The sequence below is a fragment of the Impatiens glandulifera genome, chromosome 8 (assembly GCF_907164915.1).
Source record: "Impatiens glandulifera chromosome 8, dImpGla2.1, whole genome shotgun sequence".
In the NCBI taxonomy this organism is placed as follows: Eukaryota; Viridiplantae; Streptophyta; class Magnoliopsida; order Ericales; family Balsaminaceae; genus Impatiens; species Impatiens glandulifera.
The window spans coordinates 489,142-595,085 of record NC_061869.1 but is presented as its reverse complement, the minus strand read 5'-3'; the positions used below and the strand labels follow the sequence as shown (position 1 = coordinate 595,085).

General features: G+C 32.0%; 18 protein-coding genes across 20 annotated transcripts; 7 read left to right on the top strand and 11 right to left on the bottom strand.

The window, feature by feature from the left end:
- The first annotated feature begins 23,248 nt into the window (after positions 1–23,248).
- On the top strand, positions 23,249–25,387 carry LOC124912302 (probable flavin-containing monooxygenase 1). Its single transcript, XM_047452899.1, has 5 exons — positions 23,249–23,665; positions 23,736–23,976; positions 24,283–24,464; positions 24,553–24,905; positions 24,973–25,387. Exons 1-5 carry the CDS (start codon positions 23,255–23,257, stop codon positions 25,358–25,360), a joined length of 1,575 nt encoding a protein of 524 aa, XP_047308855.1. The 5' UTR covers positions 23,249–23,254; the 3' UTR covers positions 25,361–25,387.
- Positions 25,388–25,760: 373 nt separating this feature from the next.
- LOC124911506 (peroxiredoxin Q, chloroplastic) lies at positions 25,761–26,901 on the bottom strand. Its single transcript, XM_047452003.1, has 4 exons — positions 26,621–26,901; positions 26,384–26,521; positions 26,206–26,295; positions 25,761–26,088 (listed from the first exon to the last, which is right to left on the bottom strand). Exons 1-4 carry the CDS (start codon positions 26,819–26,821, stop codon positions 25,870–25,872), a joined length of 648 nt encoding a protein of 215 aa, XP_047307959.1. The 5' UTR covers positions 26,822–26,901; the 3' UTR covers positions 25,761–25,869.
- An 11,262-nt stretch (positions 26,902–38,163) lies between these two features.
- LOC124912607 (auxin-responsive protein SAUR50-like) lies at positions 38,164–38,993 on the top strand. Its single transcript, XM_047453252.1, has 2 exons — positions 38,164–38,769; positions 38,844–38,993. Exons 1-2 carry the CDS (start codon positions 38,301–38,303, stop codon positions 38,861–38,863), a joined length of 489 nt encoding a protein of 162 aa, XP_047309208.1. The 5' UTR covers positions 38,164–38,300; the 3' UTR covers positions 38,864–38,993.
- Positions 38,994–39,442: 449 nt separating this feature from the next.
- LOC124912229 (sucrose synthase-like) lies at positions 39,443–42,748 on the bottom strand. The gene is made up of 11 exons (XM_047452795.1): positions 42,645–42,748; positions 42,421–42,547; positions 42,158–42,309; positions 41,885–42,077; positions 41,421–41,756; positions 41,242–41,337; positions 40,988–41,161; positions 40,795–40,911; positions 40,551–40,717; positions 39,680–40,468; positions 39,443–39,600 (listed from the first exon to the last, which is right to left on the bottom strand). The coding sequence occupies exons 1-11, from the start codon at positions 42,740–42,742 to the stop codon at positions 39,444–39,446; spliced, it is 2,406 nt and encodes an 801-aa protein (XP_047308751.1). The 5' UTR covers positions 42,743–42,748; the 3' UTR covers position 39,443.
- A 5,228-nt stretch (positions 42,749–47,976) lies between these two features.
- On the bottom strand, positions 47,977–52,584 carry LOC124912228 (phosphoinositide phosphatase SAC3-like). The gene is made up of 15 exons (XM_047452794.1): positions 52,275–52,584; positions 51,700–52,116; positions 51,413–51,617; positions 50,861–51,329; positions 50,592–50,782; positions 50,407–50,504; positions 50,194–50,327; positions 49,979–50,110; positions 49,308–49,899; positions 49,128–49,249; positions 48,953–49,048; positions 48,662–48,853; positions 48,400–48,525; positions 48,237–48,297; positions 47,977–48,167 (listed from the first exon to the last, which is right to left on the bottom strand). The coding sequence occupies exons 2-15, from the start codon at positions 51,832–51,834 to the stop codon at positions 48,060–48,062; spliced, it is 2,661 nt and encodes an 886-aa protein (XP_047308750.1). The 5' UTR covers positions 51,835–52,116; positions 52,275–52,584; the 3' UTR covers positions 47,977–48,059.
- Positions 52,585–58,999: 6,415 nt separating this feature from the next.
- Positions 59,000–60,979, bottom strand: LOC124911580 (pectinesterase-like). The gene is made up of 3 exons (XM_047452083.1): positions 59,999–60,979; positions 59,772–59,932; positions 59,000–59,694 (listed from the first exon to the last, which is right to left on the bottom strand). The coding sequence occupies exons 1-3, from the start codon at positions 60,940–60,942 to the stop codon at positions 59,000–59,002; spliced, it is 1,800 nt and encodes a 599-aa protein (XP_047308039.1). The 5' UTR covers positions 60,943–60,979.
- Positions 60,980–61,499: 520 nt separating this feature from the next.
- On the bottom strand, positions 61,500–63,225 carry LOC124912487 (pectinesterase/pectinesterase inhibitor PPE8B-like). The gene is made up of 3 exons (XM_047453117.1): positions 62,913–63,225; positions 62,289–62,828; positions 61,500–62,191 (listed from the first exon to the last, which is right to left on the bottom strand). Exons 1-3 carry the CDS (start codon positions 63,223–63,225, stop codon positions 61,500–61,502), a joined length of 1,545 nt encoding a protein of 514 aa, XP_047309073.1.
- A 5,803-nt stretch (positions 63,226–69,028) lies between these two features.
- Positions 69,029–71,519, bottom strand: LOC124911384 (pectinesterase/pectinesterase inhibitor PPE8B-like). The gene is made up of 3 exons (XM_047451861.1): positions 71,022–71,519; positions 70,052–70,651; positions 69,029–69,964 (listed from the first exon to the last, which is right to left on the bottom strand). Exons 1-3 carry the CDS (start codon positions 71,347–71,349, stop codon positions 69,267–69,269), a joined length of 1,626 nt encoding a protein of 541 aa, XP_047307817.1. The 5' UTR covers positions 71,350–71,519; the 3' UTR covers positions 69,029–69,266.
- Positions 71,520–73,844: 2,325 nt separating this feature from the next.
- Positions 73,845–75,746, bottom strand: LOC124911385. The gene is made up of 5 exons (XM_047451862.1): positions 75,003–75,746; positions 74,810–74,907; positions 74,693–74,717; positions 74,476–74,596; positions 73,845–74,384 (listed from the first exon to the last, which is right to left on the bottom strand). Exons 1-5 carry the CDS (start codon positions 75,394–75,396, stop codon positions 74,045–74,047), a joined length of 978 nt encoding a protein of 325 aa, XP_047307818.1. The 5' UTR covers positions 75,397–75,746; the 3' UTR covers positions 73,845–74,044.
- A 357-nt stretch (positions 75,747–76,103) lies between these two features.
- On the bottom strand, positions 76,104–78,011 carry LOC124911382 (glucan endo-1,3-beta-glucosidase 5-like). The gene is made up of 2 exons (XM_047451859.1): positions 77,457–78,011; positions 76,104–77,372 (listed from the first exon to the last, which is right to left on the bottom strand). The coding sequence occupies exons 1-2, from the start codon at positions 77,801–77,803 to the stop codon at positions 76,199–76,201; spliced, it is 1,521 nt and encodes a 506-aa protein (XP_047307815.1). The 5' UTR covers positions 77,804–78,011; the 3' UTR covers positions 76,104–76,198.
- Positions 78,012–78,139: 128 nt separating this feature from the next.
- On the bottom strand, positions 78,140–81,296 carry LOC124911383 (protein FATTY ACID EXPORT 2, chloroplastic). The gene is made up of 3 exons (XM_047451860.1): positions 80,793–81,296; positions 78,899–79,033; positions 78,140–78,460 (listed from the first exon to the last, which is right to left on the bottom strand). Exons 1-3 carry the CDS (start codon positions 81,253–81,255, stop codon positions 78,321–78,323), a joined length of 738 nt encoding a protein of 245 aa, XP_047307816.1. The 5' UTR covers positions 81,256–81,296; the 3' UTR covers positions 78,140–78,320.
- A 164-nt stretch (positions 81,297–81,460) lies between these two features.
- LOC124912070 (uncharacterized protein At4g19900) lies at positions 81,461–85,080 on the bottom strand. The gene is made up of 5 exons (XM_047452626.1): positions 83,696–85,080; positions 83,380–83,529; positions 82,985–83,113; positions 82,187–82,381; positions 81,461–82,065 (listed from the first exon to the last, which is right to left on the bottom strand). The coding sequence occupies exons 1-5, from the start codon at positions 85,030–85,032 to the stop codon at positions 81,879–81,881; spliced, it is 1,998 nt and encodes a 665-aa protein (XP_047308582.1). The 5' UTR covers positions 85,033–85,080; the 3' UTR covers positions 81,461–81,878.
- A 528-nt stretch (positions 85,081–85,608) lies between these two features.
- LOC124911579 (sulfiredoxin, chloroplastic/mitochondrial) lies at positions 85,609–86,799 on the bottom strand. Its single transcript, XM_047452082.1, is given in 6 exon segments — positions 85,609–85,845; positions 85,931–86,024; positions 86,104–86,137; positions 86,266–86,426; positions 86,490–86,616; positions 86,770–86,799. Coding segments are annotated over 6 exon segments (462 nt in total). The 3' UTR covers positions 85,609–85,829.
- Positions 86,800–86,928: 129 nt separating this feature from the next.
- LOC124911185 (pentatricopeptide repeat-containing protein At2g35130) lies at positions 86,929–89,455 on the top strand. 2 transcript variants are annotated; one of them, XM_047451634.1, is made up of 6 exons: positions 86,929–87,166; positions 87,238–87,499; positions 87,583–87,981; positions 88,076–88,281; positions 88,403–88,527; positions 88,615–89,455. In XM_047451634.1, the coding sequence occupies exons 2-6, from the start codon at positions 87,239–87,241 to the stop codon at positions 89,199–89,201; spliced, it is 1,578 nt and encodes a 525-aa protein (XP_047307590.1). In that variant the 5' UTR covers positions 86,929–87,166; position 87,238; the 3' UTR covers positions 89,202–89,455. The 2 variants fall into 2 exon arrangements, with proteins under 2 accessions (XP_047307590.1, XP_047307591.1); XM_047451635.1 differs by having other exon boundaries at positions 86,931–87,166; positions 87,267–87,499.
- A 69-nt stretch (positions 89,456–89,524) lies between these two features.
- On the top strand, positions 89,525–90,952 carry LOC124911186 (probable 3-beta-hydroxysteroid-Delta(8),Delta(7)-isomerase). Its single transcript, XM_047451636.1, has 4 exons — positions 89,525–89,716; positions 90,105–90,251; positions 90,334–90,442; positions 90,530–90,952. Exons 1-4 carry the CDS (start codon positions 89,575–89,577, stop codon positions 90,798–90,800), a joined length of 669 nt encoding a protein of 222 aa, XP_047307592.1. The 5' UTR covers positions 89,525–89,574; the 3' UTR covers positions 90,801–90,952.
- Positions 90,953–92,674: 1,722 nt separating this feature from the next.
- LOC124911422 (potassium transporter 11-like) lies at positions 92,675–96,438 on the top strand. Of its 2 annotated transcripts, XM_047451901.1 has the most exons (8): positions 92,675–93,379; positions 93,632–93,857; positions 94,034–94,279; positions 94,353–94,403; positions 94,478–94,738; positions 94,813–94,980; positions 95,079–95,333; positions 95,408–96,438. In XM_047451901.1, the coding sequence occupies exons 1-8, from the start codon at positions 93,254–93,256 to the stop codon at positions 96,424–96,426; spliced, it is 2,352 nt and encodes a 783-aa protein (XP_047307857.1). In that variant the 5' UTR covers positions 92,675–93,253; the 3' UTR covers positions 96,427–96,438. The 2 variants fall into 2 exon arrangements, with proteins under 2 accessions (XP_047307857.1, XP_047307858.1); XM_047451902.1 differs by lacking the exon at positions 92,675–93,379 and having other exon boundaries at positions 93,718–93,857; positions 94,029–94,279.
- A 491-nt stretch (positions 96,439–96,929) lies between these two features.
- Positions 96,930–99,279, top strand: LOC124911578 (protein RGF1 INDUCIBLE TRANSCRIPTION FACTOR 1-like). The gene is made up of 5 exons (XM_047452081.1): positions 96,930–97,190; positions 98,363–98,437; positions 98,531–98,698; positions 98,926–99,063; positions 99,094–99,279. Exons 1-5 carry the CDS (start codon positions 96,930–96,932, stop codon positions 99,277–99,279), a joined length of 828 nt encoding a protein of 275 aa, XP_047308037.1.
- A 4,623-nt stretch (positions 99,280–103,902) lies between these two features.
- LOC124911577 (omega-hydroxypalmitate O-feruloyl transferase) lies at positions 103,903–105,264 on the top strand (the record flags this gene model as incomplete). Its single annotated transcript, XM_047452080.1, has 1 exon — positions 103,903–105,264. A coding segment is annotated over one exon (1,362 nt), but the record flags the coding sequence as incomplete, so codon positions are not given.
- Between the last annotated feature and the right edge of the window lie 680 nt (positions 105,265–105,944).

Genomic DNA, 105,944 nt, shown 5'->3' with positions numbered 1-105,944 from the left:
GCTTCTAACTAATTACTTACTTAATTACTAAACCAATCAAACTTATAGCATATTTTGTAATTATATATATATATATTATATATATATATATATTATATATATATATATATTACATATATATATATGTGTGTGATATTCTTTTTTATTGTTGTGGTCATTAGTTCTTAGACTTTAAAAATGAGTATGAACCACATATTATTATTTTTTTATACAAAAATTCATTCATGGCCCCTCTTCAAAATGGATCCACCTATATGTTGACATTGGATCTATAATAATATATACATATATTAGTATTTGCTAGTTATTTTAAATTATCATTAAAAAAATTGAAACCACACAGTTTTTATATTCACAAACTTTTCATTACAAATTTTTATTTTTTTCTCATTTGGTTGGAGGAAATGGTACAACTTTCAAAACAACCCATCTGCATTTAAATTTAGGACAAGGAAGCCCAAACATGTATCATTCATTATCAAATATTATTTATCTTAGTTTGTTTGATTTAGATAATTAATTAACTTACAAATAAACTCCTAATGATTATCAATTTTTTTTGAGTAAAACATAATGATTATCTCATCATCATCAGTATTTATAATTAGATTATTATATATGTTGTTCATCAAATAAAGTTGCACTTGTAGATGATATAAAACATTTCAATGATTATATTAGATTGATTTATAGCGTCATCTTGATATCTTTGACAATATCTGTATGGGTTCTCCATCCTTGATGACATTTGAGTATATCTCAATGGAGAGTATTTTCTTCAAATAATCTCTTATTTACTGTCCACCAAAGGCCAATCAGGCTGGGGAGGGGTAAAGTCGAGGGTTCGCTTTCTATTGGTGCCCATGGTCTATGTTTTCGGTGGGGAGAGATAGAGATGAGGAGGGGATAAATTCTTTCCTTACTCCCTTACCGGGAATGCACCTTTTGGCGTTCAAACCTACTTGGAAGATGAGAAGGATTCAGAATATCTTTCAGTTATTTTAGGTTGTCTTCGCTTCTAACTAATCTCAGCTTAGCTAGGTTAAAAATCTTAGGGACTAACAAATTATGTCACACAGTTCCATCATCAGTCCGGATCATCTGTGGCGAAATCCCTGTGTTCATGTTGCGAACCAAATAAAACAAAGTCAATTTTTTTATTATTTATATAGTGTTGTTACACAGAGAAATTTCAAATATATATATATATATATAATGATTCTTAATTTTTAAAATGTCCAGATTGTCGGGTCAAGAGCTTTGGTTAATTAATATATATGTGAGAGTAAATGGATACTTGGGTCGGATTGTGGGTTGACCCGCCCATAAACTTAAAACGGTTAAAAATAAAATAAAAAATGCTATAAGTATGGTTCAAACTTGCAACCTAACAAAACAAGTACAATCTTTTAACCAACTAGGCTAATAACACTTTATATTTTAAGTTCAACCCAAAATTTGATAAACGCGTGACATTTTAACAATATAAGTTCAACTTTTTAACTAACTAATCTATATATATATATAATGATGCTTAATTTTTAAAGTGTCCGGATTGTCGGGTCGAGAGCTGTGGTTAATTTGGATATATGTGAGAGTAAATGGATACTTGGGACGGATTGTGGGTTGACCCGCCCATATAAATTTTACCGTAATATTTTTTTCACGGTTTTTTATATTATTACTCGTGCAAATGCACGGGATACATGCAAGATTATAATCAATTGTGTTCCTGTTGAAATTTCTTCATCTAATCTACCATCTATGCTGGGTAAATGTTAATATATCACAATATTCTGCATCAGGTTAATGGTTAAGTGTGTTTGCAGACTATATGCTTAATCGGCGGGGATTAGTCGTACTCCAAAAGAAAATAAAAACCCAACATTTTAAAAAAATAAATAATTTATTCAACTATATATCAAGAATTCATGAATTAAGGGAAATAGATTTCTAAGGGGCTGAAACAGTTATATTTTATTAACAAATTAGTCCACTACAGAAAAAAGGACTTCATAAACATAAACTTCTATTGGACTTATTAATTTGTCAATTGTTTCTCATTTATCAATTACTTATAGTTGTCAATTAATTGGGCTCAATGGATTTTCCATAAATGATTCACCATCAAATTTAATGAACTAACAATCATTAAAAATACCTTTCACTTAAATAACAAACTCCCTAAAAACATTTTCCCATATTACGGCATCATTCAAGTCGTGAGTCTCATTTTAATTCAAATAATCATTTTAAATTTTATTTTACCATTCACTTAAATTATTGAAATTTCATTTCATTTCATTTCAAAAGAAAAGAAAAGAAATAAAGAATAATCAAATGGTTCAATCAAGGAGAACATGTAATTGATAAAGAAATAGGAGAACATGTAATTGATAATTCTCCTAGGATATATAGTGGATTAGGTTTTAAGTTTTCTATTATTTAAATTATAATTAATTAAAAATAAAATAAAATAAAATATAGCAAAGTTTGGGCTGGGAAATGAAAATTGCTACAAACAAATAGCTAGTAAGGTATTTAATATATTTATTATTCTCATATCTTCTTTCATTCTATCTAGTCAGTCGGCTTAATTATTTAAAACTTATTATAATTAGAAACAAATTAATAACTTGGATCCCATAACATTGATTCAGCAAACATTAATATTTTTAATAAGTTTAAAAGGGAATTAAAGCATGCAGCAGCTTACATGTGATCATCACATTTTTGTCAAAATCTTATACGGGAATATGTCCTTCATTTTAATATATATATATTTATATATTAGTCAGATTTTCATAGAACATTAAATTATTAAAACAAAAAAGGACAAAAAAGGGTAGTATGCCATTATATATGCATACTAAATATACCTCTAGAAATGTCAAAGTGACTGAAACAACTCAATATATATATATATATATATAATGTTCAAATGTGTTCATACTAAATAAATATATCAGTACCATTAAAATATTAACTTCCCTTATGAGTACATATCATAATTCAGAACTTCCCCATGGTATTTTAATATATATAGTGACATTTATGTTAATAAACTATTTGACCAACCAAACTTTTAAATAAATTATTTAATTTCCTTTTACAACTTTATATAATATTGCTACACCAATTGATCGATGACATCTAGGCTTAATTAACTATCTGGGAATAACTTCATTTTTTTAATAATTCCAATATCCTCAATTAATAATATTGGTAAGATTTATTGAAACATTATGGATGGATAAACAATATCCTGATTAAGCTTCTCAGAGTTTTGTGACTTTTCGAACCTATAGATGTCTATAATGATGATAGGAAATAAACAAATATTAATGGTTAGATTTTTTCCCTTTAAAATAATGGATGGAATTAATCTCTCAAAATAAAAAAACGCCCGTGATAACTTAGAGGTTGTTGTTGAACTTAGAACAATCATATCATAGTTGACTTCACATTTTGAATCAAGTATTTAAATTAATTGGTAACGACAGTTACAATTATATATATATATGATACTTTATACTTCACCCGCTTTCAAGTAATTTTTTAATTCAATTTATATAATCTTATATGGTGTGATGATATATAATTATAAGACTAATTCGTTTCTTTTATTAATAAACACTTTTTATATCAAATCTAAATAATTGAGTAGATCGAGATTAGGTGAACTTTCATGTAGAAACATTAAAGAATTAGGTCTTTAATTGGATAATAAAAATCTAATTGTTTAATTAAATACTATAAATGAAACAAGTAACCCATACAAATTTACAATACAACCACTAGAGGCCTTCAAACAGTATTATATGGTTGTCAACTATCCAGTATTTAAAAAATGAAAATGGACAAATATGATAACAGTGGTCAAACAGAAGATATTCTATTTTAAATTTATGACATGAATGAATATAAAAAAATAATCAAATCTATAAAGATAAAATATAAGAAAATATTTACATGAAGACAAGCTCCAAATATTGAAGCAAAGCTAACCGATCGAGAAATAAGGCAGTCTTAATTAGCAAGAAAACTAAAGAGAACCCCACATCTCAGAAAAATGAAATGGCTGTGGTGAGTCTGGTGACGTTAAATTATAAAACACAAAAATAAAAATAAATCACGTTATTTAAAAGGTTTTGAGCTCGTACATTTTCAAAAAAAAAACGATTAACTACTCGATTGACTTCATCGTTTTTTCGAAACGAATCTTATTAAACGTTATAATAGTAGTATTAGGGTGTGCTAAAGTAAAAAACGAGAAAATTTTGGATAAAACGGGTAAATAAAGGTAAGTTTTACCATTTTTTTAATAATTAAATAAATAAAATAGTGAATTCAATTGATTTTTTTTTTTAAATTAGGAGGTAATGTCACATTTTAACCGTTAATTTTTTTTATTTATTTTTCTTTCAGTGTGGGCTTTAGCCCACCCGAGCCCCTACATAGATTCGTCCCTGGGTCACCTCAATCTAAAATTTTCAGCAACTACCAAATGACTCGGGCATCACCTATAGTGAATCTTAATCATACTTCACAAAAGACTTCAAATACCAGTCACTTCTTGATAATTCAAAAATAAGTTACTCGTCAATTTCACATTATTGTGAAACATAGGACAATGACTTACCATAATATAACATTTTTTCATTCACATTTATAAATGTAAGTGTTGGAATTATTTCCAATATTTGGGTACATATATAAATTAATAATTGTATATTAGTTGTTATCATAATAAAGACTAAAGCCCAAATAAAGTGATCTATTAAAGTATAAAGGTTATGGGCTTATTTGGACATCTATAATAAATATGGGGACATATTTGTGTAGAAGCAGAAATACCATTCATTATTTCGTTGATGGGCCGAATAATAAATGGGTATATTAGGGCTAGGTCCCCAACCCATATAGATAGCCAGCCTATTTGTTTCTCTCATCGAACAATAAGGTTTATGTTCATCTCTCAAGAACACTAAAGAAGAATGCTATCGATATAGGGTTGGAAGACTTAAACCCCACCCACATCTGACATTCCGATCCAGGTCCAGATCCAGAACAAGAAGATCCACATTCAGATCCAGATTCAAGATCAAGAGAAGATCAAGAAGAAGAGAATAACGAAGAACGGCTTAATGAACCGTTCTGCATTAAAGATCCAGGTACGTTTCCGCAACATATGTTTATCTTGATTTATCGACATATAGTATTAAGAATATAGATTTAAGGATTAAAGATCTAGACTAAAGATTCTAACAAGTGGTATCAGAGCCTCTCTATGTCGATCTATTGAGATTTAAGTTTATAAAAATTTTTAAGAATATGATTAGACATTTTTTTTGTTCTTGATCTAATTTGGCTAGTTATGTTCTTCATCTAATTTGGCTAGAACGGATAATGATAGAATGAATTAATGAATAGTAACAACAATATTTGATGTATATATTAATCTAAAATTTTGGATTAGATTAAAATAAAGAAAAGACATCAAGTATCTAAATAATTTTAGATATTCAGATTAATATATTTTGTTTAAAGAATTATGATTAAAGAATGGTTCATATTCTCTAATTAGATATAATATATGAATATTTAATTAATTAAAAAGATATAATAAAGAAGTTAAAATAAAGAACTGATCATATATTATAAAGAAAGATATCAAATATTGAAAAGGATTTGTTAAAGAATATTTGTTAAAGTATGAGGAAGATGAACAGTTTAGAAACGATCTTTATTAAATTATATGTTATGGTAAAGAATTAAAGACTATAGACATCTAAACGATTTTTTAGAAATTATAAAGAATAAACGGTTTTAGAATAATAAAGAAGATGGAAAAGTTTTATTTCAACGACTTTTCAGAAATTATAAAGAATAAACGGTTTTAGAATCATAAAGAATAAAAAGAATAAAGAAGATGGAAAAGTTTTATTTGAAGAATTGGATTTAATTATTAATTTGAAAATAATAATTCAAATTAATAACCTGAATTTAAGTAAGTTGATTTTTTTTTTTAAAGAATTGGTCAAATTAATATCTATTTATTATTAATTAGATAATTAAAGAGATATTAATAAATATATTATATATATTTCGGTTATATATATATATTTTGAGTACGAATTAATTAAAGAAATTTGAATTTTAGAATAATAATTTATTATCATTCTAATTATATAATAATTATATAAGTATGTAAGGAATTAAGGAATTCAGTTTTGGAATAATATTATACTTATTATAAATTATAATTAATTTAAGGAATTAAAATAATAATAATAATATATATAAGGAATTAAGGAATTCAGTTTTGGATAATAATTAATTATTATAATTAATTATTATAATTAACTTAAGGAATTAAAATAATAATAATTATATAATTATGTAAAGAATTAAAGAATTCAGTTTTAGAATAATAATTAATTATTATACTTATTATAATTAATTTAAGGAATTAAAATAATGATAATATTATTTTAATTAGTTAAAGATTGAATAAATATTTATTCCTGAAATAATTGTTAATGTATTAATACATTTATATACAATTAAGAATAAAGTAAAATATATTATGGAATTCTATAATTTTAAAACTTTAATATATATCTATGATATAGGTTATGATTTGAGAATTAAGTAAAGAAAAATAGTTACAAATATTGATTACATTAAGTTTGTAATATATTTAATGAATTAGTATAAAAACGGATGTATCATCCATTTAATTTATGACTTAATTAATGTATGGAATATATTCAGAAATTAAGAAAAAGTCAATTTATATAAATATATTCAGAAATTAAGAAAAGACAAGAATAAAGAGATTATTATTTTATTAATAATAATAATTTACAATGAATAAATAAATATCAATAACTTATTTATCAAGAATTAAGTTATTTATTCAGAATTAAGGAAATCAATTAACCTAATAATTGATAAATTTAGAATTTTGAGTAATCTGTGTAATTGATTATTTAATTATTTATTATATTTGGATGAATAATCAATCATGTTATATTACACATTCAAATATATATACATATTTCGGTCTTTATGTATATACTGTGTTGATTGATATTAAGAAATAATTGAGTGATTAGTAAAATCACAATTATTTGTTTTGTGTAACACATATGGAATTTATGCAATTTTGATACATAAAACAACATTCGGATTTTCGGTGTTAATAACACATTCAAAATTTGGTACAATTTTAGGCCCACTTAAATTTGTAATTATGCGGTTGTTAATCGGCCCAAAGGAAGGTTAATAATTGGTCGGATTACAAATTTAAATAATGTACAAATTATTAATTTATAGAACATATTTGTTTTATATGATTAAGACGGTTGTGTTTGTAACTATGCGATTATTAATCGGACAAAAGGAAGTTTAATAATTGGTCGAGTTACACACTTAAAGTATGTACATAAGTTATTAATTTATTAAATCAATTAATTGAAGCAACATCCTACCAAAGTAGGCTCTCTTGTGAAGGTTAATATGTTTTATAAATTAAGAAGGTAGTGTGTATGTATTTCATGCGATTATTTAATCGGCCCAAAGGAAGATAAATAATTGGTCAGAATAACATTATGCACATGTTGTAATAAATATGTAACAATTATTCGGTGGGCCATGTGAATAATTGGAATATCCAAAGATAACCAATTATTTGACAGGACTTATTGTTAATATTTGATTACTACAAAAGAGTACCGTTTGCAAGTTAATATTTAATGTCCAAAGACTAAATATTAATGTTGCGTTTGGTATCTTATGATGAGACGTACTATTATTTTGAATTTATGTGATTATTAAAATTTTGTGAGTATGGTTGTTCATTTGTTTTGTTATCTAATCAAGTTAACACTTCTGCTTATACGGATTATTTTTTGTCAACATCTTAAGTTCATTTTATATGATATAATTTTTAAGACATATTTAGAATTTGTTGTATTTTTAAGAATTATATCTAAAATGGTTAAAATTGCTAAGGGTATTATTAGAATAAAGATTTCATAAATAATATATGTTTTATTTTGTTTCAAAAGTAATGCATTAAAGTCAGAGTTACAATAATGTATTCTCATGCATCTAATTTGGATTTTCTTATTTACACTTAAGTTAATTGATGTGAATTGTAGTTGTCTAAAGAGAGACATAGTCTCTGTATGAACTCACATCAATTGTGTGTAAGAAAAATAAAAGATTGAAACAAAAATAACATAAATAGTGTTCACTTAGCAAATACCTTAATACATAATAAAGAAATGAAGTTGTAAGAATTGCAGATATTGCACCTAAAAGAAAATTACTAAAGAAAGTGGTGCATAAAAGAATACATATTATAGTTTGTTTTGTTTGTTCTAAGAGTAATTTAACTTCAGTACTCATACACATTTAATGGTAACTTCAGTATTACTAAAGTAAATGTGTTGATGTTCGGTTGAGTTAATTGTCAAAAGTCAATTGATGGTGAAAGAAACATCGGCGTGGGCATTGACAATTCATATTAAAGATGAAGAAATAAAGAATTACTTTAGATACTTTTTTTTATTTGGAAACAAACATTTATGGAATATCTTCATGTAATTGATTCATTTGGAAGGAAGAGTTAAGAATTACAACTTATATATGGAATAAAGATTCAACTAAAACAACTAGTAAATTCTTTTGGGGTTGTCCAGTTAAGTTAAGGTCAGGCCTTATAGGTCTAAAGAAAATAAACTAGAATAAAGAATTTCTAGATGTTAATTATTGGATATTTTGAAAGATCTAGAGATAAATTTAGTCTCATAAGTAATTCAAGATTAGCCTTGAAAATAAATATATATACATAATACTCCTTAAACAAGAGTTTAATGTATGCTCTAGATTATATGAATCAAGAAATTAAGAATATTTATGATGTTGGACAAATACTTGAAGGATCCTGGTTTGGATCATTAAGAAAGCAACCAAACAACTAATGTGATATTTTAAGAACAAAACATTGCATACTCATATAGTGAAATCGAATCGGATAGAGATCATTTGGTATATTGATTCGAATTTTGTTGGATACTAAAACAGTCGAAAATTCGTGCCACATCATTTTAGTTTAAAGAATTAATTTTTGGAAGAGTGTTAAGTAGACACTCGAATTATTTCAAGTTGATGGCAGAATTTATTAGGTGTTTTGTGGTATCCAATTAAAGAATCTGACTGCAAAATTTTGTCACGAGGTTGCAAATTATGAATGATATAGAAAGACCACTAAAGTTATTACGTGACAATAATTTGCAGTTCTTTTACTTTAATAGTAATATGAGTTTGACTAAGTCGAACTATTTGGAAAATAAAGAATTCAGAATGTTTATTTATCTATTGAGCATATTTGGACAAACTCTAAAATTACGGATCCGTTCTCTAAATATTTGCTATCCGAGGTCTTTCATGAACATATTGTTCATATGGATATTACATATTTAGATGATATACAGTTTTAGTGAGAGTTTGTATTGTGATGCTTGTATAGATACAATTTGGAATTTATGTGCACATTAAAGAATTAGTTTCTAAAGAAATTAAAGATTTAGTTTTTTTAAAGAAAATCAAGATTTTAAAGTTATTCAGATTGATCTCTATAAGGAATAAAGGAGGACCAGTTGGTATTAGACATGTTAAAGATCACACTACATGTTAATCCACACTACACACCCATGTTTAATCTATGTCATTTGATTGTATTGACATATGTGACTATTGAGGGTTTAGTTACGAATTAATGTAACAAAAACCGCTTTAATCCTATGTTGTTATAATTGATGGACGAGATTGATATAGATGTATTTGTAATGATAACAATATTTTGAGCTCTTAAGGTTATAATATACAATTGAAGGAAATATTATATGACCCAAGTGGGAGATTGTTGGAATTATTTCCAATATTTGGGTACATATATAATTTAATAATTGTATATTAGTTGTTATCATAATAAAGATTAAAGCCCAAATAAAGTGATCTATTAAAGTATAAAGGTTATGGGCTTATTTGAACATCTATAATAAATATGGGGACATATTTGTGTAGAAGCAGAAATAACATTCATTATTTCGTTGATGGGCCGAATAATAAATGGGTATATTAGGGCTAGGTCCCCAACCCATATAGATAGCCAGCCTATTTGTTTCTCTCATCGAACAATAAGGTTTATGTTCATCTCTCAAGAACACTAAAGAAGAATGCTATCGATATAGGGTTGGAAGACTTAAGCCCCACCCACATCTGACATTCCGATCCAGGTCCAGATCCAGAACAAGAAGATCCACATTCAGATCCAGATTCAAGATCAAGAGAAGATCAAGAAGAAGAGAATAACGAAGAACGACTTAATGAATCGTTCTGCATTAAAGATCCAGGTACGTTTCCGCAACATATGTTTATCTTGATTTATCGACATATAGTATTAAGAATATAGATTTAAGGATTAAAGATCTAGACTAAAGATTCTAACAGTAAGTCGATAAGTTCAAGGTCTTCAATTATTTTTGAGAACTTACACATTTTTTTAATAATTAAATTCAATAAGATATAAATAAGAGTCATTTAAACCTAACAAGAAAAAAAATATAAAAACACGAGTGCTCAAACATACTTAAAACACAACGAGATTAATCATTTGATAAACAATATATAATAAAATCATAGGCAAATATATTCAAAGAACAAACATAAAAAATAGAAAAATGATAAATTCAGCGAAAGTGTAGCGAAAGTAAGTCTAGAATCTGACGCGACATGCCATATGGGTAGGAAAGAGAAAAATTAAAAATGTTAATTTTGGGTCCCAAAATGTAAGTTTTTTTTACAAATTATGATAAGGGGCAACAAAAATTATTTGATTAAATACTCTCATTTCAATTGTAGTAAGGTGAAACATATTCTTTGCTCCACGGTCTACCTGTAATTAACCTTGGGGCCTAAATCTGAAAATTATAGTAGGTAATAACAAACAGAGCCTAGCCACCGGGTTCCTTAATTTCCTACTTATTACCAATTAAGCAAATTACTCAAAAAATATCTTTTAAATTCTATTTATTATTCAAGAAAATAACTTCGGTTTGACGGTTCGATCTTATTTCGGTCGGTTTTCTAGCGGTTCGAACCGGTTTTTTCGGTTTTAGTTACACCCTAATGTGCACAAAAATGAATGATAATTACTATTTATTTTCTTTTAAATTAATTTTCGCATTCCCATGCTAATAATTATGGGTGATCATATCTTGGGTTTACCAAAACTCCAACTCTAAGTCAAACCCAAAATATTAGTTTGGATAAGTTAATTTGATTGGAGTTCAATTGAGTTTGGGTTGAGTTTAATTTGGGTTGGATTAGAGTTACCAAAATTGACCAAATTAAATAAATTTAATTATTTTCTATTTAATTAGTCTACAGAATTCAAACTTTTTAATCACTATATTATTATTTGACATTCACATTACTTATTAGTAAAGAGAAACAATAAGTGGAGTCTTAACTCAAGTGTGGATAAAAAACAATTTTTTTAAAAACTTATTAATAATATATTTATTGTATGCAAGTAATAGAAAAAGCATATCACAATTGTTAAAGCTTACGATCAATATTACATCTCTTTAATACCACCTAGTTTGATTTTAAAAATAAATAAAGTTTACCACAACTAAGGACTTGTTTATTCATTTCACATATTATTTTTTCGATTAATTTATTAATTAAAATATCAAACGGATAAAAAACGTATTAAACATTTTATAATCGTGTTAAACGAATCAACAAGACGTGATAAATGTGTCAAAAATGTATTAAACGGGAAAAATATATTAAACGGGTCAACAACATATTAAACGGATCAAAACAAATTAAGTAATTGTTAAACGTGTCCAAACAAGACAAATATTAGTTAAACGAGTTAAAAAATGTTGATCAAGTAAAACCGTATTAAACAGAGAAAAATAATCAAATAATTGTTAAATGGTAAAAAATATGTTAAATGGGTCAAAAAGATCTTAAACAAGTCAAAAACGTAATAAATTTGTTAAAAACCAAAATTTAGTTTGGATTATTCAAGTATTAAACTATACTCAACTCAAACCAACATGAGTTAGATAATGTATTAACTAAATTTAATTTTGGTTGAATACAAGTTAGGTTAGGTTGAGTTTATTCACCCCTACTAATAATTAATGACACTTAATTTAGGAGAGTTTATAGTTATTTAAATATAAACTAACAATTAAGTCATAATTACTGAGAATGAAATTAATTTTATTGACTTGTGCTAATAAGAGCATCTCCAACGTATGACCTGTGCCCGCATGGGACAGCGTGGAAAAGGGCAGGTCATTGGTTTTTTTCATTTTTTGCATTGGAGATAGAAGCAAAAAGAGGGCAGTGCCCTCCTCTGACTTTTTCATCTTTATAATATAATATATTATATAATATAGGAATATTAGTTATATATTTAATTATAATATTTTTTCATACTATTTTTAAGTAACAATATAATAACATTAAATAAATATATATTCTAAAGTTTTATTATAAGATGGGAATATTAATTATATATTAAATTATAATAATATTAATTATATATTTAATTATAAAAATATTATAATATTTTATTATACTATAGAAATATTAATTATATATTCTTAAATTTTCCTATAATATAGGAATATATGTTATATATTCTCAAATTTATTGTTTTTAATATTATAATATATTTTAAATTATAAAAATATTTTATATTTTCTATTAATTATATTAATATGTTTTAAGGGTGAAATTTTAAAATTTTCTATAATATATATAATACAGGAATATTACTTATATATTTAATTAATAAATATATTTTTTAAATAAATTAATATATTTTTTATTAATTATATTAACACGTGAGTTTAAAATTTCAAATTTTCCTATAATATAGCTATAATATAGGAATATTAGTTATAATATTTCTATATTATAAATTAGTTATTTATTTAAAATATTATAAATAAAATTTATTATTTAGATAAGAGGGCGGGCGAAAACATTGAAGTGTTTTGGACAACTATAATGTGTGCCCCCTTCTGTTCTGCTGATGTGGAATATTGATTTCACAAAATAAGAGGACAGAGGAGGTCTGATGCGCTGCTGATGCTCTTAGAACAAGTGAAGGTAACTAATTAATTAGTCTTCTATGTATTAAATAATTTCACTATTATTTTTTATCAACAAATTAACTAATTCAACAAGCTCCAAATGAAACATGTGACCATCAAAATTATTAATCATTACTTTTTTTTTTTTGAAAGATGAATGCCCCAATTTGAATTTAAGACATTATTGGAAGAGTTAAAATAATTAGTGATTATTATTTTAGCAACAAAAATATAGAAATGAATTTGGCATGTGAGTTTTGGGTATTTGTCAAATGACACAGATTTAGGTGGTGCAAAGTCAAGGTCAATCTACTGTGTATGCATGCATTGGCGAGTCATTTTAATGTAGACACAAAAATATTAGTGTGATCACGTGCTTTTCTCATTACTTGCTTTTAGTCTTTTTCCAACCCCTTACACAATTATTATTTACATTAAACAAAAATGACATTTTATTATAACTTAATCCCAACAGTAGCATTTTATCTATTCTAATATTTCAATTTCTATAAACATTAACTTACAAAAATTAAGATACAACTTTAATTTTCATCTCATTAATTTGATGTTTAGTTTAAAAATGATAAAAAGTTGTTGATATTTCAATATCCCATGTCATAATCTTTCTTACTAAATTTTATGGGATAGGCCTTAGAGAGATTATCGATCTCCATAAATGTTTGAATGATAAACGTGGGATCTATGAGCAAACCATCTACGAATATAAATATTGTTTTGGCCAATAGTTACTAGTGACATAAACATAGTTAGCTATAGGGACGAATCTATGCAGGGGCTTAGGTGGGCTGAAGCCCACCCTGATTTTTTTTTTTTTTACGGTAGAAATATGAAGTTACCCTTAATTTCTTAAAAAAAATTAATATAATTAATTGTTTTTTATTTAATTATTAAAAAATGGTAAAACTTTACTTTTATATAATTGTTTTTTTCAAAATTTTCTCGTTATTATTTTAAGCTTACCCTAAATTTTTTTCAAGCCCACCAAAATTCAAAATTTTGGGTCCGGTTCCTGGTTAGCTATTTGTAGCCCATATATATATATATATATATATATATATATATATATATATATATATATATATATATATATATATATATATATATATATATATATATATTAAGAATGACAAAATTTATATTTATTCACTCGTTTTATTAATAATTTTTTTTAAAAATTAAACTCATTTTTTTTTTCAAGTTTACCACAATTTTAATTTTTGAATAGGTCCATAGCTAGGCATGGCATCGAGTATCCGCCGAATTGGGTGTTGCCTTCATTTTAGGTCAAATCGGGTGGAGTTCGATTCGGGTCGGATACTCGATTAAAGACATTGGTACCGGTAATTAAAAAAATATAAAAATCAAGTATTCATCTTTTTACATTTTTGTAATATTTTATAATTTAAAAATGTATTCTTGTTAATATCATCATTTTTGTTTTTTTTCTCCAAGGGAAGAGGTTGGAAAAATTAGTGAGCCAACAAAATATTATGGATATAATATTTATTTGATTATAAAAATACTAATAATAAAAACATACTGCCTTTTTAAAAATTCAATTCAAATTTATAAATGTTTTAGTTTTCATTTTATTGTGTTTCTAAGTTGTTGTATTGAGAAGAAAAACATACCAAAATTAATTAATGATTGGTGTGTGTGTGTTTAAATATAAGAAACATTAGAAGAATAAAAAACTGGCTTCAAGCGGTAAAAAAAACCTGACTCAACCAATCAATTCTTCATTGTTATTTTTTAAATATTGTATAAATGAAATTGTATGAAATAGTTTAATTTTTATTTTCTTTCAAAAATATAAATGAAATGTTAGGATAAGAATATATATAGTAGTCTTCCTTATTGGCAACTAGCTAGATTATCAGATAGCATAAGAATATTTGTTTTCAAGATTTTGAGCCCAAAACAGATTTCTTTGAAAATAATAGTTTATATAAGTTGTTTTGAATAAAAGTATAAAAGTAAATATGTTTATAAAGGTGTGTAGAAAATTAAAGGAGAAGATAATAGAACTTTTGAATAGTCAGTCAGGCATTGGGTCTTGGAATAAATTAATGTGAATTGAAATTCCATGCAATGATGCAAGCTTTCAAATAATTAATATTAATTATATATTTGATATGAACTAAATGCTTCTTATTCCACACATAAGACACTCAACTCTTCATAGAATGTACTAATTTTCCAATTATTACATCTCAACATTTGGGTTTATATTAGCGTAGTAAACACACTATCGTCGATCCGTTGTGTGAGAGTTTATGATTTAATTAAATCCTTTACATCTTTCAAGATTGTAACACCCTTAATTATTACATCACATTTTGAAGCGCTAAACTTAAGACTAGTATTTATATCATACTGAGGTTATATGATTTTCTTCGTGTGACATCACATCTTAAACTTAATAATGCACAATATTCTACATGTGTTCAATGAATAGTCTTACTGTTGCCCACAATTGAAATTCTATAAATGTGTTTGATAACTCTGGAATTGGTATTGAAATTGAAATTAAAATTGAGATCTCAATTTATAATTTTTAAATTTGATAGACCCTTTAATATTAAGAATTACAATTTGAATTAGAATTTGTGTAATTTTATAGTTCTCAATTTCACTTAATTTGTTTTATATTTTTTCAAACAAAATAAATTATTATTTTATCATTTAAAACACGACTAAATTTTTTAATATATATATATATGTTTGAATTTAGGATGTCAAAATATCGAACCGATGTCTTTTTCCTTTTTTTATTTAGCAAATTAACATTTTGAACCAATATTTTATTTTTGAATTTAGAAAGTTAAAATGTCAAACCATATTTTTTTAATCGATAAAGTTAAAATGTTTAACCGATATTTTTTTAATGAAAATTAAAACACAAAAATCTCCTTACACTTGAGTTATTAGGATCAAACCAATATTGTAATAAAATAAATAATATATATTAAAATTAAATTTATTATATTCTTTTTTTCAAATATTTTCAAGTTTTCTCAAACATAAGAATTGTAATTAGGGATGGCAATGGGGCGGTTCGGGGCGGGGAATGCAATTATCATCCCCGCCCCGTTTTAATTTCGGGGATTTTTTTAATACCATCCCCGCCCCGTTCGGTTTTTTTCAGTTTCGGGGAATCCCGCGGGGCACCGTTAATAATTTTTATTTTAAAAAAATAAATAAATATTATACAATAAAATTATATAAACCAAAATTTTAATATAATATATATTGTAATATATTAAAATTTTATATTATTATAAATAAATAATTTTAATACTCTTATAAAATATAATAAATAAATATATCAGTGATTTAATATATTTAATTATGTTTATGATATTCGGGGCAGAATCGGGGTGAAAACGGGGTGAAATCGGGGCGGGTCGGGGCGGGGGACACAAATACCATCCCCGCCCCATCCTCGTTCGGTTTCGGGGAAAAACCGTCCCAAACGGGGCAATTCGGTTCGGTTTTTGTGGGGCGGTTTCAAATTGCCATCCTTAATTGTAATTCAATGTGAATTCCAGTTACAATTTCAATTTCACCTTCACTTCCACTCATCCAAACACATATATAATTTAGATGATACGCCATTAGAGGTGAGCATATCTTGGGTTGACTCAAACCCTAACCCAAACCTAAAATATTAATTTGGGTAAGTTAATTTGAGTTAAGTTGAGTATGAGTTGAGTTAGAGTTACCCAAATTATTCAAATTAAATCAATTTAATTTAATTTTCTCTTAACAATCCAATATAAACTAAATATTTTTCAACTCCAATATATTCTTTTGATTTTTACCACGCTGATCTTCGTTACAGTTAAATGGAAAATAATTGAAAATTTTATAACTCATTAATAATATATTTTTAATTATAGTATAGCTATACAGAACTAACATATCACTATATTATTCTAAAACTCTTTTATTTATTAATTATAGTATAACTATACATAATTAATTTGTTTATGAAAATTAACAGAATTTACCATATTCAAGACTTTATTTAATATTATTAATTTTAATATTATTTAAATAATCCATATTAATCTCATATATTATTTCTTCAACTAATCTAGTAATTAAAATATCAAAATAATTTCAAAACAATTAAAATTATGTTAAATATATAAAAAAATGTATAATAATGTCAAAGATATATTAGACGGACAAAAAACAAATTAATCGGACAAAAAATGTAAAATGTGTCACAAGTGTGTTAAATGGGCCAAAACATGTTAAATATGTCAAAAATGTGTTAAACGTGCTAAAATGTGTCAAACGTGCCAAAATGTGTCAAATATACAAAAAAACGTGTTAAACATGCCAAAATGTGTTAAATGTGCCAAAATATATTAAATGTGCCAAAAATGTATTAAACGTGCAAAAATGTATTAAACGTGCCAAAAACTTATTAAATGTGCCAATAACGTACCAAAAATGTGTTAAATTTGTCAAAAACGTGTTAAACACGTCAAAACGTGTTAAACACGTCAAAACGTGTTAAACACGTCAAAACGTGTTAAACACGTCAAAACGTGTTAAACACGTCAAAACGTGTTAAACACGTCAAAACGTGTTAAACACGTCAAAACGTGTTAAACATGTTAAAATTGTGTTAAGTATACCAAAAACATAAAAAATGTGTTATATGTGTGAGAAACGTGTTAAATGTATTGAACATGTCAAAAACGTATTAAATGTGTTGAACATGTCAAAAACGTGTTAAATGTGCCAAAATGAGTTAATCGTGCAAAAACATATTAAACGTGACAAAAATATGTGAAATGAATTAAAACGAGTTACATATTTGTTAAAACTAAAAACGTATTAGGTGAGTCAAAACAGGTCAAACGAATCAAATATTAGTTAAACGAGTTAAAAACGTATTAAATGAGATAAAATAAATCAAATAATTCTTAAACGGATAAAAATATGTTAAATCAGATAAAAATGTGTTAAATATTAAACGAGTAAAAAACATAATAAATGTGTTACAAACTAAAATTTAGTTTGGGTTATCCAGGTTATCCAACCCATACCCAAATCATTTTAAATATAAATTGATTAAATTTAATTTGGATTGAATATGAGTTAAGTAATATGGGTTGAGTTTACTCATTTGCATACTTTTACACGTCATCCGTGACACCTTTTCTTTTTACCATACTTACATCTAATATCAATTGTAACCTGATCTTTAACTAGGGTTTGTAGGTAGTTAGAAAATATGATATAATTATCTTATACAACAAGTTAAAAAATAAGAAAATTTGGTATCACACCATTAACCATATTCTCTAACAAAAATAATAAATTCTTTTATAAAATCTTGTAAACATATTTTTTAATGTTATATATATTATAATATATTAAAAATTTATATTATTATAAAAAATAAACTTAAACTTAAAATATGAATATTAAATAAATATATTACTTATGTTATATATTTAATTGTTTATTAATGTTTACATAAAATCTTCATTATCCATCCTGGTCAACAACCGGTCAAACCGAGAAAAGGCGTCCGAGTCAATTTAGATCCGAAACGCAGACCGGATTATAATTATTATTCCTAAGTCCAACCACTCTTCTAATTTAACGGTAAAATGAGATGTATATTTTTGTCTTTCTCAGGTTTTGGATCAGTCGGCATGTATAGTTAAATTGGTTAAGTATATTTGCGAGTTATGTACTTAACTTAGCGTTTTAAAGAATTAACTTAGCGTTTTAAAGAATTTATGAGTATTGTCAATTTTGTTTTTATATATAAATTATTATTAAATAAAGTTAATTGAGTAACTATATATATATTAATTAGGGATAATTGATTTAGTTCGGTCAATTTTCTCGTTGAATAATTGTTGGTGTCAGTAAACCCATCGGTTGACGACGGTTAAACGTCGATTCATTATGGTCGGTTATAATATCGATTCGGTCGTGTCCTCAATTTAATCGTTGAAGAATTAACAACAATTATATATATATATATATAAATATATATATATATATATATATATATATATATATATATATATATATATAATACAATATACTAAAGAATGAAAACTAATTGTTGGATATTCTTATAAATAAAATTATAATAGATAATATAAGTTTATTTCTAAATCATTAAACTGTAAAACAAATATTTAACTTAAACACTAAGTTATAATAATAAAATAAAAATGAGTTTATAAAACAAAGAAAAAATTATCAAATATGTATGTGTAAGACATACATAAAAAATACAATGTTCAAAATACTATATATGCAGTTTAAGAATTTTTATTATTTAAATCGTCAATTAAAAAGTTTGGTATTAAAAATTATAAAGGTCGGTCTATAATTGTTTTTGTCCTTTTTTATCCTATTCAGATCGGTCTCTTCTACTTACCCCTAATAAATATATAAATAATTAAGTATGAGTTACAATCTTTGAAATGATGCATCTGATCAACACCTCTTTGTTATAAGACTTTTTTTTTTTTATTACAATATTATAATCGGAAATAGATTAATAACAAAGCATAAGCTAGTCTATCTTGATCATGTTTGTTGTTTATCATTCTTCATTGTCTTGATTATTTTGAAGTCCTCAATATTTATTTATTATTATTATTTTTTTGTTTGTTTCCTTTTCTACGGTTGCTTTACTATTTGATATTCACTACTTTCTAGATACATGTTTAAATGAATCATTTTGACATTTTCAACAACAACAACAACAAATAGCACAAATTAATTAATTAATTAATTGCTGAATATCTTATAAATTAATGTGAATGCTTAACTAGAATAGACTTGGCAATCTTGCTTACGGACAAGTACACCTGCACCGTGTAGATTATGATTTTTGTTATGTTTGTGACTTGTCAAAAGTTTATTATTAAGACTAAACACTACTTTTAGGTATGACTAATTAAGTATATCACCTAACCGTGCTTATAGTTAACTATAACATACTAATAACACATATATTGGAAAATTCAAAATTAACACCCCTATATAGTTAAGATTGTTGTTTTGATTTTATTTATATAACACAATGTTTGATTATTTGTTATATATATATATAATATAATTGTCTAACCATTCGTACACCAATTTGAATTAATTTTTATTTTATTATAAATAAATACCAATATTATTAAATACACAATTAGTGATCAAAAATTTATTTATAAAATAGTTATATACAGATTTATATTTTTATATTTTATTTAATTTTATACGATAAAATGTAACACGTTTCTCTAATTTATTTTTCTCAGTATAATTCACTATAAACTTGAAAAGAAAAAAAATTATAATCTTTTACCTGTTTTATCCATAATTTTTTTTTTTATTTACGCACACTTTAAATTTTTTTCCAACTAACTCTACATTTTTTTTTATAAATATATATATATATATATATATATATATATATATATATATATATATATATATATTTCAATGTGAATTTAACCTGACAAAATTATCGTCGTCATTTTTACATTTGAAAATTAGTTAACATATTTATCTTAAAGTGTTATTCGGAAAATATATTCTCCTAATTGAGATTTGAACATTGAATTTTTTATATTTTATTTTTAAAAATTATAAATGGTGCCATTTTGACAACTATTTGATGTCCGTTAACTTTGTAACCTATGTATATCAATATAATAATTTATAATATTAATTTAATAACTTGAGGTTCTACAAAAAAAAAAAAATTAATAAATAAAATAAAATAAAATTATTTCAGCACTTTTAAGCAGCTAGACAATTTGTTTGCTGTCTAATCATGAAACAATTAAGAAACACAATAATAATAATAATAATAATAATAATAATAATAGTGTTAATATTAAAAAAAAAAAAAGAAGATTCTCATATATCTATATATTATTAAAATTCAAATACACGACTGTAATTGATTCAAGTATGAACAATTAACTTCAACTCTTTTTACCAGAAAATAAGTTATGGAGAAAATGAGACCCTAATTAATTTTGCCTTATTTTACAAGAAATGTTGAATCCTTTAATTCTAGACTGAACATAATTAATAATTATAATTTTATTTCAATTAATTTGGTGAATAGAGATTAAGTTTGCCAACCTAATTGACATCCTACTTAATTAACATCCATTATTTTAAATCGAGATGACAAAGATTATAAATGCTTAATTAATTCTATCCTAATCCCCCAACATAAATTAAACTTATTTTTTAAATAGATTGGATAGAGTCTGTCTTCCTTCTAGCTAGTCTTTTATTTTATTTTATTTTATTTTCTAATGGTTTATGAAAATATAAAGTAGAAATCATAACAATAAAAATATGCAAAAGAAAAGTAAAAAAATAAAGAAATTGATAAACTTAACTAAAAACAAAAATACAACATTACCTGTCACGGAAATCTTTGAAGAGTAGATAATAACGTAACTATATATTTCGACATGAATCTCGTTAAACCATTAATTAACATTGTTTTTAATAAATTAACTAGCTAGTCATTACTTCATCACATCTAATTAGACTTAGTCTTTTAATTATTCTTGATTTGAGATTATTGAAATATTTCAAGTCTGTCTACCTCCGATGGCAAGATCTAATAATTTAGATAAACACATGTCAAATTAAAGGAAGTATATATATACGTACCACAATTTTGTGAAATATTGATAGTTTATGCAATATGCAATTTTAAATATAAATTAAATAATTTTTAAAGGTTCTTCCCTTTCAAAAATATTCATATATAACTTTTAACATACATCAATAAAAAATTGTTGTGCCTGTAATTGATTTTTTATTTAAATTTAATTTTGATTTTTCCCCTCTAAGTATGCATGAAATATTATGTCTTAATATAATTAAGATCAATTATATCAAAATTAGGAAAACAATAGCATGTAGTCATATATATACCACGTGCAATTAAAAGAGAAACATATGAAGTTGTTTTTTTTATTATCTTTTATAATGTCTAATGTTTTTTTGGTTAACATATATATATATTATTAGGTTTTCTATCTAATTAGCACACAATTTGAAAAATAAATAAATACAGTTTTTCAATATCTAATATATAACTAAAAATTCTGAAAGAGATAACTCAAAGTTGTCCAAAGAGGTGAAATTTACTTGAATCTTTATTCATTTTTTTTACTTGGTGTAATAGTTTAATTTAGTTTTTGTTATAAGTCCAATTTTTTGATTTATAATTAATTTATTTATTTTTTGAACAAAATTCATTTCATACAAATTTATAAAATAAAAAGAAAATAATTGTTTATAATTAATTAACGTAAGCAACTCTATATATATTTTTTTTAGAGAAAAATAAACTTTTGGAAGACTTGTTTATTAATTAGCTAGCTAGGCTACTAGGCAGGACTTGCTGGTGCATTGAACATAAATTTTTTAAAATAATTATATATCAAAATCTTTTAAAACATATAATTCATGATAATTTGAAATGTTAGATATAACACCTTATTTGAATTGAAGTGGTTAATCATATCATATTAAAGGGACTTCCTATTCTTAACATTGATGTCACGTTTAATTAAAATTGTAATAATGTGATGATTAACCTTCCAAAAATTAGTGGAGATGTTTGCAATATGAACTAGTTTATATATATATATATATAAAAAAAAGTAGAATATTAATAAATATTAATGTTTCCTGGGTGAGTATGACACGTCTCAAATAATAATAATGTAAAATTAATTCCCACCTTAAGCATGATTAATTCCCACCTTAAGCATGGACATGGTCAAATTAATTTTAAGTCCTGGTCCAGTCACACTATCTATAGGTGAGAGAAAGTCTTCCTCCCTCTCTCTCTATTTCTTTCTTTCTTTCTAAGCTCAATTTACAAGAAAAATAAATAAAAAGCTAGCCATGCAGAAAATTATCTATAAATACCGACCCAACCAACCAAACCCATTTCATAATATTCTCAAGCAACATATATATAATATAATCATCCTTTCTTTCTTTCAACAGTAATGGCGAAGATTGCGATCATCGGAGGAGGAATTAGCGGTGTTGCGGCGGCGAAACAGCTTCGTAAGCATGAGCCAGTTGTGCTTGAAGCAACAGATTCTCTTGGAGGTGTGTGGAAGCACTGCACCTTCAGGACAACCAAACTCCAAACTCCCCGATGCGATTACGAATTCTCCGATTTCCCTTGGCCAGAGAGGGACAATTCCAACTTCCCATCTCATCTCGAAATCATTGACTATATTTACTCCTATGCCACCCACTTTGATGTCCTCAAGTTCGTCCAATTCAACTCCAAAGTGGTTCAAATCCGGTTCATCGGAGACCGGAACTCCCCCACCGATTATGGTAGTCCATTGACCGGAACACCCGTCTGGGAAGTCGGAGTCCAGACATCTGGGTCCGAAACCATTCAGGTAATTAATTAATCATTTCCTCTTTGTTTTGTAACAAATTAACATTAATTAATACTGTTTTTGGCGGCAGTGGCAAAGTTTTGAGTTTGTGGTTATGTGCCTTGGAAAGTACGGTGACATGCCAAACATACCAGTGTTTCCACATAACAAAGGACCTGAAGTATTTGGGGGACAGGTTTTACACAGCCTTGATTACAGCAAGCTCGACCAATCGTCTGCCACAGAGCTACTCAAGGGAAAGAAGGTTGTGATCGTCGGTTACAAGAAATCCGCCATTGATCTTGCATATGAATGTGCTGAAGCCAACCAAGGTACGTATATACGTACAAAGTTAGTTAATTAAACTAGGATATGGCCCTATCTAGCTATCTGCATGTCCAAGTTTAATCATAATTATTTAATTCATAGATTAATTTGTTCAAATGATTCTATATAGAATGATTCGTTGAAGCTAGATATAGTTAATTGGTGTAAAGAGAGGATTTTTTTTAAGCTATATATAGTTGAATTAAAATAAAATTTTAGTCAATTCATTCGTGTTATGTTAGAAGTTCGGTCGGATTTATAACCGGGTCTAAGGGTTCTTTTTCTGGAATGAAATCGATCGGTTTCATCAGGTCCAGAAGATCCAGCGTGTACCATGGTGATTCGGACCCTGCACTGGACAGTTCCTCACTATTGGATATGGGGACTCCCTTTTTACCTCTTCTACTCCACTAGATCATCTCAGTTCCTTCATGACAGGCCTAACCAAGGCCTGGCCAGGAACCTTTTCTGCCGTCTCTTCTCCCCCTCCATGGTATGTACTTAATTTTGAACCCGCCCACGTATGTTTAAGTATCGATTTGTAAGATTCTGATGGATTCATGATGCATGCATGCATGCAGAGAAAAGTTGTTTCGAAGATCATTGAGTCTTACTTGATGTGGAAGCTACCACTTGTGAAATACGGGCTGAAACCGGACCACCCGTTTGAGGAAGACTACGCATCTTGCCAAATGGCTATCCTGCCGGAGAAATTCTTTGAGGAGGCAGAAAAAGGGAAAATAGAGTTCAAGAAGGCGTTGAATTGGTGGTTTTGTGAGGGAGGGATTGAGTTCGATGATGGCACTAAAATAGAGGCTGATGTGGTCGTGCTATGCACTGGTTTCCAGGGAAAGCAAAAGATCATGGATGTCATTCCAGAGCCCTTCCGTAGCCTCCTTGTCCTTCCTAATTCTGGCTTGATGCCTCTATACAGGTATGGTTGTTATTGTTAATCAATCTTATTTCATTTTCAAATAATCTAATATATATATATTTTTTAGGGGAACTGTTAATCCTTTGATACCCAACATGGCGTATGTTGGATACGTGGAGAGCGTGTCGAATCTGCACACGGCGGAGATAAGATGCAAATGGTTGTCAAGGCTGGTGGACAACAAATTCAAGCTGCCGCCTGTGGAAAGGATGCTTGAACAGATAACAAAGGAGATGGAGATAATGAAGAAATCAACTAGATTCTACAAGAGGAGCTGTATTTCGACATTCAGCATCAATCACAGCGACGAGATCTGCCATGAAATGGGATGGAATTCGTGGAGGAAGAAGACATGGTTTGCTGAAGCTCTCAGTCCTTACAACAGCCAGGACTACAATGAAGTGGAGGAAGAAGATCAGAATGGACAAGATGAATTCTGCATTCATGAATCCTGATCATGATTTTGGAAGTTGTCTGAAGATCTTCACTGCTCAAGTTCGCCTTACAATATTTTTAACTTTAAAAAATAAAACACAGTTTCTTAATTTCATTGTATAATATATAATCACATGATAATAATAATAATAATAAACACATTGTATTGTATTGTATGTCTGTAAAACTACTGAAGATGGATGATTTTATAAATCATCATTAATATATAGATTAATAAATAAATACATGGTTTGCTGAAGCTCTCTCCGCTCTTAAAACAGCCAAGACTACAATGAATTGGAGGAATTTGAAGATCATGTTCTTGTTGGTCTTAACTTTTAAAAATAAAAATAAAACACTATATATGAATTGACAGAGTTTCTCAATAAACACTTTGTATAACTATTGAAGATCGATGAGTATATAAATCATCATTTAATATATAAATAAATATACAAAGGGCGGAAATGAAATTGAAATACATAAGATGATTATTAATTAATGGCTGGCGAGAGAAGGAAGACAAAGATCAAAGGCTTTGAATGAGTTTCAAGGTCTCATCGATGTGTTTCTCGGGCTGGAACTGATTGTTGTAGATGAGTTGAACAACTCCATTTTTGTCAAGAACGTAAGTCTGCCGTCCTGGAAGAGTTCCAAACAGGTCAGATGGAACTCCCCAATCTTTCCTAATCTTGTTTCCTTCATCGCTTAGTAACGTGAATGGTAGTTTGTATTTCTTTGCAAAGGCCTTTCATTCCATTCCATTCCATTCCATATACAAGAAGAAGAACACTTAAATTGGTTAGCAACAAACACTTCAATTTCTATGTTTATTTCTTTGGTCGGATCTGATCATGCATCTTACCTTATGTGACGATGAATCATCGCCACTAATTCCAACCACCTCTGCTCCTGCCTTTTTAAATTTCTCATATGAATCTCTAAAGGCACATGCCTGTGGATATAACAGGGAATATCAGGGTTGTTGAAGAAAAGAAGACTGATAAAAAATCAAAATGTTTAGGGCAGAAGTGTGTACGTACTTGTTTAGTGCAACCCGGAGTTTCATCAGCAGGGTAGAAGTATACAACAACAGGCTTTCCTTTGAACTTAGAGAGAGACACATTCCTTCCCTCCTGGTCTTTCAAGGTGAAACTTGGGGGTACCTGACCTTTGTTCACCTTCAATTTACAGAACAAACAAAACCCATAAGAGAATTGAAGAGGTGAATTGGCCAAAACCCAAACCGCATTGCAATTTCTAGAGTTGAAAAGATATACCTTGGCGGAAATGCGAGTCTTGAATGAAGGAGAGATCGACGGAGATGATGGTGGGGTTGTTGAGGAGAGTCTAAGGCCGCAAAATTGAGAAGCGAGGGATGATTTTGGAACGACGGAGAAGGCCGGAATTTCAGGTGAAAGAGTTGGCAGCGTGGCCAATGATGGGAAAGAGCGGTGCGAGAGCGAGAGAGTCGACGCCATTTAATTTTGAGATGAAGCTGATTTGAGATAGCTTCTGGCTCCCCCCCTTAAGAAGATAAGGTAGGTAGTAGTACTGAGCAGCGTCCATAGGGAAGGCAAAAACAAACAGGCTTCTTTACATTTTCACTTGTTTGGCGTGGACAATTATCCTCCAAACAATCCCACTAGTACCCTACAGAAATATATTATTATTTTAATAATATAAATTAAAATTTCGAGGGCAAGCAAGACCCACCACCACCACCCCTTTTGAAAGACATCGTCTGTGACGGCTCCGCTATATAACTCAGAAAACATTTCCAAAACCATCTTTATCGGAGGATCATCATCAATCTCAACTTATGTTATAAACCAGATCTTCCGGGTACTGTTGATAATTCCACAATGTGGATTAGCTATTGTCTGTCGTGTCTCATGTTTAATATATATATATATATATATATATATATATATATATATATATATATATGGTTTTTTGTGTTGATGTTTCAGACAAGCTCTTGTTTCATATAAAGCGTCGCGTGCAGAGGATCTGCCCTCCCATCGCTGGGCATGTAAACTTCTCAAGAGAATTAAAGACTACTGTGGAATCTCCTATTTCCTAATGCTCTAATTATGTAAATTAAGTCCATTATTAGAGTAGCAGCATGAAATAGTTGGAGATGAGTTATGAAATGTGGGTAAATTGTTTGATGGTCATGACCATATCTGTTTGATTAAGAAAAACCTAGAGATTCATCGCTATCATTATTATTATTGATTATAAATATTTTTTATTATTGATGATCGGTTCGGTTTTCGGGTTATTCGAGTTTCTCGATTCGATTTATTCGAAGTTTTATATTTTTTAACCAATTCGAAAACCGAACCGAATTCGAATTTAATATTCGGTTTGAATTCAAATTTCGAATAATTCGAATTCAAACCTTCGAATATCTTGAACCGTGGCAAGGTACTATTTTACCACTAAACCACTTATGATTTTCTTTCTTTTTCTTTTATTATTAAATCTTGAATTCAAAATATTCTAATTTTATTATTTTGAAATTTTTTCTTTAGTTAAGTTTGAAAAAATAAAAAATAAAAATGAATTCGATTTTTGGTTTGGTTTTCAAGTTAAAACCCAAACTCGAAAACCAATTCAAAAACATTATTTTAATTCGAATTTGTTTGAAATTCGATTCGAAAACAGAAAATAAAATTTGAATTCGGTTCGATCGGATATTCGATTAAGACCAAATATTGAACACATCGGTGTGGGATAATGTCGGTGTGGGACAATGATTCTTCCAAATACTAATAACTTATTGATAGTCAAACTGTGGTTTGAAGGGTACCTGTGAGCCTCTGAGTTCTTTTAATATTCACTGAATCCACATCCCTTCAAATCATTTATAAATACTAATTAAGTTCAGATTTTTCCTTGAGGTTACCAAAAAACATAGGTGCAGAAGTTTCTTTTATTATAAACCCTATCCTCGTCCAATCTGGATCGATAAATTCATTTTTTACTGGATCGGGTTGATTTAAGGCCTTTTTAATGTTGTTTGTACTCTTACCATTCTCTAATCCAAAGAATAAAGATGAGATTTTGAGAAAAATAGATATTATAGAATCCAATCAAATTGATTACTAATAATATCATGTATATTTAAAGCTTAATCTAAGTAAGCAAAACATCCAATATGGCTATAAATATATTTTAATATTACACACATGAACATGCAAATAATTTTCATGTAAAATGATATTTTCAACTAAGAGCAACAAAAACAAGATCACGAATTCTACGTGACCTGCCACGTTGTTTCACACCAGCATTTAAAAAATTATATATAAAATAAACTTTTCATATTTTCCCCGCTCAATCTCTCTTAGGCATGGCAAAATTTCGGGTCTTGGGGGACCCGAACCAGACCGGACCCGAAGTTGTCCCGAAAAATCGTGTCCATTATTGACCCGAACTTAACGGTTCCGACCCGACGGTACCTGACCCGACCCGGACCCGAATTTCATATTTGAAGTTCATAATTTTTTTTTAATCTATCTTATTTTTTTTTATTCAAACCATAATTTAATATTTATTTTCACTTTTCAAATTATTCTTTTTACCCTTTTAAAATAAAATAAATAAAAATGAATTACTAATCCTATACACAAATTTAAATCAAGCTAATACATGGTACATCTATCTATTTTAACAATTACAATTTACAACTAGAAAAACTCATAATCTCAATATATTGGGAGTACAATTATTATATTTTAAGAAAAATATATATTTTATTTTCAACTAATAATTTAATATTTATTTTCACTTTTCAAACTATTCTTTTTACCCTTTTAAAATAAGATAAATAAAAATTAATTTTAAGTAATCATATACACAAATTTAAATAAAGCTAATACATGTTACATCTATTTGTTCTAACTAATTACCATTTACAACTAGGAAAAACTCATAATCTCAATATATTGGGAGTACAATTATCATATTTTAAATAAAATATATATTTTATTTTCAACTAATTAAGCTATATAGTTTAATAAACTAATTTAGATATTTTGATATGAAAAAGGGTGAAAAAGAGTAAGGAGAAAATAAAAGTCAATTAATCAATTATTATAAATTGAGTATCTCACCCACCCATGTTTAGGGGTGAGCATTGAGTGGTTTAATCCGAAATCCAATCCAATCCGAATCCTAAATATTAATTCGGATTGGATATTTCGGATTGGACTGAGATCGGATCGGATTGAGATCGAATTGAATTAAATCGGATTGGATTAGGATTATCCAAACTATCTAAATAAAAATATATTTTTTAATTAATTTTCTTTAAATTAAATTTAATCTCAATATAATATATTTTTTACTTATCATCACTTGACAACGATATTTATTTTTATTTTTATTTTTTTATTATTATTTTTATTTTATTTTTCAGATTCAAATTTAATAATAATAAAAAATTCGAATTTTAAAAAAAAAAAATCGAATTTTTAAAAAAAAATTTAAAAAAAAAATTTTTAAAAAAATTGTTGACTGATATATATAAATATTTTTTAGTTTGGATTATCCAAACCATTTTCAATCCAATCTGTATCCGATCCGTATTAATTAGTAAAATGGTTTGGATTACGGATTGAATAAATTTAGTTTGGATTTAATATAGATCGGACAAAACGGATTGGTTTTACCCATTTTACTTTTAAATCTAAACATAAACATTAGAAGAAGAAATAACATATTTAATAACAGCCTTTAAGATCAAATCAACAGACAACATGAAAGATTTGGTTGAACTCAATAACTCACCAGGATTCAAGACATGGGTGAAAGACTATTGCTCATTTATCAGTAACGCCTTCTAATAAAGGATTATCCTTATGCTGTCAATGGTCTTGAGATTTAGTCAGCAATCAAGACATGGGTGAAAGACTAGTGCTCATTAAAATGACTGACGGAGGGAACGACTTCTTTGGAGGGCGGACGGAGCCTAACTAAAGGTACACCAGACGTTTTCTTTGGGCGGCGGACGGAGGGAACCAGATGTGCAGCAGACGAAAAGAGAGAAGTAGAATAGCATATTTCTGATTAAGTTGTTTCCGGTTCGGTTTTGGACTCAGTTTATTCATTGGGTACCCGCCCCGATTTCGCCCCGAAACCGAAAATCAAAGAAATTACCCGAACCAATCGGTTCGGTTCCTTCGGGTACCCGAACCGTCGGTTCCACTTTGCCATGCCTACTCTCTCTCTCCACACGCCAACATTAAAAAAGAATTATATATATACAATAAACGTTTCATATTTTCCTAGCTCAACCTTTCTCTCTCTTCCTTCTTCGGCGATTCATTATCTCTCTTTCTTCTTTGGCGATTTTTTGCTCTCCGTCTTCAGCGGTCTTCTTCGTCTTCTCTTCGTCGTCGTTTATCTTTCCTTCGTTCCGTCTGGTCTAGGTTCATCGTCCCGCAAGAATCCAAGGACTCCAAGGTAAAATCCTTACACAATCTTTTTATCGTTCCGTAGAAACAATTTTGATATCAATCTTCTATTTAACGATTAGGGTTTAACTGTATTTTGGGTTTAGCTGCACATTTCAGTACAAAAGCGTCCTACATTGGGAGCCGAAATGTTTAGCGTAGAAACGATTTTGATATTTTAGCGATTAAGGTTTATCGTAAAAACAATTTTAATATTTTAGCGATTAGGGTTTAGCGTAGAAACGATTTTGATATCAATATTTTGTTAAGCGATTTGGGTTTAGCTACACATTTTAGTATAATAGCATCCCAAAATGGACATTTTGGTACAATAATGTCCATTTCAGGACAAAAGCGTCTCGAAAATGTGTCATTTCAGGACATTTCGGGACACTTTTGACTTTTGTCTGTATGTTTATCAATTTTCTGTTATGTATAACTATTTTTCAATTTTTTTCTGTTATGTATAACTGTTTATCTCCTTATCTAAAAGAATATTCGTCCATCTTCCGAATGTGTACAAGCTTGTTCGTGATGAAAGGGTACGTTATGACCTCTTCTCCTTTCTTCTAAAAAAAAAGAAGAGTGTTCAAAATTGTAGAAATCGATGAAGATATTTCTAAGTCGCACAGTTGATGTACATTGAACATAAAAGTACAAGCAAACCGATAGACATCATTATAAATTCAACGGGAGGCTATATTAAATCAGGTGGTTTTGTTATTATTTGAGTGTTTTTTGAGGGTACATTACATAATATTAGTCTTCTTAATTTGTTAGGCCTCGTCATATTGAACTTGGTAGAAAAGTGTCTCGTAATGTCACATTTCGGTCTAGTTTCAGGACACTTTTCTTCCGAAATGTCTAGTTTCGGTACACATCAAAAAGGTAGAGAAAGTTTTTATTTATTTATTATTTAATATGTATATATATATACTTCAACAAGTGTAAATAGTTGGAGAATTTTCTAGAACGAAATGTCAATAAACAATAAAAGAGCTTTAAATTTCGCAATTTTTATCTTTTTATTGTTAAACTTATATAAAACTAATTTGACAAGGTTAGCTTATTATCTATAGTAATTTATTTTAAATAATGAAAATAACCTAAACCAAAAATTACATAATTATAAAAAAGAGAGCCTAAGAGCATGCCCATTTATTTTGTCAAATCATTCTTCCACCTCAGTTAAAAGCGGGCACATGTTGTACTTGGGCAAGACACTGCAATGATTCCGCCCTTTTCTCTGAATAATTAAAATGTTATTTTTATTTGATACTATTTTAAAATGGAAAAAAATAGAGGGCCCTGTATAATATATTATATAATAATTAATAAAGTCAGAGTTGGCATGTCCGGCATAGAGGGCGCTGCCCTTCTTTTGCTTTTACACACAACGCAAAAAATTAACAAAAACAATGACCGGCCCTTTTACACGCTGGCCGATGTGGACACATGTCATTCATTGCATATGCTCTAATAACATTTACCTACATCACAAGTCAATCACATTAATTACTCTAAATATTTTTATCACTTTAACAGCCATATCTTTACTCTGAATATTTTTATCACTTTAACAACCATACATTCACTCTTACTCTTCAAACTCTCATCTCTCTCACTTCAAACATCTCTTACTCTTCAATATCTCATCTCTTTCACTTCAAACATGGAAGGTTGCTTCATTTGGCACTCGAGCATTTTTCGGCCATCTAAAAAACAACCGGTACCAACAATTGTGACTTCGACTACCACTACCATAGTTACTCTAACCCAAAATATATACTCCTCTAGCCCAGATTATTATGGAGACGTTGACGAAAAAGAAGTTTACATCTTCAACAAAAAAAATTCGACGTCCATTACATTACTTTTCGACAATGGATGATTGATATTACTATTGAAGATGGAGAAACTTCTGATGATGATATACGAATCCTTCTTGAGTCGTTTCTTCACTTCTATGAACCGTATTATCACGTTATTTTCTGAAGTTATGGGAGAAAAGTGTCTCAAAATTGGACATTTTGAAAATGTCTATATCGGGAGAAAAGTGTCCTGTAATGTCACATTTTGTGTTCAGTTTTGGGACACTTTTCTACCGAAATATCTAGTTTCGGTACACTTTTCTCCCGAAATGGATATTTTCAAAATATCTAATTTTGGGACACTTTTCTCCCATAATATTCAGTTGCGGGACACTTTTCTTCCAAAATGGACAATTTCTGCACTTTTTGGTATAAAAAGCCTGAAAAACCCCGATCGCTCCATTTTTTCGGCCTTCCATGGAGCCTCTATCAGGTTATAATTTTGGGTTGTTGTTTGTTTTAGGGGAAAACTTTGTTTTTCCTTATAATCAACTGATATTTTGGCGGTGACATTACGAGACCCGAAATATGACATTGTAAAGGTTTAATTATGCAATATGAATTTTATTTCTAAAATTTTATAGTCTTCAATTCTTTTCGGTTTTCTAGTCTCATGATAATGTGACATAACAATATCGGGTCACAAAAGTGCTAGTTTCGGGATACATTTCTCCCGAAATGGACATTTTCAAAATATTCAATATTAGGATACTTTTTTTCCGAAATGTTCAATTTCGGAATACTTTTTTTCCAAAATGTACATTTCGGATTTTGACAATCTTGGAAAAGAAAAAAATTTAAATATTGAAAAAAAGTAAAAAAACAAAAATAAAATATCACTTCTTTTGAGGTTGTCAATCAATATTAATTACATGATTTACCAAAACCAATATCACTTATTAAATTCTCTGGTAATTTCAGCATCGTCTGCATTTGATTATTTTACTTATCCGTCATCTTTCTTATTTTGATGGATGTGGAGTATGTTTCTAGTTTCGGCACTTTTTGGTATAGAAAGCCCGAAATGTGACATTGTAAAGGTCTAATTATGTAATATGCATTCTATTTCTGAAATTTTATAGTCTTCAATTCTTTTCAGTTTTCTAGTCTCATGATAATGTGACATAACAATATTGGGTCCCAAAATGTCCAGTTTCAGGACACTTTTCTCCCAAAATGGACATTTCTGAAATATCCAATTTTATGACACTTTTCTCCCAAAATCTCCAATTTCGAGATACTTTTCTTTTGTAATGGATATTTTGGATTTTGACAATTTCGGAAAAGAAAAAAAAAACTTGAATCTGAAAAAAAAAAATTGTTGCCACTATCCTATATTCTAAGACTGTCAATCAATATTAATTACATTATTTACCAAATCCAATATCACTTATTAAAGTCTCTAGCAACTTCAGCCTCGTCTACATTTGATTGTTTTACTTATCCCTCATCTTTCTTATTTTGATGGATGTGGAGTATGTTTCTAATTTTGTCACTTTTTGGTATAGAAAGCCCGAAGAAGCCCAATCACTCCGTTTTTCAGTCTTCCATGGAGCCTCTATCAGGTTATATTTTGGGTTGTCGGCGAAAATACAGGGGACAACCTGGCTTTTAATTGAAATCAGATGAGATTTCGTCTGGTTAATAGTAGTTTGGGGGTTTATATAAATATATGTTCACATCTCTTTGTTTTTCAATAAAAAATACTTTATCTCTTTCTCTCTCTTTCTTTGTTGTCATATGTCGATTACAATACTAGTGTCTTCTTTTTTATTTTGCAGAAGATTACCAACAAGAATGTTGCTCGCTTTGACCCCCTACTAGTGTTTGCGAATGCTTCTTCTAAATTCAAGACCACAACTCCATAAAAAACAATACAACCCGCGAGAAGAAACTTGATTTGGGGTAAAAGGAGCTTAGTAGCTTTTCGTTAAGGACCTCCCCAAAAGGACTATACCATCTTGTTCGAGAGCTGACGGGCCTATAGAAACAAGTTGTGAGGGATATAGGATTCGGCTCAATGCTCTCATTGAGCGTCTCTAAATGTCCCATAAAATTGTCACTTCACCTCTTGAAGACTTTCAAACCCAACAAGAGTTGGTTGCCATTAAGCAACGGGACACCATAGTATTGGACACATGACGACATAATATTCGACACTAACACTATTTCTAGAACCTGATTTCTTATTTGTTTTATAAATGTAAAGTAATGATTTATTAAATTTCATTCATAAAATAATGAATATAACATTTATGTAATTGTTTTATTTTTCAATTAAATTGAAGTTAAAAAACAATTAAAACGGAAAATATATTATCCAAAATAAAGTTATCTTTGGGAAACATATTATTAAACAAAGTTATCTTCTGATGTTGTCCCCACATGAGTTATCTTTGGGAAACATATTATCAGATACATAATGTAATTGACTCGACATTAATGATGTAAATGATAGTTGAGTCGAGACTAAATGGGTAGTGAAGTGTTGATTCCATTGCTCTTGCGTTGATTTTGGAGAAGGAGGAATATATAGTTTTTGCATCACATTTTATCTCTCTAGAATTATGTCTTAATAATATAAACACTTAATAATAACATATTTTTAGGGTAAACATCCAGTTAATAAAACTTAAATAACTCTTGGTCAGGCTCAAGCCCAAAACCAAATACAAACTTAATACTCTAATTAACAATTGTACAGTTTATTATAACTGTAAGCTCCGTAAATCGGAAGATCATTCATAACAAAAATGTTATCTTCAATGAACGGGTTCTCTACAAAGATTGTGTTGGGAAGACATTAGATTGTGATTCAAAATTGGAAGAGACTAGTACGTTCAATCTGAGAGATTTTCTTCTGAATATATATCGATTGACGAAGAAGACCAATGTGTTGTTGAAGATGAAATCGTTGAGAACGTGACCTTAGAGGTGAATCAACAAACATCGATTATACAATTGAGAAGAAGTCAAAAACCAGTCGAGAGATGGTCCCCATCTCTAAATTATACCTTTTTGACAAATAGAGGCAGACATAAATGCTACGAGGAAGAAATACAATCTGATAAATCACTTAAGTGAGAGTCTGCAATGAAAGAGTTGTTTGAAAATTTTGTAATGAAAGATTTGGGTGATGCAAAATAAATCTTTAAGATGAGAATTTTCAGGGATAAAGAAGTTCTCAAGCTTTCATAAGAAAAATATGTGAAAAAAGTGTTTAGCAGATTCAACTTGTATGATACAAAATCAGTTAATACCCCATTAGCTAGTCACTTCAAACTATCTAAAGATCAATCACTTTCAACAAAATATGAGAAAAATTACCTGCCTCTGTTACCATTAGTTGTATTATTATTAGAATATTTAGGAGGTAGAGGTAGATATAATATAAATGAATAATTTTAATATATCTCTTGAGATTGCAGATAATAAATATTTCTTTAAGATATATAATAAATTACTAATAAAATCAAATTATTGCAAAAACATGTTTGGAATTTGAGATTATAGTTAAAATTAAAGATTCTTGGTTATAGAAAAATGATAAACTCGGTGAAGGGACAATGAAAATAAGACCAAGAATCCGACGTGGGCTGTCACGTTGCCTCAACATCAAAGTTTGATTAAAAAAAATTGACATTTTGGGTTGGAAATGTGACATTTTTAAATTTTATCTCTTTTACCACGTAACATGCCGCTTCGGATTTCTAGACTTACTTTCGATATACTTGATGAGTTTATCCTAGAGAAATGTAGGATAGAAAAAATGGGCATGATCTCTGTCCTTTGCGTAAAAAAAAATCATTTATCTGTCTACCCATCTTCCATTCACTTTTTCTTAATATATCCACATTTTCATTCACTTCTCCAGAATACATATTCTCTCACTAAACTAGTTAATTAACCCACGAATTATATAATTCTCCCACTATAAACTTAATAATTACTCAATTTTATAAACATAATATATATGATTAAAATTAATAATATTTTATTAAATAATTAAAACAAAATTTGAATATCATATATTAAAATAAAATACATTATATAAATATTAAAATACAATATATTAAATAAATATTAACATATTTTATCTTTATTTAATTATATATATATAATATGTTTAATTGTAATTAAAATTAAACATATTAAATTAAATAATTCAAATAAATATTATAAATTAAAATAAAATATATTATATAAAAGATAAAATAAAATAAAATTAAACTTTAATTATCTTTATAATTTTATTTTATCTTTATACCTTATATATAATATATGAGGAGTAATAGAGTGAGGGAATTTAGTGAGGGAATTTGGTGAGGGAATGACGTGGCATATGGTTGGAAATGTAAAAGTAAAAGGAAAGAGAGAAGAGAGAGAAATTATTTGATTTTTTCAGCGAATAAGATTATGCCACGTATTCCCTCACCAAATTCCCTCACAAAATTCCCTCACCTAATCATTTCTCTTTCTCATAATATATTTATGAAGAGTGATAGAGAGATAAAATTTGGTGAGGGAATTTGGTGAGGGAAGAGAAATTATTTGATTTTTTCAACGAATAAGAATAAGATTATTCCAAGTCATTCTCTCACCAAATTCTCTCACCTAATCATTTCTCTATATTTATTTGAATTATTTATTTTTATTTTTACTTAATTTTATAAATATATTATATTTAATTTTATTATAAGACATGAACTCTAAGTTATCAGAACATACTTTAATTTTATTATATAACTAATTTATTTTTTATCTTTATACATTTTATTTTAATATTCATATAATTTATATTTATTTAAATTATTTAATTTTATTTAATTTTATAAATATAATATATATATAATTAAAATTAAAATTATAGTTATAATTATAAAACTTTTATTTAGTCAATTGAGAATGATAAATATATATTAAATTAAATAGTTTAAATAGATATTATAAACTAAAATAAAATATTTAAGTAAACATTAAAATAAAATATATATTATATAAATTAAATTTTATTTATATAACTTTATTTCAATGTAGTGTATATTTATTTAAATTATTTAATTTAATGTATCGAATTTTAATCATTTAATTATAATTATAAAAGTAAGTAAAGATAAAATAAGTTTGTAATTTTAATATTTATATAATATATTTTTTATTTTAATATATAATATTTGAATTTATTTATTTAAATTATTTAAGTATTATTAATTTAAAGAAGATTAAGATTACTGTTAATAGAATGAATAGAAATGTGGGTATATTATTAAAAATAAATAAATAAATATATAAATAAATAAATAAATAATGAAAAGTGGGTAGAATAGAAATGATAGTGGTAGTGAGGAAAAGCCGGAGAACTTTTGATGAATTCACTGGTTGAAAAACGTCCTGTACCCAAATAAGAAATCGGAAATTAGGGCTTGTTAATTCATTTATCTGTTGTTTGTTGCTGTGTTCGAGATTGAGATAGAGATTGAGAGAGAGGGATTTTCAGGATAACGGGTGATTTTTGAATAAATCATTTGTTATTCTGAAACTCTCTCTCCCCCGTCGTTAAACTCTTTGTCTCATCATCAGATCTCGTACCCAGATCAGACCGGACCGAATCTTGTTTAAGAAAGATGACAATGGACGTAGTCAATGTGGGAAGAAGCAAGGTGACTGGAATCAGGCAGATTGTGAGACTAAAGGCAATTCTCCAAAAATGGCAAATTTCGACTCTTGGATCAAAGGGGGGTAATAAACAAAAGAAGCAATCCCGTGGTGGAGGTATCTCGCCGGCAATGAGCCAGAGGATGAAGAACGCGGACAAATATTGTGACTCGGATGAGGAAAGTTGCCAGACTCACGAAGCCCCTCATGGTGTACCAAAAGGATACTTGGCGGTTTATGTTGGGTCCGAGCTTCAAAGATTTATAATTCCGACGACCTATCTTACCAATCGGGTATTTAAGGTGTTGCTTGAGAAGACTGAGGAAGAATTCGGGTTTGATCTCAGTGGAGGCCTCACGTTTCCTTGTGATATAGAGACCTTCAAATACCTTCTCAATTACATGGAGACCCATAAGGATGAACAGCAGGACTCCAACGGTCTGTGTAACCACCCAACACCACATTCATTCTCTCTATAAATAAATATGAAATCTAATCTGCATTATTTGCAGGTGGAATGGAGCATCCATGAACCGCGCCTGACGAGTCGGATAATAGCGGCTCCTGAATGTCCCATGATGCCAAATTTTAAGGCTTTTAGAATGTGGCATATCAGCAAGGTCTCAAATGCAGATTATTATTCCCTTCTGCTCTTTTAGGAGGTTAGGTATAGAATGTTTGCCTTTTTGGGAGATATTTATTTAACCAAAGCACATGTATTTTATTATTAACCTATCTATCTATCTGTCTGTACAAAAATAACTTCATCCCTATTCATTTAATTAATTTACTGTTGTTAATAGTCATTTTCATCGTCAAGAGAGAAAGCACAAGGCTTGTTTTATTGATGAAAATTTCAGAATTTGGAATTTCCGGTCACATACAACAACAACAACAACAACTTAACAGACAGCTCTCTTTTCATTGATTACAAAACAAAAAGGAACATAGACCAGACAGGGCAAAGCTTGTTTATTCAAACCCTCAAAAGATTGGCATGGCTCTACTCAACAGCCCTTGGGACAGACTCGGCCTGAACGAATGAATGAATAATATAAAACAGCGCATTAATCGAATGAATCAATATTGCTTTCATTAATATTTGATTGATTTCAAAGTTTCATTATTACCATCTTGCGATACTTGAGGGCATAGAACATCTCCAGGTAACGACGTGTCTCGCGTCGTTCTAGTTTTGACACGTACTTCCAGAACCCGTAAACACCTGCCAGCGTCATCAACCTCTCGGAATATATCTGCCAGGTGTACCTGTAATTTTATATAACCGGTAATTTAGTTGAAGAAACAAACAACTAATCTAATCTAATTATATATAAAGCTTAATTACTTCTCCAAGATACGTTTGAGACCGCCCTGAGAAATGGCGTCCCAATGCCACGGATCCTTCTGACACTTGTCGAAGAATTCGACAAGAAGTGAAGAAACCTGATCACCATGGTAAGGGTCAATGTGGAAACCGGACTTTCCATCGATGATGATCTCAAATGGACCTCCGTAGGAAGTGGCGAAAGTGGGCAATCCGCTGGTCATGGACTCGACAACCGTCAGCCCGAAGGCCTCATAGAAAGCAGGCTGCACAAACACGCCCTTGAAGTCCGCGATGTATCTGTACAGCTCCCCGTTACGGATACGGTTCATCTGGGAAGAGATCCAACGGAATTGATTCTGCAGATTGTATTTTTCTATAAGATCATACATCTTCTTCATCTCCGCTTGCTCTTCCAGATCCTTCGATTCCTTTCTCCTGTCTCCTCCGACTACTACAAGGTTAGCCAATTCTCTCAGACGGTCGTTCTTTCCGTAGAGCTCGACTAAACCGGTTAGGTTCTTCACCCTGTCCAGTCGGGCCATCGTGAAGATAATTGGCTTGTTGCGGTCTTTGAGAAAGCCCAAATGCTCTTCGTTTTGAACGTCGCTGAAGAGCAGTTCTTCAAGTTCGGGGTGGAATTTAGTGAGCCTCTTCTCCTTCTCGGTGTGAGGGTAGTAAATGTCCATGTCAGCTCCAGGGGAGACGATGTTGAATTTCGGGTCGAAAACGTCAATGCCATGGACGACTCTGTACAGCCCCGGCATTGTAAATGCTGTATGGCTTTCGTATTGTCCGACAGTGTTCTTGCTGATGAAAAAGAAGAAGCCGAATTCCAAATCAAAATCAAAATCAAAACCCGTTTAATTAAATTAATGATTTCAAGTTTTACCTTCCAGCAATTTCTTGGAAAGTGCTAGTGATGATGAAATCAGTGTGATTCATGGCAATGAGATCAGCTGTAAACTGACTGGAGAAATGATACTTCTCATCGAACTTCTTCCAGTAGATGTCGGAATCTGGATACTTGGTTTTCTCCAGAGCGTGAGCAATCGTACACTGTAATTTCCAATATGGTTACTTTTTCCGAACAAGATTAAAACAGAGGCCAAATACAAAACAAAGACTTTACTTACCTGGGTAACTCCCAATTTGTGAGCCAATAAAGAAGCCACAAGATTACCCTCACTGTAATTTCCGATGATCAAGTCAGGCTTTGCTTGCAGCTCCTTGGCCAGTTCGTGTGCAACATCCTGTTGGAAACAGAACACGAATAAGAAGATAGAGAAATCAGAGAATAATAATAATAATAAGGAGGAGGAAGCATACTTCTGTGAAGGTCTCCATGTAGGGCCAGACTTCGAAACGGGAGATCCATTTTCTGACAATTCCATTCTCAGTCCTGAAGGGAACGCGGAGAATGTGGGAGTGCTCTGTATTGTAGACCTTCTCCAGACGCTGGTTGCAGGTTGTCCCATCGGCGTCTGGAAGGAGACGGGTAACCTAATTGAAAAGAAACCCATGTTAGTATATGCATTATATAGAATGGAGCCGGAGATTGGTTGAATCCATCCATGTCTTACAATAAGAATTCTGGGTACAATGTCAAGCCCCTGTCTCTTAATTCGCATAAGCATCTCCTTCTCCAAGGCGGGAACTTGATCCAAAATGTAAACAACCTAAAACAAACAATTTTGTAATCAATTGGAATACAGAAGAGAAGTGAAGAGGAGAGGGAACATGGCGGGTTTGATTGAGGTACCTGGCCACCAGTGTCAGGGTAGCCGAGAACGTCTTCCTGAGCGAAATATCCGTGAGGGGAGAGGATAACTACGTTAAAAACCATAGGAATCCTGCCGAGAAATTTCTCGAGGGTGCAAGCGTCGGGTGCTTCTAGAAGGTCTAGTAGCATATGGATCATTTCCAGGACGCGTTCAGCGGTATCTCCCCATCCTCTCTCCAAACCGATTTCCTGGAATTTGTGTTCGAATTCGGAGTAGGGGGTGTCGGATGGGAGGGTGTTGAGGTACTCGTCGGCTTTCCTCAGGACGAATTGGAGGCCGTTCAGGTTGGAGATCCTGTCATTCAGCATCATGGTCTGAAATAAACAATTGATCAGTTTATTGATATTATGATTTAAGGTTTTAGATATATATATATATATATATATATATATATATATATATATATATATATAGAGAGAGAGAGAGAGAGAGAGGTGCTTACAGTTCCATTGTAATTGTGCATCTTGAGAAAATGAAGAAGAGGGAACATGCTGTCCTTGTCATGGAACATCTTGGCGGAGAGGTGCCTGTTGAGGAATTCAACTCCGTTCCCAATTGACTTGGAAAGAGTGGGCCGAGGAAAGGAATCGGTGAAGGGCTCAAAATCCAGTTCAAGAACAAAGTTGCCATTTTGCCTGCATGCATGATGCATGCATCCATTAATTATCATATGTATCATCGTGATTAAAGATTAAAGATTTATACTACTACTTACGGCCCTTGGACTAGTTCTTCCTTGAATTGGAGGTACTGAGGAACAGTCAAATCCTCAACAACAAGAGCATTAATGTTGACTCTTATGTATTCCCACACACCAGGCCTCAAACGGACGGCCAAGGCAACCCATGGAGGCAGCACAATTGCTTCCTGTTTGTTTGTTTGTTTTATGTACGAGTAATTATAAGTAACACACCAATCAATCAATCAATCAATCAAAAAAAGCTTCTTTTATTTATTTATTTATTTATTATTAATTACCTGGGTGGATTTTAGAACTTCTTCAAAATGACAATCATGCAATTTAAGTTGAGCATCCTTAGGGAGAGCCTCAAGCTCCGCTTCAATCTGGTGGGGCTTAAGGATTCCCATCCCCTGTTTTTCAATCCTGCAAAAACACAATATAATATAAATTCATCTCTGCATGTATGCATAATGCATGTTTGTCCATTAATTAATTAAGATTGGACCCATGACTTACTTACCCAGCAAGGAGGAGCAAGAGTTCGTTGCGATGAGCCGAAACCGTGCCGTCGAGACGTTCACGGAGGCTGTGCACTCGAGTCAGAATTCTATCAGCCATGTGATCGATCGATCCTCTGAATGCATGTTTTACAGACAGAGTCAGTCAGTCAGTCAGGCTAATAATTAATTAAACCATATATAATCAATCAACCTTAAAACAGGATATTATTAATTTATAATCAGGAATCTTCTATGATGATGGTGCATGCAGTGATCCATATATTAAGTAAAACAAGATAAAAGAAATGAAATAATTCAGAGAAGTAGCTAGCTAGCTAGGCTAGGCTAGGCTAGGAATTTACCTTTTTTTTCCAAAGCAGCAGCAGGAGGAAGGGAGTTGAAAGGAGAAGTGTGATAAAAGAGTTGGAGATAAGATGAAGATAAATGGTTTAGACTTTGGTTGCTTTTTATAGCCAAATATTATTATTATTATTATTAGGTTTAATTAAAAGTTAAATCTCATAAATAATAATAATAATAATTTATATCATACTCGATACTACCGGCAGTCGATCGATCGCATACGGGTTTTGCATTCAGCAGCTACCTGGTTTTCCGGCTGGGACCGGACCGGACCGGACCAAATTATCTTTAATATTAATGTACTCTGTCAATTAATTAATCACTATAATACTTTCTGATCAAAAATTATAAACATTGGATTCACTTTTCTTTTTAATTATTAATTGTCAATTGTAATAATTAATAAACTGCATTCATTTTTAATTAATGAGCTCACATTTATATATAATAGAAAACGATAAATGAATAAGGGGGACATGATGAGTCATGATCAAAACCCTGTCTACCCAAAACTGGATATACCGTCGTTTTCCGCCACAAACCGCTCGAAATCATTTCTCCACATGTTTGTTTCTGTTTTAATTAATTAATTAATTATATATATATATATATATATATATATATATATATATATATATATATATATATATATATATATATATATATATATATATATATCATCCACAGACAATAGAATTATATATATTTATTGCGGCTTGAACTCTGGGGGCACAAACACGTTTGCGTCTCGCTTCATTTCTTCATATTTAGGATTACAGCAAGGCACAACGCTTACTGAAGTACGTTTATTTTAATAATATTATAACCCAACAAAATATTTAAAATAAGAAAATTTAATTTTAAATGTATTAAACTTTTTAATATATATTATGCTACTATATTTATATAAAAAAATATATATATAAAATTTAAAATGTTGTGAAAATCACATAACTTTTAAGTTATTTAATTTATAATTTAAGAAATATTAGAGTTAATAAACTTGTACTAATTAATTAGGGGAAAATGTCAATTTTAAACACCAAGTTGTAAGAAGGTGTCAAATTTACTCATTAAGTATCAAAAATCTATTTATATATACTAACTTGTCAAAAAGTGTCAAATTTATTTAAAATAACGGAAAAGTTAAACGGAGTTAAAAGTTTTGCCACATTTAATATCCACCTATTTTTATTTATTTTTAATTTACATTGTTTACTTTAATTTTTTTTCATTCAAACAAAACATCCAAATTTTTCCTTATCCATTTTTTTCTCTCTATTCATAACTCTTCATTTCTTCTAAATTTTCATCTTCTATCCCCACAATTAATCACATCTGATGAAGAACCGCCGAAATATTTGGAATCAACTCTGTTTGAAATCCTAGATCAGGATTTCATTTTCCTGTTTTTCCGATAGTCGTCGCCGATCAATACACTACGGAGGGCCCCACCTTTTGTCCAGTACCTTCTACATATCTTGCAGAAATACCTCGGCTACGCGAGACTGTAGTTGTTGTAGTAACATAATTTCGTGTTTAGAGAATCGCATCTCGAACACTTCATCGGCTGTTCCGCCACCTTCACCGTCGTCACAGTTTTTTGGCCACCTGATTATTCTTCCGTCACAATATTATTATTTGATGTCGACATAGCTAGTTCTTTAATAAAGATTTTAGAAATAATAGATTACACATATTAAAGATGAAGAGGAACAGTGAGAAGAAAATGAAGAATTAGGTAAAAAGAGAGAAAAAATGGATATGGAAAAATTTGAATGTTTTGTTTGAATGAAAAAAGAATTAAAGTAATGTAAATTAAAAACAAATAAAAAATAGGTGGATATTACATGTGGCAAAAATTTTAACTCCGCTAAATTTTTCTGTTATTTTAAATAAATTTGACACGTTTTGACAAGTTAGTATATATAAATAGAATTTTAATACTTAATAAGTAAATTTGACACATTCTTATAACTTGATGTGTAAAATTGACATTCTTCCCAATTAATTAGTGATTAAGTGTCATGCATTCACAAGTCCCACACAATTTGGTTCACCAAAATCTGATGCTGACTTGTCATCATATTTCACCCACTTAATAAATGTCACTGTATGCCAAGACTTCATGGCTTTAATAGCATTGAGTTTATTTAAATAATTTTGTTCAAATTATTTGATAAAAAAAACTTATTACTAATTTAATTGAGATAATTTATAAAGGGAAAAGTTGCTAGTTTAAGATTATCATAAGTGACTCCTGCAGTATACATGGCAGTAAAACTAAATCATCTTATCCATGTTTTCACTGCCTTAAATTTACTCATGAGCATGCATGACCTACTACTTTTCTTGTATTCAATTTATTTTATAGGGTAAAACCCATCATAAAATTATTGATAAAAGTTATGATCCTTCTCAAATTTTGTAATAAAATTTGTACAAATATATTTGATAATTAAACCATTAATTAGTAGCCCAACATATATCTACCAATCCATTTGAATAATATACAGTCCACAATCCACATTATTATCAAAATATTGTATAACCAATTAATGTTTTTGGAAAGAAAGTTAATTTTGTTAAAAGAATGCAATCAAAACCAGGCCAACCCCTAAACATTTAGCTAGGATGGATAATCATAATTCTCTTTTATTGATCACGCCATTAATTAATTATATGATTAGATTACTTAATATTTACCTAACAAAAAAAATATATGTCACCTAAAAGTAGATCTCCTCAACTCCACTATGATGATGACCACTAGATATATAATTTGAGATAAACCCCATTCAAAAATTAAATTATTAGTAATTTAATACTTACACGGTGGTGTAATGAAAAAAGTCGTCCTAAAAAATCAAAATGTCAAGAGTATTTTTGTGTTTTTATAAGAGAAAATTTGAGATATATAGCTCAATATGATCATGTAAAATTACGAGACAATATCTTAAGCAAGCAAGAAAGAACATACAATTATATATAGCACCATTTATAATTATTCATTTAATTATCCAAGTCCCTCAATTAATTATTAACAACCATATCCATATATGATCTATCATTACTGCATCAGGTAGATCAATAATGACAGTTCTCCTACCTAATCTTTCATTTGATCAATTCTTGACAATATCATATATATTGTGTTTCAAAAAAAATTAAAGTAATATGAGAGTGCTTATTTTTTACAAAACTAAAGAAAAGTACTGGTGGTTATGGCCAAGAATACGTACACGGTTAAAGTTGTTTGATTTATTTATCGAAATACGTTTAAAAAATTATTGACACCAGTTTACTAAATTGATTATTAGAAGATTAGTTTGATCATTGGGACTAATTTGTCAAAATAGATTACAAAATTAAAATAATATCAATACCAACATGTACCTATAATATGAAAAAAAAAAATTCTAATAAAATTCATGAACAATATTTTTTTGAAAAAAATTCATGTATTGAAAAATATATATCAACAATGTCAACAAAAGGGGAACTAACACAATTAATACAAAATTTCATAAATAATATCATAGTGTTATGAATAATCCCCAAATCTGACATGTTTAAAATGATGTATAAAAACACAAGAAAATAATAACACAAAATACACAAATTTAGAGTGGATCACTCAAAAAAAAAATACTTCAGGTGACACCTAATTTTACTATATGTAAACTCTTAACAATAACATATTTGCAAGATAAACATTAGGGTGATAAGTTTAAATAACTTTTCGTCAGGCCCGCCTAACCTAAACACAATTTAAATAAATTTTAATTAACTTGTGCATAGTTTATTATAAGTGTATGTTCTACGACACAATAATATTTGTATTGAATAATGTTATGAGATAAAATAATATTTGTATATCACACTAGGATTTCTTTTTTTGGCTGAACATTAATACACTATAAATTAATCTTGCAATTAAGTTTGTCAATTATTGGTAGGTTGTTAACAACATCATTTATGTTTATGATGCTCTCATCTTATTTTGATTTCAAATGTGTCTTGCACCTAATGGCTATATAGTAAAAACCGCCAAACCTTTGTTTATGGTTGAATTCTTTTTCCATCTTAATTAAAATTTAGTTTTTAAATAATTCGTCGGTTTAAATGGTGTTGAACAACAATAAAATTGGTGGAATCAATTAAAAAAAATCCTAATCAATTAGGATTTACAGGGTAGGTTTATTTGCACTCTTAGAGACTTTGAATTAATATTTTAGTAGGATAGATTTTTTCCAAACTATGAACTAATCTACAAAATTGAGGCCTTTTTTTAGAGTGTGTATCTCAAGAGTCAAGTCTAAACTTAATGGATAAAGATTGAGGCCCAGTTCAATAAGATGGAGGCCCAGGCATCCAATGGAAATGCAACAAAATAGAAAAGATTGGGGCTGGTTAATGAACTATTTATTCAAGACTGTATGTTATTTATAAAAATATTTGTGCTGACTACTGAGAGATTCTTGATGTGTTATTATAAAAATAAAATGGAGAAAAAGAAAGACAATCTGTGGACTTTATTAATAAAGTATGTTGAAGGAAGGAAGGCTTTATTAAAAAAACACAATATGGATACATTAAAATGATGATATAAATATATTTACAGCACAAATTAAGGCCTAATAATAGTAATAATAATAACAATAATTGAAATTCATCTTCTTAATAAACAATATTATATAAATCCCAGTTCCTAAAGAATTAATTGTAATTAAGAAAAACTGTTTGCCTATTTACCCACCCCACCAATATTATCATCATCCATCCATCCATCAGGTTACAAAACAATTTGTCTAAGCTGTTGCTCCTCACTCCCAACCAGACCAGACCAGACTTGACTTGACCCTTGCACCTTTCAAGCATTACTCAAGAATACACAAGGGAGGTATATGTACTTTATAGGAAGGAAGGAGAATTTCAAAAGTAAAAAAAAAACAAAAAAAAAAACAGATGATGATCCACAAGTTTTTCTTTTTGCTTCAAATATTTTATTGGGAAGATGAGTAAAAAAAATATCACACAGCTCACAAGTGCCGCAGCTACATCCACAATTTTTAATGGCAAAGTGCTTCTCCAGACGCCACCCAGTGCGCAAAACTTTCTGAAAAATCTTTCAAGTTTTCATAATTCCGATCAGTGGTTGCTGAGTGTTCAGTTCCCCCCTAAGGAAAGAAAGGTCATAATTAGAAACATTACTAGAACAAGAAAATAAATACTCTTCTTCTGCATACCAAGCTTGAATCGTATTCGCTGGCTGATGGAATCGACTGATCTCCCATTGTACCATTTATCCTGATAATTCGTTAAAAAAAGTTTCTAGTTATATATATGTTCCTCTTCCAGCTCAGCTCATTTTATAAAAGATTATTATTGTTGTAAGTCCTTCTTGCTAACCTTTCAAATAACTCGTCATCGCAAGAATTACCCGAGGATGAGAGCCAGTCTACATCAAGGAAGTTGGAGGAGTTAACCATGTCACTAGTTTGCCCATTCCCCGGCACTGAAGAAGAAGTATACCTACTAAACAAACGGAATCAAACCTTATATTAGATGTCAAATTCGTCCTGATAAAACAGTAACAACATCAGCAGAAGCAGCAGCTAGATCAACCAATATTGAGTACAGGTACATAAAACTCAGAAAGAAGCAAGTGAACCTTGAAAATGTGTCTTCGTTTTCACAGGCAGATATCCCAGCGCTTGATTCAGAAATAGCACATTTCCCTGGGGGGTTGTCATTAACTGGAAAAGCAGGCACAGAATGTTCGTGCTTAAAGCCGGAGCCTTTTGATATGGGTAAGCTGCTTTCACGGATTATATTTCCATCAGAAAATGAACGATGGAAGAACCTGGAAATAATAAATACGACAAGACAAAGAATAATATAGACAATCTCTAGATGCTTCACAAATAAAAAAAAAAAACTTAAATGTTTGTTTGAAAATTACCCTCCTTTTCCTTCCTCTGTGCCTTTCCCGTGTTGAACAGAGTTCAGTTCCCATAAGTCAGGTTTACCCTCTTCTGGCTCGAAATATCCCAGAAAACTGCAATAATAATGATATATTATTAATTGCAACATTCAACAAAAAAACTTGGAACAACCAACAACATTCAACAACTTACACGTTAATTGCATTTTGTTTCTCAGCATCCATGTATGCGTTGCTATAGTATCTTTGGAGAGTTCTAAAAAATTCTTGGGATTGAATGACAGCTTTCAATTGACCCCTTCTTTCAGAGAATACCTACTCATAGGAAATCATTAGAATATATATAAAATCTCAGTAATAATAAAGTTGCTACCTTGTTGTGTGCAGCTGAGCCCCCATACTGGTGTGCTAGTGTATCTCCCATCCTCTCGTAGAACCTCATTAGCTCATTAGCTATCGGGTCATCAAGGCCTATGTTTACTTCATCCGTAATCCCAAGAACTTGAAGCTGTTTCCCAAGTGCTGCCAAACCATATGCATACTGTGCAACATTCGTCCTATCCAAGCAGTCTATGCAATTTGTCCTCAGAACCCCCTTTTGGAACATTGGCAACTTCACACCATCATTTCCATTGGCTACCCTATTACTAGGTTCATCACCACCAATTTCCATCTCTGAATTATGCTCATTACCATTTTTTTCGATTTCCGTCTCTGAATTATGCTCATTACCATTTTTCTCAATTTCCGTCTCTGAATTATGCTCATTGCCATTTTTCTCAATTTCCGTCTCTGAATTATGCTCATTGCCATTTCTCTCAATTTCCGTCTCTGAATTATGCTCATTGCCATTTTTCTCAATTTCCATCTCTGAATTGTGCTCATTGCCATTTTTCTCAATTTCCATCTCTGAACTATGCTCATTACCATTAGGGATAACAGACTGCTCACCCCCCTTTTCATCCCTGGATCAAATAAAACTCAATCAATGCATTTCCCTTGAACCGGACAATCTAGCTAGTGCTTTTCAGAGAAAAAACTTACTTAAAATAAGGGAACTGTAAACACCCATCAAATGTGCTCAATTCTGGAGTTACTTGACAATAAAAGAAACTTGTCAATGTTAAAGTATATGCAGCCACCCTTCCCAACAGTAGTAGAACATTTGTAGCCTTGCTGGAGAAGATCCAAAACAGTGTTTCATCACAAAAAGATCAAAGAAACAACTGGAAAAGACACGAAAACGACAACTAGGTTACCTTCGCATATGTTTGTGGAGATCCCAATGTAGGAACATAAGACGATCCTCCTGGGGTAGATCTTTGTTTAAACATTCAATTGCGTTGGCAAATTCTGAGCGGAGGATAGACTCCCGAGGTCTCCTTTCATTAGTCTGCGTTAAATTTCAGTAAGAGCAATTTATTAATACATATGTGATTTGATTATATGGTAAGAAAATAAATAAAAAGTACCTTGATCAAATTCAAAATGATTATAGGCCTTCCATATCTCGATGCAAGATTTTCAAAATGAAGCCGGGTAGCCTCATAAGTATTGTCCTTGGGAAATACTGCAAAGACATGAATCAGAAACAGAAAAATTAGAAAAGACAACATTTACGTACAAGAAAAGACAACAGCAAATTAAAAATACATACATATAATATCAGGCTTAATATTAAGGCGTGAAGTTTCCTGTGACCAGAAGAGGGGAATTGAGCCACGGTTTTGAACAATTGAGCTAAGCTGTGTTGGAAATCCTCCTTCTGGAACATCCTCAAATACAATCTGTTCTGTTTCAACATCATTAGCTACTCTTCCATTCTCATTCACACCTCGCTTTAAATATCTGGATGATGTCGTTATGATTAGAAACATCAACAGCAAGAATGTTAGGATTAAGAAACATGAACAACCATATTCTAACCTGGTACCAGCATAATGACGTGAGCGTCTTGCAATAAGAGTAAGTATAAAGTCCTTGCCAGATATAGTAGATAGCGTAGCCTGTTTAAAAAAGCCGTAAACTAATGCAACTGTCCATAATGTATTGTGGAGAAGATTCCTTATTCCACGTGTCAAGTATTCATTCCAAACAAACATGGTATCATATAGAACAGGTCCCGAATCTTTTTGAGACATGTTCTTCTGAAGACTGCGCATAACATGGTAAGAGTAACTGAAAAAGAAGTCCTTTGTAAGATCCACCATGCATAGGAGCTTCTTGTATCTGTTTTCGCTCCTGGCATTAACTGTGTTTCCAAGTAAGTTGGAATTTTCAAGAGGAACTATTTCACTCTTGGAGACAGCATATATGTTGTGCCCACAAATTGAACCAATCTGTCTTTTCCTTGTGATAATCAACATGTAGTAAGGACCAAGAAACTTTATGAAACCTAAATGAACACCATATAAACATATATATTAGCGAACTGCCTTTCTTTTCTTTTCATTTCATTTCATTTCTAAATTGACATACCAATAATTCCATAACAAGCTGTGACGAATTTTAGGCCTCCGGTTGCCTTGTTTCCCTCATGTATTCTTCTTAATAGATCAGAGCATTCCCTCCCTGAATATGTAGCCAAATCTTCGCGTATGTTTAGCTCCAAAGGATCTGATCTGTCAATCTTTAGAACTCTCCAGTGTGTTTTACTCTTATCTCTACCTATCATATAAAACTTCTGTAGAATGCACACAAATGAATACAATCAAACAAAATTCTATCACTCTTTAATAGATAAAAGCCAAAAGAGATAGGCTTACCGATCTAGTCTCATAAAGCGAGAACTTTTGCATGCCGCCAAGGGATTCAGGGGCGAGCCTGGATGAAGAAGAAGGAGAAGAAGAAGGTGGTTCCTCTTCCGGGGGAGTAGACCTACTATCATTGTCTGGCACCATTTTTACGGGCGATGAAGTTCAGATCCCGAGCCTCTGGCTCGGGAACCAATCACACAAGCATTCAAATGAAACAACCACTTGTACCTCAGCTCACAAACAACTCGTCATTGCTTCGGCTGCTTCAAATAAAGCATTTTCTTCTAAAATATGACCTCTTTCTGTTTCAATTCCCTCAGGTCCATTCACAATCCCCCACCAGATTGCAGGGAGAGAACAAGATTACGCCTTTAACATGTATATGTGTGTCTTTAGAGAATGAAGGGCGTTTCCTGCTCCTTGATCCTTGAAAAATCAGAGGATAAATTTGAAAGCTTCAAAACACGGGTCACGAAAACATTGACAAATTACAAACCACGAAAGATCGAAAGAGGAAAGGCAGGGATATTAAGGGTTTCTGGGATTCAAGTGAAAGAAAAGAAAACAAGTAATGAATCGTAAACCTGTTTCGCAAACGAGTAACAAATGGAGATCAAACAAACGAAATGAACAAGCTTCTTGAAAAGCTTGAGATAATGGAGGCCTTTATTCTCTTCGAGGATGCTGAAAATTATTGCAGTGATGATGATGATGATGATGATAAGAACAACAAACAACGATATTCGTATTAGATTCAAGAAGAAAGCAGAGAAATAGAGAGAGATAGAGAGAGAGAGAGAGGGGGTAGAGCTCAGATCCAGAGAGAGAATAAAAACCACAACTTGGTTTGCCGAACCATCCCCACAAAAATGAGACAAAAACATATATGAACCAAAATACTATAAATACCCAATAAAAAATAAAACCCAACTTTCCAAAGCCTGATGAAAGTAAACTCTTTTATGGGTGTAATTTAATAATAATTTTGGATGAAATTATATAAATATAAATGTTTATACTATACAGTTGTTGATGATATGATATGCGTAAAGAATTGAACTTTGAACAACTCAAAAGGCCAATTATAACAAGCAAGCAAGCAAGCAAGCTCCTTGTGACCTGCGCTTCCCCCTTTCTATTTCTAAATCATCTTTTCGCAATATAAGAGAAACCATATTATTATTTACTATAAAAATAATACCTGGGAAAACCAATCATAGACGAACATGTTTCTTCTTCTCTCTCTCACTTACATTAGTTTAGTTGACCCACTTCTATTCTATTCTACTTTATTATCTTCTGTAAAACTAATTAATTACTAGTTATGATTTATTACCCACACTTAATTAAGTCATAATGATCATGATAATCAATCAAAATAAATACAGTGTTATCTTTTCAAACTTTTTGTTTTAAAGAAATATCTTTTTGACTTCTATTCATTGTTGCAAAGAGTATGAAAAACATGAGAATTTAAAAAAAAAAAAAAAAAAAAAAAAAAAAAAGTATTATCAAATAACCATAAAATATTAAAGCAACTCAAAGTGTCAATGAAATCATGTTGAAGCAAGAAACAACTATATATTGTCGGGTCAAACTTCCAATATGAAGCAGACATGCAATGGTTAGAAGATAATCAGACATGAATGATGCTTGTGAGTATTAGCTGAGGACAATCAACTCAAAGAAAAGGAATTTTCAAAAAGATATGTTACCATACGTGTATATTAAATATAAAGGTAATAACTTTCATGTAACGTAAATTAAATTTCATTTTGTTTATAAAAATACAATTAAAATTACTTTCACCACATTGTCATTTGAAAAAATATCTTTATTCTGCTTATAATAATGATCCTTTGGCGTCGAGAAATCTATCTGGTCGATGACAAAAAAAAATAGTTTTTAGATATTTTTATCTAATTATACGGTGTATGTAGCTATTTGTCGGGATGTTTGGCCATTAGAATTAGGCATTCTTAATAACATTGGCTTAAACATCTCATTGAGGCGAGATAGATCTAAAGTAGCAATTTATAATCTTGATTCATCGAGTCCATATTTGGTTGAATCATGATGTTATTTTGAGGTTTTAGAGTTCACATGTAAAGACATCATCCAAAGTGGTTGACATTAGTTGGAAAGGTGTTCCAAACACATTTCAAAATTGACTTTTATGCAAGTACTTATGAGGGGTGGAAAGTAAAGAGGTGATGAAGAAAAACAATCATGTGGGAAGATCCATAAAAAGGAATTAAAGAAATTGTTATGTAAATGTGTTTACACTTTTTTTTCTTTCTTATCTAAAGATTTTGGTTATTTCAAAATTTTCTTTATTATAAATTGATTATTGTTTTTTTATTAGTGTGCTTGACAAATGTTTTTTTTTCTTATTTCTTTTTTATTTTATTGTTATTTGAATTAACTCGAATTTCAATTACCATTTATTTCTATTTAATTCATTATATTTTTTAAATGGAAAATGTATTCGGAGAAATATTATTTTGCTTAAAGTATGTGACATATTTGACATTAGGATAAACATAATTTTCTAATTGTCACTTTTTAATGATTCTTGAATAAATTACATTGTTACTAAATAAATATAATCATTTGTATTTAAGGGCACTATTGACTGGAGTTTTATTTATCTATGTTATATGTTTAATCATCTAATTTAATTTGAATAAAATTCTTACAAAAAAAGTTATAATTAATCAACTAAAATATCTCAATTAAAAAGAGTTTTACCTAAAATATTAAAGTGGACCTAAAAAAATAATAATAAATAAAAACATTAAAGTTATTTATAAATTTTGTATTTTTTTTTTATTAACACTAGTCCAAGAAAACCTGTTAATACACTTTAATTATAAGAAACAAATAATAATCAAATATGATAAAAAAAAAATGTTCTATTAATTAATTGGTGTGTAAGCAAATCCATTTGTGTGTTTATGATGAGTACTTTTCTAGATGGGTACTCTCCATTATTATTATTAGTATGTATACAATTAAATTAGACTTCATATACAAGTAAACAATAATATATAATATAATTTGCATTTTTTTTTGTCAAACATTATAATAGATAATATATTTAATTGTGTAAATTAATCTAATACTTTGCAGGATTTGGAGGAAATCTGATGGAATAAGATATCTTTGACATGATTATTGGAATTTATTTTATAAATTATATAATGAAATTGTCAAATAATATATTTTATTAAGAATTTATTCTCAACTTAATTTGTTAAAGGAAAATGTAATAAGTAAGTATTAATTTAATCTCCAACATAGTTTTATATATTATTTCTTTGTTTTTATCCAGCCGATCTAGTTACATATTTGCATATTATATTTAGTCGAACAAATCCCCTTTATACCCCTCCAAAACAAGAGGGCAGCACTGATTGACGTGGCATGTCAATAATTTGGCTAAATGATCCCTTGCTTCCAATGGAATATTCACTTAGATGAACCAAATTATCATCTTTACTCTCGCTTAATTAGTCTCATCCCACTAATGATCTTTAATTATTTTTATAAAATAAAAAATCAATATTTCTTTCAAATCATCACCAAACATTGATTTTTAAATAATACAAATAATTTTACAAACTCAAATCCTAACAATCCCCTGGACAAATATTTAGTTTAATCTTAAAATTAACTAAAAAAATTAGAAGTACTCATACAAAACAAGATCAGACGTCCATTAGACCGGCACTCAGGGGGCTAGGCAGCCGCATAGGTCCTGCATCCGGGTCACCTACAAAAGTTAAAGAATTTTTTTTTAAATAATGAATTTAATAAAAAATCTCATTTTAAAAAAAATTATTTAAATAAAACGATAAAAATATGATATAGAAAAAGTTATGCACAAAATAAAACAAGATTTGAATCTATTACATTAATAATTTTATTAAAGCATTTTAAAAGTCATATTTTGACTAGACTAATTTTATTAATTTATATATAAAATTATTACATATTATCAATATAACAATATAGTTAAATAAATATTAAGAATATTTATTTTTTCAAATAAATCTCAAACTTGGGGATATATATAAAAATTTGACTTTATGCCTCTCGAGATAAACTATATAAGGTAAGTGATCAAATCCTCATCACAATCTTAATTTTATAAAAATTATTATAATTTTAACTAATTTATTATTATTAATAATAATACAGTTGATATCTATATAATTTATTTAAACGATTATATAAATAAGATTTATTTATATAAATTAAAATATAAAGAATTATATATAAAACAATGTAAATCATATAATACGATTATTTATTTTAAAACTACATTTATGATAATTATTTTTTTATTAATTTTAATATAATAAATAATACAAATTACTTATAAAATAAAGATTAAAATTATAATTTATATAAATATAAGGATAAAATAGTACATTTTAAATCATTTCAAAATTTTATAAAAAGTTATAAATTAATATTAAAAAAAATTAAAACAGTTATATTAATTTGATTCAGTTATTTAAATAAATAAATTGAGATATTATTTATTTATTCAAAAGGATTTATAGCTAGGCATTAATAGAGATGTGCAAAAAAAACTGAAAAACCGATAACCGAATCGAACATATAACTTGTTGGTTAAGCGGTTTTAACAATTCCAGTTAACCGTTTTTTTACTAGTTAAATATTTCGTTTTTCGGTTTAACTATTTTTTAACCGTTTAACTGGTAATCATTTAATTGTATATTTATATTTTATAATTTATATTAGTTTTTTTTTAATATTAAATATATTATAAATAATATTTAGTAATGTATATTAATTATTTTTAAATTATAAATTATTATTTATATTGAATTATTTTTTAAAAACCAATCTAATTTATATAACTATGAGTTGAAAATTGGGACTCTTAAACTATGTTATATTATTATATAATATATTTTTAAATATATCTGTAAAATATATTATAACCATAATATCCCATAATATATTATAATATGGAAAAAAAATATAGAAGAGAATGGTACGGGCGTCTAGCAAAATTTTGAAAAAAAATTATTTTATTAATTTAATACTTAATTTAAAAAATTGAATTATCGATTTCCGATTAACTAAACGGAACCAACTTAAATCTGAAATCAGTAGAACTAAAACCGGTGAAACCGATAGCAATACCGGTCGGTTAACCAGTTTATAAAATATGAGATAAAACCGAACTTAACCAAAATCTTTTAACCGATTAACCGACTTGTTGAACACCCCTAGACATTAATATTCTATAATCGTCTTCTCGAATGCTTACTCCATTTTTTTTACCGATTCGGGTGTCTTAGTCTACCCACTTGATAATCTGTTTTTGGCGATAATTTTGTGTTTTTGTTCTTATTTTAATGTTTTATTCTTTTTCTTATATTCTCATCTAAATTAGAATTTTATATTTTTTTTATTTATATAGTTAGTTTTCACTTATTTAAAACTTAATTATTCAATTTCTCACGTTTTTTTTACATATTTTTTCTTTAACTATATAATTTTAAATGTATAGATTTGTTTTTTAAATTGTGTAATCTCGTCACTTTTTATATTTCGTATATTTATTTTATTTTAATAAAGATATTCGTGGAAGAGTTCAATTAATATGTTCATGACTTATTACCCGTAATAGTGTAAATTCTGAATTAATTCTTGAATTTATTGTTAATTAAATTATAATGCTAAATAGTTTTAGAGATGTGTGTAAATATATATATATATATATATATATTTAAAAAAAATGGGAGTTTATCTTTTAAAGGAAGTTAACACAATTGTCAGCCTTCAACTATAGGCTCTTAAGTGTAAAAGTATAAAACGTTTTCCGTAAACATAGATAATCATCTTATTTCGCACGAAAGAAAGTATATTTATGAGCAAGAGTAATTAGCTGGTTCTTAAAAGAATTAAATTAAATACTAAAATGGAGAATATACTATACACTATATATAAATGCCCGACATGGAGACGTGATCCAACGTTGTACAGCAAATGCCCATTTTTCTCAACCATAAATATAAATTTTTCTTTAATAATTAACCCCTTAATTTCTCTTCCACGTTTTGTACCTAGCTAATCATTTGTAATTGGTCTGTAAACAGATTATTTACACTTAATTTAACTATTCATAATTTCCACATATATTGGGGGTATAAATATGAAACACGAAGGGTACTATATATTAGGTTTGTATCAATATATGGTATAAATAAAACATGTCTTTCAAAATTTGAACCCTTTGCCTATACCACTAAACTTATACAAAAAGACAACTAATTAATCAACTAAGTTTTTTTTAATTAGTTTTAATGTTAAAATAATATACATTTCTATATTATTATTTTAAAATAAAATAAAATAACAATTACATAAGTTTCAAATTGTATTCAACCCTGATGGCCCGGGCTGAGTCCTAACATATGGTATTTCATCTAAACTTGGAGTCATTCATTATCTTATCTTACATTTAATCCGATGATAACCACCAGAGGATTTAAATTCATGCCTTTGAGGGGCTTATAATAACATGCCACGTCATGTTTAATTGTTGACAATAAAATCATTATTGATAAAAAAAAACAATTAAAAGAAGATCAACAACTTCATGAGTGTGACAGATCATAATTCCTTGTGATTAGCTTCTTAATTTATTATTAGATAGAACCTAGCTAGCTAGCTACGTGGTCTGAAGTTGGGGAAGGAGAGAGTTTTAAATCATATCTAATTAATTAATTAATTAATTAATTAAAATAATATAAGCAGAAATGGTACCCATTTGAAAATGAATTAGCCCTGGCCGACCACCTGCAAATAATAATTAGAGAGGCATATTTGTCAACTTACATGTTTATATATTATAATACATTAATTCTACTAATGATATATACTCATAATTAGATAATAGTCATTAAGATGATTTTTGTTATGCTCTCTTCTAGAGACCAATGAAACAAGCTAATTATAAAAGCAAAAACCAAAACTAGACAACTTAATCAAAAGATATGGGATTTAACTTGCTAAGAAACTTCACTTAATTTTAGACAACATCGATCATGTCATAAGTTAAATTAACTTGTTGTTGTAGTGTGTATTATACCAATAACTATTAATTAACATATAGCTTCCGTTGAAGCCCCCATTGAATAAAATACAATAATTTGAATTAATTATACAAAAATGTACTAATAAAAAAAGATTAAAAAAAAAAAAAAAAGTAAAAATAATTTGTCCTGTTTTGATTGATTTGGTTGGCTTCTGCTGCTGCTGCTGCTCAAGATGATAAACCAAAGCGAACCTTGGTGTTGCTGTCCAGCCACGTGTCGCCTTGTAAGAAGGGAGTAACAGTGTATTTCTGGGCCTCGGTCTTGCTGATAATTCCCTTGTACCCGGCCCATTTAACCCTTGAATCGGTTTTCGCTCCAGGACCCGTATTCGCATACTCGGCATAATAAAGAGTATTTAGGGCAAAATCTCCTTCCCACGGCATCCATCCAGCCGGGTCGATCAACTCGCCGATCTCCGATTCCATCACGATCGTTCTAGAATATTCCTTCCAAGGTCTCCCCAGATAGTTCTTGAACTTCATCTTGTCCTCCTCGAACCCTTTGTCCGCTAGGATTTTGCAATTCTGCAGCACGATCCCCGTCGTCTCGCGCTTATCTATCCTTCCTTGGGCCGTCACGATTGTCTGCTGGTTGTCAAGGGGCTTCATTATGTACATCACGCAGTTCTGAAATATCGACGCTGCGTCTCCGAAGATGAAGTCAACCGTGCCGGTGATGAGACACCCACGGTAGAACTGTCTGTGAGTCTGAGCGTACACGGTGTCCTGGTAACCCTCCATGCGGCAGTTGAGGAAAACCGAACGGTCTGCTTGAACACGTATGGCCACGGCCTGATGCTTTTCGCCGCCGGCGGTATTTTTGAATCCGATGGACTGGGCCATGAAACCGTCTCCTAAGACAGCTGCGTGATGTCCGTCCAGAAAACAAACAGATATAATTATGATCACGAAGAAGAGCAGTTTGAAATTGGTTACTTACTGAATGTTGCAGTTTGAAATGTACGAACACCGTCGACGAAATTCTTATTCCCGGTAACAACGGACTTCTGAGATCCATCGCCGTAGATGGTAACGTTTATCATGTTTTTAGATACTATGGGATATTCTTGATAAATTCCTTCTTTCACATAAATGTTGTACCTGAGATTAATTTAACACTTGTTAAATAAAGTTTCTTCATTGAATATAATAATCACATGTACCTACCTTCCTTCATATGCGGTTGGCATGGCTGCCAATGCATCAGATATAGTCTTAAACTGGCCACTCCCATCTAAAGCGACGGTCACATTAGGCACTAGACTTTTATCCTTGCTCTTATCCTTGCGCTTAAGCATTCTGCGGTCTTCGTCTGACATCCACGAAGGCAGCCCATCATGGTCCAAAAGGCGACGGCTTGCCCCAAAGTTGACCGCTGAGAACAACCCGGAGACTTGATTGACAATGGCGAGGGAATTGCTGGTGAGCTCCTTGACGCTCTGTAGGGACGTATTCATGGATGTCTTCACGTCTCCATCAGGAAACCCGTCGATGCAGGTTTCCTGGTAGGACATGACGGCGCTCAGCCAGTTGTTGAGGTCGGGAGTTGAGGACGATAGACTTGTTGTGGTCTGTTGATGGACACTGGAGACGGAGGAATTGAGCTCATCCTTTGCGTCTTGGAATAGTACCTTGCAATCCTCAAAGGCTCCTTTGAGCTCGGGGGTATCGAAGTTCATTGTGGAGACTTTGTCGTAGACCTTTTGGAGCTCTGCGGAGACAACGGAGATGGCAGCTTGGAGAAGATCCTTCGGCTGCTTGCTGGCGGTGGCATTGGAACCGATGTACTTGGAGAGGCTGTCCTGGCAGGTTTGTATGTAGTCCGTAGAGCTACAGAGCATCTTAACTGCCTTTAGAGTTGCGGCATTACCGTCGTCTTTAGCATGTGCTGCTTTATCTTTGGCAGGGTTTGGATGGTTGGTGCTATGCTTGCCAGTTTTTCCGTCTGCGGCGGAGTTGCGGTTTATGTAGACATATGCGCAGGCCGCAGCCGCGATCAGGACGAGAACAGCGAGGAAGAGGACGACACCGATCATAATACGGTTCTTGGCCTTCTGTTTCTGCTCATTTTTCCGACGTTCGGAGATATAATCAAAGTCCTGAAACGCCATTTTTTATAATTATGATTATTATTATTATTATTCTGTTATTTCACCTCAGGCAGAGATCTCGGCTACGTCTCTGCCTTAGGTATACAATTCAGGGTGTGTGATCTTGATACAGGCCTTCTCTTTTTCTATATCTATCTATCAATCTATCTGTCTCTGGCTATAGGTGTTTTCTGGCAAATGGGGTGCGATCTTATGGGGGGCTTTTTAATAAATATGATAATCTGGTACTCGCCAATTAAGTTAGAGGAGAAATTGTAGGAGCTTTGTTTGTTCAGAATTTTAAAAATCAGTTGGCTCAACGGACGTTTGGATAACAACGAGTGTTCCACATTATTTCGCTTTTCTAAACCATCTTTTTTTGGGAAACCATCTCTCTCTCTCTCTCCCAAAATAGTCAGTATACATCTTCCATGCATGTCATGATGAATTTTAGACTGTAATTGATGTTAAACCCAAACAAATGTTGAAGAATTAATTTTTATTATTTATGTTATTGTTCAGGGAAAGAAGAAGAAGAAGAATAAGAAGACGGGATTAAGAAACACTCTGAGTTAAACTTAGAGTCCGGCTTTGTAGTTGATGCCGGTAGAAGGCAACCAAGTGTCACCCGAAATGAATTTCCCCACCGTGAAATTAGTTGCCTGGGAAGAATCTATCACGGGGTGAAATCCAGGCCACTTGATGCGGCCTTGCAGACCCGAGGATGGCCCATGATTCATGTACTCTCCGTACCAAAGCGTGTCCAGGGCGAAATTCCCATCCCACTCCAGCCACCCCTCTGCCTTTATCGCTATGCCTATGTAGGATTGCATGAATATCGTCCTCGAGTACAATTTCCAGGGTCGCCCCAAATATGTAGTCGTGGTGTTAAGGGACGCCAGCACGTCGGGTTCCGCCGTAATGTTGCAGAATTGGATGGAGAACCCGCTCGGCTCGACCGGGTCCTTCCTGCCTTGAGCAGTTACCACGTTCTTTTGGCCGGGCAGGCCTTTCCGGGCCAGAATCTGGCAGTTCTGGAAGACGACCGTTCCGTCGCCGAAGATGAAATCCACCGTGCCCGAAATTCTGCACTCGCTATAGAATTGGCGCATGGAGTGGGCGTAGAGGGTGTCCTGGTAGCCCCTAAAGCCGCATCGGTGTAGAACTGATAAGTCGGAGTCGGACCTGAATGCGACGGCTTGGTGCATTTCAGGACCGGCAGTGTTTTCAAAGGTGATGTCTCTTGCTATGAATCCTTTCCCTTTCACACCTGCATGCATGTCCTCCGTCCGGGTTATATATATATATATATATATATATATATGAAAATGATATAAAAGAAAAAATACGATGAATTTGAAACATACCGAATGTGGCAGATCGATAGGTTGTCCAACCGCCTTTGTAACTGTGGTTACCTGTAATAATGGTGTTATCCATCCCTTCTCCTATCATCATGATATTCCATTTCTTCTTACTAATCTCCACGTACTCATTATACACTCCCTTTTTCACCTGGATCACATACCGCTTCGTGCTGAGTTCAGGTGCGGCGGCTATTGCATCCACAATCTTAGTGAACTTCCCGGAGCCGTCTATTGCCACCACGACGTCAATCGGCAGCCGGTTAGTCTCTAGATGTCCCTTGTCTGTTCCATTTAACCACGGAGGAAATTGGCGGTTCCCGATCACCACGACACTTGCACCAATATTATTAGGAATTTTATCCTGAATTTGGTGGAGGCTGTTAAGGACTAGGGTCGAGATTTTGCTGAGCCCCCCTGCGACCACCTTTTGGACAAAGCTATTGGTGCCTTCAAATCCATCAATGCACGTATCCAGATTCACCAGGGCTCCACTAAGCCATGTCTTCATATCCAAACCTTGATTTCCAGTGCCGCCCTCACCTTTATCCTTTCCTGCAAGTCCGAGAATATTTGGTTAACATTAAATCTTCCTAGGTAGTTCATTTATTATTGTTAATTCATCACCTTGACTGCCATTCTGACAAGCGGATAGGGTCCAGCTTAGCTCCTCGGACGAGAGATCAAGCATATCAAGGCAGTCGGAGATTGCATTGGACAGCCGGGAATTCCCAAATCCGCGGCTGAATTTCAATACCGTGGAGGTAACACTTTGGACGACTTTGAGCATCCCCTTCACGGTATTTATGAACTCCGGCACGGGAACTTTCAGGTCAGAATTCACGGGGTCTTGGTTTCCAAATGAACCGCTGCATGAACAGAGAATCAGCAGCAGTAGAAGAAGAGAAGAAGCTGCCAGTGGGACAGAATTAATAGCCATTTTAAAACAAGCTTCTCAATATTTTGGTGCAAGATAATATGGACAATTATATAGTGTTACATGTAGAAAGATAATATGAGATCGAACATAATTTTAAATCCTTGTATTTAAGCTTTTTTTATTTATTCACAAAGGCAATCTCATTTTAAAAATCTAAAGCCAAAGCTGAGATTGAATTTTTGTTTGATGTTTCATTTGATATAACATTATTAAGTAGATTATTATCCATGTATATATTATTTTTTCTAATAATGATTAAATTATTTTTATAGATTTTTTGTGCAAACATAAACAATATACATTTTTTATGAATAATGTTTAAGCAAAAAATATTGTATAACTTTATTATTAATAAAAAAAATAAAGTTTGTAGATCATATGTATGGAATTATAACTATTTAAAAGTTCTGGTTTGGAATTATAACTATAATTAAATAATTTTTAGCTCATTTCTATAATTTTTTTATTTTTCCAATCAATAAAATGATGCAAGTCATTCACTTTCTTATTTCTTTCATCAAATTATCTCTCTATCACTCTTCTATATTTAGAGAATTTATTTTCGATTTTGTAATTATCTATCAAAATTAATAGCAGATAATAGTATTTTATGTTAATGTTGATTAGATTAGTTTAAGTCTGATTTGAGTGTCCGTTTATTTACTTATTATTTCCCAAATTTTTAATAAATAATAACTAGCAATTAAGAAAAACTATATGAAAGGTTAATTTAATTGTCTCCATTGCTAGCTAACTAAACAATACAAGTTTTAGTATGAGAAAATTGTAATGCTGATCTTTGACAATGAGATTTGAAGGAATCTACTTTTCTTATTTGTTGCAGCGTGAAATTAAATGGAGAGTAATTTATGAAATCTCTATATATAAATCTGAAGTAATATATGAAATCTCTTTTCTAATTTTCATAATTTATACTGAGTTAGTATAATATAACCAATCTTTCAATTAATACTAAAAAATAAAAAACAATTAAGTAATGTATTTGCAGGAAATTAATCAAGATTAACAAATTAACTTATTAGAATAGTTCAAATTATAATAAAAAAAAATGAAGGATTCAATTTTTACATAAAATAAAAAAAACACAAGAAAATATTGTTTAGTCCCTTCATATGCGTGACTAGTGTTTTTAAAAAAAAATTACAATAACAACATGACATTACTCCATAATTATTAAATATTTTTAATTTAATTAAAAAGATTCATGAGATGCATATGATAAAAATATAAAAAAAAATTATTATAATATGTCATTGTTTAAAATTTTTAATAAATTACGGATAATATATTAAAATAAAAAACAGAACACTCTCATTCCAAATTTTATTCATTTCGGTAAAACAATTCGTCTTCTCATATATATCATCACATATTTTTTCTCAATGTACCTTTCATCTCGTGACCTCACATTCATTTTGGTCAAATAAAAAATCTCAAACATTACCGGTCTCTTTCTTACCCTCACTTTAGCCCATCAATCTCAATTGACCTCTTATCTCGTGACCTTAAATTATTCAGACTAATCAACCATCTCATTTCACATTTATCTACAAATTCAAATTAGAGTTCTCATCTCGTGACCTTAATTTTCACTTCGGTCAAACAACTAATCTCCTCGCATATTTTAACCACCAATATTAATTTATTTCTCAATCGACCTCTATCTCTTTACCTTACTTTCACTTCGATTAATCAAAAATCATCTCATTCCATATTTATCCACCAATCACAATCGACCTCTATTCTCTCGAATACCTTACTTTCACTTCATCAAACAACTCATTTTCTCACATATTTTATAATATACAACCCGACATTCTTCATATCACTTCGACTAACCATACATCTTATTCCACATCTATCCACCTCAATTAACCTCTCGTCTCGTTACATTACTTTTACTTTGACTAATTAACCATCTCATTCCACATTTATCCACCAATTCACAATCGACCTCTCATCTCGATACCTTGTTTTCACTTCGTCAAACAACTCATCTCCTAACATATTTTATAATATACAACCCGACCTTCTTTATCCTCAATTTGGCTAATCATTCATCTCATTCCATATTTATCCACCCCAATAATCGACCACTCATATGTGACCTTACACTTTCACTTCGGTCAAATCAACTATCTTCAACATCACCAACTTACCCATCTACTCACATATTTTACAATATACAACCTGACTTTTTATCTTTACTTCGGATAACTAACCATCTCATTCCACATTTATCCAACCTCTCATATTGTGTGACCTTACACAATTTTGTTTCGGTTAAATCAACAATTTCCAACGTTACTATTCTCTTTTACCATCATTTTGACATATCAATCTCCCAATCGACCTCTCATAGCATGACCTTACTTACTTTCATTAACCAAAACCATCTCATTCCACATATTTATCCCACTAATCTTAATCGACCTCTCATCTCTCGAAACTTTACTTTTATTTTGGTCAAATAATCCATCTCCTCACATATTTACAATAAACAACCTGACTTATTTATCCTCACTTTGGTTAAATCAACAAACAACATATCATTTCCTTCCATATTGTGAATGTCATTTACCCAACTATGAATTTTATCGCACGTTTTAACCATCCATCCCAATCGACCTCTAATTTTGAGAATGTTATTACTCACCCACCAATTTCATCGCATCCAACCATTTACGCACTTCGATAAATTAACAATTTTATTTCACATATTAACCATCAAATTTTTTTAATAGTTTAAAAATTATGCCTAACAGAATTTGAACCATAGTCTCCATTATATAGCCTTTAACACTCCAACCATTAAATCACTCAAGATTGTTGATTTATATTTATAATTTTGTGTAAGCATATTAAGCATATATATAATTTATATGACTAATAATTAAAAAATACTTAATATATCAAAATTAACCATAACTCTTGACCCGATAATTGCGGACACTTTGAAATTAAATATATATATATATATATAATTATTTAAAAATAATAAAACTTATATTTATTCACTTATAATATTTATTTTTTTCTATTTTTGTTTATAAGTTCATCCAATTTCAGATTCTTACATCTATCCTGTTTATTAGGAAACCTTTTTCTACCCTTAAATTTCTCTACTTGCCTTGAATCTATCTGAAATGCTTCCTCATCTTTCTTCTCTAAGGGTGTGTTTGATAGCCCTGGAATTGGCATTGGAATTGGAATTGGAGGGTCCAATTCCAATTCTTATGTTTGTTAGACACTTTAATATTAAGAATTGGAATTGGAATTAGAATTCCAATGGAATTCAATATAGTGTAATTTGATAGTTCTCAATTCTTATCTTTTTAGGTCGGAATTGTAATTCCAAATTAACACGTTTTTCATGTTTTTGACATGTTTAACACGTTTTTCACACATTAAACACGTTTTACACGTTTTTAACACGTTTTTTACACGTTTAACATATTTACATATTTTGGCACGTTTAACACGTTTTTGGCACGTTTAATACGTTTTTGGCACGTTTAACACGTTTTTGACACATTTAACACGTTTTTCACGTTCTTGACACGTCTAACACGTTTTTGACACGTTTAACATGATTTTCACGTTTTAAACACGTTTAACACGTTTAACACGTTTAACACGTTTTTGGCACGTTTAACACGTTTTTGTCACGTTTAACACGTTTTGACACAGTTAACACGTTTTTCACGTCCTTGACATGTTTAACACGTTTTTGACACATTTAACACGTTTTTCACGTTTAACACGTTTTTGACACGTTTAACATGATTTTCACGTTTTTAACACGTTTTTGACACGTTTGACACATTTTTTATGTTTTGGCACATTTTGCACGTTTTGGCACGTTTAACAAGTTTTTCACATATTTAACACGTTTTTGACGCGTTTAACACGTTTTCACGTTTTTGACACATGTAACACGTTTTTTTACGTTTTTGACATGTTTAACGCGTTTTCACGTTTTTGACACATTTAACACGTTTTTTTTACGTTTTTGACACGTTTACCACAATTTTGACACGTTTAACACGTTTTCCACGTTTTGGCACGTTTAACAAATTTTTCACATATTTAACACGTTTTTGACACGTTTAACACGTTTTCACGTTTTTGACACATTTAACACTTTTTTTTTTACGTTTTTGACACGTTTACCACATTTTTGACACATTTTGGCACGTTTAACAAGTTTTTCACATGTTTAACACGTTTAACACGTTTTCACGTTTTTGACACATTTAACACATTTTTTACGTTTTTGACACGTTTAATATGTTTTCACGTTTTTAACACATTTAACATTTTTTTTACGTTTTTGACACGTTTATCACATTTTTGATACGTGTAACACGTTTTTCACGTTTTGACATGTTTAACACATTTTTCACATGTTTGGAACGTTTAACACGTTTTTGACACGTTTTCATGTTTTTAACACGTTTAAAACATTTTTAACACGTTGACACGTTTCACATGTTTTTTACGTTTTTGACACGTTTGACACATTTTTAACACATTGTACACGTTTAACACGTTTTAACACGTTTAACACGTGAAAAATGTGAAAAACGTGAAAAACGTGTTAAAACGTGTGTAAAGCGTGAAAACGTGTGAAAAATGTGAAAAACGTGTTAAAACATGTAGAAAACGTGAAAATGTTTGAAAACGTGGAAAACGTGTTAAAACGTGTGAAAAACGTGAAAAACGTGTTAACGTGAAAAACGTGTAAAACGTGTTAAAACGTGTGAAAACGTGAAAATGTGAAAAACGTGTGAATAATGTGTGAAAACGTGAAAAACGTGTGAAAATGTGTAAAAAACGTGTAAAAACGTGAAAAACGTGTGAAAACGTGAAAAACATGTGAAAAACGTTTAAAAAACGTGAAAAACGTGTTAAAACGTGTGAAAACGTGAAAAATGTGTGAAAAACGTGTGAAAAACGTGAAAACGTGAGAAAAACGTGTTAAAACGTGAAAATATTTGAAAACGTGAAAAACGTGTTAAAACGTATGAAAAACGTAAAAACGTGAAAACGTGTGAATAATGTGTGAAAACGTGTTGTAATGTGTGAAAAACGTGAAAACGTATTAAAACGTGTAAAAAATGTGAAAACGTGTGAAAACGTGTGAAAACGTGTAAAAACGTGTGAAAACGTGAAAAACGTGTGAAAAACGTGAAAAATGTGTGAAAAATATGAAAAACGTGTGAAAAACGTGTGAAAATGTGAAAAAATGTCAAAAACGTATTAAAAATGCCAAAACGTCAAAACATATTTTAAAAGTTAACATTTTGAACCGATATTTTATTTTACAAACATTGGAATTAGAATTGAATTACAATTCTATCATTTTCCCAAACATAGGAATTGGAATTGAATTACAATTCTATCATTTTTCCAAACATAGGAATTGAATTGTAATTCAATGCCAATTCTCATGGAATTGGAATTAGAATTCCAATGCCAATTCCAATTCCAATTCCCCATCATCAAACACACCCTAAAATGATTTATTTTTATCATAATTATGAACAATAAAAAAATAAATATGCCACAAAATGAACATCTAATTATTAATGTAGTTAATTTGAATATATTGTAAACAAATTTTGATGTCAATTATTGGAATATATTAATTACAAAATTTTGTAAAGAGTCCGAAAAGGATATTTTGGGCCAAATTAAATAAAATATCATCAAACTGATCGAGTATATATATAGTAGAAAATACTAGAGCATAATATATAACCCAAATTAAAATGCATGATTGAATAATTATGAATTATGGGCTTCACTCGTACATTACAAATAAATATGGTGGCGGATTTATTTATAATAGGTTTGATCTTAATTACTTAATTACCTCCACATTCATGATACCAAACAACAACATGCATGGAATGGACCATAAGAAGATGAATTAATTAACTAGAACGTTACATCAATCTTCTAACTCTTTTGTCCGGTCGGAATATTCATTCATTCATTCATTCATTCATTCATAATTAAAGTGCAAATCCGGCTGTGTACTTGACACCTGTAGAAGGCAACCAAGAGTTTCCCAATATGAACTGCGCCACCGTGAAATTACTCGCCTGCGAAGAATCATTCAACCCATGAAATCCAGGCCACTTTATGCGCCCTCCCAGACCCGCCGACGGCCCGTAATTCATGTACTCTCCGTACCAGAGCGTGTCCAGGGCGAAATCCCCGTTCCACTCCAGCCACCCCTCCGGCCTAATCGCCGGACTTATGTACGATTGCATGATCATCGTCCTCGAGTACAATTTCCATGGCCGCCCCAAATAAGTCTGGGTGTTGTTAAGGGACGCCATCAATTCGGGTTCTGCCGATATGTTGGAGAATTGGATTGAAAACCCCGTTGGTTCAGTTGGGTCCTTCCTGCCTTGAGCGGTTATGGTGTTCTTTTGATTCGGCAGCCCTTTTCGGGCAAGAATTTGGCAGCTCTGGAAGACGACAGTCCCGTCGCCGAAGATGAAATCCACGGTGCCTGAAATTCGGCACTCGCGATAAAATTGTCGCATCGAGTGGGCGTAAAGGGTGTCCTGATAACCCCTAAAGCTGCATCGGAATAGAACCGATAAGTCGGAGTCTGAACGGAATGCGACGGCTTGGTGCATCTCAGGTCCGGCTGTGTTCTCAAACGTGATATCTCGTGCTATGAATCCTCTTCCTTTAACAGCTGCATGCGCGCGGTTGATCATTTGAATATTAATTAATTAATTAATTAATTACATTGATTTGATATATAAATTATATATATATTTACCGAATGTGGCAGATCTATATGTTGTCCAACCGCCGATGAAACTCCGATTACCGGAAATAATGGTGGCATCGATTCCGTCTCCAATCATCATGATATTCCATTTCTTCTTACTAATCTCCACGTACTCATTGTACACTCCCTTTTTAACGTAGATGACAAAGCGTTGCGTGCTGAGTGCAGGTGCGGCGGCTACGGCATCGGCAATGGTGTTAAAATTCCCGGAGCCGTCTGTTGCGACGACGGCGTCGGCTGAAAGGCCGGTGGACTGGAGAAGCCTCCTCCTGTCTGTCCTGGTTAACCAAGTAGGGAAATGGCGGATTTGGTCATGATGAAAATTCCCTGTCAATTTCCTTTCCCCGGGGCGGGTGCCGGCATTACTAGTAGAAGTCGACTTAGGATTAGTACTGATTTCGTGAACTTGGCCGAGGATTTGAAGGAGTAAGGATGAGATTTGACTGAGACCACCGACAATGATGGGTTTTATAAAACTATTGGTGCCTTCAAATCCGTCTATGCATGTATCTTGATTCACGAGGGCTCCACTCAACCATGTCCTCAAATCTGAACTTAGATTTCCTGTGCCGTTGCCTTTTCCCTTTCCTGTTATTAATTTGCCCCCCGGCCAAGATATTATTATATATTTTTATTTATTGAAATAAGAAGAAAAATACAAGGCCCCAAACTCTTTAATGAAAGCTGGCTGACTAACTCTTATCATCATGGAAGGTAGCTATCACGTTGATAATACATATAATTAACTTGATCTTAGCCAAAAAGGACGATCGAGATCGATCAATCGATCGAGAAGGTATTATTAATTATGTTCTTCTACTTTTTTTTTTTTTTTTTTTTAATTTATAATATTAATTACGTAAAAGATAGACGATGTTTTTCTATTCACATATATACAGATATGATAAAAATAAAATAAAAAAAAGTAGTAAAGAAGAGAGTGAGTTTTTAATTAAACCTTGATTGGAATTCTGAGAAGCATCGAGAGTCCAGCTTAGCTCCTCGGATGAGAAATCAAGAAGATCAAGGCAGTCGGAGACTGCATTGGACAGCCGGAAATCCCCAAAAACGTCACCGAATTGCGACACGACGGAGGTAACATCTTGAACGGCGTCGATGGTGGACTTGACGGAACCCATGAACTCCGACACGGGAACTTTGAGGCATTGAGAGTATATGAGGTCTGCGGCGTCGTTCCCACCGGATGAAGGGTCGCAAGAACAGAGCATCAGCAGCAAAAGAAAAAGAGAAGAGGGCAGTAGTCGGAGGAGAGGATTAAAAACCATTTTCAATTTCTAGTTGTTGGTGTTGATGGATGAAAGATATGGTATATAAGTATGGTATGGAGATGAATTAATGTTATGAAGAAATAAGATATAATATATATGAGAGAGGAACATGTGAAAAGAAAGAAATTATGAATGGACAATAAATAAGAGAAGCATGAAGTGGGGACTAGCTAACTGACTATATAGACAGAGAAGAAGAAGATGAAGATGAAGGTGGTGGTGGTGGTGTGGGCAGTTGAGAGTATTTAAGGAGCCAAGGGCAGACCCTCTGACCGGGTAAACTTACATTTAAAGTCATATAATTTTTTAAATAAAGTGGCCACTGACTGTAACTACTAACTAGCTAGTCCAATAATGTCTTAAATTATGACATAAAAAAAAAAGAAGAAGACATTATTGTCTAATTAGTACTAGATTAGTATAAGATTGTGTGTTTCACCAGGACTAAAAGAGAGGACTAGGTTAGTTTGATGCTATTACATGCACTGATAGTGTATGTATCAATTAAGAAAGTGCCACATGTACTAAGAGAAAAAATTAACAAATGAGAGACGATACTTTACTTTTAAATATAGATGTCACTTCATGAGTGAGATACAGGTAATGTCTGTATATGTAGCATCGAATTAACCGACTGATATGCAGTCTAAACAATTATTAACATTGAGCAAAAATCTGAGTACAAAAATCTTGTATTTTGTTGTTACCAGGGCTGTTTAGCTTAGCCCATAGTTTTTGTTCTTAATTGAATTGACAGTTTATTATTATTATTATTTATATGAAATTTTGAAATATCCAGACAGCAGTATTGCATGTTCTGATTAAATTCAATATATAAACCCAACCTAATTAGCTAGATTAGCCAATGCATGCATATATAATAAAGAGTACGGTCTGGGTAGCTCGATAGGAGATTGGGGTTGTCTGTCGGCGGTCTTACTCTTGCAGTAGCAATTAGTACTTAGTGGTAACTGGTAAAAATAAATATTAATTAATTAATTAATACGACTTCATTTTCATATAGAGAGAGAGAAAACGCGCAATTCCTTTTCTATTATTAATGCGAGACAGGCTGCAGATTTACTTTTAAGAAAGAAAGAAAGAAAGAAACAAACTAAAAAGAAAAAAAAGAAAAAAGGAAAGATACCCTCGAACTAATTGTTCCTCCTTTTCTTATCTTTCCACCCTCATTCATTCATTCATTCATTCATTCGGATTCTTTCTTCTTTTTTTCGCCACCCCCAAAAAATTATTCATCCTAATTCCATCCAATATCGATTTTCATTTCTTTCTCTTTTTACATTACTTAATGACCAATCTTTTACTTTTTACTTTTCTTTCTATCATTTTATTCATTGAATAATCAATTACATATGCAACCTCAATTATTACATGGCACTTTCAATTAGCTAGAATTGAAAGCTTAATATGCAATAATTAATTTAAGCATGTGGTTGCTTGTGAGTACACCCCCCTTTAATTTATTATTTATTATTGTGACATTTCTGATAATGACTTTTCTCTGCACAACTAATTCAAGTTAGACATATAAGGCATATACTATTTTATGGCTCCTAATTAAAGAACATCAAAATTTAATTGGAGGACCGGAAACACAGATTAAGAAAAACAAAATATATAGGCAAAGTTACTAGAAATTACAAGTTAAACCATCTCAAATAAATAAATAAATAAAACTAGAATGAAAGTAAATTGGGCCAATAAAGAACAATAATATCCGAACAACACATACATACATAGATAATTGGAATAAAGCTAATATGACATCAACCAAACCGTGAATTTTAATATCTTAAACCTGTCACTTAAATTACTTTTATGGGGTTTTAAGCAACAATAAATTATAAAATGAAAAATATATAACATTAATCTGGGAAAGCCTATGACAACAAGACTCAACCTTGAAGATTTGAGAAAGAACCAAGAAATTAAACAAGCTAAGGCATGCACCATCGCAAACAAGTCGAACCTGTCAAAACCAAACCCTAGCTAGCTAGCTAGCTAGCCCATCTTTCCGGCCACATAACCAGACCATATCATGTGGTTGAAAATAATTAATGCGAAATTCTTTACTTAAAAATAATTAACCAAGAAAATTGGGTAAATAATGAATAAATAAACTTTTATTAGGTAAACCTAAAAAGTATAAATTGTTAATTAAGAACCTAAAGTGAAACATCTATCAGCTTGAAATAAATGTTGTTATTAGCCAAAAATATGGTTATAAATATAATAATGCCTAATTAGTTATTCCAAATATACTAGATAAATTAATGGAAATAATTAGCTATTTCATTAATTATGTCTAATGATGGTTTTTGTTTTTGGTTTCCTGACAGCCTTTAATACCATTTTGATGTTAGATTTATTTATTTAATAATAAATTTGAAATAACTAATTTATTTATTTAATATATTGGACACTCAATTTCATGTATTATATCTGAAACTATAGCCAAACAGATCAAATACGTAGATAGCTTCTCCATCCATACATATTCATTAGTTGAAGAGGCCACCAACAAATCAAATTCAGCATCAAATTAAGTCACTAGTCAATTAATGTATATTTTTATATGTTTCTTCCACTAAACCAAATCAAACAAAAAATAAAATCATATGATATTGGGATGCATAATTAATTGCATTATATAGTTTTGCAGAAGATTAGATCAATGAATGATCCATGACATTAATTCATCTTCCACTTGTTTCCAGTTGTGAACCTTAGTAATGAGAGGGTGCTCCCAAACCGATTCAGTCTTGCACCAAGGATACGAGTTCTCATAGTCGAAAAGCAATACCCCCATCCCCGCTTCAGCACACTCTGCAGCGTATCTAGGGTTATCGTCTATCAGAATTTTAGCTCCAACCGAACTGCAAATTTCTGATTTAGTTCGAGACTGCCCTTCCAGACAAAAGTGGTTCCCAAAGTGAATATCTTGAAACAGTCCTGGGTAATGCTTCTCAATCCACTCAATTGTATCATCTTTTATTGCATTCTGCCTCGACCTGTATGTATGTAGCACACATATATTAATGTTATCAACAGCAAACAAACAAACAAACAAACAAACACCCTTAATAATAATAATATACATACGTCACCACCGAAAAATTACAGAATCTTGATAACTTCTGAAGAGCCTCTTGAGCACCAGGAATTGGCTGGATCCCTCTCTTGAAGTAGGGCGTTTTAAAGAACTCATGCACACGGATGTTAGCTGCGAAGTAATCAATACATTCAAGATATAATGCTAGAGCTGTTCATTCTAATTAAGGCTCTGTTGAAAGAGATTGAGAGATGTATGTATGTATACCTTCATCCCTTGTGCAGTTCCATATCTGCAAGTAAGATGAAAATGGAGGTTTCAATTAGTATGCTAGCTAAAATGCATAGTAAGTGGTGGTCAAATTCACCCTTTTCTGCAATTTACCTTGGCAAATTCATACACATGGTACTCAGATACTGAATGGTTCAAAGAATAACGATCCGCAATAAACAAATTTAAGGTCGACACAAAGTTGCCAAGAACTGCAATAATAATTGCATAAGAATCATTCAGTTAAAGCAGCAGAATGCAAGCATTCACACAATAAACAGAGAGAACGGTAACAATTGCCTACTACCTTCATCAACATCAACAGCTACCACAACTTTATCCAAAGACGATTGATCATTTGAAGTGCCATGATGATCAATGGAACTATGACTATTTAACAGCTTACCAGAAGCATTCTCGTGATTATTTATAACTGCTGCTTCTGTGAAATCACAAGACAATTGCCCCCTAAATATGCATGGAGCAAAAGTCTTGGACTTCTGCACCGGAATAATGTTAGTATAATCATGACTTGTGCACCAACCGCTGTAGGGCTTGCATTGACTCCTGCTCCGGACGGAAACCCTAGCTAATGAGTCGTTGGAGAGAAGAGGATTTTCGATGAGGAACTGACTTTTTGAAGACGATGAGTGATTGTTGGTGGTTTGAAGAACAAGTGAAGAGGCGGTGGCTGCGGCCATTACTGAATTAACGCTTCGAGGACAGGAAGCTTGGAGAGAGTAATGACGATCGAAGATTTCTCGTCCTTCTCATAAGAATCCAACTAGCATTCTTCTGGAAACCTCTCCCCCTCTTCAGCGGTATCAACTACAAAGATCTCTCTTATAACTTGAAGAGAGATTCGCGTAATTTCCCAATTCGAATGCAACAATCTGAAAGAACACCTACTACTCTCTACTACTATTATAATTCCTAGAAAGAATGAAAGAAAGAAAGAAAGAAAGAAAGGCGGCGAATAGAAATACGGAAAACAGATTCTCTGATCAAGGAATAATGAAATCAGGAAGAAGAAGAAGAAAGAGGGCTATCTATCTATCTATCTTAAGCCCTAATAATGTAAACGATTCGTTCATTCACTTATTCGTTATTATGTATCATGTATGTTTGGGCTATTATTCAAATTAAAATTAATACTTCTTTCTACCGCTTATGTTAAATTAGTTGAAAATTAAAACAAAATTATTTTTGGGCTATTGAAATTAACAGTTAAATTATTATTATTTAAATTTTATAAATTAAATAAAATTAATTTTATTAAAAATAATTGGAGATAAAAAATAAAAATTATTTATATACCCCTCCCCATCAATCAATCAAACAAACAATTTCGTTAAAGAGTCACTTAAAAGACAAAAATATGAAATTCTTGTTGATATAATATATAAGACGTTCGGTCACTTTTTGTCTCGCCCACTTTTCTTTCCTTTTCTTTAATATTTTCTAAATTAGAAAATAAAAGAACATATGTAACTTTAAAATAATTTAAAATAAACAAACAAAATAGGGCAAAAATAACATTACAAGAAAAATAGAGACCCACTGATTGGAGAACTCAACCAACCTTCCGGCATCTCCAGACCAAGTGGTCCAAGTCCCTGATTTTGGCACCCCCTCAGAAGAAGGTTGGCGCATCGTCATGTCGATCATGATCTCAAATCTGCAGCTACCGTGGGACGGATCCACTTTCGTGATCGCCGCGAGATTCGAGAACTCGCAAGTACCCGTTCTTTGATCCGCCGTTTGATAGTACATGTTGAACGCGTAGGAGGCATTGTCGCGTGCGTTCAATCCTCCGCAGCTCGATCCGTATCCGAGGCTCGTGCAATCGGCATGACTGCACGCAGTGGCCAGACTTCCGGGAAGGTTTGCATCTTCAACACTAGCCCCCGGTGCCAACACGCACCATTGCTGCTCCAAATACTTGACGCCTTTGGCTGCAACAAGTTCTCCCTTCCGTGCAAAATTAAGGTGGTATTTGATGGTGCCGTCGAAATTGAAGATCCCCCAATGGCGTTCAAAGTTGCCAGGCTCAATGCTCTTCACATCTTCGTCCAGGAGGCTGAATAGATAGATGTCCGAAGGCGATGGGCGTTTCGGGGTGCCCTGCCCGTTCGCAATATGCTCCAATAGCCCTTGATTGAACCTCCTGGCATTCTCTTTGTTGGCGTTGATATCGCCGTCGGTTGGCCAACCGACTTCACCCACGATGACGGGCATCGACGAGAATCCATTTTTCTCGAGAGCCCAAATGAGAGTGTCAAAATTGGCTTCAAACACATTTGTATACGTAACCGAGCCATCAACGACAGGGGCGGAGTTGCCGCCGGAGAAGAAGGCGTAATCGACGGGAAAGTGGGGGTCCGCGTAGAGACTGAGGAAAGGGTAGATGTTGATTGTTAATGGGGCGCCGTTTGTGCTGAGGAAACTGATGATGTTGATCATCAGATCGCGGATGTCGGGGCGGAAGTCGCCGCCGGATGGGAGGTTGCTTTCGGTTTGGTAGACGTCCGCGTTGAGAGGGACGGTGATCTTGACTTGCTGGCTGAGGCCAGCTTTGATGAGAGCGGCTTGAATGTTTTCGAGAGCCGGAAGTGTTGTTTGTAGGAATTCGCCTTTGTACGTCCTCAGGAATGGTTCGTTTCCAACACCCACGTACCTAAACCAAAACCAATGTTCATTTACAGACTTAAATAAGTTTTCAAATCTTTAAAAGATGGAATATTTTGGTGAGTTTAATTACCTTATGTCCACCCCATACTTGGATACGTAGGAGGATATGTTTTGGGTCACCCATTCGATAGCAAAGTTAACGCTGCTTGCAAGAGGGGCTAAGAAATCGTTTGGTATCCCAACCATCACTTGGATGCCAGAATTTCCAAGGGCCTTCAATGGACCGGGCTCAGGCTCAAACAGCTTTACCTTGTCGAAACCATTCTCTTTCAGCAGCTTGACCACTATTTTTGGGGGCAATGGGTGAGTTGATTGCAATCCCCAGTTGCATGCCAGCCCGTATGAGAAGAAGCCTCCTTCTGCCAGTATTTTGCAGAAAACAATTAAACAGAAAAGAAGCCGCGGAAAAATGGCCATGCTTTCCCTCCTTTTTCTTTGTGGCAACTGAAATATTTGATCATCAGTTTACAGTGGTGGATTTAAGGTGAAGGGGAGAAATTGTACCTTTTCTGCAAGGAAAGGTATTATTCTGCCCTGGTTCAACAAAGAACTGGATTCCGTAGAGAATAGAGTACTTACTTAATGTACTGTATAAACAAACAAGAGAGAAGAATACCTGATAAAGGAATCAACTTCATTCTTCCAAAGTGGACAAGGCATGTAGAAGGACACTTCACCTACACCTTTAGATTACACCAGGTAACAAGAAAAGTTTCTCAATCTGTGACCTTTATGGGAAAAGTTGTTTTCATAAGTCTTTCTAACAAACTCTTATAAAAAAGGTTGTCTCAAAATCCACAACAAAAGCATAACAAAATCCAGTTCTCTTATTTGAAAGTAACATTAAAGACAACTAGTGAAACAAAAAGCAAAAAGGGAACAACATAAGATCATCAACTTTCTCCTTTTCCTTATTTGCATGGCTTTCAAATCCTCAATGCATACCCCGCATAATTCCATGGATGTAACCACCAGTCATGATAAAGGAGACAATGCTTACAACACCAGCTGGAAAAACCTTCCCCGACTTCTTAAAGCGAGAACCCATAGTTCCCAAAAGTGCTGCGGAGATACCTAAATTGGAAGAAATCAAAGAAAAGACATAATCAGAACGTATGCATTTTATTATGTTATAAAATGTTCATGGTGTCTCCACCATTTTGAAAATCCATATTGGTCTCTTAACGGAAATTTAGAAAAGGAGCAGAAAAATATAAGTAATAGACGTCTCTCAGTTAAAAGGGTTATTTAACGTGTATTTATTTTCATGAGGTGCTTGCAATATCTCTAATGCATAGTTAGGCAGGAGATAAAACAGTAGGAAAAATATGGTTCTTATGAAATGTGATAATCATGTATATGAGTACTGGAGAGTTGTATAAAGCTGAAAATGGTAGCAAGTATAATATTTGGTCTTTCTCCTTCAGGGTGTAAGAATTTGCTCTTCTTTTTAACTCCATAAAAAAATGAGGACTTGGACTAATAAATTAAAAGGGTAAATTAATTACTAACCAAGTCCAATTGCTGACGCAAAGGTTGGCCTTTTGGGAAGTTCACTAAAGACATAGAAAAGAATCAATGCTGCCGTTCCACCTGCAACAAGTGACTTATTGCTGCCGCTTTTCAAATATCCCATAAGACCACCCACTGCGAAAATTCATTCATACAACATTGTTAGAAATATAGCAAAAATGAAAACTTCCATCATAAAATATATTCCACATGTAAAGCTCAATTTGGTCAAGGAAATGTAAGCTAAAAGGTTAGCAAAATGAGTAATTTGAAGTGGAATTTACAGAGTTCAGTTAGCAAGAAGTCTACCCCAAAAGATAGGATTCTACATCAAATAATTTTCTAGTGAATATATGTTACTATTTCCTGGAAAATAAACACGCTACTATTTACTTGGGAAAATTGTTCTATCCAATTAGAAGATGTTGTTTATCCATTTCGAGACGTCTTCTTAAGATAATCAAATGATAAAATTAAAACCATTAGTATTTATTTTTCTTTCCCTTTTTTTGCATTTCTTACTAACTAAATGGATCCTACAAGAAACTGAATTTGGAAAATAAAAAACAATATTACATGAAGGATGGGGTTAAGTGATGTTATGAACTTATCCTCAACTATTCAAGTAGCATAATCTATAGAAGGCTTATTTGATGATAAGATCTATTAAATGAAGAATAAACATTTCAAAGCAAAAAGTTCTACACGTTTAAAAAATTAACAAATCAGTGATACAGACAATATTCATTAAAAGTATTGTTTGTATACCTGAATTTAACTAACAAATCAGTGAGACATGCAAAATTAAATTTGTAGAAATACAAATAAGAAAAATGTCTTTATACCATAAATATCAAACCAGGAAGTTTAAATCAAATTGCAAAGAAAGGAATTATAACACACACATCAGAAGTAAACTAGCTAATGTAGAACTAGATGATTCTTATTGAGAATCAGTTTACTGTACATACAAGTTGATATCTGTGAGTGCTTGGAATGAAAATTTTGTGGGCAGTAATTATTCATAAGAACAAGTGAACTTTAGATGATGATGAAAGCATATGTGAGAATAAATGCAAAAACAATAACTATATCACTTGCTACTTGCGAATCGGGACTAAAGGGCACTCTGGGCTTGGATATCAATTAATTTCTCCCACATCATGCTAAATGAGTTCCGCTGCTAAAAAATGTTTTTCATTAGTCAGTTTTCTTGTGAATGGTATCAATCAGCAACAAGTCCAAAGCTTAAACAACAAAATTTTTGTTTTGCGGAAGGAAAGGAAATCCAAAGAAGATGAGTATAATCAGGGGAAAGGAAGTCACTAAGAGTATAGTAACATAAATATCACAGCCTCAGATCCAAGCTTCAACATTATCTGCTTGTTTCTAGCAAAAAAGAAGAATATTATCTGCTGGCTTGAGAACTGGAAGATTCTCAGGAAATTGAACCCAATGTCGGCGTATATTAATTGGAGTAGGAAGATTACGTTGTAATTTGGAAAATAGTGATTATCTACACATCTGCAGACTAGAAGCAACTCTATTATTCAGATGAAACTTAGAAAATAACCCAGTTCTATCACACTTGAACTCACGAAGTCAGCAATCTAAGCATATTACTTCATCACAACTCCGTACTATTTGTTTTTTTGGGAAAACTCCGTAGTATTTGTTAAACTAAAGCTAATCAGATGCATCTAGTTCCAAAACCTCTTCCATTCTATGCATTTTGTCTTCTTTGTTTTAGACAGGCCAACTAGCTGACGAAGACTGCTTCATGAAACAGTAAGATCTACTCATCTACAGAATAAAAAATTCTTCGAAATGCTAGTTAACTATTGTAAACCAAAATATTTACACCCTAGCTATCAAGCAAGCAAGCAAGCAGTACCTCCTACAAGGGCGGCGTAACCAAGTGTCAATTTCTGAGACATCGACATGGCCATCTTTTTAGACGAATCGCTTCCTTCCGATCCTCCTCCTCCCTCACTCTCGTTGCCGCTGTTGTCACCGCCGCTGCCTCCACTTCCGCTGTTGCCGCCTCCTTTTCCACCTTCACCGCTTCCGCCGTCTCCACCGTCAATATCTGGTTGGACCTCAATCTCCTGTTTGCCGGTGGACTCGACAACAAAATTAGGTGATTTAGGTTGAAATAAAGCCCCAACCTGTGTTGATGGAGAAAGAAACTTGAGCTGGCGTTGACCGGAAGCTATGTAGGACAATCTGCGTGACGCCAGCGGAGTGTTATTCCTGATGGAGAGTGATGAAGAACGAGACAAACTCCTGAAAGCTTCAAATCGAGTTCGGGGGAGTAAGACGGAAGACTCTGTTGAAAGGGTCAAATATTCTCCCATTTTCTCACACTACGAATGAACAATTGAGATTTTGTCAAGAATGGCCATTATTAATCTTTTCATTTATATTTCAATCGTTCAACTAATAAATTAACAATCTTTTATATTACGGCTCATAATTTGTTTCAAGCAAGGGCTGAAATTATATTTATCAATTAATTTATTTTTTTATTAAGTTAAATAACTACAGCAGAGTCTCCACAACAAAAAATCGAAATAGTAATATGCAATTAAATTAAATAACTTTTTACATCAAAATTTGCTACATATCAAGTATGAATGAATATAACCAAACTAGAAAAAACCAATAAAGTTTTTCCTGTTATGATTTTATAGGAGTCTTTCAGTTTTTGCACAAACCAAAAACTAGTATAATTCCCAGCGTGTATCATCATCCCCTACCTCTCCACAATTATATATGGGGATGGTCATTGGAGGACGATCCTCGTCGTCGAGTTGGCCAAAAAATCATCAAATTTACGTTCCTTAAGAAAACCTTCACTTGCAACATCGAGAAGACACCGCTTAGTCGTCTTCACCTCTCCAACCAGACTTGAAAGTATGCATCTATGTATGTATATATTGAGAGCGAGCTCCTTCGAAGAAGAAGAAGAAGCTACCTACTATAACACGTCAAGACAACGGATGCAGGGGTGATTAATAAGCCTTGCAGCCAAGCTACCAGGATCAGGAACTAAAGAAGAAGTGAAACTGTTCCAAAAGTGGAATGTGAATGACTTCTCCAATATATTTCTGAAAACTTCATCTTCATCTGCCCTTTCAGCCTCTGTTGCAGCTTTCAAAAAGAATCTGTATTTTTTAAAATAAAAAAATATGACAAAAGAAAGTCAGTAATAAATATAGACAGACCAGACACTAAGAGATCTAGTACAAGTTAAGAAGAGCCAATTAGTAGTTCAAGTAAAATCACCTAGAGATATCTCCATGACTAATTGGGAAGAAAGACAAGGCTGGTTGCAACTTCAGCTCCTTATTGTCAACAATATGTGTCCCTTTTGTAGAAAAATTCCCCGCCACTCTTGTCAAAAGGTCGGCTCCGTTCCATCTCAAACGAGTTTCATCATACGTCGAATAAAACTCTATCAAACACTTCCTTATAAAGGGGCTGTTAAAATGGAGATATCAGATGCAAATGTCAGCTGTAATTCAAGGAAACTGAGTGTTCTAGCATTCTCATCAGGCCCTCCCCTCTAATAAAGATTGTGTGACAAGATGGTTTATATGCAAATGATAATAACAATAGTAGTAGTAGTAATAATAAACTTTCAAGTTTAGGATGACACATTCACTGTTCAAGATTCACAAAAGCTTTCATAACAATTTTCTTGGAAAACAAAGAAAATTACAAAAGTGATGCAGGTTTATTAATTAACTCTCAACAGTTTACTTAGGATCCATGACATCGGGGAGCAATGAAAATGAGTATCCCTTTTTCAACAAAAGGATCCGAGCGCTATGGAAATTCAATAGGACCGGTTTTTATTATGAAGCTAAAGTGTATCAATTTATACCATGTACATAGGCTATACAAGTTCCTGATCAGAAGTTAGACTATAAGCTACGAGAAGAAAATGTTGTGTCCTACTGTTCAGCATTCTTCAAATTATCAAATTTAGAAAATAAATCAAATTTAATTCATAAAGAAACATAAGATAAAACAAAGTGATCAACTTCTCAAAAACAGTAATGTTTTATATATAACTATTACCTGTGCCTTCTAAATGACATTACAGCACCATTCAGAGAAGTTCCATCATCCTCCAATCCAACAGTGTTAACAAATGAAGACAGCGGTCGTAGTACTATGACATCAGAATCTAGATAGACTCCACCATATCTGAAAAACAAAGCAAAAAAATTCCAATGCAACAGAGGAATGAATAATTGGAGTAATAACAATATTGATACAATAAGTGTAAATGACTTTTTGATAGTTTGGATATAAACAAAATAGTATATGTACACTGTTTTATATGTTGATGATTAGAATCTCTCATGGAAGAAGATGAACATGAACTTTGTTTCTTATGAATCTTGTATCAAAATAGTTAATCTGATGACATGAAAAATGAGCATAGGAGTCTAAGGATTTGAACAACATACTTGTAAAGAGCTGCAAGCCGGACAAGTTCACTGTAGTGAGTAGAATAAAATTTTGTTTTTCTCCATTCAAACCAAACCGAGGCAAATACATGAGTGGGTGTATTCTTCAGCAGTTCGTCAAGATTTGGCATGACGACAGCAACCTTGAAACTGCAGGCAATAAAAATAAACAAGAATATCATGTTAGTTCTATAGCATTATAAACTTTACGAAATCAAATGTTCCTATTTTCTTGTTTAAAAACAACAATGGTTATTGCCATGATATCGAAAGGACGGGACTAGAGCAGAAAATAAAAGAATATAGGAGAAATTACCCATCATCCACAAAGCCTTGGAAGAAATTAAGTTCAATTGTCTCTGAAAACACTACCACACAAGCATCACGATGATGAAAGAGAAGACTTTCCAGGCTCCGCTGATGGCGGACACTAAACATCCATGGAGCTGAGTTCCAGATCATAAAAACTCTCAAAGAGCACTTCCCCTTTCTGAAGAATGCCTCCATGAAGTTTGAAAATGACAAATGAGGGTGCAGTCCAGAAAAGTAGCCCCATCTTTTACCATCTGCATATACTTCAACTGATGAAGAACTATTCTTAATCCTAGAGGCTACATTCTTTTGGGCAGCCAAACCGCCCTGATCACTCGCAGATGTATCCGAACCTCTGGCAAAAACTGGTGCAATTTTGCTCTGAGTTGCCTCAATTACCTTACTGTTGTTGTTCATTTGAGCCCCTCCAACGTCTAGAGTTCTTCTCTCGGCTCTTTTGATTTCACTTCTACTGCTACTCTTATTAATAACAAGCTTTTGAACATCTTCCTCGTTTATTCCAAGGCCTTCAATTCCCAAGGGTTTTTTTGTTGGAGCCTTTTTTAGGTTGTTCAAGAGAAGTTTCTGCACAATCCGGTCCCCCCTGGTGAGAGTGGTGAGTCCAGCTCCATCGGGATCCTGCAGAAGAGGATTATTGAGTGGATTCAATATCTCCAAACTAGACTTGAACATCTTATCTTTCCTCAAGAAATCGCTCTTCGCCTCGAACCAGGGTCCCCATCCCTCTCTCAATGGTGAAACATCGGATCCCGTCTTCAACAAGAGAGCGTCCTCGATCCCCTTAATATCAGCCATCTTCTTCCTGACGTTCTCGTCGACTGGCAAATCATCCGAACCAAAGGCAACTTTGCTCCGATCTTCAAAACCTGCAGTGGGATCAAAACTCTGATAATCCTCCCACTGATCAATCGACCTTCGGTCGAATGAACGGCGTATGACGCCATAGATGTGATCGAAGTAGTATCCAGAAAGTTTAGACTGATCGACTGCTTCTTCTTCCTCTGATTCTACTCCTCTGAGGATCTCCTCCTCGTCGGGAACCCTGGAATGATCTGTATTATCGTCCTGGACGTCGTCGAGCTCGTCAATCCGGTCGTCAGAGTTGGTGCGGGTTCGAGCATCATCAAGATCCGCATCGTCGAGTAATGGATCTGAGACGACGTCGTTAGAATGCAACTGGATCCTGTTCTGAGAGTCTCGATGAGATCCGAGACGACTGTGGAGTAGAGCGACGGAGAGGAGGAGGAGAATAGCTGCGATGAATGAGCATGCTTGAACCACGTACCGGGACCGCCTCCGGGACCGGAGATTTCTCAGCATTTCTTTAACTGAAACAACTCAGAGAGAAGAGGAGGAAGCCCGCCCCGTCCGTCGGTCGTCTATTCTAATAGCGCTTTCTTAATTACTTGTTTGTAATTAATTAATTAATTAATTATGGCTACTTATATATACATTTGTTATCCTTAAACTACCAGATTTGAATCTCCTTAAGTTTTTGCGCAATTTAAAATAAAATATTACTGTGGTTTATATATATATATTTTTATTTTATTTATTTTATTTTTTAAATTAATCAATTTAATAAAAATTTGTTTAAGTACCCCGATAAAAGAATGATATGAGAAATGTTAGGTATAAATTAATTATATAAAAAAAAAAATATATATATATATATATATATTAACCCATTTATTTATTTTATAGTTTTAATCAACATTTTTTTTAAATAAAATATATTATTATGATATTTAATTTCTTAAAACTATGAGATAACTTTAGCCTAATTGAATGTGAATGTGGTTGATCATCATAATTCATTCATGAATGAATATTTTCCTTAGCCAACACCATTATTATTATTATTATTATTATTATTATTATTTACAGAAAGAGAGATCAATTCTAACGAATAAATAATATAAAATAAACATATATATGACAACAGAACTCATGTCTTTCTTTCTTCAATGGCTGAAGAAGAAGAAGAAGAAGAAGATGATGTGAATCATTCTTAAGCAGGCAGGCAGGCAGCATATCCATTCTAAATACAATATAAAATCCAGTCGATTTTTTAGGTCAGAAACTTCTTCTGGCGACTACACTACGATAAAATGTGCTCAACGAAGATGATGTCTGAAAGCCGAAGAAGAAAAAAACAGATGAAATTGGAGTGTTTATTATAGCAGAATCAAATTGTTATCATTATTTGAAATGTAACCTGAGAGTGTCTTTGGTCCCCCGTCTCACTTTGCATCGTATTGTTGGGAGTCCTAAACGCTCATGAGCTTCGTATCTGTGACAACCTGAAAAACCTGCACTATCATCGATTCATCATCATCATCAGACAATATTCATTCATTCAACTAACTGTGTATATGATTCATATCTTACCATAGTAAGCGCCGTCCACCTCTAGCACATCAATCTGCATTCAAAATGTATCATCATCCTCAGATCAATTCAATTCAATTCATCCACTGCAACAAAAACCCCTTCTCCGATCCATTTTAGGGTTTAAGTCCCTTATTGTTCTAAAATGTTTTAGAAATTTACCGGAACTTGAAGGCCGATCTCGCTGATGCTGTCCATCAGATCCTTCACTTTCAGGGGATCGTTAGCTCTCGTTCTCATCAGCGGCCTCCGGATTTTCTCCAGTGGAAGTTCTATTATCAAAGGACCACCCACTGATGATGGGGATGAATTCGAGCTTGCACCTGGACAACAACAACAACAAAAAAAACACCTTCATATAATACAGACAGATTCTGTCTGTGAACATGGCAGAGAGAGAGAAGAGGTTTTACGGTTAGACGAAGCAGAAACAGATAGATTCCTTGCGGCGGCTGCGTTGGGGAATTGCAGAAGAAACCTCGCCGCCGCCATTGATCCAACTTAACTCTTTCTCTACCAAACAAACAAATAAACAAACAAACAGACAGAATATGTGTTGTTTATTATTGACTGAAGAGGAGGACCGTTCAGATTTTGATAAGGTTCAAAATATCTCTCAAGGGATAGGAATCTGACGGTCCTCGTCATCTATGAGCTTCTGCGTACGGTTAGAAGTTCGTATCTGATCATTGCCATTACAGTAAAGGCACAGAGTCAGCTCTACAACCATAGCACATAATTAATTAAGTTGCTCCTTTGTTGATGGCTGCACTAAATTCATTCTCTCCGTTGAGGTAGTAATCTCTCAAAATGGAATGTTCCTTTTGCTGCTGTTTGTCTGTCTGCCATTAATAATAGGATGACTATATTTTGCTTCCTATCAGATGCAGGCTCAACTGTAGCAGCCTTCTTGAAACAAGAAGTTGCATAGATTTCACACAGAAATCCAAAGATTTGAAGACGAAGAACAAACCCAATGACAATATCAAACGTGACAGCATTTACATTGATGAAAGCGGAAATTTCAGAAAATTTAACCACAAGAAGGTTTCAAGAAAGAAGGGTAACACAAACAAACACAATACCTAAGAGAGCTTCTATATTTTTTCTAGTTGTTAATAATTACCATCATCCAATGTTGGAAACCGTGGTCTTTCTTCTAGGTGGTTCTTTGAGGGGTCAAGGATGGAAATACGGTTCTGGTTTTGTTGATGGAATCTTTCCCGTTCTAAGTCCAGTTGCACAGCAGATACTGAACTATCTACAAAAGGAAATGGATGCTGAAAAGGCATGGGCTGCTCTTGATACTCTTCCTCCCACTAATCATTCATGGGATGATCTCCTCAATGTTTCCGTCCAACTTCGTCTGAACAAGCAATGGAATCCTATCATTACGGTAAGAAATTAACTAGGTTGATATGGTACCTTGTTACAAACAAACAACCAAACAAACGTAAGAGTATGCATGTATATTTGCAGGTTTGTGAATGGATATTGCAGAAGAGCCCATTTCAGCCTGATGTTCTATGCTACAATTTGCTAATAGATTCTTATGGGCAAAAGGGTTTGTCTGAAAAAGCAGAAGCAATCTACTTTAGTCTACTTGAAGCTTCATGCGTTCCTACTGAAGACACTTACGCACTTCTCCTAACTGCCTACAGCATCTGTGGTCAGTTAGAGAAGGCCGAAGCTGTGTTTTCAGAGATGCGAAAGAATGGAGTCCCTCCAAGTACAGTTGTTTATAATGCTTACATTAAATCATTGTTGAAGAGACGACAAGACTCTCACAAAGCTATTGAGGTCTTCCAAAGGATGAAGAGGAATGGTTGTCAACCATCTTCTGAAACTTACACATCGATGATCAGTCTATACGGAAAGGTGAATAGTCTTGATTGATGTGGGAATGATAAATATATGTATATGAAGATGTTTGGTTGGTTTTTTACCATTGCTGTTCATCTCTCATTTGCAGGAAAGAAAACCCGAAATGTCCTTAAAGGTGTTTGAAGAAATGACAAGTCAGAAATGTAAACCTAATATTTGCACATACACTGCTTTGATTAATGCATTCGCTAGGAATGGACTGTGTGAGAAAGCGGAAGAGATATTTGAGGAGCTACAGGAGTTGGGGCTTGAGCCAGATGTATATACCTATAACGCTCTAATGGAAGCATACAGGTAAACCTCAAATTCAATCATCAATCAATCCTATTAATAAATATCTGTAATCTTCAGTCTATGACATAATAATTTCCGATTCCTTGTCTTGGTGTTGTACTACCTGCCTGCCTGCCTGCAGCCGTGCTGGTTTCCCAAATGGGGCTGCAGAAATTTTCAATCTAATGAAACATATGGACTGTGAACCTGACAAAGCTTCATACAATATAATGATGGATGCATATGGAAGAGCTGGTCTTCATGAAGGTATAATACATACATACTATAGTAAGTAAATAAGAAACAAAAATGTGTATCATTCATTATTTTAATTTTTATAGTTTGAAAAAACAGATGCTCAAGGTGTATTTGAAGAGATGAAGCGGCTGGGGATACAGGCAACAATGAAATCCCACACGCTCCTTCTATCAGCCTACTCGAGATTGGGGAATATTGGAAAATGTGAGAACATCCTTGGAGAAATGCAAAAGATGGGGATAAAGCCAGATACATACGCAATCAATACTATGATAAATCTGTATGGGCGGTTAGGACATTTCGATAAAATGGAAGCTGCGTTGGCTGCAATGGAAAACAGAGGAGGAAGAGATGAATATGCAGTAGCTGCTGATATAAGCACGTATAACATATTGATGAACGCATATGGAAGGGCGGGTTTCATTGAGAAAATGGAAGAGCAGTTTGGGTTGATTCGGGAGAAGAACATGAAACCGGATGTGATAACATGGACTTGTCGAATAGGAGCATACTCAAAGAAGAAGCAGTACAAGAAATGTTTGGAGATATTTGAGGAAATGATTGATGAAGGCTGTTATCCAGATGGAGGGACTGCCAAGGTGCTTCTCTCTTCGTGTTCAAGTGAGGATCAGATTGAACAAGTCACCACTGTCATCAGAAATATGCACAAGGCCAGGGGATGATGATGATGATGAAATCACCATTAACCCTCCTCCTCCTCCTCTGATCTTCTTCAAATTCTTCTATTCTATTCCTTTCAATATAATTCCATAATGATGATATAATATTATTTTGGAGCAACCCAGTATTTTATAAAAAAATCATTTTTTTATTATATTTAAATTTAAAATTAATAATCTAATAATAAAAAAAAAACAAACTACTTACTACTAACATTATCGTTTCTAGAAAGGAAAAAAGAAAAGAAAAAAAGAGATTGATTGTTGGATCTGGATCTGTTCGGTCTGTATTGGGTTGGGGATTTCTTTCTTCCTAGTAGTGTTGTAGGACTCAGTCGGTGGAGAGAGATTTGAGGGGAGAGAGAGAGAGATAAAAATGGAGTCTCATCCTCATCCTTATGCGCCAAAAGATCTTCATCTCCCTGGTTTTATTCCCGTTTCTCTTTCACAGTTGACTATCGTCGGCATCTATGGCGTCGTATCTCTCCTCGTTGTCTCACTTGTCTGGCTCTTCTCAGGTACTTCCTCTCTCGCCCGCCCTAATGTAACCTAGTCTGTCTGTCTGTATGTATGTATGTTGTTGCTCTAATTCAGGTTCATGGATGAATTCAAAGTCAACGATGTTCTTTCTTTCTTTCTCTATTAATAATGTCAACTATACTAGTTACTAAGATCTTAATAATAGAGTAAAACTAGTACAAAATTGCATATCTTGATTGGGATAACTGGTGTAGGAATACCTTGTTTCATTTGTAAAATTATCTCAACATTAATTGGGTTTATTTGTTTTAGCAATAGAAGCAAAATCTGAAAGACATAATATCTTGATTGGGATAACTGGTGTAGGAATTCCTTCTTTATTTGTATTCTGAATCTGAAATACATTGATTCTGTCTCTGCGTTTAGGAATAGTTGGCAGAATAAGGAAAACAGATAGGGTGCTTATGTGCTGGTGGGCATTTACTGGTTTGACTCACATGATCCTTGAGGGTTACTTTGTGTTTTCCCCCGAATTTTACAAGGACAAGACTGGCTTCTACCTTGCTGAAGTTTGTAAGTGGATCTAATCTCTAATCTCATTTAATCGACTATACTTGATAATAATAATAATGATTGACCAAATTGGCCGGTGCAGGGAAAGAATATAGCAAAGGGGATTCTAGATATGCCGCCAGGGACGCTGGGATTGTGAGTATCGAAGGAATAACCGCTGTCCTGGAGGGTCCAGCCTGCCTCCTTGCAGTGTAAGTTGTTTTTATTTGAAATATTCATTTCTGTAAAGGAGGATATATAGATAAAAACATCTCTGCCGTCCACAACAACAACAACAGGTATGCTATTGGTGCAAACAAGTCTTACAGCAATGTTCTTCAACTATCCATATCCCTAGGGCAGCTCTATGGAACTGCCGTCTATTTCGTCACTTCATTCTTGGAAGGCGATCACTTTGCGGCTAGTCAATCTTACTACAACGCATATTTCATTGGAGCAAATGCTTCCTGGGTCGTAATACCTACTCTAATTGTCGTTCGCAGCTGGAAAAACATATGTGCTGCTTTCAACATCCAACACCAAAAAAACAACAAGACCAAAACTAAATGATCTAATTTCCATTAGCTTCAAGAAATAACTATTATTGTGGGGGACTCATTCATTTTCTTAAATGTTTCATTCCTGATATTATATTTGATACTCATTTCAATTCATGAATTAACATTCAAATATTTGATATAATATAAGGCCTTGTTTATTTAGGGTTATTCTATTTGATATAAGATTATTGAAACATTAGTTGGTGATTCAAAGGCACATTTTTTCCACATAAAAATATACTAGTGAAGTGATGTCAAGTAATAGACAACAAAAAAATAGGTCATATAATTAAGGTTTGAAAAAGATGAAGCTAGGTCAGGCTGTGGACCCATTGGTGGTGGTTCCATGATGCTTCTTCAAAAAAACGGTTCACCTACAAAAGAAGTTTCTTACTCATAGTGAGGATAGAGGGACACGAATACTCTTCATTTCATTTATTTCTAAACTTATATATATATATATATAATGATTCAATGACTGACCTCACTTAGAAAATATATATATATATATTATAAGTTGATAGGCCATCTTTGAAGACAAAGACAAAACATATACAAATCACAAACAAACTCTTAACACAATTCAGTCTTCCAAATGAAAAACAAACTATTTACAAGTTGACTGGTGAAAAGTCACATTCAACTCTTTCACATTGACACATTTAAAGTGGCCAAAAATTGCGTTATATATATTGTATCATTTAATTATTATAATAGAAAATATTAATATTAAGCTTACCCATTTAACTCTCGGTTAATTCAATAAATTAATACAGCTTGTGTTACATGCTTAAAACTATGTATAAATATTATTTGTATCCTTTAAAACTATACCATAAGTACAAATTTTAACATTAAGAAAAAATGTAACTAAATGAGTAGTCATTACTCATCAAGCTATTCATATTTCAAATCACAACAGTTATTTTCTTTATTTGTTTCACATAGATACAAATTTAGATTTTGTTTTATCTAGTTGTGTTGTCCATTTTATTCTTTTTTTAAATTTGTGTTATTCCTAAAGGTAAATAAATAATAAAATAATTAAAGTTCATAATCTCCTCCTTAATTACTATGTGATGTTAAAATTAAATATCCAGCCATTATCTTTCCGTCCGACCCATTTTTTTAGAGCCTTAGAGGCATATATATATATATAATTAACACTCACACTCACTAATTAAAATATTATATATATTCAGTGAATCATTTTTAGAGAGTATTTAATTAATAGCAAATATTAGAGGTTGATTGAAATTATATAATAATAATAATAGTGTGTTAATTTGCTGATTAAGAATTATATTAGAAATCCCACGCGCGGGGTTGAACAATTAATTGCATGTAAAAATCATTTATAGTGTTACTGAAGCCAAGCCCAGAATATACTTTGAAGATGCTATCGTTTGGAAGAGTCAAATTCAAGATTGTAATTATATCACACACAATTTATTAGGATTCAATTTATATGTTTAGAAAAACTATAGAATTGTTAATTTTAATTTTAATATTTAAAAAAATAATTTAAATATATATTCTTTAGATTATTAAGATATTAATTTGATACAATACTCAAACTCTAATTATGATTAAGAATTAGTTTATTTAATAGGGTAATCAGAAATATGTGACCCATATTATTAATAATAATGTATTTTGTGTGTGAGATTATTATGAATTAAGATTGGTAATCCATAATAATATATTATAATAAGAAAGTGAGAATAAAAAAAATAAGCAAGAAGAAGACGAAATGAAATTGTAGAGGTATGGTATGTACAGTACAGAAAGACGCACATATTTCCAATTCCATTCCATTCCATTCAATGAGAGATTTGTGTCGCGTAGCATCACGCACCGCACATGAAAGAAAGCCCACTCTCTCAAAAGAGGGAGGATGGAGGAGGGAGACGATGAGAGGAAGCGGTGGTGGACGAGCTCGGTGAAATTTGTTTTGTCTGCATACAGACAGACCCGCTAGCAGCTAGCTACTCTAGAGAAAAAAAGCTTCTCTTTTTCTTTTCTTTTCTTTCAACCAACTGATAAAGAACAGAACAGCAGCAGACTCTACAACAACAAATAGGCGTTGTTTCATTCAATTATCATCTCCCCCTCTTTCTATCTATCTATCTATCCCATTGTCAAGTCCTCTATTCATCGCCTTATTGTCTTTCTATATGTTTATTATTATGGATCTGAGGAACTACAGCTGACTTCTTTTCTCCTTCAACTTCAATCTTGGCCAATTTCGCTCACCTTTTAATTAATGCTCATTCACTCTTCACCTGGGTTTTGCGGGGGGGTTTTGTTTCTCTGATATAGTTAAATAATTCTGGTTGATTATTTGAGAATTCAAATTGGATTTGTTCTTCTTTTTTGTTGAGAGAAAGAAAGAGAGGGATTAAAAAGGTCGACGGTTCGGTCAAACTGATCAGTTATCTGGATAGATAGATAGATAGATAGATGGCAACTGGAGTAGAATTTGACGATGAAGGTGATAACAAAGGCAGCATGTGGGACTTGGAGCAGAAGATTGACCAACCCATGGATGAAGAGGCCGGAAAGCTCAAGAACATGTATAGAGAAAAAGTAAGTATATACTCCTCTTTTTTAAACTGCCTTTTTGTTTCTATGGATTAAAAGTTTTAGATTCAGTTTCCTTCCTTTCCTTGGAAACCCTTCATCCTAATAATAATAATAATATGGAATTCATTAACTATACTCAGCATCAAAACTTGACTTGGACTACAATTCACTTTACCTGCATCTGCTTAAGCTGCATTGCATGTTTCTATGTTTCTTTATTTGATTGATATGAATTGGGGGTTTTCTTTTTTGCAGAAATTTTCAACACTTCTATTGATTAGACTCGCATTTCAGAGTCTGGGAGTAGTGTATGGAGACCTAGGCACATCTCCTCTATATGTGTTCAACAACACTTTTCCTCACGGAATCAAAGATCCAGAGGATGTCATTGGAGCTCTGTCATGTATTATATACTCCCTTACACTTATCCCTCTAATCAAGTATGTCTTTATAGTGTGCAAGGCTAATGACAATGGTGAAGGTGAGCTAAAAAACTTCAATTACACTTGTGCTTTTAGTTTTCTTCTAGAAAGCTACACTTATAATTCAATCTAATGTTGGTGATTTATAATTAATTACCAACAACTAACTAAGAAGATAATGGATGAGATTCATTCATTCATTCATTCATTGATTTCCTTTTTGATGATAGTGCAGGTGGCACCTTTGCCCTTTACTCTCTGCTTTGCCGGCATGCAAAAATCAGAACGATCCCTAACCAGCATAGGACTGACGAGGATCTGACAACATATAGCCGTACCACATTCCATGAGCACTCCTTTGCTGCAAAGACCAAGAGATGGTTGGAGAGGCACACTTCTAGAAAGAATGCCCTTCTCATTCTTGTTCTAGTTGGAACTTGTATGGTAATTGGAGATGGGATTCTCACTCCCACAATATCTGGTACCTTTTTTGCCTTTCCTAGTATAAAATAATAGAAAGAAATGTTCTTGATTTTTGCCTGTTCAAATTTCAGTTCTTTCAGCTGCTGGTGGGATTAAGATAAACCACCCTCAGATGAGCAATGGTAACTATTTTGAATGTTATGAAATTAAGTTAAAAGCTTAGGCCTAATAATAGACATATTTTCTTGAGCAACAGACATAGTTGTGTTTGTTGCTCTTGTCATTTTGGTGGGTTTATTCAGCATGCAGCATTATGGTACCGATAGAGTCGGGTGGTTGTTTGCTCCAATTGTGCTTTTGTGGTTCCTTTTAATTGGGAGTATTGGCATCGTAAATATTTGGAAGTATGACAGCAGCGTTTTGAAAGCCTTTTCACCAGTTTATGTATATCGATATTTTAAAAGGGGGAGGAGAGACAGTTGGACCTCTCTTGGTGGAATCATGCTTAGTATCACCGGTAAGAAACATGTCTTGTTAAAAAAGAACTTGTGTTGTTAGCTTATTAAAAGAAGATGTACAAACAATTTGCAGGGACAGAGGCTCTGTTTGCAGATTTAGCCCATTTTCCAGTCTCGGCCATACAACTTGCTTTCACTGTTCTGGTGTTTCCATGCCTTTTGTTAGCGTATTCTGGACAAGCTGCTTACCTTATGAAGCATCAGGATCATGTTGTGGATGCATTCTACAAGTCAATACCAGGTTCAAATTAATTGACATCAATTCAATTGCATGCGTTTGTGATCTTCTTGATCATGTGAATGAATAAAATAGAAGTTGTAATCAATATATATATGCAGAAAGCATATACTGGCCGATGTTTGTGGTGGCGACTTTAGCTGCTATAGTGGCAAGCCAAGCGACGATATCTGCTACTTTCTCAATAATCAAACAGGCTCATGCACTTGGTTGTTTCCCGAGAATAAAAGTAGTTCATACTTCGAAGAAATTCCTCGGGCAGATATATATTCCAGATATTAACTGGATCCTCATGATCCTATGCATTGCAGTGACTGCTGGATTCAAACATCAAATCCAAATTGCAAATGCTTATGGTCAGTATTCCTCTGTGAATTAACCTCCTGTCAATAAATATATAGACGAATTATTAATGAATTAATTTGAACAGGGACTGCTGTTGTAATCGTGATGTTGGTGACGACATTGATCATGACATTGATCATGTTACTTGTATGGCACTGCCATTGGATCTTTGTGGTGATCTTCACGGGGTTGTCTCTAGTGGTGGAGTGCACCTACTTTTCAGCTGTTCTGTTTAAGGTTGACCAGGGTGGCTGGGTTCCTCTGGTTATTGCGGCCGCCTTTCTGATCATCATGTATGTGTGGCACTACAGCACCCTCAAACGATACGAGTTCGAGATGCACAGTAAGGTGTCGATGGCTTGGATTCTGGGGCTCGGGCCCAGTTTGGGTTTGGTTCGTGTACCTGGAGTTGGACTTGTTTACTCGGAGCTGACCGGTGGGGTGCCCCACATTTTCTCACACTTGATAACGAATCTTCCCGCCATTCATTCCGTGGTGGTGTTTGTCTGCGTGAAGTATCTACCGGTATACACGGTCCCTGAGGAGGAGAGGTTTCTTGTAAAACGGATAGGACCGAAGAATTACCACATGTTCAGGTGCGTGGCTAGGTACGGTTACAAGGACCTTCACAAGAAAGACGAGGATTTTGAGAAGAAGCTATTCGATAACCTATTCCTGTTTGTCCGGCTGGAGTCTATGATGGAAGGTTACTCGGACTCGGACGAGTACAGTTTGTACGGGCAGACGACTACGACAGAGAAACAGCAACAGACGACGTTCTCTTCGATAGTGGACGTGACAGTTTCTTCGTCGTTGGACTCGATTGTGGAGGTGAGTCGGTCTCCATTGCAGGCGGGAAGCAGCACGATAAGCAACCTGACGGAAGGGAGCGAGTTGGAGTTCTTGGCGAGTTGCAGGGATGCGGGGGTGGTCCATATACTAGGGAACACGGTGGTGAGGGCGAGGAGAGATTCAATGTTCCTTAAGAAGATAGCTATCGATTATGTTTATGCTTTCCTTCGTAAGATATGCAGGGAGAATAGTGTCATTTTCAATGTTCCTCATGAAAGTCTGTTGAACGTTGGCCAGATCTTTTATGTCTAATTAATTAATTATCAATATTATTATGCATGCTATGCTAACTTCATTCATGACATAGTTAAATTATGATTTATTATCAACAACAAATTATAAAATGGAGGGCTATTTGTTTTTTGAAAATGTAAAACTTATTCAATATAAAATTGGATTCACTATGGGGGGTTCTTGGTAGGTTTTTATCTATTGATGTAAAAAAAAATGAAAATGTAAAATAGGGTGGAATAGGGGTTGGGGTTGTGGTTGTTGTCGCAAATACATAGAAAGGTAAAAAAGAAAAATGACATTAAGCATGTGGACAAGTATATGCTACAAATATAGATATTGAATTAGAAGCTAGCTAGTAGAAAAGAAAACAAAGTACACAAACAAAGTTATATGAATAATAATAATAATAAATCTTGAGTGAGTGAGTTATTAACTATTTATTATATAACATTATAACTTACTACTCTCTATAGAGATAGGGAGAGAGAAAGATAGTAGAGAGTAGAACTGAGCTAGTAAGTATGGTTAGACTTGGTGATGAGTCATCGGCAGCGGCGGCGGAAAGAGGCGGTGGCGGTGGCGGTGGTGGTGGCGGTGGGGCAGTAGTAGTAGTGAAACCAGGATGGCTTGAAGGGTTAACTCGGGAGAGATTCTTTGAAGGGTGCGAAAGCCACCGGCAGAGGAGGAAGAACGAGAAGAACATCTTCTGTCTTCACTGTTGCCTCAGCTTTTGCCTTCACTGCCTCCCTTCTCATCCTTCCAATCATCATCCCCTTCTTCAGGTTTCTATTTTTCTTTTCTTTTTCAAAATAAAATAAAAAAATAAAAATAAAATATATATAGCTATTATTAATTTGTCTCATTCCTAGCTAGCTAGCTAGCTCGAGTCCTTGTTCATATTAATAATTAATTATTGAAGTCTGTCCACTGAATTTTTCATGTCCATTAATTCTTAAGGAAGTCTCTAAATAAGGTATGTACGTACCTACAATCATTTTTCCTTGTTTCTTTTTTTACTTCAGATATAAAAAAACCCGCTCCTCCTCATGCCCATTCAACCCAAATTATATATATATCTATCTATTCAAATAAATAAATTAATCATTCATTCATTCCAAATTAAGCAGGTTATAACCATTCACATATAATTTTAATTGGTTGCTAATTAATTTTAAATTAGACAAGATCTATGATGACATCAGTATATAATTCATAATTGAGTGTTAATCTAATTAGGAATATATAAAAATATCCGAGCCAACATAGCTAATTAAAGTGAAGACGGATGTTTGGTAGAATATATATTTATAATTAATTAATTATTATTATTATTAGTTTTATAAAGCACTAGCTAGAACAAGTACATCCACGGGATTGAGATCAATGAGACAATAATATATATAATTTAATTAGGCCTTGTTTGGTGGAAGCTCTCATTGTCGGTGCTTTTTTGGGTTTTAACATTAATTTTCAATCATTTCGATATTTATATATAGATATAATTAAAAATCAATACAAATTTAATTTCTCCAAAAGGCAGCCGGCAATAGCTAGCTAGCTAGCATAAATTAAACTGTTGGAAATTAATTATGTATTTATAGCTATAAATATATGAATTACTGAATTAGGAAGATGAAGAATTCTTCTTCTTATTCTTTTTTTTTTTTGTTTACTTATAATAAATTAGCTAATTAATAATTAATAGAGTTTTGAATGGCACTTGTATAATTTGTATTGCATGCATGGTGTCCGAGCCAGCCGCAGTAATTGGCTGTTGGTTTCGATTAATTAATATTAGGAGTTAGTTAATTAGTTAGTTCTAGGTTTAGGTTGAGAGACTAGATAGACTAGCTACTAGCTAGCTAGCTAGTTGATATGGATAAAATAAATATGAATTAATATATATAATTTGTGTTTGTCTTGATCATATATATATATATATATTATATATTAGGTGAGGCGTTATGTTTACCATGATGTTGTGAGATTTGACGATCTGGAGAAGCTGATTGACTGCTCTTATATTCAGGTATGTACGTATATAATAATTGAATTGAATTTGGTATTTCATTGAATTGTATTGTAATATTGTAATGTAAATAAAATGTGTGGGGGGTTGCAGAATTACACAATTAATGGTGCGAAAGTGATATTCTTAAATGAGAGAGCACAGTCAATTAGGTCGTCAAATTCTTCGTCGTCTTCTTCTTCGAAAGGGTCTGGCAACTTTTGCCTCACCTGTTGCAGAATCCTACAGGAGCCATACCTCTTCTGTTCTCTTTCATGCAAGGTATTTTATTTATTTATTTATTTATTTGTCTTTTTCTACATGCACTCACTTGTACCAAACACTACCTTTATCACATGCCCCCCTTTCCCAACCCCATTTTCTCAATCACATCATATCATCATGCACCATTATATATATATATTATACAATATTAATTGTGCATGCCTAAGTAATAACATTATTATTATTAATTCTTAATTGGTAACTAAATTAATTAATTCATTCAGGTGGATTATATGGTGTACCAAGGGGAAGACTTATTGAACATGATATGTCGTTTTGATGCATCCGACATGGCATTCTCCCAATTCGAGGCTCTTCGGATGAACGGAGATCAACATGAAGTCATTAATCCAATTACCTTCGTCCACAGTTCTGAGAATGAGGAGAAGGAGGAGAAAGAAGAAGAAGAAATGATGATATGTAACGATGATGATGATATCGATGATCATCATCATAAAGGAAAAGGGAAAAAGAAGAGCAAGGCCGCCGCTGGGGGGAGAAGAGGCTTCCTATCTGGAATTGTTCTCCCGTTAAGTAATCGGAGAAAAGGGGCACCTCATAGGTCTCCTCTTTCCTAATTTTATCAAATATATAAACATATATTATTAAGATGGATCCATAGGTGGTAACGCTTGCAATAATCACGTATTATTTACGTGTGCTTAATAATTAATTAGTCTACTATCTTATAATATCTATATCCCCTACGTACGTGTATATTTATTTCTTATATTTTATTTGTCCACAATATAATTACAGTATGTGTGTATTAATTAATTAATTAATTAGCAGTTATATAATGCAATTCTCTTTACTGCTATCCATTCTAATCTTATGGAGAGAGAGAGAGAAAAACAAATAAGGTCGTTTATATGGTTTTCAAACAAAATTAATTATTTAAAAAAAATTAACAATTGATGTTTTTGTAAAAACACTTAAGAAATATTAATATACAATAATAAAATAAAAAATATTTTTATATTTTAATTAATAAATGAACTATTTTGATGAATAAAAAAAAATAATAAATAAATAAAATGAGAAATGTTTGTTTATTGTTGTTTTAGTTATTCAAATAATAAAAACGAATTGGGCTTAACTTGAGAGTGCCAATTTTGTACAAATTGTATTGGGAATTGCATTTTTTTCTAGTTAATTATACATAAAATATTTATTATTAAAATTATTATTGGATATGGGCTTTCATGTCTTAACGAGTATTTCGATACACAACCCACTATCGGACATTTGGAAGGCACTATATACGAAGAACCAAACCTGCTCCCAATAAAATAATCATTCGTCTCCTTATTATTCAAAGAGATTCAATTATTCTCAAATATATTTAATATATAAAAATCATTCATCTCCTTATTATTCAAAGATAAGTTTGATTCAAAATATTCTCATTTAACTTGTTTCAAATTATTCAGTTATTAAAAAAATTGCGTTTAAATATAAAATGTATTACTTTAAATTGTTACACAAAACTATGTAATAATTTAAAATTTTTGTTTATCTCAATAAAAAAACTCCCCCAAATAAAAGAGTATAGTCAAACTCCCTAACATTATTTTTTTTAAATTTATTTTTTTGTAAATGATCAGGGAGATTTGAATACTCAAACTAATAACTTTGAAAACATAATTAAAATCATGAGTTCTTAGGTTATGATTGACTTATAAGTCTTGACAATCTCATATTAATTTCTGTGTGCTTGCATTTTGAACTAATTTTATGAAATTATGTATATCAATGAAGTAGATAAGTAACTGTACTTGTTTAAATAAACTCAAACAAATAAAATATTATTTCACTCATTCATCTTTATAATTTCACTCAATTTATTAATAAAATGATTTACTTAAAAATGAGATAAATGAGAGTTGTTTAAACATTAACCTCTAAACCTAAACCTAATGATTACAAGCAATAATTAAGTTTAATAGAGCTGAATTTTGTGTATGGAATGGAAGTAATTAAAATAGAGGTAGTTTGCAATTGCATGTATATAGTAATTAAGTAAGGTAAGGTAAGTGGTACTTACATCACATGGTATTCATATATATGGGGCTCCTCAACCACCTGCTTCATCATTTTCCTCAAAAAGTACGAGATTTGACATCCTTTCAGACACACACACACACACTCACCACCATCATTCATATATGTCTATTTTTTTATTTTAACAATTATCTATCTTGGGATATATAGCTTCATTTTAATTATTGGTTTAGAGTATATATTATTGGTTATTCTGCTGCCTAGTTAGCTAATTAATATGTTAATTTCCATAATAAACAGCTCTACCGAGTAGATTGATCATCTATCAATTAACGACATTAGTTTTGACCAAGATTTCATTCCCTTTCCATATATATATATACACGATGTCTCTTTTCTAATTAGTTCTATAAATATAATTAAATCTGGAAAGGTCGATCGAACAAGAATATATATAGTTGTTGATGGAATGACTATTTGAAAGTTGAGTTACTTTTGTGCTCTTCAAATCATGTAATATATACAAATGTGAGTGAAATGATTTTGAAATAAGTTTTAGGCTAAGGCTGTCTTAGATCCATAAGAAAAATATATGTCCCCAATCGGTTAGAATTTATATATAAAAAAAATAAGAATGTCATAAAATAAAATAAAAAGAGTTTAAGTAAAGGATTGAGTATGTTTAGAAGGAGGCAATAATAATGGACAGAGCAGGGATGGGCTCCTGTCCTTGTCACCAGCGATGGCCCTTCTTATATAGGACATGATGAGAAGAAGAAGAAGAAGAGAAGAAAGATTTAAAAGAAAAAAGAAAAAAGGGTCTCCAAGTCCCAAGTACCTTAAATTTAAAGGGTAGGGTAGGGCTGGATAGGGGTCTGGGCTGGGTTTGGGCACGCTGCAGGCATATGATTGGGACCCATCTGAGGGAGCCCAATCATTGTCCTAATTCCTTTGACCGATCCCTTTTCCCTTGACCCGCCATTGTCCTAATTATGTCTCATGGATGATGCCCTCTCCTCTCCTCTCCTTGTAAATTCATTTATAGTATTAATTAATCTCTTTTATTTATACTAGCTAGCAAAACTTTTTACAATTTTGAAAATTCATCATTAAAATTTGTATTGATACTTCTTCTTCTTCTTATAATGCATTGAATTGAATTGAAGGAGGAATCTTGCTTAATTTGACCAGTCCAGTTAGCTAGCTAGCTAGCTCATCAGAACAACAACAACAACCCTAGTTTGTTTCATTTTTTTACTCTCCATGTCAATGTCATGTGCATTATTATTTTACTTTTATTTTTATTTGAAAAAGATAAGAGTGTTCCTCCATATTCAAATATCCAAGTACAAAATAATATAACTTCAATTATATGCATCCTTATTATTATTATGCTGAGTATTTAATATTATTTTTGCGATACTAATAAATACTAAGCACTAATGAAAAATACATTTATGATTTAGAAAAATTAAGAAGAGTATAGATTTACAATAGAACTAATATATAATATATAATATATTACTCTTGTTTGGCTAATTAGGGATTAAAAAAACTCAAAATTGAATTTAAAATAGGGTGACTGACATTAATTAATTAATTAGGAATTGCCCAATTAGTTACATATATATATCTACTGGGCACATATATCAAACTAATAAATTTTTTGACTCATCAGAAGTTCAGAACACGCCTGACGACCAATGCATGGCCTATATAGTATTCCCTAAAGACCCTACTGCAAGATCTTACTTCTTTCATATTTGTGTTATTCGACTATTTTCAAATAACTTTTTTATAACCAGCCTTTCAAATATTTTGATTGTTTTTTTATTTTAATAACAACCTCTAGCTCATTTCCTGATTAATTTAAATTTTTTATTGTGTGTACAAAAAAATGATTAAACTTCATAAAAAAAATATATATATATTAGTGACTATATTCAAAACAAACATAGAACCCAACAGAAACATTAAGAAAAAATAAGTTATAAATTATAATGTCCAAACGTTGAGGTTAAAACAAAACACAATTATCAATGTCATTACTTTTCCGGTCACTTGTGAATTGTAATTTATCACATTATTGTTACTGTACGTCTTTGACTGTCTACTATTGGTTGTTTTATTTGTGAAAACTTTAAGTTATTCATTAATAAATTTGTCTATATTTTTTTTATAAACTTTAAATAAAATATATATATGTTAATATTTCAACTCAAATAATTTTACCTTTTGTTTTCATTGAACAAGAATACAAAGTTTTTCAAATAACCTAAACTTAATCCAGCTGTAAGTTTATAATATGAAATTTTGTGTAAAGTACTTTTAAAAAAATTACTCTTACTTTTAATTTAGACGAATACCACCTATACAAGTTATTAACTAACTTAGTGAAATCAAAGGAATGATCTTTAATCTCCATAGTATAACTTTTGTTAGCTGAAATAGCTATCTTAATTGGTTATACTTATTTTGGTTTAAGTCACCAAATTAATTACCAAAAAAAAAACCTTTATATAACATAAATTAAACAAATTAAAGAAAGAAAGCATGCTATGTTATCTTGGTATGCAATTAAGCATTCTTTACCTATAAATTAATTACTAGCTTACAGCTCATTTGTAAACCTACAAAACTATGACAAATAGAAAAATAATTAAGAAATTAGCTGGTTAGCTAAAGTGTAATTTTATTTTTTGTCTAAGAGAAAGATGGCCATCAAAATATGTGTTGTGCTATGTTTTTAAAATAAAATAATAATAATAATAATAATAATAATAATAATAATAAATAATAATAATAATGAAGGAATAACGGCAGGTTTGTCTGTAAGTAATAATTAGCTAATTAAGCTTGATTTTTAAATGTTGTACTTGCATGATGATGATAAATACATTAAATACTAGTGTGGCATCTTTTTATGACCCATATATATCCAACTGTTTTATACCCACTTTCTTTCTACTTATTATTAGAAACTTCATCCCAGCGTCTTTCGCATGTAATTAATTATTAATATGAATCACAATTTAAAATGGATATACAAATTCTTGGCAGGGCGGATTCATGAAGTATACTCATCTCTCTTTTTACAAGCTTAAATATTGTTAGTTTCATTTAATTCATTTTCATTCATTCATTCATGCATGCATAAATATAATTATCATATGACTACTCCTCTTCCTCTTCCTCTTAATCCGTTTGTCCAAGAACTCCATTTCCCCCATATTCATCACATCCCTATTGTCATAGATAGAGTCCTACCCGTCACGCCCGCATGCCCTATTCCTGTTGGCCTCGGGGATACTCTCTACCTCTCAAACCTCGATGATATGATCGGAGCTCGAGTTTTCACCCCCACGGTGTTCTTCTACCCTAAACATCAATTGGGCCTCGACCCCAGGCCCATTATGAGGAAAGCTCTTGCCGCGGTTTTGGTTCCCTACTATCCTTTTTCGGGTAGGCTTCGAGAGACCAAGAATGGTAAACTCCAAGTGTTTTTTGGGCACGACCAAGGTGCTCTTATGGTTGAGGCACATTCCAACATGTCCTTGAGCGATTTAGGAGACCTTACTGTTCCCAACCCCGCTTGGGGCCCATTGGTGTATAAGTTTGCGGATGAAGGCCCGTATAAAGTGACAGACATGCCATTGGTCATAGCCCAAGTTACATTATTCCAATGTGGAGGATTCTGTCTCGGGCTTAGGACATGCCATTGCATATCTGATGGGCTTGGAGCAATGCAGTTCTTAAATGCTTGGGCCTCTACAGCAAGGGCCGGGAAATTGGTTATTCACCCAATTCCTTGTTGGGACAGGGAGAAATTTAAGCCCGATGGGCTTCCGAAGGTTCGATATCCACATACGGAGTTTATGAATATTGAAGAAGGGTCCAACTTGACTATGAATTTGTGGCAAACGAAGCCAGTTCAAAAATGTTATCGTGTTAGTAGAGAATTCCAGGCTCACATAAAACAATTGGGGCAAGAAAGCGAGAAAATTGCAATAAGTACATTTGATGCGATGGCAGCCCATGTTTGGAGGTGTTGGGTTAAGGCCTTGGAAGTGGAGCCGGCTGAGTTTGAACTTCGGTTGACATTTTCGGTGAACGCTCGTCAAAAGATGAAACAAAGACCCTTGGGAGATGGGTTCTACGGAAACGCCCTGTGCATCGCGTGTGCCACGAGCACGATATCCGAACTTAGCGACGGACTCCTGTCGGATATCGCGAGTAGAGTCCACGAATCGAGACAACTAATAACAGAAGAGTATGTTCAATCGACAATTGATTATATTGAATTGAAAAGACCAACTAGGCTTGAATTTGGTGGAAAGTTGACAATAACTCAATGGACGCGTTTCTCAATGTACGAGTCGACTAATTTTGGGTGGGGGCGGGCCATTTATGCGGGTCCTATAGATCTAACGCCTACACCACAAATTTGTGTATTTCTACCCGAGGGTGAACCCGGCTCAACTGGGAATATGTTGCTCTTTATTTGCTTGCCACAATGGGCTACACTAAGATTTGCGAGACTCTTGTCTCTACTCGAATGAACAAAAATAATATCTTTCAATTATCTAAATTATTGTTTTTCAACCATTTCTTTTTGTTTAAGGAAAGGTCATTATATGTAAGATAATAATAACATAAAAAAATAAATAAAGACAATTGACCAAGGATGCATATAATTTGAAAGTGTGACTAGTGATAGTGATGTGAAACATTAATTTCCAAAGACCGTGATAAGATCGAGACGTACAGCTTGTTTGATTTGTGTTATTTTAAATCTTTTCATCTATTCATTTGTAAATTACATTAAAAATAAACTATTAACTAAAATATCATATATTTCTATTGGTTTTTTTTTTCATTATATATAAATATATTTAATTTTTTTTTTAATTAAATAACTATTTTTTTTTTATAATCTCATTTTATCAAGAATATTAAAATAATAATATCATGTTTCATGTTCTTTTTTTCTTTTGACTATTCTTCTGTCCCACAAGAAATAAACAAATAATTAAGGCAAAGCTATATATGAAAAAAATTAATTAGTAATTAAAGGCTTCAAAATTAGCTAGGCCTAATTTGATTCTCAACTAACAATTATTACCTAATAAACGAAAATGACACGTATGAGTTGGAATCATAACATTAGTTTTATTTTATATTTTTTACAATTTCAATATATTTCCATGTTAATAATCTCTGTATTTGTTTCTAGACATAT

What these genes read in the sequence shown, in the direction of transcription:
- LOC124912302 (XM_047452899.1), top strand. Translation starts at nt 23,255, where the DNA reads ATGGCGAAGATTGCGATCATCGGAGGAGGAATTAGCGGTGTTGCGGCG. An exon ending in ATGTGCTGAAGCCAACCAAG is followed by an intron (nt 23,977 to 24,282) that starts GTACGTATATAC and finishes CGGTTTCATCAG; the next exon opens with GTCCAGAAGATCCAGCGTGT. An exon ending in GTCTCTTCTCCCCCTCCATG is followed by an intron (nt 24,465 to 24,552) that starts GTATGTACTTAA and finishes GCATGCATGCAG; the next exon opens with AGAAAAGTTGTTTCGAAGAT.
- LOC124911506 (XM_047452003.1), bottom strand. Translation starts at nt 26,821, where the DNA reads ATGGCGTCGACTCTCTCGCTCTCGCACCGCTCTTTCCCATCATTGGCC. An exon ending in CTCCGGGTTGCACTAAACAA is followed by an intron (nt 26,296 to 26,383) that starts GTACGTACACAC and finishes TTATATCCACAG; the next exon opens with GCATGTGCCTTTAGAGATTC. An exon ending in ATGATTCATCGTCACATAAG is followed by an intron (nt 26,089 to 26,205) that starts GTAAGATGCATG and finishes ATGGAATGAAAG; the next exon opens with GCCTTTGCAAAGAAATACAA.
- LOC124912607 (XM_047453252.1), top strand. Translation starts at nt 38,301, where the DNA reads ATGACAATGGACGTAGTCAATGTGGGAAGAAGCAAGGTGACTGGAATC. An exon ending in TGAACAGCAGGACTCCAACG is followed by an intron (nt 38,770 to 38,843) that starts GTCTGTGTAACC and finishes CATTATTTGCAG; the next exon opens with GTGGAATGGAGCATCCATGA.
- LOC124912229 (XM_047452795.1), bottom strand. Translation starts at nt 42,742, where the DNA reads ATGGCTGATAGAATTCTGACTCGAGTGCACAGCCTCCGTGAACGTCTC. An exon ending in AAGTTCTAAAATCCACCCAG is followed by an intron (nt 42,310 to 42,420) that starts GTAATTAATAAT and finishes ACAAACAAACAG; the next exon opens with GAAGCAATTGTGCTGCCTCC. An exon ending in ACATGGAGACCTTCACAGAA is followed by an intron (nt 40,912 to 40,987) that starts GTATGCTTCCTC and finishes TGTTTCCAACAG; the next exon opens with GATGTTGCACACGAACTGGC.
- LOC124912228 (XM_047452794.1), bottom strand. Translation starts at nt 51,834, where the DNA reads ATGGTGCCAGACAATGATAGTAGGTCTACTCCCCCGGAAGAGGAACCA. An exon ending in AGCTTGTTATGGAATTATTG is followed by an intron (nt 51,330 to 51,412) that starts GTATGTCAATTT and finishes GTGTTCATTTAG; the next exon opens with GTTTCATAAAGTTTCTTGGT. An exon ending in CTCCACAAACATATGCGAAG is followed by an intron (nt 50,111 to 50,193) that starts GTAACCTAGTTG and finishes GATCTTCTCCAG; the next exon opens with CAAGGCTACAAATGTTCTAC.
- LOC124911580 (XM_047452083.1), bottom strand. Translation starts at nt 60,942, where the DNA reads ATGGCGTTTCAGGACTTTGATTATATCTCCGAACGTCGGAAAAATGAG. An exon ending in CCAACCGCATATGAAGGAAG is followed by an intron (nt 59,933 to 59,998) that starts GTAGGTACATGT and finishes AATTAATCTCAG; the next exon opens with GTACAACATTTATGTGAAAG. An exon ending in ATTTCAAACTGCAACATTCA is followed by an intron (nt 59,695 to 59,771) that starts GTAAGTAACCAA and finishes GACATCACGCAG; the next exon opens with CTGTCTTAGGAGACGGTTTC.
- LOC124912487 (XM_047453117.1), bottom strand. Translation starts at nt 63,225, where the DNA reads ATGGCTATTAATTCTGTCCCACTGGCAGCTTCTTCTCTTCTTCTACTG. An exon ending in TTGTCAGAATGGCAGTCAAG is followed by an intron (nt 62,829 to 62,912) that starts GTGATGAATTAA and finishes GAAAGGATAAAG; the next exon opens with GTGAGGGCGGCACTGGAAAT. An exon ending in CTATCGATCTGCCACATTCG is followed by an intron (nt 62,192 to 62,288) that starts GTATGTTTCAAA and finishes ACATGCATGCAG; the next exon opens with GTGTGAAAGGGAAAGGATTC.
- LOC124911384 (XM_047451861.1), bottom strand. Translation starts at nt 71,349, where the DNA reads ATGGTTTTTAATCCTCTCCTCCGACTACTGCCCTCTTCTCTTTTTCTT. An exon ending in TTCTCAGAATTCCAATCAAG is followed by an intron (nt 70,652 to 71,021) that starts GTTTAATTAAAA and finishes AATTAATAACAG; the next exon opens with GAAAGGGAAAAGGCAACGGC. An exon ending in ATATAGATCTGCCACATTCG is followed by an intron (nt 69,965 to 70,051) that starts GTAAATATATAT and finishes GCGCGCATGCAG; the next exon opens with CTGTTAAAGGAAGAGGATTC.
- LOC124911385 (XM_047451862.1), bottom strand. Translation starts at nt 75,396, where the DNA reads ATGGCCGCAGCCACCGCCTCTTCACTTGTTCTTCAAACCACCAACAAT. An exon ending in AGCTGTTGATGTTGATGAAG is followed by an intron (nt 74,908 to 75,002) that starts GTAGTAGGCAAT and finishes TTATTATTGCAG; the next exon opens with TTCTTGGCAACTTTGTGTCG. An exon ending in GAACTGCACAAGGGATGAAG is followed by an intron (nt 74,597 to 74,692) that starts GTATACATACAT and finishes ATTACTTCGCAG; the next exon opens with CTAACATCCGTGTGCATGAG.
- LOC124911382 (XM_047451859.1), bottom strand. Translation starts at nt 77,803, where the DNA reads ATGGCCATTTTTCCGCGGCTTCTTTTCTGTTTAATTGTTTTCTGCAAA. An exon ending in AAGTATGGGGTGGACATAAG is followed by an intron (nt 77,373 to 77,456) that starts GTAATTAAACTC and finishes GTTTTGGTTTAG; the next exon opens with GTACGTGGGTGTTGGAAACG.
- LOC124911383 (XM_047451860.1), bottom strand. Translation starts at nt 81,255, where the DNA reads ATGGGAGAATATTTGACCCTTTCAACAGAGTCTTCCGTCTTACTCCCC. An exon ending in TTACGCCGCCCTTGTAGGAG is followed by an intron (nt 79,034 to 80,792) that starts GTACTGCTTGCT and finishes GAATTTTCGCAG; the next exon opens with TGGGTGGTCTTATGGGATAT. An exon ending in TGCGTCAGCAATTGGACTTG is followed by an intron (nt 78,461 to 78,898) that starts GTTAGTAATTAA and finishes CTTCCAATTTAG; the next exon opens with GTATCTCCGCAGCACTTTTG.
- LOC124912070 (XM_047452626.1), bottom strand. Translation starts at nt 85,032, where the DNA reads ATGCTGAGAAATCTCCGGTCCCGGAGGCGGTCCCGGTACGTGGTTCAA. An exon ending in CAAGGCTTTGTGGATGATGG is followed by an intron (nt 83,530 to 83,695) that starts GTAATTTCTCCT and finishes TATTGCCTGCAG; the next exon opens with TTTCAAGGTTGCTGTCGTCA. An exon ending in ATGTCATTTAGAAGGCACAG is followed by an intron (nt 82,382 to 82,984) that starts GTAATAGTTATA and finishes CCATTTTAACAG; the next exon opens with CCCCTTTATAAGGAAGTGTT.
- LOC124911185 (XM_047451634.1), top strand. Translation starts at nt 87,239, where the DNA reads ATGTTGGAAACCGTGGTCTTTCTTCTAGGTGGTTCTTTGAGGGGTCAA. An exon ending in TGATCAGTCTATACGGAAAG is followed by an intron (nt 87,982 to 88,075) that starts GTGAATAGTCTT and finishes TCTCATTTGCAG; the next exon opens with GAAAGAAAACCCGAAATGTC. An exon ending in GCTCTAATGGAAGCATACAG is followed by an intron (nt 88,282 to 88,402) that starts GTAAACCTCAAA and finishes GCCTGCCTGCAG; the next exon opens with CCGTGCTGGTTTCCCAAATG.
- LOC124911186 (XM_047451636.1), top strand. Translation starts at nt 89,575, where the DNA reads ATGGAGTCTCATCCTCATCCTTATGCGCCAAAAGATCTTCATCTCCCT. An exon ending in CTTCTACCTTGCTGAAGTTT is followed by an intron (nt 90,252 to 90,333) that starts GTAAGTGGATCT and finishes TGGCCGGTGCAG; the next exon opens with GGAAAGAATATAGCAAAGGG. An exon ending in CCAGCCTGCCTCCTTGCAGT is followed by an intron (nt 90,443 to 90,529) that starts GTAAGTTGTTTT and finishes CAACAACAACAG; the next exon opens with GTATGCTATTGGTGCAAACA.
- LOC124911422 (XM_047451901.1), top strand. Translation starts at nt 93,254, where the DNA reads ATGGCAACTGGAGTAGAATTTGACGATGAAGGTGATAACAAAGGCAGC. An exon ending in CCACCCTCAGATGAGCAATG is followed by an intron (nt 94,404 to 94,477) that starts GTAACTATTTTG and finishes CTTGAGCAACAG; the next exon opens with ACATAGTTGTGTTTGTTGCT. An exon ending in CCAAATTGCAAATGCTTATG is followed by an intron (nt 95,334 to 95,407) that starts GTCAGTATTCCT and finishes TAATTTGAACAG; the next exon opens with GGACTGCTGTTGTAATCGTG.
- LOC124911578 (XM_047452081.1), top strand. Translation starts at nt 96,930, where the DNA reads ATGGTTAGACTTGGTGATGAGTCATCGGCAGCGGCGGCGGAAAGAGGC. An exon ending in ATCATCATCCCCTTCTTCAG is followed by an intron (nt 97,191 to 98,362) that starts GTTTCTATTTTT and finishes ATTATATATTAG; the next exon opens with GTGAGGCGTTATGTTTACCA. An exon ending in TTGACTGCTCTTATATTCAG is followed by an intron (nt 98,438 to 98,530) that starts GTATGTACGTAT and finishes GGGGGGTTGCAG; the next exon opens with AATTACACAATTAATGGTGC.